General features: G+C 42.5%; 2 protein-coding genes across 2 annotated transcripts in view; one reads left to right on the top strand and one right to left on the bottom strand.

Annotated features, from left to right (window-relative positions):
* Positions 1–37,688: 37,688 nt before the first annotated feature.
* Positions 37,689–102,496, top strand: slc6a15 (solute carrier family 6 member 15; the record flags this gene model as incomplete). Its single annotated transcript, XM_080736063.1, has 12 exons — positions 37,689–37,821; positions 41,913–42,483; positions 60,512–60,669; positions 61,338–61,464; positions 64,573–64,754; positions 78,191–78,301; positions 79,747–79,988; positions 82,660–82,861; positions 88,467–88,659; positions 93,060–93,219; positions 95,521–95,683; positions 102,086–102,496. Exons 2-12 carry the CDS (start codon positions 42,180–42,182, stop codon positions 102,494–102,496), a joined length of 2,253 nt encoding a protein of 750 aa, XP_080592189.1. The 5' UTR covers positions 37,689–37,821; positions 41,913–42,179.
* Positions 102,497–116,513: 14,017 nt separating this feature from the next.
* Positions 116,514–144,179, bottom strand: part of lrrk2 (leucine-rich repeat kinase 2) — a gene marked incomplete at its 5' end in the record, with an annotated part of 113,487 nt that continues 85,821 nt past the window's right edge. The window contains 15 exons of the mRNA XM_080736640.1: positions 116,514–116,861; positions 118,248–118,316; positions 120,755–120,987; positions 121,954–122,106; positions 124,095–124,285; positions 125,538–125,610; positions 127,532–127,725; positions 131,478–131,693; positions 132,335–132,435; positions 133,043–133,213; positions 134,935–135,095; positions 136,143–136,339; positions 140,099–140,211; positions 140,786–140,932; positions 142,348–142,539. Coding sequence (XP_080592766.1) covers positions 116,737–116,861; positions 118,248–118,316; positions 120,755–120,987; positions 121,954–122,106; positions 124,095–124,285; positions 125,538–125,610; positions 127,532–127,725; positions 131,478–131,693; positions 132,335–132,435; positions 133,043–133,213; positions 134,935–135,095; positions 136,143–136,339; positions 140,099–140,211; positions 140,786–140,932; positions 142,348–142,539 — 2,336 coding nt within the window. The 3' untranslated portion in view covers positions 116,514–116,736. The remainder of the gene's footprint in view (positions 116,862–118,247; positions 118,317–120,754; positions 120,988–121,953; positions 122,107–124,094; positions 124,286–125,537; positions 125,611–127,531; positions 127,726–131,477; positions 131,694–132,334; positions 132,436–133,042; positions 133,214–134,934; positions 135,096–136,142; positions 136,340–140,098; positions 140,212–140,785; positions 140,933–142,347; positions 142,540–144,179) is intronic.

Genomic DNA, 144,179 nt, shown 5'->3' on the forward strand with positions numbered 1-144,179 from the left:
TGGCAGGCTCCTGCAGACCGGCTCTGCAGACTACTGTCATGGAGAGTAGTGATTTCATGATTTCCTTGGAGGCATGTGCAGAACAATGTGTCATCTGCCGACAGTTTTGTGCAGAGCTTTTGCATTCAACATTCAACGTCGACCCGACTGCCAATCTGTAGTCTGAAGTAGTCTGTTTGGTGGAGAGCCACCTTTAGATTGAGAAGCACCCAGCTGCGGACTCGCAGTTCGCGTGAGGAGACGTTGATATGTGAGCAGCGTTCATATGTGAGCACTGATGTGTGAACGGGAGCTGTAAATGTTATTAATTTAGTTATCCACGATAATCATGCAAATGGCCATTGATACAATCAGTTTTAACATTAATATTGAGAGAAAACGGATTAATATAGAAGAAAAAAAACTCGCACAGTCCTCGTCCTCACACAGCACCGCTCACATATCAATTCTCACAAGGTCTGCGAGTCGGCAGCTGGGTGCTATTCTTTAGATTAGTAGTAATGGGTGTTATTTGGCTTTTTTTTTGTTTGTTTACCCGAGAGAGTGTCACGCCTGGTCCTCCTATGTAGTAATGTCAATGTTGTCACTGCCTCCTCTTTTTGTTCTTCTTTAATCTGTGGGGGTTGAGGTTCCTTCTGGACCAGACTGGGACTCCTCTCCTCATGTCGTGGAGGTTGTGGTTCCTCTGGGACCAGACTGGGGCTCCAATCTTCATGTTCAACATAAACCTCTTTAACCACAGCAGGAGAAGAGAAGAAGTAGCATCAGCACACAATGCTTTTGTCATTGGGTGATATGCATTCTCCTACTTGTTATTTGTTTTGTCATGATCACAGTGTTGTTTATATTATCTTTATTAATTTGAAATCCTGCAATTTCTATCACACTACACTTAACTAAAGAGTCATGTGTATAAATTAGTGTCATTATTAATTTATTTTTATCAGGGTTAAAGTAGCTAAACTGGTTTTGATGCCAAACACAATGTTGAAAAGTGAATAATGATAGCATGGTGTAGTTGTATTTTCCATCACACTAACTCATTAAAAATCAAAATATGTTTCGATGTGTTGGATGTGTTTGTTCTTAACCCTTAAATTCGGTCCGGATTGACTTCACCTTTGTTCGGTTCGCGGGTCATTTTGACCTGGGGGATGTTTGGTTTGAAAAACAATACTAATGTAAATTTTAACTTAACAAATCATCATCATACATTGACTGTCTCAATTCCAAACAATTCATTGCGACCGTCAGGGAGCAGTTTACTATGAAAACCTCCACCGGCCGTCCGTCGGTCGGTCACACGTCACACGTCACACCTTTGCCCTGCTCATATCTCCGCATCAGTATATAGGGCTTGTTTGTTTATTGTATGACATCACGCCACATCATCAGCTGTGGACTCTGTGATGTCATCGTATCGCATCAGTATATAGGGCTTGTTTGTTTATTGTATGACATCACGCCACATCATCAGCTGTGGACTCTGTGATGTCATCGTATCTCCATACATGGCCATCTCCGTATATGGAGATATAAGTCGTCCATGCCCAAGTATGGGCTGGTGAGGTCAGACTTTGTGTGATGCGTAGGTTATCTCCATATATGGAGATTCAACATTCCAGGCAATGCTGTCTTCCCTGGTGAGAATTGCCCCTTTATATAGGGCTTGTTTGTGTATTGTATGACATCACGCCACATCATCAGCTGTGGACTCTGTGATGTCATCGTATCTCCATATATGGCCATCTCCGTATATGGAGATATAAGTCGTCCATGCCCAAGTATGGGCTGGTGAGGTCAGACTTTGTGTGATGCGTAGGTTATCTCCATATATGGAGATTCAACATTCCAGGTGTAACTATGGCTACCCGTATGACGTGAGAGGTGGAGGTTGTGATAAATGTTTGCACTCATGCTTTGCTATATCACATTAAACACTGAAAGAGCAAGGTGTTTTTATTGATTTAGCTGAAATTCATGTAAAAATAATCCAGTTTATTTAATATTGGGTACTATTGCTAATGCTTTTGCCTGGCTCCAGCCCATAGACCCGCCCACTCTCTGAGCGGACTGGTTCTCTTGGTCTGGTGTTGTCATATGACGCTTAAGTTTCTCTGGTTTAGGCAGAACCAAGCCAATGAGAGTCGGAGCCTCGGAGGAGGGGGTAGGTCTAACTTTTGAAAATCAACAGAAACAGTGAAGGGAGGGCCAAAGCCAAAGCTCTAATTGCTCCCTTTGAACTTCAAAGGGGGTTGTCTTCAAAGGGGGTTGTGCTCACCTCGTTAGCATCAAAGACAACGACCTGTTTGATCCCTGTCATAGAGGGGAGGGGGAGGGGGGAATGTTTTTGTGTACACACAAGTCAAACACAACCCCTCCCACCAGATCTCTTGTGATTGGGAATTTCAGATTTCAAATCCCCTCCCCTTTGAAATCTCTTGTCAATGGGACAATGTCAGACTCAAGCTCAGCGCAGAGTCTGAAATCAGGCTACTCATGCTTATGTTGAAAAAATGAAAATCAGACAATGTTTTTGTGATTTCTGTTTCTGTCCCATATAGCGCCACCATCAGGCCGAATTTTTCAAACACATTTTTAGACTCTGCTCCTACAGATTTTGCCCTAAAATCACGCAAATCGGTACACAGTATGTCTACACTCATCTCATCAACATGGATCTGTCCCATATAGTGCCCCCGTCAGGCGGATTTTTTCAAACACATTTTTGGACACTGCTCCTACACATTTTGGCCTAAAATCACGTTGCGACCTGACGGTCGCTTATCTCCCGATTAGGGAGTCTTACTGGTACTAATTAGAGGTATTTAAAGGCCACCTCTCAAGGTTCAGGTAATCAGAAGAGAAGGACAGAGACACACTGAGGTTGTGTGTTAGAGAGGAGCCCTGTCTATGTGAGAAGGGTCTCTAAAATAAAGATTAAGGCAGAGCCAGTAAGGGTCTCAACAACCTCTGTGAAGTTGGCACCCCCTATGATGAAAACATATATAAAAATGGTGTCATTCTTTAGTGCTGGATTTGTGCTGAATTGTGCCGTAAATGTTATAATGTGTGCTGGTATCATTTTTTAGATATTTTAAGTTATAGTTTTGCTGAGCCTTGCACTCCTTATGTTTTGGCTCCAAATCGGGAAAAGAATTGTCTCATGCTTTAGTGCTGGATGTGCTCTAATTTGTGCCGTTGAAATCAATAATTGTGTTTTATATATATTTATAAATATAAATATTGATATGGTTATGAATGAGCAGATTTAGCAGCAGACAGCAGTACTAATTGCCCTACAGAGGGCGGTGTAGAGCAGCAGAACAGTGGTGCTGTGTAGAATATCTAAAAAATGATACCAGCACAAATTATAAAATGTATGGCACAATTCAGCACAAATCCAGCACTAAAGAATGACACAATTTTTATATATGTTTTCATCATATGGGGTGCCAACTTCACGGAGGTGTCTCAACAAGTTGAAAAATATAAGAAGAAAGTAACTTACAGTAACTCTCCTAAATATATTCAGAGCAGAAGGCCACACGGTATGTCACTTGTATTGTATTGTTCATCTAAGTGCATTGCCTTTTATTGTTGTTGTATGGCTTATTGCAAACCATCTTGATGTTTGTAATTCATCATGGCTAAAAAATGTATTTGTATTTTTCTGCAGTTTTTCAAGTTGTCTATCCTGGGTAAACAATAAAAGCCCTTGAGAAACATCAGATGGAACGCAAGTTTATTCTGCCCAAAAGACTCCCCCCCCCCCCCCCCCCCCCCCCGAACTGTCTGACAAGTCTGTAAGACTAGTTATAGTTTCGGCAGGAGAATCTTAATGTAAGGCTAGTATACTCATACTGTAAACTTCCAAGTATGCATGCTTTAATTCACAACAACCTGCCCTGTAGACCATGTGCTCTCAATAGCATTCAAAAAGAAGAAAAAAGGGAAACTAGAAGCAGTGCTCTTCCGAGCACAGGTCTCCACCAGATGTGGTATGTTGGTTGTGGGTGTGCATTGGGTGGTATTGAATTAGGTGGTTGAATGAGCGGGGTCAAACGCAATCCAAGGTGAGTGGACAAGTTAGCTTCAGAGACAGTGAAGTTATGGCAAACAGTAGTGTTCTGAAATCGGCCTGTTATAGCGCCACCTGGAGTTATAGGTAAAAACACAAATCGGCCTGTTATAGCGCCACCATGAGGCTGATTTCAAAAATTTGAAGTGGCATTTCTTCCTCGGCCTAGTGGAAACGTGTGTGCACGATTTCATTATAATTGTCATTTTGTTAAAAACGGCCCAATACTACAAACTTTGGAAGCCAATCTTAGCCAATGAGGATGGAATATGGAAAATCAGACAGATCTGTGTCGATGACATGACTGTAGAGATACTGTCTACCGATATGCGTGATTTTTGGACAAAATCTGTAGGAGTACTGTCAAAAAATTTGTTTAAAAAACAGCCTCATGGTGGCGCTATAAAAGGCTGATGTGAAAAATGCAGGGAAAGGGTTTTTCCTTGGCCTCTAGGGAGTGCGCTTACAAAGTTTGAAACTGATCGGTGTTAAAACCACAAATCGGCTTGTTATAGCGCCACCATGAGGCTGATTTAAAAAAAATGGCATTTCTTCCTCGACCTAGTGGGAATGTGTGTGTGCGATTTCATGATAATTGCACTTTGCGTTTGTGATTTGAGGCATTTTGTTCAAAACGGCTCAATCCTACAAACTTTGGAAGCCAATCTTAGCCAATCAGGATGTAATATGCAAAATCGGACGGATCCATGTCGATCACATGACTGTCGAGATACTGCCTACCGAATTGTAGGATTTTTGGACAAAATCTGTAAGAGTAGTGTACAGGAATGTGTTTTGCAAACATCTGCCTCATGGTGGTGCTAAAACAGGCCTATTTGAAAAATGTGGGTCAGAGGTTCTGAATTGGCATCCAGGGAGTGTGTGTGCTCATTTTGGCAGCGACCGGGCCAACGGTGACTGAGATTAGGTGGTAACAAACTGCGAGGACGCACGCACGGACGAACGGACGGACACAAGGACGCAAGGACGGACGGAGACGAAAACTTACTCTCCCGGCGGAGACAATAAAAAGTAAAGAAAAGGGAGATATTTACAGTGGAAAAGGGGAATAGGGGATAGTGAAACGGCCGTTGGGAAACATCAGGGTGTGACATCAGTGTAGCAAAAAAAGCATGCAGGACAAACCTGTTCGGGGTCGTTTGTTTTGTGGCTGTAGCAGCATCACGTCCAGCAGTTTGTTCTGTCTAGCCGCCAGCAGAGTTTCTAGTGTCTCCATCTCTCTCTGGAAGAGGTTGCACATGAGCTCTGCGGCCTCACTGAGGCGCTCCAACACAAACACTCTGACAAGCTTCACACTACAAACATCAGCACCATGCTGCCGTTTTTCCAAAACACACAATATCTCCTCTCCCACCGACGTCATGTGTTCATTTATCGACCGCCGCAGGGACTCCATTTCCACGCAGCAGTTTACCTCCTTTGTGCACATAGTTATATATACACGCCTTTGTGAGGCATGTTTTCACCACACTTTGATTCTCACCGCCATGACAAAAAATGCCATAACGCTTGACAGCAGCACGCACGCGACCTTTCTTTTGCCAACGGGTCTGAGCTGCCTGTATCTATTCTGCATCTAGCTTTAGGCAAGACCCAATTTCAGAGTGAACATTTGTTTTTAACTCAAATCTTTTCTTCTGGCTGGGGGTCCCTGGAACAAAATACTTTGAGATGGGGGTCCGTGACACGGTGACACCGTGTCCAAATGAATATCATTTTTGGGGTCCTTGACATTACAACATTTGAGAACCAACCACGATATTGGCCGATTCCACAAATCTGTCTTCTAAATCCAAACAATTGTGTGGGGAAAAAAAAGTTATTTGGCTGCGGACCCCCACCTCAAAACATTTTGTTCCATTGGGACCCCCAGGCCCCAGAAGCAAATATTTGAGTTAAAAAGTTCACTCTAAATTTGGGTCTTGGAACATCTTAATTCTGCTTAAGGCCTCAGACCCGTTGGTAAACGCCAGGTCGTAGCACGCGCTGCACTCCAGCTGCATTCACACTCACGGGTCAAAGTGTTTCACGCATGCGCAGTAAAGGAGCCAGAGCCAGACACAGCTGCTGCTTGCCTGCTCTTTCGCCCCCTGATGGAGAAACTGTGTAACTGTCAGATAGATAGATTCCCCCTGACCCTTCTATTGTAAATCATCTACTGTATATATCTTTTGCACTGTTGTGTTTGTTTTTCTGACAATATCTAGGCCTACTGCATAGTAGGGAAGAGCGGGGTAAACTGAGACACTTTTTACATTTGCTCCCCTCTAGGCGAACTAAAAGATATATCAGTAAAAATTTACACATTTCCCAGTAACACAACAACTACCCAGACTTTTATTTTTTCTTCCTATTGCCAAAATAAAAGTCTGGGTTACCGAGGCTACACAACAACTAACAATGGAGCGATGGTCCCAAAATATGAGTTCTATTCAACCATTTTCTTTTGACCAAATCGACAAATGGGCAGATGACAACATCAACATCCCCAAAAGGATTAAATGGAAGAGTACATCCACAATATTCATGGTAGTTAGGTTACACTGTTACTCTGTACAAAGACTTGCTACAGTATCTGTGCAGACTAGTGCTTGCTCTGCCACCATATAGTTAATTACTGTATCTTGTTTTTTGCATATTAATCAGGAACAATCTAACAGCAAATAGTTATATGATGGTGGAGCAAGCACTGCACAGATAGCAAGTCTTTGTACACTAAGGTTGCAAACTTACCTTGAATATCGTTACCATGGATGTAATCAATCTACTGTAGCCCTTCTATTTAATCGTTTTGGGGATGTTGATGTTGTACATCTGCCCATTTGTCAATTTGGTAATAAGAAATTGGTTGAATAGAACTCATATTTTGGGACCATCGCTCCATTGTTCACAATGGTTTGTAATGCAGGCTGCTATCCCAGGAAGTCATGTGATGCAAGATGGCCGCGGTGTGAATAAGGTCTATATCTGTGTGGCTGGTTCAGATAGGGATCTCCATGTATGGGCATAACATATATTGTATGTATATGGATACATATTATTATTAAAGGATAAAATAAAATAGAAAGTCCATATATGGTCATTCCCAGAAACAAAATCCCTTTTATGCCCATATATGGAGATTTCTGATGTCATCAATCCCAGGCCGAAAATGACAATATTTAGTCCATATATGTATATGGATATATATTAATAAAGGATAAAATAAATAAAATGTCCATATACAGTATGGGCATTCCCAGATGATTCCCTGTTAGGTTACCCCCTTATGCCCATATATATATGGAGATCCCCAGGCATCAAACCCAGGCCCTAACTCGCCAAGGCCCTGCTTGGCTTTACTAATGTGTTTTATGCCCATATATGGAGATTCATATATTATCAACATTATTAAGGATATTATGTTATCAATATTAAGACATATATCTGGGAACGCCCATATTTGGTAATGCCCATATATGGGCATGTTTTGACATAACATTGTTGACTATCATGCAGGGGTCTCCATATAGTGAGTAACTGGTCCCATATATATACATAACTGGCCGGATGGACATGAATTGGCGCGACCTTGCCCTTTAGGGCGAGGTCGCATGTCACCCATTGGGACGGAGTTCAGTGTTGTCTGTAGACTTACAATATTTAGTCACTTTTTCTGTAGTTTGAGTGACGCTGGATTCAATTTGTGAAGAGCTGGGGTTAGTGGTGGTCAGACTGCTATTAGGGTTGGGATTGCTACTGGATCCAGTCGACCGACCTTTATCATCTCTGGCCTTTTCCTTGTTGGCTCTCTCATACTCTGCTCTCCTGACCTTCGTGCTCCTGTGCTTCCTTTTCTCTCCTCCTGGCCTCCTCCTACCGCTCCCTCTCTTCAGCTGCTCCTCAAGCCTCCCCTTCTCCTTCCTTCTGCGCCGGAGTTCAGCTTTTGCCTGCCGTCGGGCCAGTAGGCCTCTAACGGCGGCCTGGAGAGTGATAATAATAATTAACTTTATATATAGCACCTTTCATCAAATGAAATGCAGCTCAAAGCTGCTTTACAGATCAGAAAATGATGCACAAGTGCTTAACAGAAAAGTACACGTGTGTTACATACACACATGTACACATAGAATAAAGCAGAACAAATAAAAATAAAAACATTAAACATTAAAGAACATTTAAAACAAAAGTAAGGCCTCTATCATAAGGTGGCCGCTCTGTGGCGTAACACATGTTGACTCCTCCTCTCCTCCTCCTGAACCTCCTCAAACGCTCTTCTTCTCTCCTCCTCCACCTGTTTTTGTAGGTTGCTAATTGCTAATTAGCGTCTGGTTAATGAATGAATTTACAAACGAAGCAAAAAATAATAATGTTTTAAATACAGACTGATGAGTCATAAGTGAGAACATTTCAGTCAGACAACTCAAATGCATTTCATAAAGGGGTCACAGGCTCTGATTCTCATCACTGAGAGTAAAACAGATGGCCAACAAGAAAGCAGGGAGTGATCAATGACAATGACTATAGCCCCAGGGGAACTACAGTGAAACAGAGCCGACAGGTGGATGCTGGGGTGGGTGTGCATGGGTCTGAAAGCAATCAGCAGCACCGAATGTGTCAGCAGGGAAGCAATAACAGCAGCTAGAGTGAGTGTGTGCTTATAGCATTACATTGCCATGTAACATCTGACACAACTGACAAAATATGATGTGATATTATACATTACTAGAAGCTGGGCCGCCCTTCGGGCGGCCCAGCGTCTAGTCGGCGACCTGGCCAACTCGGGAACGATGTAAATAGGGAATGAATGCCCCGCCCTTTAATGCAAACCCCATTATACCTGTTGTCATAGGACCCGTTTTGACCATCTGTTTGCCTGTGTCCATTTATGCCCATATATGGAGATATCTGTTATCTGTCTGTCTGTCAGCGTCCATTTTATGTCCATATATGGAGATCACTGCAGATATAGTTCTGGGTCCATTGTATGCCCATATATGCCCATATATGGAGATATCTGTCTATTTGCGTCCATTTCATGCCCATATATGGAGATCTTTGTATCTGTCTGTCTGTGTCCCTTTATGCCCGTATATGGAGATCTTTGTGATTCTGCGTAAATTTTATGCCCATATATGCCATTTGCGTCCATTTTATGCCCATATATGGAGATCTCTGTATCCGTCTGTCTGTGTCCCTTTATGCCCTTTTATGCCCATATATGCTATATATGGAGATATTCAGAGATTTTTTGTTGACTCATGTGGCGTACGTGATGTCAGAGCCTTTTATGAGTGATGTCACAATGAGTCAGCGCTTGCGCCGATTTCCTCCGGAACAGCCTGATGTCAACAATCAGCTCCGCATAAGGATATTCCGAACGTTTCGGGCCGGTTTCGGAAAACCGCGCGTCGGGTCGGGTCGAGGCCCGGCACTGCACTCCGCGCCGCGGCGGGGAACGCGCGTGCCGAATCTGAAGCCGGTGGGACGAACGGTTCTCGAGATACGCGGATTACAGACAGACAGACAGACAGACAGACAGACAGACACGCAGAGACTTCTCGCATTTATAGATAGATGATACGATACAACACAGTGTATCTCTGCTGTCGGGCCGAAACCTCCTAACTCCAAAAATGTTCATTTTCGGGAAGATGAGCTCAAGTGGAGTTAGGAGGTTTTGACCGAAGGGCTTTTTACTACTTTTCATTGGTTCAATATTATTTTAACCAACACACAGACGTAAAGGGTGTTCAATAGCACACATTTATGAAAAAAAGAGAGGGCCAATCGGTTGGAGTTAGCTGGTTTGGCAGAAAGTGTGGAGTTATGAGGTTTTGTCCCAAGCACTTTTTACTACTTTCCATTGGTTCAATATTATTTTAACCAACACTCAGATGTAAAGGGTGTTCAATAGCCCTGGTTTATGCCATAAAATCAAAAACCTCAAAAATGGAGTTAAGAGGTTTTGGCCAGACAGTGACGATATGATACATTATGATATATAGCCTAATATCCTATGGGAACTAGGACAATGGTCAAAACTGATCTCTTCCTTTTTTTTTTTTTTTACTCTTCTTGTTTGTGTGCACAAGACATAACAATAAAGGCCACTTTGAACCATGGACTTTGAAACTTGACTGAGGCGAACCGCTGCTTAAGATGTCAAGTCTTTTTTTCCCCCCATTAAGGACAGTGGTCCATTCCTTTTTGTGACACTTCATTATGACAAAATACAGTAGTAGGAAAGATGAGAGGGAGACAGGTATTGAGGTTTGATATCCATTCTCTCCTATGGCATCAGTGACATGTATGGTTCAACAATACACTTGTATGTATTTCCCAGCCAACTGGAGAAGAGGTCAACAGGTCCATGACCTTAGCTGAGGCTCTGGGCCAAAAAAACACAAATGTGAAGGGACATGAAGAATGCACAGCACACCCTCTCCATTACATTTCTGACTACAAAGCCGGGCGGATTCCTCTCTCACGCAATGAAAGCTCTGTCCCTTTGAGGACATTCCAGAGTGAAACCATCTGAAGCCACCTTTGATAACACAGGAAAAGTAACAGAGAACAAATACTGTGTACATTAAACATTATTGTGTTACCCCTCCGTTATGGAAATGGTGACCTCTACTGGAATAGCCTACAGTATGGATGAAAAAAGCAAAAAAGCCTTTGTTATTAAGTATGATTTGAGTGTATAATACAAAAGAAGACAAGACACTTTCCAATACTTGAATTATCTTTACTATTATACTATTATAATGACTTTATTGCTGAGGTACTCAATGTGAGTGAAGAGTGCCTCTGACTCTGTGAGAGCAGGGGGAAGGCTGGGATCAGTGGAAGAGTGGCTTTGATCACCTAATAGCCTGCAACAAACACATTAGTTAAGACTATGGCTATGACTTGTAGGCCATGCTGTTTGTTATGGGTTATGGGGGCGGGTGATATCAGTATTCAGTGAGTTCTATATAGCCAAGACAAAGGAACATCATGCTCTCATTCAACTTGTCCGGGCTGTAATCAAAGTCAGAAGCAAATTCCTCAATACAATGCCGTACAGTGACATCTAAAATCCCAAAGAAGGACAAGGCATCAGACAGGCATTAACAGATATACTGTACTGTAACAGCGAGGCAATTTTTCTAATAGCATGAACCAGTTACAATCTATTTTACAAATCTGATAGAAAATAATGAATGAGAGAATCTGAACACCCGGACAAGTTGCATAATTTATTGCTAGTCAAGAGACATATTACCTTCAAGGTCTTGGAGGATTAGCTTTTCAAAAACGTCAGTTTTGCTTTTTGAGGCTTCAATATAAGGGATCAAAGAAAGACGGGTTTCACATGTAGCTAATGACAGAAAGACCAAATCAGAATCACCATTTGCAACAACAATGGTGCAGCAACAGGTAGGCTACACACAGCAGGACATCAACATATATAGTATATTACATATATATTACAGTACAGTATATTACATTACAAGTAGTTCTAGTATGTTGGCTACCACTGACACAATAGCTGCCAGAACGTGCACGGCAATAGCTACAGTAGATCAGGGTTTTTCAACTGGTAAATGGTCGTAAATGAAGGAATTGCATGTGGTCCCTGATCATGCATTTAGAAACATAGGAAAGACTGAAGACTGTCTTTATTTTCATTAAAGTATGTTGAATGTATTATGTTCCACTATAGTTGAGAAACAGTGTACAAAATCATTGGTTCTCAAGGGGTCCTTGAGGGAGTTCCAGGGGGTCCCCAGCTAAATGATAGTATGGAACCAAAGTGTACAAATGGAACCAAATACGGTCCATTTGGTTCCATTTGTACACTCTCTGAGTTAAATTAACACTAATTTCACAATGTAAATTCGGGTCTCAGAGATAGAAATAACATTAAATGGGGGTCCGTAGCCTAATGCATGTCAAAATGGGGGTTCATGAAATTAAAATGGTTGAGAATCACTGCTAGAGCCGTAAAAAAAGATCTCCTCTTATGGGGGCCAATGGCATATCTTTTGAGTGTCAATTTGGGGGTCCTTGACATGAAAAAGGTTTTAGAAGCACTGCACTATGACCTATGATGAATCGATGATGCATCAATGTTGTAATGTACTTGGAAGTTGGGGGCAGGGGCGAAAATCACGGGGGGGACAGGGGTTACTTGTCAACCTGTGTTCACTCATGGCCAACTCTACACAGCCTTCTCCAGGGGAAAGAGAGCCAGCGCCGTAAAAGTTTTCATTGTGGATAATGACGAGGGCATTACGCATTACTGACAACATTGTTTATAGCGAACTCCTTTAATTAGCCAAAAACAATCATTCAAACAGCCTTTCTTACATTTAAAATCGTACTCTACTAGAGACACTTCGCGGACTATCATTCTATTTTGCCTACCTCAAACACTTTGCATTTGCTACTATCTGGATACATACTGTAATAACCTTCATTCTTCAACAGAGGACAAACAGAACCGAGGGTGCGCTGTGTGTGTGTGTGTGTGTGTGTGTGTGTGTGTGTGTGTGTGTGTGTGTGGGGGGGGGGGGGGGGGGGGGGGGGGGGGGTGTGCGTGTGCACGTGTGCGTGCGTGCGTGCGTGCGTGAGAGAGAGCTGTCAGCTGTGAGAAAATGCGCATGCCAACATGTTTTGATGAATAAAGTGTGCACCAAACAAACTAATGTTGTGTACCAAAACACCATTGGAAATTATTAGATTGATAGCTAGAACAAACATTACACTTTAATAAAAAATTTAAAAAATTAAACAAACAAATTAAATGGATTTTCTTGTGAGCAGGTGGGTGATGAATTGAACAGGCTTACATAGTATCACAATGGAAACAAGTCCCCAGGACTCTTTTGTGTTTTCCTTTTAGCCTATATGTCTGAGTCTGACTGCACCACATGCTGTTTATATTTCTACTAATTGTGACTAGCTACGCCGAACAAAAAGGAGTGCTCCCTAGCTCCAGTTCAGCCAATCAAAAGCTTCCATGGGCGGGGTTTACCCAGAACTCATGTGCGTTTCCAAATAACGCACCTCTGACCAATCAAATGAGGTAGCTAATCACAAATAGTAGCATATAGCTTGCGACTGATTCAAGTGAGGCACTGTTTATTGCAGAGCGTGCAAGTATTGCGTTCGGCTGTGTATGTACCAGGACCAGCATTTCTGGCAATGTCATCATTAACAGCCAATGAGGGACCAGCATTCCTGGTGATTGCCACTGTCAGTGGTGATGCCAGTGGTGAGTGCACCTCATGGCGCACTCTGCTGGCGCACAAGTAAGCCACACATGGCCTACTTGTGCACAAGGCACAATTTGGCACCTCGACATAGTGCAGTTCTAGTTATCTAGTGATTAGATGGTATCACTCTTTTTGAGCGGTGGTCACAACGCTCCTATACGTGGCCGTGTGTGTGGGTATGTCTGTCTGCGTGTCTGTCTGTCTGTCTGTCTGTCTGTCTGTCTGTAGCCTGCAGTAACCTTTTCTGACCACACATGTTAAGGGAGGGGCGCTGTTGTTCAGGCCAGGCCAGACCAGGCACACACACACACACACACGCGCACACACACACACACACACACAGGGGGGAAGGGGGGGGGGGGGGGGGGAAGGGGGGGGGGGGGAACCACCGCTCAGTTCACACGGGTGTGATTTTTTAACCAACAGGACCCAACAGGTCAGAGTGAACCAGACAATATCACAGACCAGAGGAATAAGTACAGGTGTTCCTCAAGGTTGTGTGAGCAGTCCCTATTTATTCACGGCATACACTAATGACTGTATCAGCATTCATCCTAGTGTTTCATATATCGAGAGTACAGTTTACAGTTACAGTTTACAGTTTAGGCATTTAGCAGACGCTTTTAATCCAAAGCGACTTACAATAAGCAGATACAACATCGCAATAATAAACAAGATAATAGGTCAGTACATTAACAGCAATATAACAATGTAAATGGATATCTATCTAGAGAAAAACACAATATAATCAAGTTCTAAAGAAACCTAACAAACAAATGTTAACTAGCTTCATGTATGGTCATTGATTTTACTGTAGTGCTAAGGGTTTAGGTGGAGTCTGAAAAGGTGAGTCTTCTCCGTATTTTCCGTTATACAATTTGTGTGTGGTTTGGTAATTTGACTGTGAGGTCAAAAGCACAGATTAATAGACTAGCTCGGATTGCATTGAAGGTGATGGGTGTGAGGGAGCACCCCACCCTTCAAGCAATATTTGAGGAAAGTGTAGTTAAGAAAGCTAAGAGAATAATTGCTGACCCCTCTCATGTTCTGCATTCAGAATACGAACTGCTCTGGTATAGACATTATAGAGTCCCAGTTAAAAACAAGAAAAGACATTTGAACAGATACAAATACTCATTCATTCCCATATCCGTTAATCTGCTAAACTCAGGCCGTTAGTAGGGGTGACTAGTGTAATGTAATGTAATGTATGCACTTGACCTGTATGTCAGCACTGTGTGTTGTGCACTATTCGTTGTAATCTACTTTCTGTCTGTCTTGTCCTGTTGTATGTTACAGTATGTAGCAGCCTGCATGTCCAAGACAAATTTCCTTCGGGACCAAATAAATTAATCTTGAATCTTGAATGATTATGTTTAGGCTTGGGTCTGGTGTGGTCACTGTGGTGTAATTTGTACATTTATGTTAAAAAGGAATGCTTTTGGTGAATTAGATCTGGGATGGAATTCAAAGTGCCTTCTGTGGTACTGTATACCAAGGGTCTTCAACAGGGGGTCCAGGGTCCCCAGGGTTACTACAGGGGGTCCTCCAAATCTTTGTATGTGATAGAAACTCTTTTCTCCTTTTTTATATTATCCACTTGAACCCTAGCGTCCATATTCGGAGAACTTTAGCCAGAAATAGCCGATCTACAAGTTCGTGTAGATCGGCTATTTTCGGTAAAGAGGTTTGGTGAAGAGGAAAAAATGAGCAGACCAATAAATAGCCGATCTACAAGCTCACAACACCTCGCAGCGAGAGGCGTTGTGAGCTTGTAGATCTGCTACTTTTGGCTAATGTTCTCAGAATATGGACTCTAGGGTTCAAATGGTTAATATAAAAAAGGACACAAAGATTTGGAGGACCCCCTGTCTTAACTCTGAGGACCCCCGAGGGATCCCGGGCCCCCTGTTGAAGACCCTTGTGGTATAGTCAACTGGAGGAGAGGTCTACAGACCCACAACCTTGTAGGCATAAGGTGAGGCACATGAGGAGCAGTGTGGGGGACTCAAACAATACACGCTCTCTCCATGACATTTTCCTTGTTGACATTGTTCATTGTCCATGTCATTGTTCCTCTCTCCCGTGATGAAAGCGCTGCGCTTCAACTCTGTCCCTTTGAGAGGATTCCAGGGTGGCCCACGCGGACCACTATGCACATTCCCAGGGGCTCTCTACAAGGAACCCAGTCTCCTTCCTGAAGGGTTTTCACTGAAGAACAGTGTGTCCCCTCCGTCCCAAAACCGTGCTCTCCGGAGACACACCAACAACATTCTGTTGTTTTGTTTAGCTCTCGCAAAGTCACGGGGATGGAGCACAGGGCTCCATCCCCGTGACTTTGCGAGAGCTAAACAAAACAACAGAATGGCGCCACATCAGACACGATTTCCCTTCAAAGACCAACAGCAAATTCCACAGTGACAATGAATGCACTTATGAACACCTACTACACTTATATGACCTGGAAGGTCAACACTATTTGAATCTCCACAGGTTTTTCGCACAGGCAAGCTTTCATGGGGGGTCATTATGGGTCACGGCATGGCTTCAGTCTCTAGCGGCTGACGGGTACAAAGGGGACGGTTTATTGCAGTCCCTGTTGTTGGAGTCTAACTGCCCGGCAGCCTATGTTTTATTAGGTCCTCTAAGAAGCATTGACCAAGTTCAATTGGTCAAAAAGGCCCCATCAGCAAGCCATGTCCACTCCGATTAGGGCCGGGCCCTTTGTTGGTGGGCAAGGTGTCCATCGCTTTTGTCCGGGGGCACAGAACCCAGACAGGGGCCAGACAGAGGCCAGACAGGCCCAAGCCGCAGATTTACACAGCAGATTACGCTTGTCAATGGCGGCCCCGGTCCAAACGGAGCAGCGGTTTAGATAGCAGCTGTGTGTTTACACTACTAAGGGTTTTCTGTTACTCCACTGTAGCCATTATCTTGGCAGCCGTATGGGTCTACCAGGCCTATCTAGTATCAAGCCAATCTTTTCTACTTTATGTGCCGGCAAATGTGTTGCTGTCGGTGGTGCTGGTGGGGTATAGCCTACTGTAGGTGGGAGATGGATGGTGGTGGTGGTGGTGGTGAGAGGTAGGTTGGTGATGAATTGAATACATAGATACTAGGATTACAATGGAAACAAGTCTCCAGGACCTTTTTGTGTTATAGCCTTAAAATGTCTGAATGCACCACTCGCTGTTTACTTTTCTTATTTTTTTAGAGTAGGCAATTATTTTGTACCCCCTTTTTCATCACAATTTAGTCATTATGCCAATTGATTCTTCCCCACACACATTTCTGTGTTGCTGTTGTATCCCACTGGCTCACCTGCCAGTTATGAGGAGCCCCCACCAGGAGGACGTGGAGCCTTCGTCCCACTCAATGACAATTATCACCCTCCCGGCTTCCGTCCTCCGAGTATGGGACAATTGTTTTTGTGTTGGCGGCCGACAAAGCCGGTTGCCCCACGGTGGATTTAAACTCACAACCTCCGTGGTGGTGGGCAGGGGCTTTACCACTGCACCACCTGAGCACCTTCTGCTTACATTTATTATAAAGTAGTCAGCAGTTGGTGAATATTGCCCTTATTTTATTTGCATATCCCTGCTTTTAGCAAATCATTGACTTAGAAAATCTAATGAAACGGCAACCATAAAGTACAAAAAAGATTACATAAATATATATATATATATATATATATATTCTGTAATGAACTCAAGCTGACACTTGAGAAACCAACAGCACTGAAAGTTGAGGACTCCTTTCATGCCACTGATCCAGATTACAGCCTTCTAAGAATTATGTTCAGTTAGGCCTAATGGTATTTTAAAGATATTTGCACGTGAGGTGAGGGAGTGCATATTTAGCCGTGCTAATCCTCAACAAATGGCACAAGACAGGAAATGGAAACACGTTAACAGGTTGCATTCTTGCAATTATCAGCTGTCAAATCAGGTTCTTTCTGGAACAGGCAACAGTAAATGAACCACAAGCCACAGTGACCTGAGTTAGAGTGTGACTATAGCCTCACGAGCCAGCCTCTGGAGTCGGACTCTTGTCATTTTTTTAATGTCTCTCCTCTCCCGCCCCACTTTTCTGCCTCTCTCTACATTCTATTCTCTGAAATAAATAAATAAAAACTAGGAAAGCACAGGTCTCCGCCAGGTCAGGTAGGCTATTGTGGCCTCCTGGTGGCACTATTATTGGCCAATGTGAAAAGGGTGGTAAGGGTCCTTCCACAGGCCTAGTGGGAATGCGCGTGAAAAATGTCCCACGCTGCATTCATGATTTGGGGCATTTTGTTCCAAACTGCAGAAGAAGAGAGTACATTCTCCGGCACCGGCGTCAGCCGCCGACAACAACCGTGGCAGGCACCGCCACACGGACCGGCAGTGGACCAGCAGCCGCGCACCATCCCTTTTTTGTTGTTCAAAACGAACCAACCATGCAAATTTTGGAAGCCAATCTTGGCCAATCAGGTTGGAATATGACAAATCGGACGGACAACACTGTGAGGTTTGGAATGATGCAAGTTCATTCATTAGTGTCCCCATTGACTTGAATGGGAGAATACAAAAACGGCAAACATACTCGTAATTTCCCAGAATTGCATCTTTCTAGTTACTTGCGCAAGCATAGCGAGCAAGTACTGCAATCGGCTGGGTATGTATGTCGGTGTCCTCCTTTCTTTAAGCCTGTATAGCCCAATCAGGGACCAGCATTTCTGGCAACGTCATCATTAACGGCCAATGAGGGACCAGCTTTCCTGGTGATGCCAGCTGCGGTGACGCCATTGGCATCGGCATCGCCAGTGGTGATGGTGAGTGCACCTCATCATGGCACACTCTGCTGGTGCACAAGTAGGCCATACATGGCCTACGTGTGCACAAGGCGCGAGTTGGGCAAGTTGGCACCTCGACAGAGTGCAGTTATTTTGCTGTTGGTAGTCATCATGGCTGCCAGTTCCCACCTGATGTTATGTTGGAGTTCCCACAGGGGCGTCAATAGGCTCTATGCATATACGCCATTTTGTTCCTCTTTCGACTTCCTTCACAGGTGTTACTGATGATACTAATTAAGGCTCTGTTTGATTTATTGTACAGTGGTTCTTTAATTTCAAGGACCCCCATAACTCTATGGAATCAACAAATGGAAGCAAATGGACCCTTGCGGTTCCATTTGCTTCCATTTGTACACTCTCAGAGTTACACTGTATGGGGACATTTGGAATCCACTCAAGGACACTTTGAGACCCACTGGTGTAGCAGAGTGTTTCCAGTGAGCCAACATGCACAATATCAGCACCCTGACTCTGTTTGACCAGAATGGAACAGACCCTTCATTAGTATCATCGGTAACACCTGTGAAGGAAGTCGAAAGACACCCGGAAGTAGAACAAAATGGCGTATATGCATATACCCTATTGGGTATGGCAGGGGTATGCAGCTGCCATACCCTGGGTCCAGGGGGGGAAATAAAAGTTACTTTTAAATATAAATACATGAATGTCTCTCTGTGCTGGTTATTATGTTGTTAAAATACAGTAAAATAACTACAAATGCAAAATGTGACCAAAATGGTCACTTCAACAAGGTATTATAATTATATTCTCCACATTTTTATTCATCTTGACAAGATGGTATATTCCCAGGTTCCGCAGGTCAGCTGCACAGGTGCAATGCATTATTGTTAATTGTGGCACGTTTACTAACATGCCAAGTTTAGCTGCACTTGAACAACTGTTCCAGGCTGCCATATCCAGCCCAAGAAACCGTAGAAACGGGGGGGGAAAGAAAATGTACTTCTCAAAATAAATGAATCATGCCTGTTGATAAGGTATGGCAACATGACTGGTGTCTCAAGACACCAGTCATGTTGCCATACCTTAGCTTTTTCTGAACTGACGCCGCTGAGTTCCCACTGCTCCAAACTGTACTGAATAGCTTCTAGCTTGCATAGCGCCTTGAGACTATAGGACTTTAGTCTAACATGTAGGCCTACAGGTCTTTAGATTTGCCATATCCTCCAAAGATGATACGATCTCCAACCATGCAACAGCACATACGATACATCGCTGAACACAAACCTTTCCCCTTGGGCACAATATTCTTCAAAAGGTGAATGTCTGTGTATTTCACAGTGGTGATGCCAGTGGTGACTGGTGAGCGCACCTCATCATGGCCTTTTGTACTCAGTTCATAAAAATGTCTATGAAATGACTACGTTTGCTTATATAAAACGTATAATGTTGTTATCGGTAATATGAAAAGTGCCAAACATGCAGAAACCTTTTTCTTATGAGAGTTGACAATGGTTCACGCAAAAGAGGCAAGGAGGGATCACTGATGCTCTGTGCACAACGGTGCTTTTCTCAGGAATTATTACTACTACTATATACAAAGATGAAAGAATTCTGCCGTGCAGTGAAAGGCTTCAGACCAATTTTATTGAAAGAGATGAAAGCCATGAAAATGGTCTTTCTGTGTGTACTGAAGAAATGCACTCACTACAATGACTGTATAGAGAATAATCATTGTATGTTCATCCTTTTATGTACAGATCAGGGTAATGCCATAATGTCTATAATTGTATCATTATACAGTAGTATAACGTCGTTGTCGGGTGAAAACCTTGTATGTCCAAAAACGTTCGTTTTGCATTTCTCATTTTAAAAATGCTTTAAAACTAGTGAATACAGCCGATCTACAAGCACACAACGCCTCGCACCGCGAGGCGTTGTGTGCTTGTAGATCTGCTGTTTTCATTACTTTTGTGCAATGGCCTTGTATGATGAAGCAGGGCTTTACTTCGCGAAAAAATGTGAAACGTGGAGATACAAGGTTTCTGCCCGACAGTGACGATAATGTCCTGCACCTTGCACTGCATGAGGTCCTCTTATCCTTGTACCATGTGAGTGTTATGCCATGTATTGTGCTTCTCTGTCTGCTGTCACTTCAGTGTACAAATGTAACCAAATGGACCCTTAAGGGTCCATATCGTTACTCAGGGTTCAATGAACACCAAGGATTTTACTTGGGTCACATTCTCAGAGCAAGATTTCCCTCCAAGGTTCACAGCGCTAACATTTGGAACCAGGAGACAAAATAAATGTACACTATCTTTTGTTCATTCATGGACTGAATAAACGCACACAGAAAAGGCTGCGATGAACGGAACAGTGTGTGTGTAGAGGCACGCTCCATGTAAAGAGGTTTAGTGTGTTGATACAGAATGACTCCAGTGTTTACAGGCTGTTCAGGCCAGACGGGTTGACTGCAAAATAAGACATACAACACATTAAAAGAAATCTGTTTTTGTAGCTTTGTGGCAGAAATGTATCAACAACATATTTCTCTCACACACACCTGAGTATAATAATACAGGTGATAGTTGAGGTAGGCTATGTGTAACAAACAGTCCATTCCATTTGTTTTAATCTGCTTTGGGTGCCAGGAGAGTGCAGTTTAAAAAGAAAGCTGTCTGAAAAAGCTGACTTATACATCTTGTTCACACATGATACTGTGTACCGATTAAAAAAAGTGTACCAAAGAGTGCCCTGTTATAGCGCCACCATGAGACCAATTGGAAAGATGTACAGCAGAGGTTCTTCCTGGGGCACACACATGGGCGCGCGCGCGCACGCACGCACGCACACGCGCACACACACGCGCGCACACACACACACACACACACACACACACACACACACACACACACACACACACAGTCACACACACACACACACACACACACACACACACACACACACACACACACACACACACACACACACACACACAGTAATGTATACTGTATACAGTATATTGATGCTATTTTCCTCAGTTCTGATCTGAAGTGAGTTCTTGTACCCTCAGGGGTCTCATGACTGGCCAATTCCTGGAGAGGATTTACTGTGCTTAATCCCTTCTTTGAAACAGCATCTCCAACACAGGCCAGAGACAGACAGACAGACAGACAGACAGACAGACAGACAGACAGACAGACAGACAGACAGACAGACAGACAGACGGACGGACGGACGGACGGACGGACCCGGCCGTAAGGTCTTTGCAAATAAAACGTTTGAGAACCACAGCATGTCTATGACTGTGATGCGTTATTTAAATTGACAATATCTATCTCTTTATTTTCTTCAAAGATAGATATACATATAGGCTACTGTGTACTAGCGAATATATCTAGCCTATAACCCCCCAAAAGATAAATGCACCACATTAAAATTGCAGTAAGTAGCCTATAGTAAGTCGTAGTTTCAAAGACAGAAATATAGTGAATAACCCTCCAATGTAAACACAGTAATGTTAATCATAATGATTTCCTTTACAATTGTAAACAACAACAACTTGCATCATGATGGTGTCATCATGTTGTTGAGTTACCATGGTATGTTTTTGTATGGTGACAGACAGGGAAGACGTACAGGGAGGCGGGGGAAGGGGGGAAGCATTCTATACACTATACTATACAGGAAGAAAATAGCCACAAAAAAAAGTCTGCTTTAAGTAGCACGTGAGGGGTCAAACTAGGGGTTTGTCGTGATTCTGAAGCCATTGCGAGCATGTTGGGCTACAAACTCTGGTTTAGTGATGAGTCATCACTTTTCACAGTTTGACCCCTCACATGCTACTTAAAGCTATTTCTTCCTGTATAGTATAGCATATAGAAAGTCAATGGGAGCCCAACTTTCAGCAGCTGTCAAAAATTCTCCTAGGAATTTTGAATGACATGTCAAACTTTGTTAGATATGTTACACCCTTACAAACACATTGGTGCAGAAATGTCTTGGCAAGGAATTTATTAACAAATTTGACATTATTCTCATAATAATATCTGACTACTTGTTCAACAACTAGCATATCATGGCCTACAGTCAGTGCCTACACTTTGGGGAGCTCAGGCATGAACCATCCACTTGCCCCAGTCCCCAGAGCCAAGACATGCTCCAAAACATGGGAAGGACAAAGAATCAAGACCAAAATGATCCAATACCAACATTTCAACAAAGCATACCATGTGGGGGACAAAAACAAGCATGTCCATCACATTGGTTAGCTTTTTAGGTTTTTAAAATCCTGCCCCTTTAACTTGTTTTAAGTTGCTTAGACTATCTCATGCAAATGTTTTATCTTTTGTGGGTTTTTTTTCTGCTCTGTAGCACTTTGAGGTTTGTTTTCAAATGTCAAGTGCAATACAAATAACATGTATTATTATTATTATTATCACATGGCAGCAAACTGGTCAGAGATGAGATGTGATCATGTGCCCCAAATATACACCATAAAGTCATAACATGCCGGGAGCAGATAGCATTTATCACAAGCTAATATTTCATCCAACAACCGGCCTCCAGCCATCAGCGTTCCCAGGCTCCATATATTTTGACTCTCGTCTTCAGCGAGTGTTTTCCTTTTGTTTTATCAAAGTAGGTCTCTGATAGTGAGCTGGTGTTAGTGTTTTAGTGTGTGACTTCCAGGAATTTCCTCCGGGAATGTACAAATAATTATGTTCAGTATTTATGCTGGATCTGGTACAAAAGGTAAAGGATCAGTGATCCTTTACCTTAACGGTCGTTGGTCGCTTATCTCCTGTCACACTGCTGACATCAGTATGACATCACACCGTACACAAATGACCCTTATATAAGACCGGCATTATCTACCGACAGATTAGTAACAAGATGTCAAAATCGTTGAAGGTTGAATCTCCATATATGGAGATAACCGACGAATCTCACTAAGTCTGACCTCACAAGCCCCATATTTGGACACGAACAACATATAACTCCATATATAGAGACATAGCTGCTGACATCAGTATGACATCACACTGCTGACATCAGTATGACATCACACTGTACACAAATGACCCTGACGGCACACACCAAGCAGTGTGATGTCATACTGATGCGGAGATATGAGCAGGGCAAAGGTGTGACGTGTGACGTGTGACGGACGGACGGCCGGTGGAGGTTTTGATTGCGACCGTTAGGTCGCAGTTTAGTATCAAAACCTCCACCGGCCGTCCGTCCGTCCGTCCGTCCGTCCGTCCGTCCGTCGGTCACCCGTCACACCTTTGCCCTGCTCATATCTCCGCATCAGTATGACATCACACTGCTGACATCAGTATGACATCACACCGTACACAAATGACCCTTATATAAGACCGGCAAGAAACAGTGGTCTAAAACAGTGGTTGCTATGGTAACCAGTTGGTTGCTAAGGTAAAAAACATGGTTGCTATGGTAAACAGTTGGTTGCTAGGGTAAACAGTTGGTTGCTACGGTAAGAAAACATGGTTGCTATGGTAAACAATTGGTTGCTAGGGTAAACAGTTGGTTGCTAGGGTAAAAAAAATGGTTGCTGTGGTAAACAGTTGGTTGCTAGGGTAAACAGTTGGTTGCTAAGGTAAAAAACATGGTTGCTATGGTAAACAGTTGGTTAGTAGGGTAAACAGTTGGTTGCTACGGTAAAAAACCATGGTTGCTACGGGTAAACAGTTGGTTGCAAAGGTAAAAAAACATGGTTGCTATGGTAAACAGTTGGTTGCTAGGGTAAACAGTTGGTTGCTAAGGTAAAAAAATGGTTTCTATGGTAAACAGTTGGTTGCTAGGGCTTCCAGAGGATCAACAACAACAAAAAGCAGCAAGAACGCAAAGCCATTGACAAGGCCCTGCAGAAAATGCATGACACGCTGCTGCGCCACACTCAGCACCCCTAAAAACCAGTACTTGGGATTTGTTGATGTAAATGTTCACATAGAGTGTAATAATTGGTAAAACAAACTTTTGGCCTATTTGTGGAGATAAGCGACCAACGGTCGCTTATCTCCCGATTAGGGAGTCTTACTGGTTGCGACCGTCAGGTCGCAGTTTAGTTGCGACCGTAAGGTCGCAGTTTAGTATGAAAACCTCCACCGGCCGTCCGTCGGTCACACGTGCGGTCGACCGCACGTCACACGTGCGGTCGACGTGTGATGAGGTCACGATGAGTCATCTATGCCCAAATATAGATTTCTAGGTCAGATGGCCCATAGAGTTTGTGATGTCAAACCTAGCAACCCAATATAAACAAACCTGATGTCAGACCTGAAGTATCCTTTTATACCCATATATGGAGATACAGAGATCTCCATATATGGGCATATTAGAAAGCCCATATATGGGCATATACGGATGACATCAGGGATATCCATATATGGGCATAAAAGGGACAAGGGCTTACAGTTAAGAGATCTCCATATATGGGCATATCAGAAAGCCCATATATGTTCATATACTGATGACATCAGGAATATCCATATATGGGCATAAAAGGGACAAGGACTTACAGTTAAGAGATCTCCATATATGGGCATAAAGGGACAAGGACTGTTACAGTAGATATAGAGATGTCCATATATGGGCATAAATGAACAAGGACTGACAAACACTGAGATCTCCATATAACCTATGGGAATATAAGGGACGAGGACTGTCAGCTTGTAGACCTATTTTCTAAATATTGTTGTACATTAAAAACTTGAAATGGGTCGTTCTGCATAGTACTTGGGATTTGTTGATGTAAATGTTCACATAGAGTGTAATAATTGGTAAAACAAACTTTTGGCCTATTTGTGGAGATAAGCGACCAACGATTAGGGAGTCTTACTGGTATCAAAACCTCCACCGGCCGTCCGTCCGTCCGTCGGTCACACGTCACACGTCACACCTTTGCCCTGCTCATATCTCCGCATCAGTATGACATCACACTGCTGACATCAGTATGACATCACACCATATATGGAGGGATGTGTTGGTTATCTCCATATCTGGAGATTCAACCTTCAACGATTTTGACATCTTGTTACTAATCTGTCGGTAGATAATGCCGGTCTTATATAAGGGTCATTTGTGTACGGTGTGATGTCATACTGATGTCAGCAGTGTGATGTCATACTGATGTCAGCAGCTATGTCTCTATATATGGAGTTATATGTTGTTCGTGTCCAAATATGGGGCTTGTGAGGTCAGACTTAGTGAGATTCGTCGGTTATCTCCATATATGGAGGGATGTGTTGGTTATCTCCATATCTGGAGATTCAACCTTCAACGATTTTGACATCTTGTTACTAATCTGTCGGTAGATAATGCCGGTCTTATATAAGGGTCATTTGTGTACGGTGTGATGTCATACTGATGTCAGCAGTGTGATGTCATACTGATGTCAGCAGCTATGTCTCTATATATGGAGTTATATGTTGTTCGTGTCCAAATATGGGGCTTGTGAGGTCAGACTTAGTGAGATTCGTCGGTTATCTCCATATATGGAGGGATGTGTTGGTTATCTCCATATCTGGAGATTCAACCTTCAACGATTTTGACATCTTGTTACTAATCTGTCGGTAGATAATGCCGGTCTTATATAAGGGTAATTTGTGTACGGTGTGATGTCATACTGATGTCAGCAGTGTGATGTCATACTGATGCGGAGATATGAGCAGGGCAAAGGTGTGACAAGGCCCTGCAGAAAATGCATGACACGCTGCTGCGCCACACTCAGCACCCCTAAAAAACAGTACTTGGGATTTGTTGATGTAAATGTTCACATAGAGTGTAATAATTGGTAAAACAAACTTTTGGCCTATTTGTGGAGATAAGCGACCAACGGTCACCTTTATGAACACATTTGTGAAGAAAGATATTGATTTTGATTTAGTTCCCAGATTGGTTTAACTTTCGGCTAACTTTACCTAACTATGGTCTGAGCCACTTGTGACGGGCTGTGCCTGAAAGTCTTGAACCCTATCCAAACTCAGTTTTAGTTTTTGAATGGTGGTAGCCACAGGCTCATAAGAGCAACTCTCACTAAAATGCTTTCTGAAGAATTCTCAGGCCTCATACTGTACATGACATTGTGACATGATGTATGTGTGAAAGGCGGTTGCTTTACTTGAGCAGGGTGGTTTTAACACCTCTGTGTACATAGAATAGGCAAGGCGAAGGAACCAAAGGGACTGCATGTACCCTGACATTGTGGTCAGGTTCCCAAAAAGTATCGCTTCACTTAGAAAAGTTGAGAAAAACACACCCACAGTAACCAACCGCTATTTTTTTTCTCCTCCCTTGATGATTAACCAATATATTTGACATCTTAAACCTAAATATATTGTCTAACTCATGACTTTGTATGAACAGCCCTAACAAATCTTGCAGTCTTTCCTTATCAAGTATTAAAGGACAACTCCGCCCTAAATCACTTCTAGGCTCATTTTCCTACTTATATTGATCCAAAAAGACCATGGGTCTATTAGGCACAAATGCTCCAGTGGACCAGTTTCCCCAGCAGAACCCAGCAGCTCTCATAGCATAGAGTGGAGCCTATAAGCCTATCACTTTTACACTATTTGTTGTGTTCAAAAGTGATTTCTTTTTTCATGAATGTGTTACTATTTGTCAATTGATCAAACACATCCATGCCTTGGTTGTCCCACACAAGCCACCACAATCTCATAAATAATGTTTTGGGGTGAGCGTTCGGCACAACTGCCAATCAAAGGGACTGTACTGGCCAATCACAGGGCATCTTTTCCGGGACTTGGTAAAACACATATAAGCATAACATCTATTTAGCAGAGTGTGATGGCTTTTGTGGGACAACGATGGCATGGATTTGTTTGTAATGACAACTAGTAACATTCATGAAAAATAAAAACACTTTTGACCGCAACAAATAGCGTAATAGCGATAGGCTTATAGTCTCCACTCTATGCTATGAGCTGCTGGGTTCTGCTGGGGAAACTGGACAACAGGGGCATTTCTGCCTAATAGACCTCATGGACAGTCATTTTGGATCAATATAAGTAGGAAAATGAGCCTAGAAGTGATTTAGGGTGGAGTTGTCCTTTAAGCATGAATGTAAAATATCAATACCATCATGTAGAAACAGTCCAGTAGTCCAGAATTCAAAATGTACTTGAGTAAAAGTACAAAATATACAGTATCAAAATATACTTAAAGTACAAAACTAAACATACTCATTATGCAGAATGTCCCATTTCAAAAGCATTCAAATGAATAAAATGTATAAAAAACAAACTGTGGGCCGAAAAGTAGTTGAAGGATGAAGTGGCTAATGTATGTTTTGCAATTATAATCAAAATATACCAAAAGGCCTATACCAAACGGTGAAAACCACTTTTGGCCAAGCTCACAACCATTGGCCAAAAAGGGTTACTATAGCACTCAGTTGAAACTCCAAACTTTGAACGGGTATAACTCATGCCCTGTTTGACCTACAACCACAAAAACCTTATAAACATTTTTATCTCCTCATGCCTTTAACACAACATAATTCATTTTGAACTCAGACTTAGATCTCCCACCATTTCGAATTTTACAAAACAGTTAAAATCTATCTCCTCCTGGGATTTTCGTGCAATGTGCACAAAACATTTTACACGTGAACTTTGGACCGCTTGTCTGTATAAATGTAGCTATACGGACCTGGATGGAAAAAGAGAGGGTTATGAAAAAAAGTGAAAAGGATTCTAACAGACTTCTCCTTTCATGTACGTGTTGATGATGATATCAGCTTCCTGTTAGAAAGTCAGTTAGAAATCTGTGAAAGTTCCAGAGAAACCACATCTTGATGAAGAATGAGATAATGATGCCAACGTTTATTGCGACCGTAGGTCGCATTTACTACCAAAACCTCCACCGGCTGTCCGTGGGTGAGTGAGTCAGTCCGTCACACTTTTGCCCTGCTCATATGAAGATAACCAGTCATACTGATGTCAGCAGCTATGTCTCTATATATGGAGTTATATGTTGTTCGTGTCCAAATATGGGGCTTGTGAGGTCAGACTTAGTGAGATTTGTCGGTTATCTCCATATATGGAGGGATGTGTTGGTTATCTCCATATCTGGAGATTCAACCTTCAACGATTTTGACATCTTGTTACTAATCTGTCGGTAGATAATGCCGGTCTTATATAAGGGTCATTTGTGTACGGTGTGATGTCATACTGATGTCAGCAGTGTGATGTCATACTGATGCGGAGATATGAGCAGTCTTACTGGTACTAAACTGCGACCTGACGGTCGCAACCAGTAAGACTCCCTAATCGGGAGATAAGCGACCGTTGGTCGCTTATCTCCTGTCACACTGCTGACATCAGTATGACATCACACCGTACACAAATGACCCTTATATAAGACCGGCATTATCTACCGACAGATTAATAACAAGATGTCAAAATCGTTGAAGGTTGAATCTCCAGATATGGAGATAACCAACACATCCCTCCATATATGGAGATAACCGACGAATCTCACTAAGTCTGACCTCACAAGCCCCATACTTGGACACGAACAACATATAACTCCATATATAGAGACATAGCTGCTGACATCAGTATGACATCACACTGCTGACATCAGTATGACATCACACCGTACACAAATGACCCTTATATAAGACCGGCATTATCTACCGACAGATTAGATGCAAGCAGGATCTCGACTCTGACACAACTCATCGGCTCATAAGCTGGTTCTCCCTCCATATATGGAGATAACCGACGAATCTCACTAAGTCTGACCTCACAAGCCCCATATTTGGACACGAACAACATATAACTCCATATATAGAGACATAGCTGCTGACATCAGTATGACATCACACTGCTGACATCAGTATGACATCACACCGTACACAAATGACCCTGACGGCACACACCAAGCAGTGTGATGTCATACTGATGCGGAGATATGAGCAGGGCAAAGGTGTGACGTGTGACCGACGGACGGACGGCCGGTGGAGGTTTTGATACTAAACTGCGACCTGACGGTCGCAACTAAACTGCGACCTAACGGTCGCAACTAATGCATGTATTTGCATCAGTACCATTGACCTTTCAATAGATAGATAGATACCGATAGATAGATGGATAGATAGATATCTTTATTATCCCACAGGGGATATTCAGTTGCAGAGGCAGCACAGCAGTTAAGGTTACAAGTTACAGAGAAGTAAGAAAAAGAAAAAGAGTACTGTAGTGTACAATCCAAAGAGCAAGCACAAAAAAAGTAAAACATAATAAACATAAATAAAACATAAAGTGTCAAAAGCTATTGCAAAAAAAAGAAGAAGAATATATACATAAAGTGACCACGAAACATTCAACGCTCATAAGTGACACGTCACACACACAAAAAAGCTATACTCAAAGCATAACTTAACAAACAGTGCCAAACAAAAGAGTCACTGCTAGTCAATGCAGTCATGCAACACAAGTATCACACCGCCATATCAACACCGCAATAATACACAGTACAACCAACACAACCCAATAGTGCAGGGCCAGAAAAAAAGTGACCAAAGTCAGTGCAACTAAGGAATAAGGAACATGTTGGAGTTCCCCAAGATATCTTGGGGATATTTACAAACTCACCTCTTTACGGGCGGCCATATGCTTAGTGGATGGAGAGAGACTATAGAGATGACTATAGAGATGACTATAGAGATGATACTGTACATGACTACAGAGATGACTATATAGTACATGACTACATGACTATAGGGATGACTATGGTACTCGCTATGGATTACCTTGGATGACTTTGGATGATTATGGTACTGACTATGAAATGATGGGTGGAGGTTGTGATTTGCCATCCAAGGAGTGTGTGTGCAAAGTTTGGCATTGATAGGGCCAACGGTGGCAGAGATAGGACTAGGGCAAAAGTGTGACGTGACGGACAGACATACTGACAGACTGACAGCCGGTGGAGCTTTTCATAGTAAAAGATTTATTGATAGGACAGTAGACTGACAGAAAATGGGGGAAGAGATGGGGAGTGACACGCAGCAAAGGACTTCCGGGTCGGGAATCGAACCGGCGATGCCGCCAGGCATCCATGCCTATGTGGCAATTCCTAAGTGGTATGCGCCTGGACAAGTAGGCCAGCGGGAACCTCTAGTCAGTTTAGTTTAGTTTAGTTATTTTAGTTTAGTTTTGTTTGATTAATTTGAAGTTGAGGGGTTGGAAGCAGGCGAGTTTGGGTGGTGGGCTCAGGCCTCATATTTTTACATTAAACCCTGACATGGATGAAGGAAAACCAAAAAAAGGAAATTGCTTTAAATTAGAAATCAGTGTGGCTCCCTTGTACCCTCTGGCTCTCAGCAGCATGATTTCCATTGGCCACTGAGGTAATACCAGCATGTGACTGACTTTATGACGCGGTGAAAGTCAATGCCTTAACTTTCCAATGGAGGTTTCGGGGGAGGAGGAACAACCTCGTGAGGGCATCATGTTTCCAATGTCAGGGCGAGGGCCATGAAGTATTCAGCAGGTAGGCATGGGAAGCTGCCATCTGTGCATGACCTGGTTTGTGATCGCCAGCATAAGATCAAACCTGGATGCCAAGCATGGATGTTAAAGGCCTCTGTGCACAGTCCATCCTATCCTGGAATAGCCTATAATTTTGGAAGATTTTCACCTCTGTAACTGTGTTAAAAAACTAAAGTGAAATGAACCTCCAACATAAATGAATGATGATATCTGCCAGCAATGGTACAACATTGAGGGATGAAATTGTAATTCAATTCTTAAATACAGCGTTTACATGTAGGAGAGATGAAAATGCTTTAGAAATGAGTCAGAGAAGTGAGTCATGCTCGTATAAACCCAAAAGAAAAAGATCCTTGAGGAAATGAGCATATCAAATAAAAGAGTAGCTCAAACATTGTCACATAATCTCCCGGAGATGGAGAGATGGCCTTGAACACTTTCCTATTCAGAACCTAATAGACCTATTCAGCAGGAGAAATTCACTTGTCTGTGTGGACCGTCGAAAGTAACATTTTGAGCAGCTGTTCAAAGATCTGTGAACTACTCCTTTAACTTGGAAGGCTGATGACATCACACAATGCGTGAGTGTCTCACGAGTGGAGTCACCAGATGAATCAAGGATGAAAAGGGCTTTCTTCTCATTACATCACAGACTTCCTGGAGGCTGCACGTTACCTACAGTACACATACGCACGATCAGGAGCATTTATACAAGTACAAGCATGCACAAGGCAACAAACCGTACTCTCTTTAGCAGGGACATGCTGGGCCCCTGATTCAGCCCGGGAAAAAGAGTTGTAGAGGCCCTCATTGCGTGCTATAGAGAGAGATCTCTCTCTATAGCGCTGCTGCTGCTGCTACTCAAAGATTTGCCATTTCAGATCATGACAAGTGACAAGCCAGTGGGCCAATTACTGTACATGAGTTATATTTCGTCGTTGTCGGGTGGAAACCTTGTATGTCCAAAACCGGTTGTTTTGTATTTATCATTTTAAAAATGATTTAAACTAGTGAAAACAGCCGATCTACAAGCACACAACGCCTCGCACCGCGAGGCGTTGTGTGCTTGTAGATCTGCTGTTTTCACTACTTTTGTGCAACAGCCTTATATGATGAAGCAGGGCTTTGCTTTGCGAAAAAATGTATACATTTGAAACCGACGCACACGCGCACACACACACACGATCACACATACACACTCTCTCTCTCTCACACACAACACCACAGGCACTCCACTAATCATCATCAACGTAGATTTAACACCAAACAAGGTTCTAACGCGTTCTCCTGCTATACCATCAACATGTGGAACGCCCTTCCACAAGCCTTAAAGGAGAGCAAATCCCTAGCCTCCTTCAAAATTGGTATGAAAAGTCACCTTCAGGTGGCTGCTACCCGTGACTTGTAAATAGACTAAGCCCCCATGCTCCCCCCATGCACCCCTTTTTTTCTGCCTTTGTATTTGATGTTATGCTTTTTCTGCTTTTGAAATTGATATTATCCTAGATAAAGTACTATGTTCTATCCGTCTGTCTTTCAATGCTATATGAGATACTTAAAGTGTGGTTCCTGTGGCTTTCTAGGATCTCCTTTTAGTTGAATGAAACTGTCATGAAACTGTACTTGTTTCTATTGCAAACTAATAAATTCTTCAATCAATCTTCAATCCCACACACACGCGCACGCGCACACACACACACACACACACACACACACACACACACACACACACACACACACACACACGCACACACACACACACACGCACACACACACACACACACACACGCACACATGCACACATGCACGCACACACGCACGCATGCACGGATGGACGGACGCACGCACGGACGCACGCACAAACACACACACACACACACACACACACACACACACACACACACACACACACACACACACACACAAATTCACAGGAGGGACTCTGGCTCATTGCTTTAGCCTTGGCTAGTAGCTGAGCTCCTTCTTTCTATATGGCTTACAGGTGTAAAATATCGGGTGGAATTAATTTAGTACTACAATCAATTGAAGTTTTCAGGAAAGGGAAGAGCTATAGATCCAAAGAAAGAACAAGCAAGCACATCAGGACATGATATTACAATATTCCTGGTATTACAGTTGTAGTATAGTAAGATTGTGTATGTTGCACACAAACCGTTGGTGCATGGTTCAAAGAAATAGCAACAACAGCATACATGATAATCTGCGTGACTGTAAGTTTCTGGCCATCAAACACATACATCATTAAGAAAGGCAGCTTAGGTGTGAATTGTACAGTGCTGTCCTTGATGCAACTAACAGGCCATAGAATAGAACAGGCAGGTGCCAGGGTAACTCAGGACAAGGAGGTTTGTGGATGACATTGGTTTCTCCTTCCCACTAGGCTTACTGTCTATATACAGACTAAAGTCAATGCCACGACAGACACTAAACTGGATTCTGTGTACATTGTCACCTGCTGTTTTATGATTATTCTGTGATTTGAATTTCTAAATGTTTCCTCTTTTACACACTCATAGCTATACAGCATATTAATATGTTGAGCTTTTATTGAATATTGCATTGGGTAATGGGTAAAGACATCATTCACATCCATCATCAACACAAGCGTAATTTGTATAGGGTTGATGGGTTTAATAAACCCAAGGGCCCCCCTACTGGTGACAGTATTATAAATTCATAGGCTATTATATCGCCATTGTCGGGTGAAAACCTTGTATGTCCAAAACTGTTCATTTAGCATTTTTCATTTTAAAAATGATTTAAACTAGTGAAAACAGCCGATCTACAAGCACACAACGCCTCGCACCACGAGGCGTTGTGTGCTTGTAGATCTGCTGTTTTCACTACTTTTGTGCGACAGCCTTGTCTGATGAAGAAGGGCTTTGCTTTGCGAAAGAACATACAAATTTGAAACTTGGAGATACAAGGTTTACACCCGACAACGACGACATGTAGTTTGTCATTTCCAATATATTAGGGATCTCTAATCTCCTAATCTATGGGCCCCCCTCACAGCAGTACAGGGCCCTTTTGATCTGAAAACCCATGCAGAATAATATCTAATTTCGCCCCTGATCATCAACCATCAACCAAAGGCACAGATTATTATGTGATGGATTTAAGTGGGTTACTTATAGGACAGTTGAACCCCTCAGGTGAAGGTTGTGTAACAGGGTTTAATCCTAGGGGAAGCAGGAAGCCCAGGAATGCCCATCCAACCAGGGACGTGCTGGCCATTGGGAAAAGCGGGACAACACCCGAACGGCCGGTTCATTCCTGGCCATTAGGAAATATAAATAAATAAAATGTCGGCCTTAATTCCATTTTGGGGGCTGGGCGGCCAACAAAGTAAATCGTCACTGTCGGGCAGAAACCTTGTATCTCCAAGTTTCAAATTTGTAAATGTTTTCGCAAAGCAAAGCCCTGCTTCATCATACAAGGCCGTCGCACCAAAGTAGTGAAAACAGCCGATCTACAAGCACACAACGCCTCGCGGTGCGAGGCGCTGTGTGCTTGTAGATCGGCTGTTTTCACTAGTTAAAATCATTTTTAAAATGATTTTGGACATGCAAGGTTTCCACCCGACAACGACGAAATATAACTCATGTAACTGGCCCACTGGCTTGTCACTTGTCATGATCTGAAATTGGAAATCTTTGAGTAGCAGCAGCGCTATAGAGAGAGATCTCTCTCTATAGTGTGTAATGAGGGCCTCTACAACTCTTTTTCCCGGGCTGAATCAGGGGCCCAGCACGTCCCTGCATCCAACCCATTTCATATGCTCTGAATATAATTCCAGCACACTGGACAATGAAAGACAAAAGTCTGCAGAGACAGAACCGTCCATCCATTTACACGTCTCCCTATTTTAAATGCTACACATGTTCAAAGATGTGATGAGCCAAAGAGAAACTGTCTGTCGCCTAAAGGTACGGTATAATCTAAAACAGTCCCTGGGGGGGTCCTGTCACAAAATGAGGAACTGTTTAACCATGGTAATATTTCACAAATAGGGAAATTGGCCAATCTACAAGCTCACAACTCATCGCATTGTGAGCTTCTAAGTTGCCATTGCTATTTTTGAGCGGTGGTAAACCGCTCCTAAGAGTGGCTGTGCGTGTGTCTGTAGCCTTTTTCCTCAGTGATTTGCCATAGTAAAATGTGTGTACGTAGCATCATGTTTGTCTAGTGATGTGATATGTCGTATGTCTGTAGCCTTTTTCCTCAGTGTTTTGCCATAGCAAAACGTGTGTGTGTAGCATACCATGTACATCCTAGACTCAAATCCTAGTCTGAAGACATTATGCAAGCACGACCACCGCTCAGTTCACATTGGGTGTGATTTTTTTTATATATATAAAAATAGGGGACTATTCTCTATAGTTTCACCAGCTAGAAGGACTTTTTCTAATCTAGGGTCCACCGTGCTTATACATTTTAATTGATTAAAACAACCTTTACGAGATCTAATTTTATAGCCTCATCATCATCCTTCGACTGTCGCCGAGATTCTAGATGCCACATCTTTCAAAGGGATCCTGTCGGCCATTGCTGCTCCCAGTTCTTGGAATGCAAAGTCCTGTGTCTCTGGGGATTGTGTCAGGATATGAGGTCTGGATCCTCTGTCTGGACGATTAGGGGAGTCGCCATAGCAGGATAATGTTACTTGATCCTTGGAGCGGTAGCAGTGACTAGCAAAGATTTAGTTAATATACAAAAGGAGAAAAAGGTTTGAGACCCCCTGTAGTAACTCTGAGAATCCCCTATAGGGCAGTTCTTCGCATGGATGAGTTTTCCAGGAGATGTTTGTTGACACACATGAGGAGTCTTGTGCCATCAAGTCGGTCTTGTAATTCCTTCTTCATAGTCCATGTCTCAGCAGCACATAACAGGATGCTTTCAACACAAGCCCTGAAGAAAGAGACCTTGGTGGAGGTTGAAATGCTGGTCTGCCAGACTGCCAGGAGCTTGTGGCAGGCGTTCCAGGCCGGTCACTTTCTGACAAGAAAGTCCTGTCTGCTGTCAGCCGCATATCTATGAACCAATATATTTAAAGTCCTCGACTTCCTTAATGTGTCGAGGACTTGTGGTCTATGCATTTGTAGCCCCCACAGTTAGTACCAGCCATGAACCAGCGACAAAAGCCCTGCTAATCGGGCTCAGCCCTATTGGCACGACTGGTTGTGCGTTGGACTGGCGAGTGAGAGTCCCGGGTTCAATCCCCACTTCCACGTCTCACTACAATCTGGAGTTGTCGGCAGGATGAGGAGCGTGATATCCTCGCGTGAGGGACAGGTCCACGTTGTGTGCGGCAGTCCGCGGCGTGAAGTGTGAAGCGCGAGGGCGCGCTCCAAAGATCGGGGGGGGGTGATTGTAGCCCCCACAGTTACCAGCCATGAACCAGCGACAACAGCCCTGCTAATCGGGCTCAGCCCTATTGGCACGACTGGTTGTGCGTTGGACTGGCGAGTGGGAGTCCCGGGTTCAATCCCCACTTCCGCGTCCCACTACACATTGATGTAACACTTGGGTGGGTAGAGTCCTCATTCATAAACATGCATTTGAAGCTTCAGTGTTAGTTTATGCAGGACACGGGAGTCTTGCCCCGCCCAGCTGTAGTCAGCTGTCAGTCAGCTCTTTTCCCATTCCTCATTCACACATCAGCTGGTCATTACGTCACACGGTCATACTCCAATCAAAGCTCTCATTCACAGTATAGGGAAGGCTCCTTTAAATACAACTTGCTTTCTCTACCTATGCTTGGTTATCCGAAGCCTCGGATACTCGCTGCTAGCTGCCTCCTCCACCCCAGCCTCCACCTTTGATCAGTTGGGCTCAAATACTTGTGATTATGATTAAGTTATGTGTCATGTATTGCTATTGTTCTGCTATTGTATCCCTAGGGTCTTGCTTAGCGTTCCCAGATTTTTCTTAGGGTGCTCAAAAAGCATGCACAAAATTCAGGGAACACCTCCAAACGGACCCGAATGCATTTGGGTCCCCATCCGGAATCAATGGGGGTAAAGTTACTATGAACAATTTTTTTGTCGAATGCAACAAATACAAAAAGATATTATTGAACTCAAGTCTCCATGGCGTGAGTAATCAATAGGAGAAAAAAGAATGTCATTTTGGGGGTGAACTACTCCTTTAAGCACCGCACCAATTAATGCAACTATAGTCGCAACTCCTTGCAACAAAACCGTTTTAAGTCCATGTCACACCAATACACACCAGCTGCCATTGGGGATAATGGTTGCTAGTTGTTGCAAGTACTGTAGTTGCATGTTGCAAGGAGTTGCATTGGTGTGGGGGCCTGGGGGGATTTGGTGAAATTCTTGTGTCGGGGCCCGGCGGGGGGTTGTTACACCACTGTTGGGATTGGTGGTGCAACATATAGGTGTGAGGGCTGGCTACATAATGGCCCAAAGCTCTAGTAGCCTACAGCGGTGGAAAAAGTACTAGGCCTACATTTTTTTCTACTTGAGTAAAACAGCAATACAGAAATACTCTGTTACAAGTAAATGTCAGGAGTAAAAGTATGAAAGTGTTGGCATCAAAATCAAAAGTGCCAAAAGTAAAAGTACAAAATGTTTGAAAATATTTTCAAATAGCCTAGGCATAAATGTATAGTATATTATGTATATTGTTGTTGTTCTTGTTTATTTTCATTTTATTTATTGTATTTATTTATTTATTTATTTATGTAATTGGGGGGGGGGGGGGTGTACATCAAATTGCTACATCACATAATTTCCATTTACTGTCCTGCCCAGCCGATGGTACACGGTCGATCGATCAACCTTTTTTGCGAGTTGCCCTGACAACCGACAAGGCAACAGCCAATCACGTCACGGCCGGGGCCGACCGACCGACCGTCCCTCCAGGTGATGGGATCCAGGCAGCCTGCTATAGACAAGGCAAGGCGCTTGTGTCAGACAGTCGCTCCCATTGATTGAGCTATATAAGAGCGCAGCGTCCACGCACAGACCTTACCGGCTACACTGGACCAAAACCAAGCGAGTGATAATGTCTGCCCCGTGTATGTGCTCTCACAATTTCATTCCTTGAGACAGCATCACTTCAAGACAAGGATTCTGCTGTTATAAGGTAAGCGATCCGTTATGTTTGTGTCTATTTTATTTATCTTAGAATTTGAAGGAATGTGTGTGGATGTTATAGGCTATACCCAGCAGTGCGCAGGATGTGGAGAATGATGAAATACCCCACATGGATGGCACGGACGGGATGGGCGGGCGGGAGAAATTAATTTATGTGCATCCTAGGAACACATTGTCCCCCTGAATACACAATACAGCGCACGCCACGTGCGTCGCTATAGCATTTATTGATATTATTCATGTTTAGATCATTGACTAGCCTATTTACTGAGTCATGCAATGTAGAGCCAAACTGAATATTTTACGTATTTAGTCAAATCAAATACCCTATTTTCTCCGAGTGTTAAATCAAATTAATAGCCACCCTCCCGTTGTAATATATCCATATGTAGGCCTAATATTATTTTTTCATTTTCACACAACTTGGGGGTGCTGGACGACAATTTTGTGCTTAATAGATTATGAACTGGCAGCCTTTGTTTTAAAGCAGGCTAGTAGACCAGGCTTATCTATAGAAGTGCCAATAAGGAAATGAATGCATTAATCACTTAATCCTCTGGTTGGTGTAAGGCGATATAGGCTGCTTTAACATGGCAGCATTACATTTTTTAGAGGGTGATTTAATGGTTAAATGCTCTGTTGTATAAATAGAGCTGCTATACCTTTAAACGCATTTTAAATCTTTTTTTTTTTTTTTGTATAGTCTACTATTTAAATCGTATTGAGACAAAATAAATTCAGCTATTTGTTCCAAAAGCTTTATACCCTGTAGCCAATATAGCCTTTATAACGACACAATTTGCATAGCTCTGTTTACACAATGATGTAGCCAGCTACCCCCTCCAACCGTGTTCCCCATTTTCAACAGTTTTTATTAGTCTACATTTTGACACTTGCTTTGGCAACGTAAACGTAGGCTATGTTTTCTCATGCATAGGCCTATAAAGCTCATTTGAATTGAATTGACATAAGTAGGTCTATATTAATTAGGCTCCAGCCTATATTGTTCGTTTATGACGTATTGCTCTATTTCATAGGCTATGTGCGCTTCCTTCTCCCCACTCAAGTGCGCCGGGGAAATTGCGTGTTTGGGTTCGTATGCAAATTGCCTCGTGTTCTACGTCGGCCATTAAATTATTCAGACGCGTTGAAACTGATATCTCAGACACATAGTCCATAACACTGAGCCGAGTCAGCCGACCTGTCATCGCACAGTTCCCTTCCAAAGCATCTCCACGGGCTTTTCCAAACTATTAAATATAAATGATGGCCATAGATTTAGGTGCCACACACACATGTGATTATTCACCTTGTGAAAAAAATAGCTTATTGTCTCCGCCAGGCCGAAAGGCATGGCCGAGACTATGTTTTTTCGCCCCTGTCCGTCCATCCGTCTGTCTGTCCGCGTGTCTGTCTGTGTCCTTCCTGTCCTTCTCTGTGGACTCTCCGCCGGCGTTGGCACGATGGCAGCCAAACTGTGCACGCAGCCACGCACACTCCCTGGGTGCCAGAGCAGAACCTCTGCCCCCATTTTTTTTTTTTTTTGCATGGGCCTGTTATAGCGCTACTTCAAAATGTTCAAATCAGCCTCATCATGGTGGCGCTATAACAGGCCGATTTGGGTTTTTACGAATAACTCCACCGATCAGTGTAACTTTGTATGGGCACTCCCTGGAGGCCAAGAAAAAACCTTTGCCCTGCATTTTTCACATCTGCTTTTTATAGCGCCACCAGGAGGCCGACTTATGTAAAACACATTTTTTTGATATTACTCCTTCAGATTTGTTCCCAAAATCACGCAAATCAGTACACAGTTTGTCTATAGTATAGTCATGTCATGTGATCAAGACTGATCTGATATTTCATATTCCATCCTAATTGTCTTACATTGGCTTCGAAAATGTGCTGGATTGGTCCGTTTTGAACAAAATGCCTCAAATCATAAACGCAGATTGCGATTTCCGTGCAATTTTGCATGCACATCCCCAATAGGTCAAGGAACAAATGCTACCCTTTTCACATTGGCCTGTTATAGCGCCACCAGCAGCTCAATTTGAGCAAAACATGCACATTTTTTGAACAAAATGCCTCAGATCATGACATGCCGCAGATGACATGGTACCCTTTTCACATTTGCCTATTATAGCGCCACCAGGAGGCCACAATAACATACCTGACCTGGCGAAGACCTGTGCTCGGAAGAGCACTGCTTTAAGTTCTTTCTATGCATTGTGTTTGACAGACTGAAACAATGCTTCGCCTTAGACTGAAATATTCTTAGAAAGTAGGCTACTGGCCTATACTTGTAAAGGCTATTCTTGAGTAGTTCTGAGTAATTAGCCTAATCTCAGATAACATTAGAAAGGCCTACTATTAGACAGCTATTTGGGCAGTTTTTATAGGCTAGTTTACAGAATAAAGGAATGTCTAGCTGTGGGCTAACTTTTGCATTAAAATGAATGCCCAGACATTTCAATAACATTGCAATGCTACATAGAGAGAGAGATAAATCAGTGCATGCTAAAGTGCCACCCTGCGCTCACCATTGTGTGGAAGAGAACTCACTCAGCAGCATGTCAAGTATGGCCCATATGATTGCGTTGATTGCATTGATCAAAACTATATGTTTTTTTTATTGTACCGGTAACTAAATATGGCTATTCTGCATAACACACACACACACACACGCACGCACGCACGCACGCACGCACGCACGCACGCACGCACGCACGCACGCACGCACGCACGCACGCACGCACGCACGCACACACACACACACACACACACACACACACACACACACACACACACACACATTATAAGAAATCCTATAGACAAGGTCACAAACATTGTAGATACAAAAATACAAACGTGGGCAGCCATAGCCAGAGAGGCAGTCTGGTAATCAGAAGGTCACCGGCTGGCCTCCTGGCCGTGCTCCTGAGCAGACCACTTAACCTATCTACCCCGTCTAACTCATCATAACCATCCGAGCAGCCGTCATAGTCAAGGACCCACAAGCCCAAAAGCTCAAGGAATAGGGGTGATACCTGTGATGTCTTGCCGTACTTTTTATTTCTGTTTTATCTATTAGTTTAGTCATTAAGGTCCACATAATGACAGGCCTGCTCTGCCGGAAACATCGCGAAAAAAAGTTATGGCCATTTGTATATTCACTGTCCCATTGACTCCACTATACAGGAAAAGAAAAATATTTTAAAAAGAAAATAAATGTGTTTTAAGTAGCATGTGTGGGGTCAAACGAGGGGTTCTTCATGATTCTGAATCCATTGCAAGCATTCGTTTTGCATGAAAAACTATCGGCTAAAAAATATCGGCACCCCAAAACTGTGAAAAGTGAAGATTTTTTGATGACTCGTCACTTTTTAAATTTTTGGGGTGCCAAAATTTAGCCCAAGGAATGTTTTTCATGCAAAACAAATGCTTGCAATGGATTCAGAATCATGAAGAATCCCTAGTTTGACCCCTTACATGCTACTTAAAGCACATTTATTTTTTGTATTATTTTCCTGTATAGTGAAGTCGATGGGACAGTGAATACAAATGGCCATAACTTTTTTTCGCGATGTTTCTGGCAGAGCAGGCCTCTCATTCTGTGGACCTTAATGACCAAACTAATAGATAAAACAGAGATAAAAAGTACGGCAGAACATCACAGGTCCTCTCCCATTATCAGGGACTGGGTCCCTGACTATCACTTTTAGATTGGCAAAGTTCACTTCATTGAAACAAGTTAGGGACAGACGGGAAAGAAACAAGAGAGATGCTCTTAAATGTGTCATTAGTAAGAGTTAATGTCCAAGAGTCCTTCAGCAAGACTCTGAACCCCTAGTTGCTCCCGGTGAGCAGGTTGGTGCCTTGCATGGTTTCCTCCACCATCGGTGTATGAATGTGTGTGTGAATGGGTGAATGTAATGCACAATCTTTGTAAAGCGCCTTGGATAAAGGCGCTATATAAATACACTATTTTTTTTTCTATTTTTTTTTTACGAATGATATTATTGACAAACTGTCTGAGCTAACATACATGTTTCACTTTTGTGTCCTCTACCCCTCCAGACATTTGGTGATAATGAAGAAATAAAAACGTCCTCATCGCACATTCTCTACAAACTGTTTTCCCACCCCACGTCCCTGTCAAAAAAAAAGAAAAAAACATAAATACCTCAAAACTCGCTGCTCACACTGGGTCAGAACCTATAGCACAAGAAGTGACTTTTCCCTGAGGGACCCCTCTTCTCCTGCCCTTGCAGAAGTAACAGCCACTCCGAAACAACATTAAAAAAAAAAAGACATTCCGACCCCCGCCCTGGTTTGCTTTATCAAATGCCCAAAAACAGCAAGGCCGTCAAGAGAGAGCTTGACGACGATGTCACGGAATCAGCCAAGGACCTGCTTTCCAACGAGGACGCCTGCGACGATTCCTTCAAGAAGAGCTCTCTGATTGTCAACGGCCATGACGGCGGGGAGGGGAAAGAGGACTGCGACGTGGAGGAGGGGGGCTCGGACGCAGAGGACGTCAGGCCTGCCTGGAACAGCAAGCTCCAGTACATCCTGGCCCAGGTGGGCTTCTCTGTAGGCCTGGGCAACGTCTGGAGGTTCCCCTATCTCTGCCAGAAGAATGGAGGGGGTGAGTTTGATATTTAGATTCAACGTTTTCAGGCCAAGGACCCCTTAGGTGAGAGAGAGATGAATCAGGGACCCCACAACCTTTTCATAGATTCCATATTGTTTCATTGTTTGACAGCACCCTAACGTTTTAGTCTAGTTTTTATTTTGTTGACGAAATTGTCAATATATTTAGTCTTAGTTTTTGTCATCACAGCTTAGTTTTTATTTTGTTTTATTTAGTTTTCGTCAGTGAAAAAAACGCAGTCGACATACATTTTTTGTCATAGTTTTAGTCGACGAAATCAACACAGTGACCTATAAGGCTTCCCACAGACAGTCAGGCACTAAGTTGAGTGAGAGTTGTGTGGGGGAGGCGGGGGGCAGAGACAGCACAATGCATTGCGGATGGAAGCATAGAGACAGAGTCACACAGTCCATAGCTAGGCCTTGGTGTCAAACAGTCCATATTAACATGGCAATATATTTATCGATAAAAACGATATTGATATTAACTACAAACAAATCAAAAATATCCCATCAGTTATCATTAGTTTAAGTCTGAAAGTGCATGGGCCCGGTGGGAGGTGACAGGTTTGATTGCCTTAATAGTCAATATATAACAATAGCAGTTGGTTTCAAGAGCAAGGCACTGAATCGCTTACCCATTAAAATACAGGGCGGGCCGGCACTGCAAGAGTTACTGGCTCTACAATGAAAACAACAAAGGGAAGCGTGAACTATCAGCAACAGCATTACTTTAAAACCCATTTAGAACGGGTACATTATGGTGTATCATTATTTTATGCTTTAACTATTGAAAAATAGCAGATATACAAGCTCACAGCGCGGCACCGAGTGCCACGCTGCGAGCTTGTAGATCTGCTATTTTTGAAAAATCATGAAAATTAGAATTTTGACCCGATTCTATAAGTGTCTTTTGAATCCTTCTAAGATTTTTTGAAAAACCTATGTTTCTATGTCAGCAATCTGGCCAGCCATCGTCAAAGAAAAGGTCCTTTTCACTTAACTGGAGCTCAGTTAGTCTGTTCTTGAGAGACTACTATGTCAGTGGTTCTCAAATGTGAAGGACCCCCAAACTGATATTTATTTGGCCACGGACCCCCATCTCAAAATATTTAGTTCCAGGGACCACCCAGAAGCAAAATTTGAGTTACAAACGTTCGCTTTGAAAATACATATATTCAAAGATTTGCACACATTTTCACGACTTTTTCAAAAATAGCAGATCTACAAGCTCGCAGCGCGGCACTCGGTGCCACGCTGTGAGCTTGTATATCTGCTATTTTTCACTGGTTAAAGCATTCAATAATTCTAGGCCTAAATGGGTTAAAGGTCTGTCTGTCTGTCCTTAGGTATCTCTCAAGAACCATTCAACCAACTTTACACTTTATACAGATCACACACGCTTTATCCTGGCCCCCAAACTGTAGAATAAACTCCCTGTCGCACATAGAACAACAGACTCACTCCCTAGCTTCCGCCGTGGCCTGAAGACTCACCTATTCAGACTTCACCTATAGGCCCATGGCACTTAACATAGCACTCGCCTACCCCCAATGACCATACATGATAGCTTTTTATTTTTAGGTTTTTATACAAGCTTTTATTGATTAGGTGCTCAGTCTACCTACTGTACGTTATTATTTTCTAGATTGATATTTCTATGTAATTGATGTATTGATGCTTATTGTATTGATCGCGACCGTCAGGTCGCAGTTACTATGAAAAGCTCATACTTATATTTGCCGTCATTTGTCATATCTCCGCCACTTTGCACACACACTCCTTGGATGGCAAATCACAACCTCCACCCCTCATATCTCACATGGCCCTCTTCTAGCGCCACCATCAGGCCAATGTTGGAAAAACACATTTTTGGACACTGCTCCTACAGATTTTTGCCTAAAATCACGCAAAGCGGTACACAGTATCTCTAAAGTCATGTCATCAACATGGATCTGTCCAATTCCCATATTCCCTCCTGATTGATAAAGTTTGTGTAAGTTTGAGAGTCGCTTATCTCCCGATTAGGTAGTCTTACTGGTGTATTACGTTACTTATTGTAAATCGCTCTGGATTAAGAGCGTCTGCTAAATGCCTAAATTGTAAATTTATACAGCCACAGCCCGACCGGCTGCACCAGTGGAATCTTAATGTTGGTTGGCATGAAAACTTGTATGCTTTCCTATTAGTTTAGTGGGATCATGACAGTTTTTTTTAGAAGGTCACAAGTTTGAGTCACTTCGCATCTGTGCTCTCTCATCTCTAATGGCTGAGTGGGCATATGGCGGAGACCTTTTCAAGCCCCAAGTGACAAGACCTAATAACCACAGCAGATATGTAGTTATGCCCTACTGAAATGGCCTTGAGCAAGACCCTTACAATCATGTTCACTTGTTGTGAGGTGCTCTGTATAAGAGCACCAGCTCATGGTTGTCTGCTGGTGTGGTTGACCCTTATTACCTTGACCTTCGTTTAAAGTGGCCAGTTAGTTCAGACGGTAGAGCACTCATCTTTGGTCCACAAAGTTCTGGGTTCGATCCCAAGTACCTGCCAATTCAGCTTATGAGTGGCATGGCTTGGGTAACTAAGTTGTGCTGGGGCTAGATGCCCTTGCTCTTGCCAATACCAACAATAAACCACTCCGACCTACTTACTTACTTACTTACGTACATTTAAAGATCCTGTTTAAAGACCCAGACCTTCAACAACATGCCCCATTGATAAATCCTTAACTTGAGTTATGAACTAAGCCCATAGCAAATGCCTGTAGTTGAGGGCCTTACAGTATGGGCCTTACAGTGTGGGTGAATTCGTATTTTTGTGTCTCAAAATGATTTCTCCTGTGTGTGTGTGTGTGTGTGTGTGTGTGTGTGTGTGTGTGTGTGCGTGCGTGCGTGCGTGCGTGCGTCACGCGTGTGTGTGTGTGTGTGTGTGTGTGTGTGTGTGTGTGCGTGCGTGCGTGCGTGCGTGCGTGCGTGCGTGCGTGCGTGCGTGTGTCTGTGCGTGTGCGTGTGTTTGTGCATGATTGTATGTACTGTATGTGCGTGTGTGCATGCGTGTGTGTGTGTGTGTGTGTGTGTGTGTGTGTAGTGTGTAGTGTGCTAGTGTAAGAGAAGAAGAGACACAGCGAGATATTCTCCTGTCTTCTGTCAAAACCAGACTTGGCTCAATGACCTTCGCAGTGATTGAAGGCATTTCAGTTTGACAGAAAAGCGATGTTCACCCCACATGCCAGTCACCAAACCAGAGCAATGGCATAAATAAATACCTAATAAGATCCCGGTGGTTCTCAAAGCGGGGTCCGCAGGTACCCTGACTCACAGGTCTGAGTTTCTCAGAGTGTACCAATGGAATGTGGGTTTCATTTGTACACTCTCTCTGAGTTACATGGGTTTCATTTGTACCCTCTCTCTGAGTTACATGGGTTTCATTTGTACCCTCTCTCTGAGTTACATGGGTTTCATTTGTACCCTCTCTCTGAGTTACATGGGTTTCATTTGTACCCTCTCTCTGAGTTACATGGGTTTCATTTGTACCCTCTCTCTGAGTTACATGGGTTTCATTTGTACCCTCTCTCTGAGTTACATGGGTTTCATTTGTACCCTCTCTCTGAGTTACATGGGTTTCATTTGTACCCTCTCTCTGAGTTACATGGGTTTCATTTGTACCCTCTCTCTGAGTTACATGGGTTTCATTTGTACCCTCTCTCTGAGTTACATGGGTTTCATTTGTACACTCTCTCTCTGAGTTACATGGGTTCCATTTGTACCCTCTCTCTGAGTTACATGGGGCTCCTTGAGATTAAAAAGGTTTGAGATAAGAACCACTGGTCTGCACAACACAACTACTTTGCCATTTAGACCTGAATGCAAATCTGTGTCACTTTAGATTTGAACCAGTTTAACCATTATTTTATGCTTTAACTATTAAAAAAACTATTAAAAAATCACACCCGTGTGAACTGAGCGGTGGTTTACCCACCTCATAGATCATGTGTACCGATTTTTGTGACATTTGAAGAAAATATGTAGGAAAAGGAGCAAAAAGTGTGTTTTGGAGAAAATTCAAGATGGCGGAAAATCTATCCTGGCGCAAATGGGGAGATGCGTCTTGACCCAAGGAATCCAGGGAAAAAATAATTTTAATTTTCCGATCTACGGTTCAAGAGTTACGGGGCAAAACGTAAAGTGGGCCGTTATAGCGCCACCATGAGGCCGAGTGATGTAATTATTTTTCGATTCATTCTTAAAATCATTATGAATCTCCTCTCCGAGGTTTGAAACTGTAGCTCCTATGGTTTACGAGAGAAAAATACTTGAAAGTGATTTCTTGCATTGTCCCATTATAAGTCAATGGGGACAATTAAGCGTTGTTTTTTGCCGATTACGTCGGCATGGTAAGGCGGATCGGAACGAAAGGTAATAGAACACCATTCCCGGCCGAGCCGCACATTTTGATGTATATATTGCGTGAGTGGCGTAAATGGTGCGGCACTAGTTACGCGCCGAAGTTTAGGCTACATACAGACAGACAGACACGGACGGAGACCCACACACGGCCACGTATAGGAGCGTTGTGACCACCGCTCAAAAATAGCAGATATACAAGCTCACAGCGCGTCACCGAGTGCCGCGCTGCGAGCTTGTAGATCTGCTATTTTTTTAATTTGTGCAAGTCTTTGAATATTTTTGACCCGATTCTATAAATGTCTTCTAAATCCTTCTTCCAAATCAGTGGTTCTCAAACTTCTTCATGTCAAGGACCCCCAACATTACATGTGTTTGGGCCACGGACCCCCATCTCAAAATGTGTTGTTCCAGGGACCCCCCCGGAGTTCGCTTTTATAAAGATATATTCAAAATCACGATTAAAAAAAAGAAAAATAGCAGATCTACAAGCGCCGAGTGCCGCGCTGTGAGCTTGTAGATCTGCTATTTTTCAATAGTTAAGCATGAAATAATTCTAGGCCTAAAGGGGGTTAATGGTGGTTCAGTCACCAGGATGACACTCGCAAAGAGATGAATCAATATAAACATCAATACCACATTACCCATAATTCTGCTGAATGATAATATGGCCCACTTATTCTATCCTCTCTAGGGTGCAGTTCATCTCTATTACAGTACAAATAGATCATAACACGTAGGCCTGAAGAGGACCAAACAAATATTTGATTGTGTTGTGTGTCAGGGGAGGGAGATTACATGTCACATCTTCTATGTGTGTGTGTGTGTGTGTGTGTGTGTGTGTGTGTGTGTGTGTGTGTGTGTGTGTGTGTGTGTGTGTGTGTGTGTGTGTGTGTGTGTGTGCGTGCGTGCGTGCGTGCGTGCGTGCGTGCGTGCTCGCGTGTGCGTGTGACTGTGGAGGCAACAGTCTCAATGATATCGCATCCACGGTGCATGTCATGTTTCCAGGTCTGTTTTAAAAGGCTTTGGTGGCACTGCTGCGTTCAGCTGTAATTAGATTAAAATGGTAGGTCTGAGGTTCTGCTACTCTGTCAATATCCTGGCTGGCTAGACAACTGTGTGTGTGTCTGTGTGTGTGTGTGTGTGTGTGTGTGTGTGTGTGTGTGTGTGTGTGTGTGTGTGTGTGTGTGTGTGTGTGTGTGTGTGTGTGTGTGTGTGTGTGTGTGTGTGCATGTTCGTGTGTGTGTGTGTGTGGGGGGGGGGGGGGGGTGCTGTAGTGTGTGCATGTGTTAAAAACAAACTTTCAAAACTGTAAATACATACACACACTCTCACACACACTACAGTATCTTTCATTGATGTCTGTCTCATGTGTTCCTGTATTTGTGTTTGCAGTTTTAAAGGGAGTTTCTTCTTGTCTTCCATGATATATCATTGTATCTCCCCTTTTGATTCAGTGGCTCAGTTGTTTATTGCGACCGAAGGTCGCAACAGCACATGATGTCTCTGTCTGGACGTGTACACTTTTTTACAGTATACGGGTTTTCCGCTCTGACATCACGCTCTGACATCACTGTGATGTCAGGGGAACCACTCTAACAGAATGGGCTGCCACTCTGACATCACACTCTGACATCACTGTGATGTCAGGGGAACCACACTAGCAGAATCCCTTTTATGCCCATATGGAGATCCCTGTATCTACTGTAACAGGAATTCACATGGGAATGCCCATATATGGAGGCCACATCGGCCACATACCACACTAACAGAATCCATATATGGCCAAGACAGCCCATATCTGTGTGGCTGGTTCTACAGACAGGGATCTCCATGTGTGGGCATAAAAGGGATTCTATGTATGAATATGATGTCAGATATCATAGACGTCATAGGACTTTCACATAACGAATAACTGAGTAAGTATGTTTGGGCTCAAACAGCATATTCATATACATGGATCTTCATATATGTGTATATATGGACATGGATAAACTTTGCACACACCCTCCTTGGCTGCCAAACCACAACACCCACCCCTCATTTCTCACATGGCCCTCTTCTAGCGCTACCATGAGGCCGACTCTTGCAAAACACATTCATGGACACTGCTCAAAGCGGCACACAGTACCTATAGAGTCATGTCATCAACATGGATCTGTCCCCTTTAGCGCCACCATCAGCCCGATTTTTTCAAACACATTTTTGAACACTGCTCCTACAGATTGTGGCCAAAAATCACGCAAATTGGATGGCAAATCACAACCTCCACCCCTGATTTCTCACAGTATCTCTAAAGTCATGTCATCAACATGGATCTGTCCCATTTCCCATATTCCCTCCTGATTGGCTACCATTGCCTTCTAAAGTTTGTGTATGCGACCTGACGGTCGCTTATCTCCCGATTAGTCTTACTTACGTCTTTGTTATTGTCTGCCACGTGGCACAGCTTGCGGAAACAAAATCCACAACCATACAGTACATCCTGTCTTTGTTTGTCATTTACTCTGACTGTAGGTCTAGGTCTAGCAGGTCTAGCTTGTGGTTTTAGTTGCAACACTGATATTTGTATTATGGCATCCTCTCTGGTGTTCCCCCAACTGAATGAATCATTCAAGTCATTAACCGAGAAACGAGGCTGTGACGCTGGTGACAGGAATCAAACCTGCCGTCTCTCAAACCCCTGCTGCGTCCAGCTGTCCCTGTTTGCTGTTCTAGAGTTACATAAAAGTGTTCAAGGGAGACAGTCTAAGGTTTGGGAGAAAAACAATGGAGGCTGGGTGTGTTTTGATGTTATTTGATGTCAACATCTATTCCCGCAAATGTTTTGTGAGCACACAATGAGCTAGAATTAGATATCTTTATATCTCCCTCAGCACACTGTACACACACACACACACACACACACACACACACACACACACACACACACACACACACACACACACACACACACACACACACACACACACACACACACACACACACACGCACGCACTCATGCACCCTTGACTCCTTGATTCATCCAACCCGCAACATGGGAAAGAGCGCACACACACACACAAGTTAAGCCCTTGAACTGATTTTACCGCTGATGAATGATGTTTAGCAGTAATTATGTTCGGGTGGCTCTTAACTCACTGAACGCCATAAACGTCTTATACGTCTTTGGACCTCGGTGCCATAAACGTCTTTTACGTCTTTTTAATTAATCAAAAGTTTTATCATTTTTTCATAATTGTAATTTCAAAAAAATCGCTCTAGAAGTTGGCCATATGCCTCCATGACCTGAGCGATACGGCCGATTTGACTGTAGCACCAGTGTAACACAGTCCGGCGGAAAATCGGTATAGCCGAAGATTGGTTCCGGCCGTTTAAATGTTATCTAAAACGTTCGTTTATACACTTTCCCGTGCATCCCTGACGAACTATAAGTACTCAAAAAACGCAGAAAATTCTCAGGATTCCAGCGGTGCCATCCATTCTTCTCTACCTATCCTTGATCGCGATCGCCAGGGTTCCGAAGTTGTGTAGCATGCTAGCTAAAAGGCCTGGCCAAAATGTAAACAACAGGCCCAAACCAAAAAAAAGATGGACGTCTTCTTCCTTCTTCTGTTAGTTGATCAGATAGTAGGAGACCACCCTCTGGTGGTTTTCAAATGGTATTGCACTCCAGATTGCACACAGGGCCCATCACAGCACACACATATGATGATGATCAAGACATCTTACACATGTTCTATTGAAGCCCAAATCTAATGATAGGATATATATATATAAATATACATGTTTTCCTTTGTAAGAGGGGTAGTGTGGCTTTCGATAGAAGCATAGATTTATATATGTAATTTAAGTACAAAATATGATTTTGGCCCCCATAAAAAGGCAAAATTAAGCAAAATGGCTGGCACCAGTTTTGTAGATTTTGAATAAAGGGTGGCATTCACTGAGTTAAAAGAGCAGTTTTGAGTGTTTTTGCTACTCCAAGTGCATGGGTAAAATGAACCAAATGGATTTGTAGGGGTCCATTTGTACCCTCTCAGAGTTAAATTAACACCGGTAAATTGGCACTGGAGGGTTCCTGTGTACATTTTATCTGGGGAGCGAGTCGATATTTCGACATAACATTTGTTCTACGTCACAGTATTTCGACGTGGGTGAATGTTAACCTGATGAAATGCTAACCTGCCGACGCTGGTGAATGTTAACCATTATGCCTAAACCTAACCCAACCCCAAACCCTAACCTCAGTAACCCTGATGCTGTTGAGTAGCTAACCTGCCGAACATAGTCGAAATAATGGGACGTAGAAATAGCGAGATTTCCCCTTTATCTGTTGTATGTGCAAGCAAAGAAAATAAGCCAATGAGCATTTTAGTCAACAAACTGTGTTTAATTTACGGATAATTTACCATCGACATGACATAGCAGTCTGAGTGTGGGACTCGGGAGGTGCTCGCGCAGACAACTCTGTAGCCTACAGCTGCCAAGCCGGGTTGGAGAAAAAATCCATGATGGGCAAACCTGTCTGGCCTCAGAAATACATTTGAGAGTTGCATTAAGAAACTCGGGTGATTAATTAATACTTCTGTTGCTTTGCCGCAAGTTTAGTTTGTGAACGGTCACAGCTTGTCCGTATGTACCGGTATGTACTGTATCTCTGTCACGCCTGACACTGTGGTTCTATGAGTTTGTCGCTGTGACATCATGCTCTGACGTCACTGTGATGTCAGGGGAACCACTCTTAACAGAATGGGTTTGCCGCTCTGACATCACGCTCTGGCTTCACTGTGATGTCACACTAACAGAATCCCTTTCATGCCCATATATAGAGTTCCCTGATGTCATCAATATTAAGCCCATATCTAACAGGACTTCATATGGGAATGCCCATATACAGTATGGAGGCCACATCGGCCATATACCACACTAACGGCTGGTTCTACAGACAGGGATCTCCATGTATAGGCATAAAAGGGTATGATGTCAGATGTCATAGACGTCATAGGACTTTCACATAACGAATAACTGAGTAAGCATGTTTGGGCTATTACAGCATATCTCCATATACAGTACATGGATCTCCATATATGGGTACCAGGGGTCTCCATATATGGGAAACTGGTCCGATATACATCACTGGACAGATGGCCAAGAAGTAAGATGCCTCAGGGCGACATGCGACCGAGGCGTCTTACTAGTATTGATATATATTGGGGGGAGGGGACTTGCCGTTGCAGACTCCCCTGCATGCCTTATATACCGTATACATTGACCACTCCCATCTAGCCAAATCAAACAGGTCATTTCACCCGTCATGTCCCATCCACTGGGATACCAAATAACGCACCTGACAGAACTCAGGATATGAATGAACACCGTGCTAAATGCAAACAATGAATGGCTTGGGAACAGTGATGAAACCAATGAACGTCTGGTGTTGGTGTTTCCAGATGTTGTCCCCAGGGGCGTCACAAGGGGGGGAAAAGTGGGACTGAGTTACTAGGGCCCAAGGTGGTGGAGGGGCCTTAATTATTTTATACTTTAGCCATTGAAACATAGCAGATATACAAGCTCAAAGCGCTGCACCGAGTGCCGTGCAGCGAGCTTGTAGATCTGCTATTTTTGAAAAGTCGTGAAAATGTAAATGCAAATATTTGAATATATGTATTTTTTAAGCAAACATTTGTAACTCAAATTTTGCTTCTGGGGTTGTCCCTGGAACTAAATATTTTGAAATGGAGGTCCGTGGCCAAATACATATCATTTTGGGCACCACTGACATAGAAACATATAGGTTTTTCAAAAAACCTTAGAAGGATTTGAAATATTCAAAGACTTGCAGCGCTATGAGCTTGTATATCTGCTATTTTGCAATAGTTAATAAAGCACAAAATAATGCGTTCCCAATCTAAATGGGTAAAAAAAAAAAACTCCCCCTATGAAGAACATTCATGAGGGGCCCGCAGTGAATCCTTGTACAGGGCCCAGAATTTGGTGTGACACCCCTGGGAATGCCTCAACTGCGTTGTACGAGTTTGTCTTATTCTTTGTGTCCATCATATCAGTGACAGTGAATAATATAAAAGGTATATTTAGGATTAACATTTTGAAGGCTTCCTGTTTTGTTTGTTTTATTGAAAACGGCATGTTAATGAGGATATGGCTAGACATTGACACATGGATACTGTATGTGTGTGTCCTTTTAGAATAGCTTTTTAACTTCACTGCTGTACTGTCTTTCAATCAATCAATGTGGAAAAATCCTCACGGTTTTGGATTTACAGTAATAAAGGAACCAGTGAATCGGAAAACATTAGCTCAGTTGCTCTCTAGGCTTTTAGTGTTGCGTAGGCTAAATGGAAATGCCAAGAAGTTCTGACTTGGAACTTCCAAAATTCTCACCTCAGGGCCTTGAACCTTGAAATATAAAATGACTATACACTCGCAGCATTATAAAATGGATAAATTAACATTGCAGATTTGACTGTGTACCTGCATCGCTTTATTTTTGTTTGTATGTACTGCAGCACCCCTTCAGCAGTCTTATTAATGTGTATCATTATTTTATGCTTTAACCAGTGAAAAATAGCAGATATACAAGGTCACAGCGCGGCACCAAGTGCCGCGCTGCGAGCTTGTAGATCTGCTATTTTTGAAAAATTTGTGAAAATTAGAATTTTGTCCCGATTCTTTAAGCGTTTTTTTTTTTAAACCTATGTTTCTCTGTCAGCAATCTGGCCAGCCATCGTCAAAGAAAAGGTCCTTTTCACTTAACTGGAGCTCAGTTAGTCTGTTCTTGAGAGACTACTATGTCAGTGGTTCTGAAACCTTTTCATGTGAAGGACCACCAAAATGATATGTATTTGGCCACGGACCCCCATCTCAAAATATTTAGTTCCAGGGACCACCCAGAAGCAGCGAGCTTGTATATCTGCTATTTTTCAACAGTTAAAGCATTCAATAATCCTAGGCCTAAATGGGTTAAGTCATTCTGCATGTGTGAAGTGTCAGCACCTCTTCAATACTCATGCAATAATAATGTTACCAATACCTATGATAATGAAACAGGAAATAAGAAAAGCCACATCCGCTGAGCAAAGGCTTCCCTTTTCCTCTCACACTAACATCATGTGTCTGCTCTGCTGGCAGCCATTTGGCTCATGTGCACTCTGTACCCTCGGATGCAGGCAGTGGTGAAAGTGGTTTGAAATTCTTGCCGGAACTGTCGCGCGGCCGGAAAAAAATTGGGAGGCTCTAACCCCCCAAAACCCCTGAAATGCATAGAAAACTTCATTTTGGCACAGTTAGACACACAATAAAAACACTACAGGTCCTACACCTGAATTAGGCAACGGCATTACACTTACTGTAACATGAAATATGATTGAAATCCTAAAGGAAATATCTATAATAAGCCTCTTCATATTGTTCATTGTTCCATACGGAAGGGTAAGCAGTAGGGCTAGCAGAATCACCTAAGATAAGATAAGATGTACAACAACATTTTGTTTAGTATATCCACATAAACACATACAGTAGCAGCATCAACAAAGAAAGAAATGCTGATAGAGCAACATTATTCTATCCTAGTCAAGTCACCATATCCTGCTCTCTTATTTGTTGTCTCCCCAGGCCCCCACACACATGTAAAGCATGTTTGAAAGCTCTATATGAATTCCAGATAATATAATATATTATTATTAATATTATTATAACCGGTTATCTAAAGTAACTAAGTACATTTACTAAAGTACTGTATTTAAGTACAGGTTTTAAGTGTAGCCTAGCCCAGAGCCCTAGAATGGAGAGTTGCGTCACTCCCGTTCACTTCATGGGGCCAGGTCTTCTACGCACACATCTATTGGCGTATAGTGACAAACGGCCAACCGGAAGTTTACAAAATGCATTGAAGTCTATGAGGTGTAAAGTGACAATGAACCATGTGACCAGCGCTGTTTCTGACCCCGCGGTGACACCACTCTCTGATTATACTGCTCTGGCCTAGCCTACTTTACTGGAGTATTTCCAATACTTAAGCTAGATGCAGAATAGAATCATTTTGGTCTATTCTGCATCACCATGGCAGGCACAGTGCCACAGACACGACGAGTCTCTCCTAGAGATGGGATTTATGGCTCTTTGAAGTGAGCCGGATCTCTGGGATCCGTTCCTTTCAAAGAGCCGTTCAAAAGACTAGCTCATTCGAAGGAACGGCTCCCTACTGTGAACCGAATCATATCGTTCATTTCAAAGAGCCGTTCAAACGACTCGATTCGTTCACGAACGTCCCACATCTCCCCGCTCCGTGTCAAACACTGAAACAAACAGAAGCGATTACACTGACCTACACAAACCCACGGAAATAATTTAGAAGCACTTTATCAGAAAATATAGTCTAACTAGTAACACTTGTGTAGCCTACTGTATGTTAATCTGACTTTAGTATAGGCTATTGTTTTCTTCCTGGACGTGTGTTTGTGGCAGGTTATATAACATGGGATTTTGACAGCTGGCTTCTCCTTTTCTTAACGGAACGCCGTTCCGGCCCCAAATGTTTTAACGGAACGGGGGTTCCGGCCGTTCCGGTTCACTTTCACCACTGGATGCAGGGGTGTCACACCAAATTCTGGGACCGTACAGAGGATCCACTGCGGGTTATTCATAGGGGGACCCATTTAGATTTTGTCATTTAACTATTGAAATATAGCAGATATACAAGCTCACAGTGCTGCACTGAGTGCCGCACTGCGAGCTTGTAGATCTTCATTTTTTTTTTCTTTTTTTTATCCCACAATTTTTTAACCCATTTTCACCCAGTGCCAATTGCCTATGTAATCCTGGGCTCTGCTCTCCCTCTGCCGTGCCTGGGGAGACAACGGACTGACCTCATGCTTCCTTCTATGCATGAGGAGTCCAAGTTGCTTCTTTTCACCTGACAGTGGGGATTTCCCTGGTTTGAACGTAGCACGTGGAAGGAACAGGTTATTCCAACCAGTTCCTTTTCCATTATAGAAACCAGGATTACTGCATGTTTTTTGTGAGGGTATCAACCCTAGGAGACACAGGGAGAACATGCAAACTCCACACAGAAAGGCCCTTTCGCCAACCCCACCTGTGGTGTGGGCGCTGATGACGCGGAGGGAGGAACACGCCCCCAATGCAATTTTTGAAAAATCGTGAAAATGTGAATGCAAGAATATTTCAAATCCCTCTAAGGTTTTTTGAAAAACCTATGTTTCTATGTCAGTGGTGCTCAAACCTTTTCATGTGAAGGACCCCCAAAATGATATTTAGTTCCAGGGACACCCCAGAAGTAAAAAATGTTTGCTTAAAAAAATACATAGGTATATTCAAAGATTTGCCCACATTTCACGACTTTAAAAAAATAGCAGATCTACAAGCTCGCGGCGTGGCACAGCTAATATAAAATAATTAAGGCCCCTCTACTTTGGGCCCTAGTAGTAACTCAGTCCCACTTCCCCCTCCCTTGTGACGCCCGTGCTCAGATGCCACCAGACTATCAGAAGCACCCATGCCCACTCTGTCTTCTAATATGCCACGCTGTAATGGTTTAACGTCTTTCGTCTCTTACTCATTCACCCCCCAAGCTGTAATTGCACAGAGGAATGGCTCTGCTGCGGTCCACTGTAATTTGGTTAATTTTAGACTGCAGTGTCTTTCCTGGTTTCCAGAATTGTTTGATTGCACCACACACCATGAGAGGCGTAGTGGATAGAGAGCATATGCAATTAAACAGACTGTGTGTGTGAGAGAAAGAGAGACAGATAGTCCATGGGCCATACGAGATGTCGGTATCCGAAAGGTGGCAAAGGTTACAGTGCATTTTTGAAAAGCTCTATATCTGTAGATTATATTTTGGTATGATAACCCTTTCTGAGACACAGCTAAAATGGTGTTATCAGCTGCTAGAGTTGGTGTCCCATTAACTTTACTATACAGGGGGGAAAAAAGCAAAAAATGAATCTGCTTTAAGTAGCATATGAGGGGTCAAACTAGGGGTTTTTCATGATTCTGAATCCATTGCAAGCATCTGTTTTGCACGAAAAACATTCCTTGGGCTAAACATGGCCCCACAAGACTATGATTTAGTGATGAAAAGTGATGAGTCATCACTTTTCACACTTTTGTGGGGGCCGTTTTAGCCTAAGGAATGTTTTTCGTGCAAAACAGATGCTTGCAATGGATTCAGAATCATGACAAACCCATAGTTTGACCCCTCATATGCTACTTAAAGCAGATTCATTTTTTGCTTTTTTCCCCCCTGTAGCCTATAGCAAAGTTAATGGGACACCAACTCTGGCTGATAACACACATTTAGCTATGTCTCAGAAAGGGTTATCATACCAAAATATAATATACAGATATAGAGCTTTTCAAAAATGCATGGTAACCTTTTCCACCTTTCGGATACCGAGAGAGAGAGAGAGAGAGAGAGAGAGAGAGAGAGAGAGAGAGAGAGAGAGAGAAAGTGGATGTTCTGTGATTGTTTCCAGGAAGCCGCATTGATCACAATCTGATGTTGAGCTTTGCGTACCTTGTCTTGCTTTGAACAAGTTGCAGTAATGTACTGTTTAGCATGATTTTATGACATGAATATAATATAGAATAGTTGAATCATATTTATATTTCTGAGAATTACTGGAAGATTGGCCTAGGTGGAAGCGAATGTGTCCATGTGTTAAAAGGGGGTCATTTAATAGCATTTATTTTATTGAGACAGATAGTATGAATGTCAACAAGGAGGTGTGTATAAATCCTCAGTGTTAATGATCATGAATTGCTTAAAATGTGTTTTTCATATTTTGATTTTGCACTGTTGTTTGTCCAGTTGTCTGAGTGTTGAACGATTATGGACCACAAGATGCGTCTGCGGTCGTGGACACTCCTGGGGCCTCGCCCTTGCTGCAAGCCTTTGGCTTTTTTGTGTCTTGAGATACATATATGTCACGGTTAGATAGAGAAACAGTCAGATCGAGAAACGGAGCACTCGTCGTGCGGCGCGGGGCGGAACAAGCGGTCGCTTTGAGCCACAACAACGTAGCATCGGCAGGAATGATAGCGCCTCACCCCACGGAGGTTAGGGTTAGGGTTAGGGTTAGGCATAGTTTTACTGAGGTTAAGGTTAGGGTTAGGGTTAGAGTAAGGCATAGTAAGCTAATGGCTAAACACTGCCGAGCTAGGCTAGTAAATAAAGAAAGAGTCGCAAACGAGTGACGTCAGCGCCTACACTAGTGAATGGCTGTTGTCGCCATCTGGTGGTGATTGGTGTGTGGTGAACGACAAAACAAGCGCTCTTACCACGATCTGACTGAGTTACCCAAACTGACTGTAACATATACATACCAAGGGTCTTCAACAGGGCGTCCGGCACTGCTTCTTTTTATATTAAAGGGGAAGACCACCCATTTTCAATATTGAACTATGTCATTAATATACCTTAGAGGAGTTAAAAGTTCCTCCTCTTCTGTGTTGCCTAGAACTGGAGGATTGATTTGGGGGTTTGTATTGTAAATCACAACTTGATGACATCACACATTGTACTTTACAAATACAAACCCCAAAATCAATCCTCCAGTTCTAGGCAACACAGAAGAGGGGGAACTTTTTTTCTTTATTTCCACACAACTCCTCTAAGGTATATTAATGACATAGTTCAATATTGAAAATGGGTGGTCTTCCCCTTTAACCACTTGAACCCTAGTGTCCATATTCTGTGAACTTTAGCAAAACATAGCAGATCTACAAGCTCACAACGCCTCGCAACACGAGGCGTTGTGAGCTTGTAGATCGGGGACTTCTGGCAAAGAGCTTTGGTGTACGAAGTACAGAGTGAAAGGTCAACTTTATAGTGTATTGGCGGTTCAAATGGTTAAATATCCGAAAACAAATTGACATGAATCCAAAATACGCTGATGAGTGTGCTGTCAAACAATGAAACTGAAAAGGTTGTGGGGGTCCCTGCTTCATCTCTCTATCATCAACTAAGGGGTCCTTAGCCTGAAAACGTTGAAGACCCCTGCTCTATACTTATACGACACATGTAGAGTACACACTAGCATGATTAGATCATAACCCAGCCAGGCTGCATGTGGGCCTTAGCATTGGGTCAATGTGCCAGATTCTTGGATCCATACTGTATGTGCCCTGGTTTCCCACCACCGAAGTATGATGTTGTAAGAGTTGAGGCATTACCTCGCAACGTGAGGCGTTGTGACCATGTAGATCTGCTATTTTCATAATTTCTGCCTCTAATATTTGACAATTTGGCCAATGTTTAATTTGTCATTTTAGAGGTACAGTATTAGAGGTAAGTCCTTAAACTGTCACTTTAGAAATGTGCAGATAGCCTCTATACACTTACGTTTTATGCTGGTTACTGTTGAGTGAGAAAACAATGTTGTACATTAAGTTAAACATCTGGGGACCCCGCTGGGGTCCCAACCCACAGGTTGAGAACCACTGCTTTACAATGTGCATTACATTCACCCATACACACACATTCCCCCTCTGATGGCAGACGAGACCAACAAAACGATTATTTTAGTAAATAATCAAATATGCTGCAATAGCAAATTCAACTTTCAAATTCCCCATGTTTCTCATTATAAAATAGTAAGATTCCAAATTTTTGCTGTGGTCATCATTACCACTGTGATCAATGCAGTGGTGAGGGAAATGTGTTGTCGACATTTTTACATTCATTGCAGTGGTTAGCGCTTCGCCTCACAGCTAGAAGGTCCTGGGTTCGTTTCCCGCCGGGGGACGCTGTGGGTGCTGGGGGCGTGTTTCTCCCTCCGCGTCATCAGCACCCACACCCTAGGTGGGGTCGGCGATAGGGCCTTTCTGTGTGGAGTTTGCATGTTCTCCCCGTGTCTCATAGGGTTGATACCCTCACAAAAACATGCAGTAATCCTGGTCTCAATAATGCCTCCCCCTGGCCAGCCGGGGCGCTTGATAGAGGGGAAAGGAACTGGTTGGAATAACGTGTTCCTTCCACGTGCTACGTCCATCCCGGGGAAATCCCCCCTGTCAGGTGAAAAGAAACAACTTGGACTACTCTCATGCATTGAAGGAAGCATGAGGTCAGTCCGTTGTCTCCCCAGGCGCGGCAGAGGGAGAGCAGAGCCCAGGATTACATAGGCAATTGGCACTGGGTGAAAAAGGGTTGCAAAATCGTGGGATAAAAATTATAAAAAAAAAAAAAAAAAGAATAAACTAGTGAAAACAGCAGATCTACAAGCACACAACACCTCGCATCGCGAGGCGTTGTGTGCTTGTAGATCGGCTGTTTTCACTAGTTTTGTGCGACAGAGGTCTCTGCCTGACAGTGACGATATTTGAATGATTATGTTGTGAGGAAAACGTTGAGATAATAGCCATTTTGGTTAGAACTGACTGAAAATAACTTTGTACTTTTTAAAAGGATACTAAATATTTTTTCAAGTGTCCAAATAAATTCCAAATATTATCAACTTATCTCGCGGCACCCCTGGACTGCCATCATGGCACCCCAGGGTGCCCCGTCACCCACTTTGAAAACCCCTGCTGTACATATGTACTGTAACTCATTGAGTGTACCGTGTCACTGGACAGGAGCGTACCTGGTGCCCTATCTGATCCTGCTGATCCTGATCGGTATCCCCCTGTTCTTCCTGGAGCTGGCTGTGGGCCAGAGGATCCGCAGAGGCAGTATTGGCGTCTGGAACTTCATCAGCCCTCGTCTGGGGGGCATTGGCTTCGCCAGCTGTGTGGTGAGTACAACACGACATGGTTACAAGGACCCCCGTTTGATATGATTTCATCTCTGGGACCCTAGCCTCGGGATCCAGACTTTTCAAGAAAGAAAAGCAGGGACGTGCTGGCCATTGGGGAAAGCGGGCCAACTCCCGAACGGCCGGTTCATTCCCGGCCGGTCCAGCCCGGCCATTAGGAAGAAAAAATAAATGTCGGCCTTCGTTCCATTTTGGGGGCTTACAAAGTAAATCGTCACTGTCGGGCAGAAACCTTGTATCTCCAAGTTTCGAATTTGTAAATTTTTTCGCAAAGCAAAGCCCGGCTTCATCATACAAGGCCGTCGCACAAAAGTAGTGAAAACAGCAGATCTACAAGCACCGGTCTGGGCCAAGATGCCAGGGACGAATTTATGCCCCCTGGGCTTATTGCTTTCATTTATACCGGACGGATATGGAGTATGAACCAGTAGGCTCATTTTCAGCCATGGGGTGGTGTTTCTGACTGTAGGTATACACTTTGACTGAATGCTCTGAAGCGTTCCAAGAAACCACAACCACAACAACAACAACAACAACAACAACACAAACACAGTGCCAGTATCTTGATATAAAGTTTAGGTTTCCTCTCATCCTTTTGATCCAAATCCTGTTCTCATGTGGCTGACGTTGTGCTGTCCTTCCTGCAGGTGTGTTTCTTTGTGGCGCTCTACTACAATGTGATCATTAGCTGGAGTTTCTTCTACTTCTCCCAGTCGTTCCAGCAACCTCTGCCATGGCATGAATGTCCACTCATAAAGAACAAGACCAGTACATGTAAGACGCACCAGAAGAGAATGAGGAGTGTGTGTGCAGGGGCGTCACAAGGGGTAGGAAAGTGGGACTGAGTTACTGGGGCCCAAGGTGGAGGGGCCCTAGTAACTTTATCTATTGAAAAATAGCAGATATACAAGCTCGCAGCGCGGCACCGAGTGCCGCGCTGCGAGCTTGTAGATCTGCTATTTTTGAAAAGTTGTGAAAATGTGTGAAAATCTTTGAATATATGTATTTTTTAAGCGAACATTTCTAACTCAAATTTTGCTTCTGGGGGTCCCTGGAACTAAATATTTTGAGATCAGGATCCATGGCCAAATACATATCATCTTGGGGGTCCTTGACATAGGTTTCTTGCACACATTTTCACGATTTTTCAAAAATAGCAGATATACAAGCTCGCAGCGCGGTGAGCTTGTATATCTGCTATTGTGTGTGTGTGTGTGTGTGTGCGTGCGTGTGCGTGTGTGAGTGCCTGTGCCTGCGTGCGTGCGCAGATGTACTTTTCTGTGTGAGTTAGGGGGGTACTCTGTACTTTGCAAATGTTTTTGTCCTTCAGTGTGAAGCACTTTGAGTTTACTTTCGAATTAAACATGAAATGAACACAAATATTATAGCCACATTATGCAAATTTACCACATGAACCCTGGTGTCCCTATTCTGGGTATTCCATAATAGGCAGATCTACAAGCTCACAAGTTGTGAGCTTTAGGAAAACAAGGATGGGCCAAGTCAGTCCGTATAAGTGATTTAAAGTGGTTAATATTACGCACGTTTTCAAAATGCATATTAACCAGTCTCAGAGAACACTTATTCTGTATAGCCTATAATCATCCTTAATTCCTACCTTAGCTCGTAATTGTGATTCATTGTCTCCACCAGCCGAAGGCATGGGGGAGAGTATGTTTTCCCCTTCGTCCGTCCGTGCGTCCGTCCGTGCGTCCGTGCGTCCGTGCGTCCTCGCAGTTTGTGTGCACCTAATCTCAGTCGACGTTGGCCCGGTCGCTGCCAAAGTGAGCACACACATTCCCTGGATGCCAATCTAGAACCTCTGCCCTAAATTTTTCAAATGGGCCTTTTCTAGCGCCACCTAGTGGCCGATGTTCGCAAAACACATTTCTGTGCACTACTCCTACAGATTTTGTCCAAAAATCCTACAAATCGATAGGCAGTATCTCGACAGTCATGTGATCGATCTGTCCAATTTTGCATATTCCATCCTGATTGGCTAAGATTGGCTTCCAAAGTTTGTAGGATTGAGCCGTTTAGAACAAAATGCCTCAAATCCCAAACGCAAAGTGCAATTATCATGAAATCGCACACACACGTTCCCACTAGGCCGAGGAATAAATGCCACTTAATTATTTTTGAATCAGCCTCATGGTGGCGCTATAACAGGCCGATTTGTGGTTTTACCTATAACTCCACCGATCAGTTTCAAACTTTGTAAGCGCACTCCCTAGAGGCTAAGGATAAACCTTTGCCCTGCATTTTTCACATTAGCCTTTTATAGCGCCACCTTTGGGCCGACTTATGTAAAACACATTTTTGGATATTACTCCTTCAGATTTTCTCCAAAAATCACGCAAATCGGTACACAGTATCTCTATAGTCATGTGATCAAGTCCGATCGGTCTGATATTTCATATTCCATCCTGATTGGCTAATATTGGCTTCCAAAGTTTGCAGGATTGCTCCGTTTTTGAACAAAATGCCTCAAATCATCAACGCAGCTTGCGATTACTGTGAAATTTGCCACACATATTCCCACTAGGTCAAGGAACAAATGCTACCTTTTTCACATTGGCCTGTTATAGCGCCACCAGCAGGTAGACTTTAGCAAAACACATTTTTGGAACACAATGCTTCAAATCATGCATGCAGCGTCCGATTGCCATGAAAGCTCTAAGGTGAAGAACATATGCCACCCTTTTTACATTGGCCTATTATACAGTAGTACACCAGGACGCCTTGCCTGGTGGAGACCTGTGCTCGGAAGAGCACTGCTTCTAGTTATTTATGGATTTCCCAGTTTGTAATTTCAACTGTCCTTCTGTTTTAACCATGAAGCACTTTGGGAACCATTTGTATGCTTGCTACAGTAAAATTAGTATGAAAAAAGGTGATCCACTGACTCCTAGGGCTGTCACAATTATTACATAATCGTCTAATCGCAATTATTTGAAGTAATCACGATTATTTTGCATAATCGTCATAATCGTTTCCATGTTGAGAAAATGTTAATATAGTTTCAAACACTTTTAAAAAGAAAATACAGAAATAACAGATCTACAAGCTCAGAAATAACAGATCTACAAGCTCACAACGTGTCGCATCGCGACGCGTTGTGAGCTTGTAGATCGGCTATTTCCACTATCAATGTTATTTTTTAAGTATAAAGTTGTAAAATATGCCTGTCATTTCTTTGTATATATTTAGGTTATGTGTCATATCTACCATGTGCAACTTCAAAGCCTACAAGCCAAACAAAAATGTAATAAAAAAAAAAAACACAATTAAATCGTTGATCGCAATTATTTGAGCGACAATTAATCGTCATGTAAAATGTCTAGTGGTGTCCAACGATTAAATACTTTAACTGCGATTAATCGCATGATTTATGTAGTTAGTCGCGCGATTAATCGCAAATAAGTCATCAGCTTTTATCAGGTCACAATGTAACTTAGAGGGATACCTTTCAAGTCTTTTGTGGCCCTATTAACTTGGGAGTGTAAATATTTGCTGGATTTATGCAAAAGTATGTTAATCTTTTATTCTAAATCAATTAAAAACCTGAATAAATCATAATGGTATTGCATTAAACAGACTTCAGCTGATGGGTATAAGGATCTGCTAAATGATTACTGTTGTGTCCACATTTATGCTTTAATTATACTTTGTATTTTTTGTTACATCAACAGGGATGGACCTTGTAGCCAATATAGCCGATATTGTAGTAATGTTTGTAAATATGCGATTAATTGCGATTAAAATAATTAATCGCGATTAACATAACGGTGAGTTAATTGCGATTAATTTAGTTAACTCGGACAGCACTAAAAATGTCACATTGTGACAGCCCTACTGACTCCTGCCATGTTGTACCTTTAGATGTGGTTCCAGAGTGTGAGAAGAGCTCGGCCACCACGTATTACTGGTACCGCGAGGCCTTGGACATCTCCAACAGCATCTCTGAGGGTGGCGGTCTCAACTGGAAGATGACACTCTGCCTGCTGGCTGCCTGGTCCATGGTCTGCCTCGCCATGATCAAGGGAATCCAGTCCTCGGGGAAGGTGAGTAACATGAGACTCGTAAGACTTTTCAACCTTTAACCCATTTAGAACGGGTACACATTTTGTGTATCATTATTTTATGCTTTAACTATTGAAAAAACAGCAGATATACAAGCTCACAGCGCGGCACCGAGTGCCGCGCTGCGAGCTTGTAGATCTGCTATTTTTGAAAAATCGTTGAAATTTGAATTTTGACCCGCTTCTATATGTGTCTTTTGAATCCTTCTAAGATTTTTCTATGTCAGCAATCTGGCCAGCCATCGTCAAAGAAAAGGTCCTTTTCACTTAACCGGAGCTCAGTTAGTCTGTTCTTGAGAGACTACTATGTCAGTGTTTCTCAAACCTTTTCATGTGAAGGACCCCCAAAATGATATTTATTTGGCCACGGACCCCCATCTCGAAATATTTAGTTCCAGGGACCACCCAGAAGCAAAATTTGAGTTACAAACGTTCGCTTTAAAAAGATTTGCACACATTTTCACGACTTTTTCAAAAATAGCAGATCTACAAGCTCGCAGCGCGGCACTCGGTGCCGCGCTGTGAGCTTGTATATCTGCTATTTTTCACTGGTTAAAGCATTCAATAATTCTAGGCCTAAAAAAGTTGGGATTTGCTCTTAGTTGAGTGGTAGATGTTTTGTTTCCCACGGGAGACCTGAGTGCCGGGTGTCCAATCTCAATTATTACAATTTACAATTTAGGGCAAGGGTCTTCAACAGGGGGTCCGGGATCCCTAAGGGGTCCTCAGAGTTACTACAGGGGTTCCTCCAAATCTTTATGGGCTTCATAGAAAGTGTTTTACCGAAACCTTTTTATTCTCCTTTTTTATATTAACCACCCGAACTCTAGTGTCCATATCTGAGAACTTTAGCCAAAAATAGCAGATTCTACAAGCTCACAACGCCTTGTGATGCGAGGCGTTGTGAGCTTGTAGATCGGCTGTTTTCGGCAAAGAGCTTTGGTGTAGAGGAGAAAAAGAGCAGACTAAGTACAGAGTGAAAAGTCAAGTTTATTAAGTATTGACGGTTCAAGTGGTTAATATCTGAAAACACAAATTGACACAAATCCAAAATACACTGATGATTGTGCTGTCAATGGAATCTATGAACAGGTTGTGGGGGGTCACCACCCCCTGCTTCATCTCTCTCTCAAATAAGGGGTCCTTGGTCTGAAAACGTTGAAGACCCTTGATTTAGGGGTTTACACACATTGTTTATGTTGAACAGCAGCAATCATATCACATATCTACTACCGTGCAATGGCAAGACAATGGTACCCATGCTTGTTCCTCTGGATGTACCCTCTATCTTCTACACCCATCTAATAGATGACCCTCTGAATGAGTTCATGGTGTGTCGATACTACGCTGTGTGACTACTGTAATGTTAGCTGATTCATTTCTCTAATGATATGATGCCTGGAAGCTCATGTGATCGCTCAGATTTCTATCTGAGCTTACTTTTGACCAAGATTAGTGGAGCAGAGTTGACAGTAGCGTGACTAGCATCCGGATGGATTAACCCGCAGGCTAAAGGCTTGCATTTGCTTGCAAACTCACCCTACTTCCCTTTTTTTTTCCCTGGTCATCTTTATCCTTCCACGTTTTCTTATTTCACATGACAAGCATTAGTTGGTGCACTTCCAAAGCCCAGAGTCAAGGTTGTGTTAATTGGTGAACTGCCGGCAGTTATAATCTTTACAAAGCTCGCTGTGACAGTGAAATTACAGTAGATCTTTGGTGTTAACCCATGCTCTGAAGCATGAATTGGGTAAAAAAAAAAAAGTATTTAACCACCTTTCACAGTATTATTACTGCTGCTATCCCAGTGTCCTCACTGTTTAAAAGATGTGTTACCACATCTACAAGTGTAATCACACCAGAGAACTGGGATACGTATACTGTACTGTGCATCACATTATGAATCTGATCTCAGTTACAACTTCCTTCCTGAAATTGTACGCCCCTCTTGTGTTACATATTACAGTATGGTCTGATTGCCATGATTAAAATGCATTAATAACATTTGCACATCATGTTCCTGCCAAACTATATATATTCATCTAATTTAACCACAAACTCAGAATGTGCATGAGTTCTCTCATATGAGGTTGGTTAGTTTACTAATGGGAAAAAGTAATGCCAAATTCCACTTGTAACCACAAGTCAAGTTCGTCAACCCATTGAAAGTAATAGTGAAAACCTCCCAAGATGGCACCACCAGTCCATTGAACTCCATTGAACGGTTCCTCAAGCTATATAGCCCAGTCGGTAGAGCAGGCCAGGGGTGGGCAATTATTTTTTCCATGGGTTCACATGAACAACAGAAAATATTGTGGAGAACCAGGCCAAAAGGCAGTGCTCCCCACAAGATGTGTTCCCCGCAAACTATAAACACACGGCTTTACCTCCGACTTCAGTAAATAAATACAGTATTTTCTGGACTATAAGGCGCACCTGACTATAAGGCGCACTGTCAATGAATGGTCTATTTTCAAACTGTTTTCATATATAAGGCGCACCTGACTATAAGGCGCACATAATAGACGCTACCGTTGCGTTATGCATCAAACAGATGGAGCTGTGCTAAAGGGAATGTCAATGTCAATGAATGATCCATATATAAGGCGCACTGGACTATAAGGCGCACTGTAGTTTTTTGAGAAAATTAAAGGCTTTTAAGTGCGCCTTATAGTCCGGAAAATACGGTACTTACAGTCCAATTTTTGTTGAATACCCGGCACTCGGCATCGACTTTTCTTTTTTTAGCCACTTTAGCCATTTTTGGGTTAGGTAAGGCAGGTCGTCTTGACTTGTGACCAGTCTGACCACCTGCTTGTTATTGAGACAACCATTCAATGATCACACACACGTGCTGATGTACGCATTGCGTCCATATGTACGTGAATACAAAACTTCAAAATAAGAGAAATGCAGCTTTAGTCCATGTATGAGGTAAAATTAGAAAATGTGTTTATTTTGTAATTTGCCATTAACCCTACAAGGGCCGGTCAGAATGAACCAAATAAGGGCTGCATACGGCCCCCGGGGCGCACAATGCCCAGGTCTTGCGGTAGAGGCTTTCCTACAGGACATGTCTGCTGTCTGCTAGCCGGCCCCCTCTAAATGAGCGTTTCTCATTTGATCCAGGCATTGTCACTTTGTTCAGTTCTTATCCCAACAGCTGTCTGGCGCTGGCTTGGCTCCATTGAACCCTTGTCTTCTGCTGTGCTCATGCTTTCACCACAGTGGACACAGACAAAACAAGATGGATGCCTGCGTCTCCAGCAGTTGTGCTTTAATCTTGGTCCAGTGCCACGGTGATGTGCAGACACACAGTCTCCCGCCACACACGAACCTCCTGCCATGCCCTAGCTGCCGCCTAGTGTGAAATCTCACTGATAGGCACCACAGTCATCATCATTATCATTATCTCCATAACTGCCATGCTGTCAAGGTTCATTGTGCCGAGGGAAGGAAAATACATATAAATTATATTCAGCTGTCTGAATGTCCTTCCCTTTATTGGGATTATGGGATTATGTGTCTTCTTTATTATACAAAGTAAAATCCCCAGTCTTGACAACCATTTGGGATTTCTACTTTTTCTTTTTACAATTCGAACTAACATTGAGTATTTTACTGTGTATTATGACATAATGAAATAATGTACAAGTGTGCAGCCTACTCCTGTAATAAAATGAACAGATTAGCAGTGGTGTAAAAGTAATTTACATTTACTCAAGTACATTACTTACATTTTTACTTTACATGGAGTATTTAGAATTTCCAATACTTTTACTTCTACTCCACTACATCTCAGATCCAAATATTGTACTTCACTACATTTATTTGAGAACTTTAGTTACTAGTTACTTTGAAGATGTACATTATAATATAACCACTTTAGCTCTATTTTTCACATTTTGATGCCGACACTTTCATACTTTTACTCAAGTACATTTTAAATTCCGGACTTAAAGCCATACTGTGTAAGTTGCCCAACTAGTGGTCATTAGCCCTATAGCAAACCGCGGTCGCGTCCGCGTCTTTCGTCCGTTTTTCGTACCTTCAGACCCCCGCGTCTGCCTCCACCTCGCTGAGATCTATCTTTTAAGGGGTCCCTTGTTCCTGTGCGTTCAGTAATTCCAGAGATACGGACTCCTTCACCCTGCCTGGTAGGCGAAATTACCTAGAGAAGGGATGGTACAAACGGGCGACAACAAATATGGCTGCCATAGCGACCCCACTTCAAGATGCGCTGTGATTGGCCGGCAGTTGTATAACCCTCGCTGTGATTGGCCGGTAGTGTGATGACGCAATTTTGGCGCGAGATCCGGTCCACGGCAAGGATCTCAGTTTACATATAGAGAAGGCTTTACAGGCTGAAATTCACGGCGCGGATCTTCTAAAACTTTTGTGATTTAATAGTTAGGAGAATTTTAAGATTTGTTTTATAAAAAAAGTTACATAGTACAACTTTAAATTCCGGAATCCCCAGTGTTAACATCCATTTGGGATTTCTTCTTTCTTTTCTGTTCCAACTCAAACTAACTAAACTAACTTTGAGTATTTTACTGTGTGTATTATGAATTCATGAAATAATTTACAAATGTGTCTGACAAACCCTATAGTAGCTACTCCTGCAGTAAAGTGAACCGATTAGCCCATCACTCGTGCAGAAAGACAAAAGCCACCCAGGCTGGTGGTTAGTTGTACTGTAAAGGCCAGATGGACCTCTACCAGCCAGCCTTTCTGTCTACATGGCCTTTTCAGTTGGCAGAGTGGAAGCAGAAGTGAACTTTTTTTTCTCTCACTTCACCGAAGGGGCCAGTGGTGTCTAATGCCTTTGAAGCTTAATCAGAGCTGTGCCATTCAAAAGAATATTAATGGCCTATCCACCCATGCTCACAAAAGCCTCTTCCATGGAATATCCCTACTGTGATCTGCATTCTCTTCTCTCCCAATGCTCTGTATGGGTGGCTGTGAAACCAACCGTTTTTTTCTTTTTTTTTTTCTTTTTGGTTGCCATGGTTCCGCGCACTCTTTTTCTTGGCTTGATTTGTCAAGAATGTGGTGAAAAGAAGACATTTTTGGTTTATGGCCGTGAGAGAGAAAAACCAATCACGCTGGCACATGGTTGAAACAACCTGTTATGCTTAAATGAAAGACCATCACAAATTCCTCAGTAGGTTAAGTTATATTGCACAGACATATCAATAGTTATGTAAGATGAGTACAGTGGCACATGATTAAATCAGTAAGATTTTCATTGTGAGTTATTGTCTATATTCTATAATCTCTGCAAAAGCCATCTTGAAAATGTTGTATCATTTGTTACAGAGATAACAGTGTAATTCTCAGTACATGACCTTAGCAAAGATAACATGCTATCTAATGCCAAAAATAAAAATAGCTTTTATAGCTTGTTGGAGAGAAGCTGCAGAGGAACAGATAACTACTTATCAGTCTTCTTAGCCTTGTTTTGACCAAGGTTGTGTTGTTCTTAATTATGTTATGAGGTTTTTCAGACATGGAATACACATGTTCAGTCCCAGGATAGAGAAAGAAATCACACCTAGTGTGAAGTGAGTGGTGCTATTTATGAGTTTTAAGCGTTTTAATACCAAGGCTTTTGGTATTACTGAAAAGGTTACAGGAAAAAAGTTGATTGAACTTAATGGAATTTTGGGTTTACAGGAAAAAGTCCACTGAATTAACTGCTCAAATCTGCTGCAAAAATCTGATATGATGATTTGATATGGGGCATGTTAAACATTGTGTAAGTCCTTTCAAGGTGGGGAAGGAAGCCTATGCTATGGCCAGACCACTGAGCGAAAAACCCAGTTGAATTTGAGTGATCCTGCGCTGGCCATCCCCGGAACAATAAAGGCTCGGCCGCCTCTCCAATTATAGTAGTAAGATTAGACGATGCTTGAGACTGATTGATTGATCATGAGATTTAATTTTCATTTCAGGTTGAGCATCAATCCCTGAATAAACAACATTCACTGGAGCAATGGCAATTAATCATGGAATTTTAAACTGAAAAATCCAACCCGGCACAGAATTTTCATGTCACGTTGCTCCCACATTCTTAACTGTTCTGCTGCCCTTGACGACGCTCACCGTCAGTGAAAGGGTTAATACCATGGCGCCGTTGACGGCGAGGACTGTCAAGCTTACTGTATATACAGTAAAGATATTATTACTTACTGTACGTCGCTCCGGTCCCGCCCGCATCGGTAATGTCCGCGATTTGTTTACAACGCACGTCGGGCGTGCACACGAAGTTAACGTCCTCCATAGTAAATCCATTGAGAGGCCCATAAAGAGCCTTCATTTTCTCCAAAAGGGACATTCTTATACAAAGGATGGTCTCCACTCTCCATACTGTTACACAAAAGCTGGGCGCAGCCATGTTCTCTTCTGGGCTCACACTGTCATGTGACTAGATGACGTAATCGTTGCCGTCAAGTGATAATCCAAAAAAACAAAAACAACCCCCTTCCGGCCCTTCAAAATAATAGCGGCAGCCTATGGAGGAAACGGCGTGGCACCGAGGCACCAAGCAAACCTTCAGATTAAGAGGCAGTAGTTGTGTTAACCAGGTTCATCTGGATTTGTGAATATGAACAAGGCTCTATATACCTATCTAGGGTCTGGGACAGCTGATCCCTGCTCTCTGCCATGACGCACCCAGGGGCGTCACAAGGGGGGGGGGGGGGGGGGGGGGGGAGTGGGACTGAGTTACTAGGGCCCAAGGTGGAGGGGCCCTAGTAACTTTAGCTATTGAAAAATAGCAGATATACAAGCTCACAGCGCGGCACCGAGTGCCGCGCTGCGAGCTTGTAGATCTGCTATTTTTGAAAAGTCGTGGAAATGTGTCCCTGGAACTGAATATTTTGAGATGGGGGTCCGTGACCAAATACATATCATCTTGGGGGTCCTTGACATGAAAAGGTTTGAGCACCGCTGACATGGAAACATAGGTTTCTTGCACACGTTTTCACATTTTTTCAAAAATAGCAGATCTACAAGCTCACAGCGCGGCACCGCTTGTATATCTGCTATTTTTCAATAGTTAACATTCATGGGGGGCCCGGAGTTAATCCTTGTACCCAGGGCCCAGAATTTGGTGTGACGCCCCCCTGGACGCACCCATCCTTACCCGCCCCGCTGGCATGATCCATCATCCAAAACCAGGTTGCTGCGTTGCCACGAGCTCGTCCAGAATAGCACAGAGATTGCGTCAGATTGCAGAACAGTTACAGCAGACCGACATGACAATACTAGTCTGTGATATCACTGAGATTGAGCAAAACATTGTTTAGGTTGTTCAATGGCTCGGACACCTTTTCTGCTTTTAGAAGTTTAGCAGTACATGCATGATTGCGACCGAAGGTCGCAGTTTAGTATGTGAAACAGCACATGCTGACTCTGTCTGTCTGTCTGTCTGTCTGTCTGTCTGTCTGTCTGTACGTGTACACTTTTTTACGGTCTATGGGTTTGGTTTACGGTCACACTTTGACATCACTGTGATGTCATGGGAACCACTCTTACAGAATCCCTTTTATGCTCATATATGGGGATCCCTGATGTCATCAATATTAAGCCCACATCTAACAGGACTTCATATGGGATGCCCATATATGGAGGAAGACAGTCCATATCTGTGTGGCTGGTTCAGAACTTCAGACAGGGATCTCCATGTATGGGCATAAAAGACACAATGTTAAGCTTTTCAAAGACCACATCAGGAACACCACATCTGAATCATCAGCTCTGCTCATGATGACTCAACCCCTAAACATCCCCCATCGTCTGAATCCACACCCCGTTACCAAAGCCCATAAACCCTCTTGTCAGAGAGTGTCAGTGTGTGTGAGTGGGGGTGGGTTGACTCACCCCCCCCCCCCCCCCCCCCCCCCCCGCCCCCGCTCCTCCTATGTCTTACAATGCCACCTCACCAACCCAGGAGAGATCCTGAGATAATACTCCATAGCAGTGTGCATAAAGAAATGAGGCCCACTGTCAAGCTGTAGCACAGTAATGGGACAAAAGTAAGTGCTTGTGTGGGCTCTGCTAGTGATGTGAGCATCACAAAGGGGGTGGGGAGTTACTAGGGCCCAAGGTGGAGGGGCCCTAGTAACTTTAGCTATTGAAAAATAGCAGATATACAAGCTCACAGTGCGGCACCGAGTGCCGCGCTGCGAGCTTGTAGATCTGCTATTTCTTTAAAGTCGTGAAAATGTGTGCAAATCTTTGTAACTCAAATTTTGCTTCTGGGGGGGTCCCTGGAACTAGATATTTTGAGATGGGGTCCGTGGCCAAATACATATCATCTTGGGGGTCACTGACATGGAAACATAGGTTTATTATATTGCACACATTTTCACAATTTTTCAAAAATAGCAGATCTACAAGCTCACCGCGCGGCGAGCTTGTAGATCTGCTATTTCTTTAAAGTCGTGAAAATGTGTGCAAATCTTTGTAACTCAAATTTTGCTTCTGGGGGGTCCCTGGAACTAGATATTTTGAGATGGGGGTCCGTGGCCAAATACATATCATCTTGGGGGTCACTGACATGGAAACATAGGTTTATTATATTGCACACATTTTCACAATTTTTCAAAAATAGCAGATCTACAAGCTCACCGCGCGGCACTCGGTGCCGCGCTGTGAGCTTGTATATCTGCTATTTTTCAATAGTTAACAATCATGGGGGGCCCGCAGTGAATCCTTGTACCCAGGGCCCAGAATTTGGTGTGACGCCCCTGGATGTGAGTGACACCGTTTTCATGGTCGAAAAAGGGCCCTCCACTCCAATCACTACTATAACGAACAAGAACTACTGAACTATAATAACTGCTATAACTATTAAACATAACTTTCTGTATAATATAACTGTATCGTTCAATTTGCAACTTAGGCATTTAGCAGATGCTCTCAATCCAGAGTTTACAGTAAGCAGGTAAATACGAGGTAATGCGTCAAATGCATAGAAATGGTAATCTGGGATCATAGGTAAACCAAGAACCCATCATCAGTCTAAACAGTATCATATATATTAAAGTACATTGATTTGAAACTATACACACTAAAGGATGTCAGGTCTAAACAGGGACGTGCTGGCCATTGGGAAAAGCGGGACAACTCCCGGACGGCCGGTTCATTCCTGGCCGGTCCAGGCCGGCCCATTCCTGGCCGGTCCAGGCCGGCCATTAGGAAAAAATTAAAAATTAAATGTCGGCCTTCGTTCCATTTTGGTTATTTTATTATTTCGCAAAGCCCTGCTTCATCATACAAGGCCGTCGCACAAAAGTAGTGAAAACAGCAGATCTACAAGCACACCGCGAGGCGTTGTGTGCTTCTAGATCGGCTGTTTTCACTAGTTTAAATCATTTTTAAAATGATAAATACAAAACAAACGGTTTTGGACATACAAGGTTTCCACCCGACAACGACGAAATATAACTCACGTAATTGGCCCACTGGCTTGTCACATGAGGGCCTCTCCAACTCTTTTTCCCGGGCTGAATCAGGGGCCCAGCATTTCCCTGGGTCTAAATGACCCTGGCCAGTCCACATAACACGCTGGCTAAATTTCAGCCTGTACATAAGCCTGCAAGGTCGTCAAGGTTAGGGCAAGTGCTACGGGCTAAGGTAGCGTCTGAAGAGGTGCGTCTTCAGATTACGTCGGAAGATTGGGAGTGAGTCTGCAGTTCTAACTGCAATGAATGGGGAATTCGTTCCACAGTTTGGGAAGAACCAGAGTCAAAAGTTTATTCAACAGCAATTAAAACCACAAAGGCAGGCAGTATAACATTTATGTACTAATAAGTCTGATTAAAATAAAAACGGGAAAGGTGGTGTTATTACCATGACTAAAAACTGAGCAACTATGTGATAAGAGGGACAAAGGCTTCAGGGCATAACATAACAAAAACCTACACGGCAAACAAAAAAGGGAAAATAATACCAATACACAAAAAATGAAGTAAATAAGTAAACACAGCAAACAGCAAAGTGAAATTAATTCATGATGACCTATTATAATACACCCTTTACCCTACCATTTCACATGACTCGACATAGAATCATTGATACAACCCATTCTCAAAAATAAAATATGCCATGGGTGGGGGAAAAAATATGAAAGGATTGTCCTCCTTCCGACAATTAGCCTCACATAAATAAAACTCGAAACATCTGGTTACCTCTCAACACATTCCAGATATTACAAAATGTTACAAAAATGACAGCAAATACAATAGCAAAATAACTCCAGTAAGACTCCCTAATCGGGAGATAAGTGACCGTCAGGTTGTCTGCAAAAAGCAACCGCTATGGGGCATGTGAGAAATCAGGGGCGGTGGTTGTGGTTTGCCAGCCAAGGAGTGTGTGTGCAAAGTTTGGCATGGATAGGGGCAACGGTGCCGTAGATAAGAGTCAGCAAAAAGCAACCTCATGGTGGCGCTATAAGAGGGGCATGTGAGAAATCAGGGGCGGGGGTTGTGGTTTGTCATCCAAGGAGTGTGTGTGCAAAGTTTGGCATGGATAGGGGCAACGGTGGCGAAGATATTAGTAGGGGCAAAAGTGTGACGTGACGTGACAGACAGACTGACAGACAGCCGGTGGAGGTTTTGATAGTAACTGCGACCTCACAGTCGCAACAACTTACCCAGTCAAAATATAGACCTTATTCTATTGGGGTTTATTGTCGGTTGTGCATTACCGCCACCTACAGTATAAAGTACTTTCTACCACATTATTAGTGTCTGTGCAAACTACTGTGTTTACAGTGTCCCACCCAAAATATCCCTTTGGCCACAATGTACGTTCTATGGCTCAAGACACTTATTGTCTGAGTTGGGGCAAAACCCTCTCCCAGAATGTCATTCAGAATGTCATACAGGTCTCCACTAATATCCACGACATCCAGGAACCTTGTGGCTGCATCCAGTTTCATATTTATCCTTTCTGACATACTCTGAGTTTCTACTGCACAGTTTATAACCATAGCTATGAAAAACAGGGATCACTTCTTGTCCACGGCCGATATTTGGGACAGCAGGGTTCCCTTTTTCCTCTGGTTTATTTTGCACTGCCACTTGGGTTTCATTCAATGTTGTTTTTGACAGCAAATTTTGATTTAGTTTTAGTCAGTCTTTTGAATAAAATATAATTTTGTTTTAGTCATAATTTAGTCACCTGAAAAGGTTTGGTTTTAGTCTAATTTTAGTAGACTAAATATCATAAGATTTCATAAGACTAAATATACAGTTGATTTAGTCAACTGAAATGTATTTTGACAGGCCTTGATGGCATTGTAATGACTGATTTTACACTTGGTTGCGTGCTGCGACGCGTTGTGAGCTTGTAGATCGGCTATTTTCAGCACGCAACACCAGAGAGCAACCAAACATAAAATGACTCTCTTCTCCTCTAATGTTTTAGTCTAGTTTTTATTTTGTTGACGAAATTGTCAATATATTTAGTCTTAGTTTTAGTCATCACAGCTTAGTTTTTATTTAGTTTTCGTCAGTGAAAAAAACGCAGTCGACAAACATTTTTCGTCATAGTTTTAGTCGACAAAATCAACACTGGTTTCATGCCCCTCTGGTCTCTTCACTGCTTCCACCATACCACATTCTCTTTTCTTTCCTGATCCCTTTCACGTTGTCTTCCATGATTCTCTCAGGACATTGCGCTCCTGCATGATGTGTTTCCTTGACAGTTAGTGGATTTGGCAGGTTCTCGCTGTTCTTTCACGCTGCCTTCTCTTTCTTCCCACATGTGCGGTCTCCTCTCTGCACACTGCAGCCACATGCACCTCCTGGCAGCAGAAGCACCTGAGTGGTGCCTCCTCATAAGCCCTGACTCTGTAGCACACATAGCTGTACTAGGCACTAGGCGGGCATTCACCAACTATTCCAATATTCGAATATCAAAGTCACTATTCGACGTTGTTCACCGAAGTCGAATATTCGCTTATTATTTTATTTTTTTATTCTCTTTAAAAAAAAAATATATATATATATATATATATAGTTTATAAAGCTTGGCTAGAAAGGAATTCATAAGAATGAGTTGTCAATGGCCCTGGTAGATTAATTTGTTAATGCTCTATACCAGGGGTTCTCAAATCTTTTTAGGCTGTGACCCCCAAAATAAACATATTTGAACTGGGGACCCCCACCCTGACAAGCACTTGGAATTGTAGGTATTACATTTAATGTGCCTCGGTTCCGCAGATAACTATTGTGAAAATAGCAGATCTACATGCTCACAACGCCTCGCAACGCGAGGCGTTGTGAGCATGTAGATCTGCTATTTTCGCAAGGTTCGCCTCTAATTACTTAATATTTGACAATTTGGCCAGTCCTGTCGAATATTCGACTATTCGAATACTTTGAAGTCGAATAATTCGAATACTAAAAATCACTATTCGTGAATGCCCTACTAGGCACGTGTACACATAGACATGAAAGGGGGCTTCTTGAGCCCCTGCCCTTTTACTCGTCTGTAAAAAGTGCCCTCTGCAGACCATGAATGCAGTTTTTACTATGGTGAAAGAAATGCAAATGCCCTTCCATGCCATACCTGAAGGCAGCATTCACGAGAATTGCCTTGCCCAAAGTAAACTCTCCTGATCTTGAATGCAGCATCTTGAAGTTGAAAGAATTGACCTCTCTGTGTAGAAATACATGGCGTACACCTCATCTACAGTATTCACTTGATTATGCTTAGTTTAGTGTCGTATCAAGTACCGCTTGGAGGTCGGCTATAGTTTCACCAAAAGGCCCTTTTAGAAATTTCAGCCCCAGCCTCTCTAACATTCTCTGCACGTCCCTGCCTGACTCTGTAGTACACATTCAGTAGCCAATGTACAATCTTTCTGGCTGATCCTCTTCAAATGTTATACATACATACCGATTTGCTAAGTTCCTTCTTCATACAGGACTCTGGAATGGAGATAACCATTCGAAGGACCTTGAGGCTCTAGAATAATAGGATTAGAAAGCATAGAGGTCCGCACACAGCTCAATGCTCCACAGTGTGTTTATTTAAAGCATAAAGTTAGGCGACGCTTCGGCCATCAGCTGGCCTTCACCACCTGATGAAGGCCAGCTGATGGCCGAAACGTCGTCTAACTTCATGTTTTAAATAAACACACTGTGGAGCATTGAGCTGTGTGCGGACCTCTATTCTTTTTAATCTCATGTCGACCTGAGCCCAGCACCAGCACTTGGAAAGGACATGCGCATCATCTTGTTCTTTTATCTAGAATAATAGGAACCATAGCCCTAACAAAGATATTATATTAAAAAAGTGCTGTAAACTTAAACATGACTGTGTAGTGAGCCATGCTGTTCTCATCGACTGCAGGCCATGTGATAGTATAGTGTGTAATGAGCTGTTCTCATTGGCTGCAGGTGATGTACTTCAGTTCCCTGTTCCCGTACGTCGTACTGATCTGCTTCCTGGTGCGGGCTCTTCTCCTCAAGGGGTCCATAGATGGCATCCGGCACATGTTCACTCCAAAGGTACGGTCTCTGCTTTCACATACTGTAAACCAGGGTTCCCCCGATTAGTTTTCCCCAAGGGCCGAATTATGTCTAGGGTACCAAGCCGAGGGCCACAACATTGCAGGGGGCGACGGTGGCGTTCCCGCTACTCCAGTGACAGTTCAGATATTGTCGTTGTCGGGTGAAAATCTTGTTTGTCCAAAACCGTTCGTTTTGCATTTATCATTTTAAAAATGATTTAAACTAGTGAAAACAGCCGATCTACAAGCACACAACGCCTCGCGGTGCGAGGCGTTGTGTGCTTGTAGATCTGCTGTTTTCACTACTTTTGTGCGACGGCCTTGTATGATTTTCGAAAGAACGTACCAATTTGGAGATACGAGATTTCCACCCGACAACGACGATATACTTGTGTTGTTGCTGCTCTTATACCACCATTACTACTGTGGTCGGTGGGGGCCAGACAGTAGCCACCCGCGGGCCGCAAATGGCCCGCGGGCCGCCTATTGGGGAACCCTGCTGTAAACCATTCTGTCATTATGTGTTCATTTAACTCTGAGAGTGGAAAAACGTCTACACACATTGATAAACAGAGGACATTTACTATGTTACACATTAAAGACCCAGTGAAATGAAAAATACGGTTTTCACACTTTTAGAGCTTATCCGTGGTAATCATATGGGCATTCCTAACACTAGATGCCAAAAAAATAGAAAAGAAACACTTTTTGTGTATTTTTATATCAAAGGTCCCTAAATAGGCCATTCTTAATTATTTCCTGTGAACAGAAATGTGCTGTGTGATGACATAGATAGACTTTTTGAATATCAATGAACCTTTGATTACATTCACCTGTTTCCCATTGCTGGCTCCCATTACTCCCATTACTCAGATTTTAAATCCCATCGCCTGAAGGGCTGGTCCCCTCGGATTGGTTCAGAAACACACAGGCTTCAAAATAAAATACCCAAAATAGTCATTTCATTTCAATTAAATGACTATTTTGGGTATTTTATTTTGAAGTTTCAGTTTGAAAAGGAAGCCTGTGTGTTTCTGAACCAATCCGAGGGGACCAGCCCTTCAGGCGATGGGATTTAAAATCTGAGTAATGGGAGTAATGGGAGCCAGCAATGGGAAACAAACAGGTGAATGTAATCAAAGGTTCATTTATATGCAAGCGGACCTGTCTATGTCATCACTTTTTGAATTTCTGTTCACAGGAAGTAATTAAGAATAGCCTATTTAGGGACCTTTGATATAACTATACACAATTTTATTTTCATTTTTTTTGGCATCTAGTGTTAGGAATGCCCATATGATTACCACGGATAAGCTCTAAAAGTGTGAAAAACGTATTTTTCATTTCACTGGGTCTTTAAAATAAAGGATTCAAAATGGAAAGACAAGGGAAAGGGGTTACTCAGAGACTGAATGTCCTGTCCTGCTCTTCTCTCCGCTCTAGCTGGATGTCATGTTGGAGCCCAAGGTGTGGCGCGAGGCGGCCACGCAGGTCTTCTTTGCACTGGGCCTGGGCTTCGGCGGCGTCATTGCCTTCTCCAGCTACAACAAGCGGGACAACAACTGTCACTTTGACGCCGTGCTGGTGTCCCTGATCAACTTCTTCACCTCCGTGCTCGCCACGCTGGTGGTCTTCGCCGTGCTCGGCTTCAAAGCCAACATCATGAACATGAAGTGTGTCACTCTGTGAGTATATACTCTTTCCTGCTCTCGAGTCTGTAGTGCAGTCAGTTAGGGCTGTCACGATTAGGACATTTTACATTTTATTTGTCACTCAAACAATTGCGATTAACGATTTGATTGTGTTTTTGTCGTTGACAATTACATTTCTGCTTTTAAGTTGCACATGGTAGATATGACACATAATTACTGACATATTTGACAACTTTATACTTAAAAAAGAACATTGATAGTGGAAATAGCCGATCTACAAGCTCACAACGCGCCGCGATGCGACGCGTTGTGAGCTTGTAGATCGGCTATTTCCACTATTTTTGACCTTTTATTTAAATATATGAAAATTTTTCAACATGGAAACGATTATGACGATCATGAAAAATAATCACGATTATGTCCAAAAATCACGATTAGACGATTATGTAGTAATTGTGACAGCCCTACCAGTCAGTGCGAATGTGTTCAGCTACGTAGATTTACGGAACGTGAGCGTAAAGGACCAGTGGTGTAATTTACACAAGTACAGTCATGGCACAAATACATTTACACATTTACACTACTATATTTCACATTCAAAAAAACTTTTGGTCATTGGTCATTTTATCAATCTAATTTATGAACACCCTGAACAGTTTTTAATTTGCTTGATTCAATATTTAGATATTTGATGTAAATGTCATCAGTCCTCCTCCTCCAGGGCCCCTCCCCATACACACCCATTGTAGAGGGTTAGGACTGTTCAGGGTGTTCATAAAAGCCCGATTAGACAATAAAAGTTTTTTCTTTTATTTATTTTTTTTAAATTTTGAGGTATGTGGGGTACTTAGAATTTTTACTTATCGTCGTTGTCGGGTGAAAACCTTGTATGTCCAAAACCGTTCATTTTGCGTTTATCATTTAAAAAATGATTTAAACTAGTGAAAACAGCCGATCTACAAGCACACAACGCCTCGCACCGCTTGTAGATCTGCTGTTTTCACTACCTTTGTGCGACGGCCTTGTATGATGAAGCAGGGCTTTACTTTGCGAAAAAACATACACGTTTGAAACTTGGAGATACGATGTTTCTGCCCGACAGTGACGATATACTCCACTACATATCAGAGGCAGATATTATACTTTTATTAAACGTTAGTTATACTACTTTGTAGATTTGGATTATTATTACAAAAATATACATTAACCACTTCAGCCCTTTAGACATTTGAAAATAGCCGATCGACAAGCTGAGCTTGTAGATCTGCTATTTTCAAAAGACGTTTTTACAATTGAAACGGGACATTCTGTAAAATGAGTACTTGTTACTTTTGGTGCTTAAATACATTTGATACCAATACTTTTGTACTTTTACTCAAGAGCGTAAAACGTTTGAGTACTTTTCCCACCACTGTAAAGGACTCAAAATGTCTGCGAAAAAGCACTTGACACTCATGTACTTAGAGCGTGAAACGCGCTATTCCTACTCATTTAAGTTCAAGTTATTTTTTATTGCCACACATATGGTATTTTCAGTACAGAAATCTCTTCAGCTCTGACAAAAACAAGGAACAAGACATAAATACATGAAGATATATCGTCACTGTCGGGCAGAAACCTCGTATCTCCAAGTTTAAAATGTGTACGTTATTTCCCAAAGTACAGCCCTGCGTCATCATACAAGGCCGTCGCACAAAAGTAGTGAAAACAGCCGATCTACAAGCACGCAACGCCTCGCGGTGCGAGGCGTTGTGTGCTTGTAGATCTGCTGTTTTCACCTAGTCTAAATCATTTTCAAAATGGTAAATACAAAACGAACGGTATTTGGACATACAAGGTTTTCACCCGACAACGACAATATACAACATTACCACATCCAACAATAAAACATAGAATCAAGAAAAACAAGACAGACAGACATTTGGTTACGGTGAGGCGGGGGAGAGGGAGTGGGGTACTGAGGGAGTTCAGAGTTCGTATGGCTGTGGGGAAAAAACTGTCTTTGACAACAAACAAGTCTTGTATCAGTGTTGTTTTTGACAGCGAATTTTGATTTAGTTTTAGTCATATAGTCTTTTGACTAAAATGTCTTTTAGTTTTAGTCATAATTTAGTCACCTGAAAAGCATTAGTTTTAGTCTAATTTTAGTCGACTAAATATCATACGATTTTAGTTGACTAAATCTACAGTTGATTTAGTCAACTGAAATACATTTTGACAGGCCTTGTTGGCATCGTAATGACTGATTTTACACTTGGTTGCGTGCTGAAAATAGCCGATCTACAAGCTTACAAGTGAACAAGTATCGGTTCACGTAAAAACAAACGATACCTTGTTTCGATACTTCTGAATAATAATAATACAACTTAACCATAGCCTAGCTGTAAAATATATTCTATTGCAGACAAACACTCGCTTATTTATATACAAAAGCAGCCATAGCAACAGTAATAGTAGTCACATCAACAAGACTAAAGTAAGCCATGACGGCGTTTATAACCTATTGTGGTGTGTAAAATATCCTATAGAAAAGGGTAAATAATAATAATAATAATGATTACAAATAAAAAGTATCAAAAATGTTATCGAAAAAAAAAGGTATCGTATCGATTCCCAGGTATCGAAAAAGGTATCGAACGAAGGTGAACGATACCCATCCCTAATTAGCATGAACCTTGAGGATCTTCTTCTGACCATTTTCCAGGAACACTAAGAGGATTGAGGCCTTACTAGGAACGGGACTTTATCAAATCAACCCCAGCTTGATCCCCCAACACATCAATCTATCGAGTCACGTCAGCGCAGAGGACTACCGGCAGATGACGGACGTTATCAAAGGAGTGAAGGAGGGCTATTACCCAAAACTAGGACTGGACTCTTGCACCATCGAAGATGAACTCAACAAGGTAAGAGTACGTTGTGATATTGACAGCAGGGGTTGACACTAAGGCAGGGTTCCCCAATTAGTTTTCCCCAAGGGCCGAATTATGTCTAGGGTACCAAGTAGAGGGCCACAACATTGAATTATGTCTAGGGTACCAAGCCGAGGGCCACAACATTGCAGGGGGCGACGGTGGCGTTCCCACTACTCCTGCGACAGTTCAGATATCGTTGTTGTCGTTCGTTTTGCATTTATCATTTATTAAATTATTTAAACTAGTGAAAACAGCCGATCTCTGTGTGACGGCCTTGTATGATTTGTGAAAGAATGTACACATTTTGAGATACGGGTTTTCCACCCGACAACGACGATATACTAGTGTTGTTGCTGCTCTTATACCACCATTATTACTGGGGTTGGTGGGGGCCAGACAGTAGCCCCCCGCGGGCCACAAATGGCCCGCGGGCCACCTATTGGGGAACCCTGCACTAAGGTCTCAGAGGCACTTGCCTGTCGGGCAAGTACAGGTCATTTTCTACTTGCCCCAAAGGTCATGCCTACTTGCCCGAAAAGTAAATCATCTGTTATAAAATTATATGTAATATTTTATTTACTGCTCAATTTAACACAAATTTCTTTACTTTCTGGGGTTGTGCGATTAAAAAAAATCATACCTCGAATACCTCCAAATCCAATTACCTACATAGCCATGATTGAATATGTCTATGGTTTCACACTTGTTCTTTTATATTTTTAAATGTAGCAACAGTAAAAACAGCACATTATAGCTAAACCGTGCTCTTATTTTACATTGCACAGACCAGAAGACAGAGCACGCTGGCCACGTTCAGGTGTTTACTTTAGACATATCTCGTGTTGTGTTTATAGACGGTTGCGTCCCCTCGAAAATGAGCACTTGCCCGGTCGGGCAACCTGAAAGCAAACTTCACCTGCCCGAAAGTTTTATTTACCTGCCGGGGGCAGGTGGGCAAGCCACACATCTATATATACATTTACAAAACCTGTGTGTGTGTGTGTCTATTTGACTGTCCCAGGTATAACTCGGACACTTGATTGACTTCAAAATTGCCGTGTTTGTCCACGCATTGTCCAGGCATTCCAAACTTGCATCGGTCACGACAGGGACGTGCTGGGCCCCTGATTCAGCCCGGGAAAAAGAGTTGGATAGGCCCTCATTGCGCACTATAGAGAGAGATCTCTCTCTATAGCGCTGCAGCTACTCAAAGATTTGCCATTTCAGATCATGATAAGTGACAAGCCAGTGGGCCAATTACATGAGTTAAATTTTGTCGTTGTTGGGTGGAAATCTTGTATGTCCAAAACCGTTTGTTTTGTATTTATCATTTTAAAAATTATTTAAACTAGTGAAAACAGCCGATCTACAAGCACACAACGCCTCGCAGAGCGAGGCGTTGTGTGCTTGTAGATCTGCTGTTCTCACTACTTTTGTGCGACGGCCTTGTATGGTGAAGCAGGGCTTTGCTTAGCGAAAAAATGTACACATTTGAAACTTGGAGATACAAGGTTTCTGCCCGACAGTGACGATTTACTTTGTTGGCCACCCAGCCCCCAAAATGGAACGAAGGCCGACATTTTATTTTTAATTTTTTCCTAATGGCCGGCCTGGACCGGCCGGGAATGAACCGGACGTTTGGGAGTTGTCCCGCTTTTCTCAATGGCCAGCACGTCCCTGGGTCACGACTTACATCGTTCCTGACTTGCGTTGTCCCCAAGTGTTCTAGTATACAGTAGTCAATACAGTATATAGTCACCCTTATGGCCAATGGATATTTGTATTGTATGCTATACTAAAGGGTCATAACGTTTCAAACCTCAAAGCAAGGAAAAATAGAACAGCTGCAGACATTCAGATAAAGGTTTTAAGCAACATGTAAATGCATAACTAATATATAATAAGACCATATGAAAGAAGCAAAAAAAAAACACTTTAGTCACGAAGATGTTTTCAAGGAAGTCCAGCATTGTCTCCCATCTGTTTTTAGAGGGCTATTTTTGTGCATTTCTATTCCTGTAATGTTACATTGAATGTAGTCCAAAGTGGTTTGAATAATAGATGAGGTATTGGCAGGGGCGTCACAAGGGGTAGGAAGGTGGGACTGAGTTACTAGGGCCCAGGGTTTTGGAGGGGCCTCAATTATTTTATACTTTAGCTATTGAAAAATAGCAGATATACAAGCTCACAGCGCGGCACCGAGTGCCGCGCTGCGAGCTTGTAGATCTGCTATTTTTGAAAAGTCGTGAAAATGTGTGCAAATCTTTGAATATATGTATTTTTTTAAGCAAACATTTGTAACTCAACTTTTGCTTCTGGGGGGTCCCTGGAACTCAATATTTTGAGATGGGGGTCCGTGGCCAAATACATACCATTTTGGGGGTCCTGCACAGCATGAAAAGGTTTGAGCTCCACTGACATCGAAACATAGGTTTTTTTTTTAAAAATAAACCTTAGAAGGATTTGAAATAATTCAAAGATTGTCATGATTTTTCAAAAATAGCAGATCTACAAGCTCGCAGCGCGGCACTCGGTGCCGCGCTGTGAGCTTGTAGATCTGCTATTTTTCAATAGTTAAAGCACAGGGGCCCCGCAGCGAATCCTTGTACCCAGGGCCCAGAATTATAGGTGCGACAGCCCTGGGTATTGGCCCTCGGGGGATTTAGTAATACGACAGACAAAGAGCAGCAACAGCTGATATAGTCAGTGTAAACAGAAACACCACACACTGCAGGTTGATGCAGTGGCGTCAGTTCAGAAAAAGCTAAGGTATGGCAACAGGCGCGATACATTTATTTTAAGAATTACATTTATTTATTTTTCACCCCGTTTCTACGGTTTCTTGGGCTGGATATGGCAGCCTGGAACGGTTGTGCAGCTAAACTTGGCATGTTAGTAAATGTGCCACAATTAACAGTAATGCATTGCTCCTGTGCAGCTGACCTGCGGAACCTGGGTATTTTGTCAAGATGGGGAGAATATACCATGTTAAAGTGACCATTTTGTTAAATTTTGCATTTGCAGTTATTTTACTGTACATACCAACATAATAACCAGCGCAGATAGACAAAGAGACATTCGTGGATTTATATTTAAAAGTTACTTGTATTTTCCCCCCCTGGACCCAGGGTATGGCAGCTGCATACCCCTGCCATACCCAATTGACGCCCCTGGGTTGATGGACACCTGAAGACTTGTGGTTAAAACACCTTTCTCTCTAAACACTTTTCCCTCACTCAGGGGCGTCAATTGGGTATGGCAGGGGTATGCAGCTGCCATACCCTGGGTCCAGGGGGGAAAATAAATGTTACTTTTAAATATAAATACATGAATATCTCTTTGTCTATCTGTGCTGTTGTTAAATTACAGTAAAATAACTACAAATGCAAAATTTAACAAAATGGTCACTTTAACAAGGCATTATAATTATATTCTCCACACTTTCATAGTTGCACAGGTGCAATTCATGTGGCACGTTTACTAACATGCCAAGTTTAGCTGCACTTGAAAAACCGTTCCAGGCTGCCATATCCAGCCCAATAAACCGTATTTTTTCAGATATTGTGAAAATAGCCGATCTACATGCTCACAACGCCTCGCAGCGCGAGGCGTTGTGAACATGTAGATCTGCTATTTTCACAATAGAACCGTGTTATACAAAATGTAATGCCTCTTTTCCATGAGGACTCCCATCTTTGCCATACCCTAGCTTTTGCTGAACTGACGCCACTGCCCTCACCGCTGTATTGATCACAGTGGTAATGATGACCACAGCAAAATATGCAATCTTACTATTTTATAATGAGAAACATAGGGCATTTGATAGTGGAATTTGCTATTGCAGCATATTTAGTTATTTACTAAAATAATAGTTTTGTTGGTCTCGTCTGCCATCAGAGGGGGAATGTTTGTGTATGGGTGAAAGTAATGCACATTGTAAAGCAGTGGTTCTCAACCTGTGGATTGGGACCCCCCGGATGATTAACTTAATGTGCAACATTGTTTTCTCTCTCAACAGTAAACAAACCAACATAAAGTTTACGTGTATAGAGGGTATCTGCACATTTCTACAGTGACACTTTAAGGACTTTTTTAATACCTCTAAAATGACAAATTAAACATTGGCCAAATTGTCAAATATTAGAGGCAGAAAATGTGAAATTAGACGATCTACAGTACATGCTAACAAGTGAGCATGTAGATCAGCTATTTGTAGATCGGCTATTACAATAGAACCGTGTTGTACAAAATGTAATGCCTCAACTCTTAGTGCTCGTCAGGGTGGGGGGGGGTCCCCAGTTAAAATATTATTATTTTGGGGGTCGCGGCCTGAAAAGGTTGAGAACCACTATTTTAATAGCCTCGCGTAGCCAGGCTTAAGCCCTTTGCACACAGGCGCGTTTAACCGCACGGATAAAACGGACAATATCATTTTTTGAAAAGAAAACAATGATTCTCTATGACCTCATGCACACCGGCTCCGAATTAGCCGTGCGACGAATGGCTGCCGCCGTGCGTTTTTTTCTCGATCGAACCCAGTTCGATTCGTGCGTCTTGTCGCATGCGGTAAAAAACTCATCACTCCTTTTATGACTCCTTTTTGGATCCGCAGTGCCGATTCCGCACAGCCTTGCACACCAAATCCAATGTGTTTTATTCATGCCACAAACGAAAAAAACGCAACTGTCCTGTGTGCAAAGGGCTTAACTCATCTGCGAAGAGAAAAGCCTGGTCAAGATATGAGGCAGAGACCGTTCTAGGAGGTGGGGCTGAATATTCGCGGAAGTTGTCTTCTTTTCACAGTGCGGTGTCCCTGCAAACGTATTCCCCGCTGAAAAAAAATCGTGTCTACGTCTCCTGCTCCGTCGGTTGCGCTCACAATAAACAATATATAAACTAAAACATTGATTCAGGCAATATTACACCTATTAAGAGCGAGTTAAGCTACAATCTGTTTTTGTTTTTTCGCTAGGGAATGTAAACAGACCCGCACTGCAGGACGTAACTTCCGTTAAACGCACACTTCCGCTAGAAATCTTGGAACCTAGCGGAAGTCATATCTTGGCCAGGGTGCTATTTTAACAGTGATGGGCAGTAGCTAGCTACAAGTAGCTCAGCTACATAGCTTAACTACATTTCTAAGTAGCGTAACGGAAACTAGCTACATTTATCTGGGGATAGCTTGTAGTGTAGTTGAGCTATATTTAATCAAGAGTAGTAATGTAGCTTACATTTTCCAAGGTTTCCAGTTTCAGTCTGTTTTATAATAAGCATTTTTTTTTTGCCAGCATTTTTTGCCTGCATGCCCATTTGTTTTGTGGAAAAAAAGAAAAAGTAGTGTTGATGTAGCTAGCTATTTTTGTCCTGTAGCTTGTAGTGTAACTTGCTACATTTCTCTGGCGATAGCTTGTAGTGTAGTTGAGCTATATTTAATCAAGAGTAACTAGTAGTGTAACTCACTATATTTTCCAAGTAGCTTGCCCATCACTGTATTTTAAAGGGCTTTGGATGACAGGCGCAGTATACATTATTTACCATTCTGTATCAACCCGTATCCCTTCCTTCCTTTAATCCTCCTTGCTGTTCCTCTCTGCAGGCGGTCCAAGGAACGGGCCTGGCGTTCATAGCGTTCACAGAGGCCATGACACATTTCCCGGCCTCTCCGTTCTGGTCCGTGATGTTCTTCCTCATGCTGATCAACCTGGGCCTGGGCAGCATGTTCGGCACCATCGAGGGCATCCTCACCCCCCTGGTCGACACCTTCAAGGTCCGCAAGGAGTTCTTAACAGGTTTGTTTGAACGGCGTTTTCTCAACCTTTTTCAGGCCGCGACCCTTCAAAATAATCCTATTTTAGACTGGGGACCGAGCACTAAGAGTTGAGGCATTACATTTTGTATAACACGGATCTATTGTGAAAATAGCAGATCTACATGCTCTCAACGCCTCGCGTTGCGAGGCGTTGTGAGCATGTAGATCGGCTAATTTCACAATTTCTGCCTCTAATATTTGACAATTTGACCAATGTCTAATTTGTCATTTTAGAGGTGTTAAAACATCCTTAAATTGTCACTTTAGAAATGTGCATTTACCCTCTATACACTTAAACTTTATGTTGGTCTGTCTACTGTTGAGTGAGAAAACAATGTTGCACATTAAGTTAATCATCTGGGGACCCCCCCCAAAATAATTTGGCGACCACCCTGGGGGTCCCGACCCACAGGTTGAGAACCACTGTGTTAGAACGCCCGAGTGGCCCGGAGGAACTGGGTTTAATCTCTCTGCAGCAGATGTGGAGAGTGGAGCCATATTGAGCTGCTTTTTGAGCGGTGGTAAACCGCTCCATAGAGTGGCTGTGCGTGTGTCTGTAGCCTCTTTCCACAGCGTTTTGCCATAGCAAAACGTGTGTGTGTAGCATAGCCTGTACATCCTAGACTTAAATCCTAGTCTGAAGACGTTATGCAAGCACGACCACCGCTCACTTCACATTGGGTGTGATTTTTTTTTACAAACACATTTATTGTGGGCTCGCTGAAGACCAGTATGTTCTCCCAAATCTTTATATAGTAAGGTTATTCTCCTCAAAACTGTCCGACAGTACAAAGGCAGGGCCTTTATAGCCTGATTTCAGACTCAGCTCACGCTTTAGTCTGAAGCTGTGCCCTATTCTAAATGATTTACGGGGGAGGGACTTTGCGAGCGTGCGCGTGCGTGACCGCGCGCGAGTGATCGCGACGCATCGTGCTCGCGACACACGGTGATCGCGACGCACGGCCGCGGTGTATGTGTTTGTGTGTGTGTCTCTCTCTGTGCCAGTGACTGCTTCCACACAGAACTGCGACCAGAAACATGTAATCAACATTAAAAGCTTGTGAACTCAGCGCGTGCGTGTGTGTGTGTGTGTGCGTGTACCTGTCGTGTGTGAACTTCGTTTGAAATCGTTTCAACTGCTGCGCTGATTGGATATTCGTTAGACCCACCCCCCACCCCCCGCGCTCATTGGAGCAGCCGAATTTTTGGGTTGCTAAAGCCGATTCCTGTACTCAGCTCCAGACCAGAGAAAGAGTCCACTCTGAGAGTGGGCGGGGTCTATGGTCTGGAACCAGGCAAGGGCCTTTAGCCAATGAGAGAGCAGCGTTCTTGGTGACATCACCACCAACAAGTGCGACCTGATATAAATAACAACACCACCCACATGAAATCTTTGTGGTTTTTGAAATATTTAACTTTAAGCACCCGATGCATTTCCCATGGGAAATGAGTATGGAGAGAGAGGAAGAGAGACCCATTCAATCCCTCAGTATCTGAGGGATTGAATGTAGGAGTCTCAGAAGTAATGGTGGAGTGCCCGTTGGGTAGATCTTTATGCCCATATATGGTGTTCCATGTTGGAGTGCCCGTTGGGTATATCTTTATGCCCACACTGTTACGTAGGAACAGTATTGCTAGTTTTAGATCAAGTTAATGTTGGTGCTGGCATCATTACTGGTATATATATATCGACACTGTAAATCTAAGAACATTTGGTTTCATACAATATTTACACTTAAATTTACAGTTAAAGGTGACAATATCTAGTTTATTTTACAAACTATCACTTTTTACAGAGTAACTGATACTTAGTAAGCATTTCAGACTCCCCTCGGGTCCCCTGTGATTTCAATCAGCAGGACATGGTTCATTCTGTTTAGTTGCTTATCCCAAGTATCAGGTTCTCCAATTAACCTCAGCTCAACTGTGCTCATTCAGGATGTGTTACCATATAGCCTGCCAAATATGTGTTACCTAGCCTGCATGTAGTTAGGGAAAGTTAGCAGAATATGGGAATAAATTCCTTACCAAACAATTTCTTCACCAATGTGTTCGTAAAGGTGTCTAGTAACATATCTAACAAAGATTGAAATTCAACATCCCTAGCAAAATGTTTGACAGCTAGGGTAATTCTGGGTCTCATTCACTTACTATACACTATACTGTAAGGGAAAATATCACTCCCAAAAATATGCTTTAAGTGGGATGTGAGGGGTCTAACTAGGTGTTTTTAATTATTCTGAATCCATTGCAAGCATTTGTTTTGCACGAAAAACATCCCTTGGGCCAAAAATGGACCCCATACACCTTGTGAAAAGTGATGACTCATCACTAAACCATAGTTTTTTTGCATCTGTTTTTGGCCCAATGAATGTTTTTCGTGCAAAACAAATGCTTGCAATGGATTCAGAATAATTAAAAACACCCAGTTAGACCCCTAACATGCTACTTAAAGCATATTTTTGGGAGTGATTTTTTTCCTTTATAGTACAGTGTATAGTAAGTGAATGAGACCCAGAATTACCCTAACTGTCAAACATTTTGCTAGGGATGTTGAATTTCAATCTTTGTTAGATATGTTACTAGACACCTTTACGAACACATTGGTGAAGAAATTGTTTGGTAAGGAATTTATTCCCAGGGTTTTATTAAAATTCCCTGACTAATGCTGCTGTTAGTGGCTCAAATGTAACTAGCTGAGTAATGGACAGTGTTTATGCTCTATATTAACATTATAGGCTTATAGGTTTTCACATCAAGGTCAATGAATTATTCCGGATTTGCGCCACGGACCATCAAGAGTTGGTATTTGGTTAACAACTTCATAATTTAGCTGGGGACCACCTGGAACCCCCTCAAGGACCACTGGTAGTCCCCCAGACCACTGGTTGAAAACCACTGCTCTAGATCAGTGGTTCTCAACCTGTCCCAAATTATTCTGGGGGGTCCCCAGATGATTGGCTTAATGTGTAACATTGTTTTCTCACTCAACAGTAAACAAACAAACATAAAGTTTAAGTGTATAGAGGCAGAGGGTATCTGCTCATTTCTATAGTGACAATTTAAGTTCTATGTAATACCTCTAAAATGACAAATTAAACATTGACCAAATTGTCAAATATTTAGAGGCAGAAATTGTGAAAATAGCCGATCTACTATTGTAGTAGATCTGCTATTTTCACAATAGAACCGTGTTATACAAAATGTAATGCCTCAACTCTTAATGCTCGTCAGGGGGGGGGGGGGGGGGGGTCCCAGTTTAAAAGGTTGAGGCCTGAAAAGGTTGAGGACCACTGCTCTAGATCACAACAGTGATCATTTCATGGTGCTACAGTACATGTCATCAGTATGTTTGTATGTGTACACAGTAAAACCCTAGTGCAGGGTTCCCCAATAGGCGGCCCGCGGGCCATTTGCGGCCCGTGGCGGGCTACTGTCTGGCCCCCACCCAACCCCAGTAATCATAGTGGTATAAGAGCAGCAACAATACTAGTATATCGTCATTATCGGGTGGAAACCTTGTATGTCCAAAACCTTTCGTTTTGTATTTTATCATCTAAAAAATTTACTAAACTAGTGAAAACAGCCGATCTACAAGCACACAACGCCTCGCATCGCGAGGCGTTGTGTGCTTGTAGATCTGCTGTTTTCACTAGTTTTGGGCGACGATCTGGTATGATGAAGCAGGGCTTTGCTTTACCAAAAAATGTACACATTTGAAACTTGGAGATACAAGGTTTCTGCCCGAGAGTGACAATATCTTAACTGTCGCTGGAGTAGTGGAAACGCCCCCTGCAATGTCGTGGCCCTCGGCTTGGTACCCTAGACATAATTCGGCCCTTGGGGAAAACTAATTGGGGAACCCTGCCCTAGTGTTAAAGGTGATACACCATGAAATTTCACTTTTCCTATTTTAAAACCTTTTTTTGGGGTCCTACTAGCACCTTCTATCCTCACAAAGTCCCATTTCTGACCGTCGTGTCTTTCTCTGGTTTTTTGAAGGCGAAGGTTAAAAGTATCCCACGGGTTCTCAAAACAGGCTGTCCAGATTTGCTGCCGATTGTGACGTCATCTGCCGATTGTGACGTCATCATAAAAAAAACGTTTTTCAAAAAAGATTTTTTTTTCAAAAAAAAATTTTTTTCAAAAAAACTTTTTTTTTCAAAAGGATTTTGGGGGGGTGGCGCAGTTCAGGCCAAAGGTGGTACTGCAGCTGAAATGCTCTGAGAGCCATTCAAAAATGAGAGAGGCTCTCTATTCAGGAGTGGTAATTTAGCCTCAAACCTTTTGAAAAACGTTTTTGGGACATAAACAATATGACATAAATACTTTTTAAATGCATGGTGTATCACCTTTAACACAGCCTGTCTCTTCCTGCAGTGGGATGCTGCCTGTTGGCGTTCTTCATTGGGCTGCTGTTTGTCCAGCGCTCAGGGAACTACTTTGTGGCCATGTTTGATGACTACTCTGCCACCCTGCCCCTGCTCATAGTGGTCCTCCTGGAGAACGTGGCTATCGCCTGGGTCTATGGGACTGATAAGTATGTACACTCTTTCTCATAATAACCCACTGCCGTGCCTGTGTATCATATATGGGAAGATATACAAATCTGTTTTTGTTTTTAACTCTATGTGGATGTCCTTGAATTGTAAGGACAAACAAAACTTTGGAGTATATCGTCGTTGTCGGGTGGAAACCTTGTATGTCCAAGACGTTAGTTTTGTATTCATCATTTTAAAAATGAAATAAACTAGTGAAAACAGCAGATCTACAAGCACACAACGCCTCGCGGTGCGAGGCGTTGTAGATCGGCTGTTTTCACTACTTTCGTGCGACAGCCTTGTATGATGAAGCAGGGCTTTACTTGGTGAAAAAACGTACACATTTGAAACTTGGAGATATGAGGTTTCTGCCCGACAGTGACGATATGCAAAGGGTTTATGAATCATCAAAGCATCGTGAATCTTTCTTTACCTCCATTAGTTAAACCAACCTCCTGTAGGGTTCCAATGGTTTTATATTGCTTCCACTCGGGACATTGTGGATTTTATTTTCTTAAATCCATATGTACAAGCTTATTGTAAACATACAAGTTAACACGTACGTTTCCCATAAATGTTCTCAAACCACAAGAACAAGCGACAACATGGCAGCATCATGTCCAGGGGGTGTACTTGTACTCAAGCTGCCTCACGCTAAACAAACAAGAGATATACTCCTGTCCTGAGCCATGAGACACATGGCTCTGGGCCCCTTGGTTCCCAAAGCTACTTACTTATCGTTACATAGGGTAGAAACCTTCTATGTCCAAAACCGTTAGTTTTGTAAAAAAGAAATGTTTTAAAATCGTGAAAATAGCCGATCTACAAGCACACAATGCCTCGCACTGCGAGGCGTTGTGTGCTTGTAGATCTTCTATTTTCACTAGTTTTGTGTGACAGTTTTGTATGATGAAGCAGGGCTTTACTTTACGAAGAAACATACACATTTGAAGCTTGGAGATACAAGGTTTCTGCCAGCCACATTGACGTTATGTAACTTTATGAGAACAGGCCTTGATTCATGAAACATCAATCCACTGCGAATGTAATATTTCCTTACCTGTATTTGATCTTACACAGCATCTCTATGTTACGACTCCCCTCCCATTCTTCTCTCTCACATTCTTTGAAAACCTACAATGGGAAATAGTTGGGATCCATGTTCTTCTCAATGGCCTATAGTAAAAAATCACACCGGCATGAAGTGAGCGGTGCTGATGATGATGATGATATACCCACATGACATTCACATGTGGGGGGTCAAATATCAGTATTTGGTACAATGGAAAAACACTTGGAAAAACACACGGTCATACACCCAAAGCCAAGTAATGATTTGAAAGATTGTAGATATATTGAACAAATGTATGAGTGCAACTGAAAAATAAAAACGGCTTTGTCTTTGAAAAAGTCAAGTCCAATGCTTTGTTGCCTCCCAGTGTTGGGTGTAACGGGCCCGGCGCTCTAACTAACGACGTTACGTAGCGCCGTTAGGTTTGGTGTTAGCGGAGTAACTTAACGAGTTACTTCTGCAATTTAGTAGGATCGTTACCAGTTACATTTCCCAAAAAATAGCGGCGTTAATTAGGTATTTAAGACCTATAATTCCCTGTTCTTTCTGTTGCCACAAAGGAAAAATAAATCCATCTGACACATTTGCGCTGTTTCCTGAATGAGCTCTTCTCTCTCTGTCAGAGGAGGAGCCTGAAGAGGCATGCATGCACGCATCATGGCCCGTATTTTTACACGGACAAATGTGACCGACCAGAAATGTGTTGCCACTTGCCAGCCTGCGGTGGTTGCGTGGTCATTCTACAGTTTACGACAGGTTACGAAATTTGGTGTAACTTGGGGTTACTTGCGGTTATCTGACTATTAGCAAGTCAAGGAGAACTTTGTGCGCATCTTGTTTACTTTAATTGGCAGTGCTTGAGTATAGGCTGTGCTTATGTCATTGGGTAGCGGAGTAACGTGACGGATTCGTTTTTCAAGTCAGTAACTAAAGTAACCTAACGAGTTACTTAAAAATGTAACGATACCCAACACTGTTGCCTCCATAAAAACAGAACGTGGGTACTAGTAGCAGGGTCACACGACAAACATGTAATCATTCTTTGCACGTACCCTTAAACTTCAACCACATGCAGGGCAAAGATCGCCATGATTAAGAAATGGGAAATGTCTATCAAACCATTGTGACTTCCTTACCTCTGATTGCACCACCCACCTGCTGGGGCATTGTTCTGTTCTCCCCCACCATCTCATCTCCTGTCTCCCCATCCTCTCCCGTCTCTCTTTAGATTCTTTGAAGACTTGAAGGACATGCTGGGCTTCAGGCCGAACCGTTTCTACTACTACATGTGGAAGTACATCACGCCAGTGCTGCTCCTAGTGCTGCTGGGATCCAGCTTAATCCAGCTGGCCATGACCCCGCCCACCTACACTGCCTGGATACAGGAACTGGTGAGTCGCTGTTTCTTTACGACAAGTGGTTCTCAACCTTTTCAGGCCGTGACCCCCCAAATAATAAAGCAATAAGCCACAAGAGGCGAGTGGTTACCGGGGTAGTATACACCGGCTGAGAGGCGTTGGGAAACACAGGCCAGGATTACCACCTCTGAGGGCCCCTGGGCACTGAAGCTCCAAGGGCCCCCCCTCTGCGTACGCGCTACAGGGCACCAGACTAACCGCTTTCAATATTTTAAAAAGTAACTTAACGATATCAGCAGCCAGTGAACACACTTAAGACAATAACAGTCTGAGGTAAGAAACAGTGTCAGTGTGGCCACTGACAATCAAAATAAATAACAATGTACTATTATAGTACTACTACTATATGGTCAAAACAAGACATATCCTTCCCCCAAAAAATGACAAAATACCATTTGTGACCACCAAATTGGGGGTCTTGAGGGCATAATTTAATTCATTTCATTTGGATTAGATAACAACTAAATGGCTGGGGGTTTTCTTTCTTTCTTTCTTTTTACATTGGGTCGACATTTTTTCGTTTTTTTTAGGGCCCCCTGGTGCCAAGGGCCCCTGGGCACGTGCCCAAAGTGCCCATATTGTAGATCCGGCCCTGGGGAAACACGAGGCGCCAGCCGAGTGTTTTCTGACCCTCTCAGCCGGTGTATACTACCCCGGTAACCACAAGCCTCGCGTGGCTTATTGCTTTTCTAAAACGGTCACAATGTTGCAACATGAAAATCATAGAATTCCATTATTTAAAGAAAAAGTACACTTCTCCGCCACCAGGAAGAGACATTTCCTTCAGTTTACCAGCCACATCCCAGGAACGTACGGAAGCCAGTGTGTGTTTATAAAGTCACGTCATTATTTTTGCCAAAACATAGGGAAACAATACTTATGTGTTAGATCAGTCTCATGTTAAGAACCATATTCGATCCATACACATGTTTATTTTCATCCAGATTTAGCTGCTTTGTGGGTGAACATCACATCAATAACGCTAGCATAGCAACCGGCTAAACTAACAGCCGAGTATGTGCCTGGAGAATAGAGGCGCTTGTCGCCTTTACAAGCCCCGCCCGGAGACATTCAGTCACTGTCCTATGCATGCGGGCGGTGCTTAGAAACACCCGCACGGCAGGCTTTGAGAGAAAATCAAATTAACGCTCGCTTCTCAAGTTCAGCCTCACGGCACAGTGGAAAGAAAAAACGCACCTGGCTTTGATATAAACTGATTCAAGGTGTGTGGGTTATATTCTCATATACCACGGCAACCAGCCAATCAGAATCAAGGAATTGAACTAGCCGTTTTAGAATCATATTTTAACTGGGGACCCCCCCCCCACCCACCCACCCTGACGAGCACTAAGAGTTGAGGAATTACATTTTGTATAACACGGTTCTTGTGAAAATAGCAGATCTACAAGCTCACAACGACTCACTTTGTGAGCATGTAGATCTGCTATTTGTGTAGATCTGCCATTTTAGAGGTATTTAAAAAGTCCTTAAATTGTCACTTTAGAAATGTGCATGTACCCTTTATAGACTCAAACTTTATGTTGGTTTGTTTACTGTTGATTGAGAAAACAATGTTAATGCACATTAAATTAATCATCTGGGGACCCCCCAAAATAATTTGGGGATCCCCCTGGGGGTCCCGACCCACAGGTTGAGAATCACAGAATGACCAGCACTCACGGACCAGTCCTTTTAAGGCACTTTTGATTTCAAGTCGAAGTGGTCATGGTAAGCTGCAGAGCTGCAGCAGCAAACAAACGGACGCGTTTCGGTGTTAAGCCTTCTTCAGCGTTGTATGTTGTGGGCAAAGACAGTGTCACATTTTATAATAATAATAATAATAATAATCTTTATTGTCCCCAAAGGGAAATTTGTCTTCACAGTCTGTTCAAACAAGAAACAACACATAGCCAAAAAGACAACACAACATATTACATAGACAAGTCATCAGTACCCCACTGTACACAGAAAAGACCCTCTTAGCGACTGGGGCGATTGTTTAGCAGATTGTTAAGTGCAGCAATGGCTGAGGGGACAAAACTCCTTTTAAACCGAACTTTGTGCCACGCCAAGGTTCTGTATCTTCGCCCAGATGGCATTAGGTCAAAGTGGCGATGCAGAGGATGGTCAGTGTCACTTGTTATTGAGAGTGCTAAGCGTGTAATGGCCATATCGTTCATATCAGACAGTGTGGGTATGGGAAGTCCAATGATCTTGGAAGCAATACGGGTAATACTGTAAAGTTTGTTTCTGTTAGGCATGGTATGGACAGTATGGTGAAGAAACATGCACAGCAGTACAAAAGAACAGGTTGTATAATGCTTTTGTACAGCAATAACGGAAGATGGGAAGAAATGTCCGTAAGAGCGACACCTTCCTCTGTTCGTGTAGTCAAGTGCAAAATACAATAGATATTATTCATAACTAAATACATCAAAATCCATTATACATTATGTCAAAAATACATTGGGGCCTTTACACAAGTCAAAAATACATAGAATCTGAGTCAGTTCCAATAAAGGGTTATAGATTGACAAGCTTAAATATTTTAATTTGCCATTAATAAAAATCAGGTGGGGACCACTTAAACTTAAAATAAAAAGTGCCTTAAAAGGACTGGTCCGTGAGTGCTGGTATTCTCTTTGAGATTGTTCTCAAAGAGAATACGTTTCCCGACCGTGCACCCGGTAGGAAGTCAAGTAATGTTGAAACAATTTGGAGTCGTGCTCGCACCCAGGGCCGCCGATAGGGGGGGGTACTGTTGTCCCTGTTACATTAAGCCTAATCTGTACAACGGGCCTGCTCGCACCCCTGCTGTAACCGAGTCTTCTGCCTCTGTCTACCTGCTACGGCAGGGTTCCCCAATTAGTTTTCCCCAAGGGCCGAATTATGTCTAGGGTACCAAGCCGAGGGCCACAGCATTGCAGGGGGCGACGGTGGCGTTCCCACTACTCCAGCGACAGTTTTCGTCGCTGTCGGGTGAAAATCTTTGTGAAAAGTATGTCCAAAACCGTTCGTTTTCAATTTATCATTTTAAAAATGATTTAAACTAGTGAAAACAGCCGATCTACAAGCACACAACGCCTCGCGGTGCGAGGCGTTGTGTGCTTGTAGATCGGCTGTTTTTACTACTTTTGTGCGACGGCCTTGTATGATTTGCGAAAGAACGTACACATTTGGAGATACGAGATTTCCACCCGACAACGACGATATACTAGTGTTGTTGCTGCTCTTATACCACCATTATTTCTGTGGTTGGTGTGGGCCAGACAGTAGCCCCCCACGGGCCGCAAATGGCCCGTGGGCCGCCTATTGGGGAACCCTGTGCTACGCCATGGGGGGGGCTCGCTACTATATGCTCTGTAGTTCCCTGAAATAGCTCTAAAGAAAAGGAAAGGCTTGAAAGGAAGCGAGGCGCTGGCTAAAGATTAGTGATTATTAGTGTGCTAAATGTGTGCAATGTTTTCTTTTAACCCCGGAAGAACAAGAGGATGTTTAGTCTGCCGAACCGACGTTCAAAGGCCATCGACCTGTTTTATCACTTCAAGAGAATGAGGAGGGGCACGGTGTATTGAAGTCATCAGATTGGTGTTAGACAACATAATATGTAATGGGGTCTTGCGGTCTGGACACCAGTGGCGTCAGTTCAGAAAAAGGTAAGGTATGGCAACATGACTGGTGTCTTAAAGACACCAGTCATGTTGCCATACCTTAGCAACAGGCATGATACATTTATTTTAAGAAGTACATTCTATTTTTTCCCCAAAAAAATTCAATGGTTTCTTGGGCTGGATATGGCAGTCTGGAACGTTGTTCAAGTGCGGCTAAACTTGGCATAATATAGTAAACGTGCCACAATTAACAATAATGAATTGCACCTGTGCAGCTGACCTGCGGAACCTGGGAATGTACTATTCTGTCAAGATGGGGAGAATAAAAGTGTGGAGAATATCATTATAATACCTTGTTAAATTGTGCATTTGTAGTTATTTTAATGTAATTTAACAACATAACCAGCACAGATAGACAAAGAGCCATTCGTGGATTTATATTTTAAAGTAACTTGTATTTTCCCCCCTGGACCCAGGGTATGGCAGCTGCATACCCCTGCCATACCTAATTGACGCCCCTGCCGGACACCTGGGCTGCAATAGACCTTATTCACACCGCGGCCATCTTGTATCACATGACTTCCTGGGATAGCAGCCTGCATTACAAACCATTGTGAACAATGGAGCGGTGGTCCCAAAATATGAGTTCTATTCAACCATTTTCTTTTGACCAAATCGATAAATGGGCAGATGACAACATCGACATCCCCAAAAGGATTAAATAGAAGGGTACATCCACAATATTCATGGTAGTTAGGTTACACTGTTACTCTTTACAAAGACTTGCTACAGTATCTGTGCAGACTAGTGCTTGCTCTGCCATCATATAGTTAATATTACTGTATCGTGATTTTTGCATATTAATCAGGAACAATCTAACAAATAGTTATGATGGTGGAGCGAGCACTGCACAGATAGCAAGTCTTTGTACACAGTAAGGTTGCAACTTAACTTACCTTGAATATCGTTACCATGGATGTAATCAATCTACTGTAGCCCTTAATCATTTTGGGGATGTTGATGTTGTCATCTGCCCATTTGTCAATTTGGTAAAAAGAAATTGGTTGAATAGAACTCATATTTTGGGACCATCGCTCCATTGTTCACAATGGTTTGTAATGCAGGCTGCTATCCCAGAAAGTCATGTGATCCAAGATGGCCGCAGTGTGAATAAGGTCTATGCCGACGACCTTTGCGTGTCACTCCCCATCTCTCTCTCCCATTTCCGGTCAATCTACTATTATACTATACTATAATCTTACTAATTCAAAATAAATAATAACATTTAATAATTAGATTTTCTTTGACAAATGTAATCCCATAAATTAAAAAGTAATCGACTCAGCCCCCTCTCGTAGCCTATTAGAAGGCCAATATCAGTCAGCAGAAAGAAGGACAGGTGTTTTCAATTAATATATCATGGTTAAAATGGAGTTAGAAGTTAAAATGGGTTTGCATATAGGAGTGTGTCTGATACAAGTGTCTGATACAATTAATATTTAATATCTAAATACTGAATCAAGCTAAAAAAAAAAAAAAAAAAATCTTTAAACACTGTCTGGAGTGCTCACAAAAGCCTGGGTAGACTTTAAAATGAGCCCAAACATGTTTGAAAGTGAAACATCTCTTTAATTCACCCAGTGAGGCTAAATAACACATGGTCAGTGTTCCAGGTCATTTGGTTCTCAAATGAGGTCAAGTAGATGCTGCAAATGCAAAGGGAACTTGGTAGTGTAGTTGGTTATATCCTCGTTTCAAATGTGTTGAACAATATAATGCTTTGTGTTCAAAAAGGGGCAACCTTCCAGAATTAAAGAACACAATACCATACATTGATAATTAGTACCTTTAAAGATAATGAAACGTCTTGCTGCCTTCATGACAGAAAGAAGCTGGGAAAAAAACTCATTTGGGAGGCAAAGTGCCTCAGTGATTAACACACAGCAAGAAGCCTGCTTGCTTTCCTTGCATCACATTCTTACTAGGGGTGTAACGATACGATACATGGACGATATTGGTTCATTAATGGCGATACAATTCGATTCAATGATTTAAAGTCATTATAGCAGGGGCGCCTGCTGGCCTACTGGTCCAGGCGCATACCACTTAGCCATTGCCACATAGGCATGGATGCCTGGCGGTGTCGCCGGTTCGATTCCCGATCCGGACGACCTTTGCCGCGTGTCACTAACCATCTCTCCAGTCTCCCCCCATTTCCTGTCAGTCTACTGTCCTATCAATAAAGGCATAAAAGCCCCAAAACAAATCTATAAAAAATAAATCAGTATAGTAACTATTTTGCAAAGAAATTAAATCTGTGTGAAACGTGTGGATATTGCAGTTTTTTTACGTGAAAACATATTATTATGGATATAAATAACGAATCACTGTGATTCTCTTGCAAATACATGGACATTATATTTAATCACATTATGGAAAAACCCACACCTTTACATGAACACAGAGATTAGATTACACACATTTATCGATAGACCAAAAATAGCTATATGGAATAGAAAGTATAATATTAGACCCCTCTTTTTCATTTTTCTTCGAAAGGTACTTAGTATCCATACAATGAGTATTGGCATTGCAAAACTATTCAATACTGATTATTTGCATTATAAAACGATACAATACGATACAAAGCCAATTTTGCTGTTTGCTTATCGATACAGTAGATCATTGCAAATTAAAATCTATTTTTCGATTCAGTTACTAAATCGTTACACCCCTAACTCTTACCCATCGTCTGTCTCCACAGGCCGAGGAGAAGAAGCAGAGCTACCCTCTGTGGGGCATCATCGTGTGCGTCAGCCTGGTGGTGACGGCCATCCTGCCCGTGCCCGTGGTGTTCTGCCTGCGCTACTTCAACATCCTCGACGACAAGGCCGGCGTGCTGTCCTCCGTCGCCTACAAGAAGGCGCGCATCATCAAGGACAGCAACCTGCCCGGGGACGACGACGGCGACGACGCCAGCCTCATCCACGGCAAGTCGCCCAGCGCCATGCCCTCGCCCATGCCCGGCCACAGCATCTACCGCAAGCAGAGTGGCGGGCAGAGTGGCGGGCAGGGTGGCGGTGGCGGCAGCGACGCGGACACGGCGCCCAACGGCCGCTACGGTATTGGCTATCTGATGGCCGACATGCCGGACATGCCCGAGTCAGACTTGTAAAGGATGACCGTCTGGAAGCCCTCCTCCTCCTCTGCCTGCCCCGACCTGCCGTATACCTGACTGGACAACCCCTCCTCTCCCTCCCCCCATGTGCGTTTAGTCGTTGGAAGTCATGCGTATTATTATTATTATTTGACCATTGTACTGTATATTCTTTGTAGATATCTTAGCTGCTCTTCATTTACGCCATCTCTGAACCACATGTCCACCACCACACTGTCCCCCCCCCCCCCCCTCTCTCCATCGCTTTAGCTGAGTCCCAAACTGATCTCTTGCACCCTGGCCTCAAGGGGGTAAAGCCCCTGATACATGTAGCAATCAATATCAACCAGAAACGACCAGAGGCGTCAATTGGGCTATATGGCTAGTTATGGCAGTTGCCATACCTTGGCTAAAGGGGGAAAAATAAAATGTACTTCCTAAAATAAATTCATGCCTGTTGATAAGGTATGGCAACATGACTGGTGTCTTGCAAGCGTGAAGGCACAAAAAAAAGATCTGCTCGTGAAGGCATTAAAAGATCTGGTCGTTGCTGGTTGATATTGATGAAAACATTGCTACGTGGGGCTACAGACAGTAGGCTGTTGCCGCGGGGGCTCCCACTATAGGATCAGCGGGGGGGGGGGGGGGGGGGGGGGGGGGGGGGGGGGGGGGGGCGCGCCGCGGTGAGATACAAACACACTCGCTCAGCGAGTAAACGCCGCGCGGTATTTCAACAAAGATGACCGCTATTCTAGCTTGCGCCGCCCGCGTGCTCATGCACGGACGAGCACGCTCGTGGGCATTTCACGGGGGACCGCGTCCGCTCGCCTCGCCGCCTCCAAACTTCTCCGCGCGGCCCAAAATAAGCGCCCGCCTCCCATTGAAAAGGAATTACTAGGACGCGGCGACCGCGTCACCGCCTGAAACCCCCTTTATTCCCCTTACAACCCTTACTCACTCCACCTCGGAAGCGTCACAGGACAGAATAGTTGTGTAAGCAATAAGGTGGACCCTCCACTAAGCCTACTTGAAGACTCCCTGAAGTGGAATTCATAAAGTAGCGGGTTAAAGGAGTATGTAGCAACTCATAATGTAATAACTGCTCATAATGTAATAAGGGCTCATAATGTAATAAGAAAAATGTAATAAAAACTCATAATGTAATAATCAGCTCATAATGTAATAAAAAAACGAGCGCATAACGTAATAATGGATTTTTCAATAATGTAATAATGTGTTACATTAAGAACCTCCACATAGGAGGCTCATAATGTAATAAAACTTCATAATGTAATAATGTATTTTTTATTACATTATGAGCTGATTATTACATTATGAGCTTTTATTACATTTTAATTATTACATTATGCACTTGTTTTTTATTACATTATGAGCTGATTATTACATTGAGTTTTTATTACATGTTTTTATTACATTATGAGCCCTTATTACATTATGAGTTGCTACACACCCTGCCAACTTTGTTGATGAAGAATGGAGCAACTATCTGCTAAACATGCAGCAAATTAATACATATGGGGATCATTTAGCTGTACAAAGAGCATCCACAATGTTGTTAACATACAGTTTGTGATTGTATCGACACTGGGTGTTGATGCAACATCGATAATATCCCCATGTGGTCAGTATGACGACAGTCTGCCATTGCTAGTTCTGGGCCACTTTGCCGAAGGTCATGGGGACCATTATGTAAGCCTTGATGGACCAGTCACACACTTGATTCAAAGAGCGCACCTCTTCGATCTGTCCAGACTCAGGGCCAGAGTGAGGTGCCGGGTCAGGGCCAGAGTGAGGGCAGAGCAGGGCAGGAGATAGGAACGGATAATGTCATTATGAGACACACGCACCACCTCTCACTTCAAACTTGGTTTGATTTTTTTCCCCTTTTCCACCAGCATACAGTATCAGGTAGCTACAATTTTGACAGTCCAGTAACTACAAGCCCTGGCTTCTCTATCCCACAAAAACATCAATCAAACAGGTAGCCACATGTATCACAGTCAAGCTCAAATTATAAATAACAATAGTGTAGAATATGCCCAAAGATGGTGTATGAAACAACAGAGACGTCCATACATTAGCATAATGACTTAATAGTAGGGTGACCATATTTTCAGCCGCTCAAACCGGGACGTGCGTGCCCATTCTCTAACATTCGTGCAAGCGCACATACACCGCAGGGTTGCAAACAGGTAGTGAGTGATTGACAAACAGCCTCAGCGTTGAATTCAGACACGCAATGAATTTGTACATGTTTTCTGATTGGTTAGTTGAGCATATTTTCGTGAAAAGAACATGATAAATGTCTATGCAACCACTAAAAACAGATATTATTGGCACAATTTTGTAGTGAATGTTGAAAAGCGGGACATATTAGTGATATTTATTTGAGATATTTGTCCGGACACCGGGACACGCAGCTTGAAAACGAACAGTCCCGGCCAAACCGGGACTTCTGGTCACCCTACTTAATAGTGTGGTCTCAGTAGTTACTGTATATGAGATACATGAAGGTTTCCTGTGCAAATAAGCTGAAAAGCTTACTAGGATCTCCCTTTAGTTGACCTTGTACCAGTGAACTGCACTGTCATGAACCTTTTCCTATGCAAACTTCTAATAAAGTCTTCAATCAATCAATCAATCAATCAATCAATCAGGGATAGATAGCACCTTAACTCTGCAGCCGCACTGAGGCACTCCAACACAATAGTGCACCAGTTCTTTTAGAGTTGTGCATACTAGTATCCACCTAACGTTTCTTCAACAGACAGCGACCTTAGCTTAGCTTAGCTTAGCTTCAGCACGTCAAGCCCTATTATAAATCCGGCCCTGGGCCAGAGTGAGGGACAGAGTCAGGGCCAGAATGAGGTACTGTGTCAGGGCCAGAGTGAGGGCTAGACTTAGGGCCAGAGTGAGGGACAGATTGAAGTGGTGCGCTCTCCTCTGCTTCCTGGACTCTTTGAATCAAGTGTGTGACTGGTCCATCAAGGCTGACATAATGGTCCCCATGACCTTCGGCAAAGTGGCCCAGAACTAGCAATGGCAGACTGTCGTCATACTGACCACATGGGGATATTATCGATGTTGCATCAACACCCAGTGTCGATACAATCACGAACTGTATGTTGAACATTGTGGTGCATTTGCTGCATGTTTAGCAGATAGTTGCTCCATTCTCCATCAACACAGTTGGCAGGGTGTGTAGCAACTCATAATGTAATAAGGGCTCATAATGTAATAAAAACATGTAATAAAAACACATAATGTAATAATCAGCTCATAATGTAATAAAAAACAAGCACATAATGTAATAATTAAAATGTAATAAAAGCTCATAATGTAATAATCAGCTCATAATGTAATAAAAATACATTATTACATTATGAAGTTTTATTACATTATGAGCCTCCTATGTGGAGGTTCTTAATGTAACACGTTATTACATTATTACATTATTGAAAAATCCATTATTACGTTATGCACTCGTTTTTTTATTACATTATGAGCTGATTATTACATTATGAGTTTTTATTACATTTTTCTTATTACATTATGAGCCCTTATTACATTATGAGCCGTTATTACATTATGAGTTGCTACAGAGTAGTTCACCCCCAAAATGACTTTTTTTTCCATTGATTAGTCACGCCATGGAGACTAGAGTTCAATAATAATTTTAGTTTTTTGTCGCATTCTTAAGACAAAAATGTGATAACAATAAATGTACCCCCTTTCGTTCCGTATGGCGACCTGTTTCGAAACGGGTCCCCATCCAGAATCAATGGGGGTAAATTTACTCAAATCAAATTTTTGTCTTAGGAATGTGACAAAAACCCAAAAATATTATTGAACTCTACTCTCCATGGCATGAGTAATCAATAGGAAAAAAAAGTCGTTTTGGGGGTGAAAACTACTCCTTTAATGGACTGAGAGATCAGTTTGGAATTGGGTCTTTTCGTGCATCTGCTGAGGGTAAAAGCTGGGTGAACTGTAAAAATGGCTGTGTATTTCATGATCCTCCCCCCCCCCCCCCGCCCCCCCGCCCCCCCCCCCCGCTGCCTTGCTGGTCTAAAAAGTAAAAGAGATTACTAGCACTGTAGCCGCTTTTGGATGGCCGTTTTGACTTAGTTTGAAACCGCGAAAGGATGACCATTGAAAACCACTCCCATGATTGTTCTCAAGAAAGTGTGCCTAAAATCATTTATATTTGTTTATAGAATACATGGTGGACGTTGTATATTTACGGTATTCTGTAAATATAATATATAAATATTATAAATATATTTATCTGAATAGTTTGGATATCAAGAACAGTGTTTATAATGGTTGAAGTGCTCCAGAATCCTTAGCGCTGGTCTCTCTTTCTTCATTTTCTTTTTTTGTTTTGTTTTGTTTACTAATGTGCTGTCAATGTACTAGAGGGAGTCCTTGTAAATATTTTTTTTTTTCATGAAAGTGCTTCAAATGCTGTCTTTTTTTTCTCGTCGGGATTAAAGAACAAACATGTTCCAGACTGGGCAGACTGTCATTTGTGTTTCTGGTTTTCTGGTTTTCTGACATGCAGTATATATACAGTAGATACTAGGGGTGTAACGATACATTTTAACTCTATCAACGCTTTGAACGTTCACGTTCGCCCCATTTTTTACGGCGGCGGAACGCCAATTGTACGTTCTTTGGCTCGTTCTTTTGTACCTTGGTTTGATGTCTGTAACCTGATGAGGCGTCGCGCGGGTGTGTACCGTTGAAACAGCTCCCATAAAAGTACTAAATCCAACTGGACGTTAGCATCAATGGAGTCACAACACTCTTCCATGTGTTTTTCTCTGGATCTATTGCTCTGTAGCGACTCATCAGCCTTGAACAGCCTTGACGAGCAAGAGTGATCTGAGACCATTTTCACATTAATTCTTGCATGAGGCTGCCCCCTACTGCTGGTAGAGCCACGGCACACCTCTTTAAGAGAAAATTTCCAAAAAAAAAAGAATACATCTTTGTCTATATCATCGCAAAGGTAAGGTGCTTTTGCTGGCACAAAACCCAATAATAAATAACAACATCTGGCAGGGAAAAAGTTAATAGCGATTTGATACATATCACACAATACATGGTTGACGATACGATACATGGACGATATTGGTTCATTCATGGCGATACGATACGATTCGATTCAATGATTTAAAATCTATATAGTATCTATTTAGCAAAGAAATTAAATCTGTGTGAAAGTGTGGATAGTTAAGGGAAACATGTATTATTATGGATATAAATAAGTAAACACTGTGATTATCTGCCAATTACATGGACATTGTATATCGACAAACCTGCACCTTGACATGAACCCAGAGATTACACACATTTATCGATAGACCAGTGTAGCTATATGGAAAGGAAAAGTAATTAAACCCCCCTTTAAATTTTTTTCTTCTTAAAAATGCTAAATACAATGCACAAGTAGGAAGTATCGATACAATCGATTCTTTGCACTGCCGATTCGATACGATACAAAATAAAACGATACGATTCGCTTTTAGCTGTTTTCAATTCGATATACTTCGATTTTTTTTAAGTTAAAAACGATATTTGGATACAGTTACTATATCGTTACACCCCTAGTAGATAGACTACATTTATTCACAAGAACTTACATCATCCATGTAACCCGTATCGCTGAGGAACAGAGGGAGTGATGTGCAGAGTGGCAAGTCAAGTCTGATTAGCGGTTGTCCGAAAATATCGATAAATCCACAAATCTCTGCATTTAATAGTCTGTCTGTGTCCTACCCATCTAGGCCTGAACGCTAATCTGTGTCACTTTAGATTTGAACCACTTTAAACATTATTTTATGTTTTAAATTCAGAACGGGTACACATTATTGTGTATTATTATTGTATGCTTTAACTACTGAAAAACAGCAGATATACAAGCTCACAGCGCGGCACCGAGTGCCGCGCTGCGAGCTTGTAGATCTGCTATTTTTGAAAAATTGTGAACATTAGAATTTTGAGTGTCTTTTGAATTTTTTGAAAAACCTATGTTTCTATGTCAGCAATCTGGCTAGCCATCGTCAAAGAAAAGGTCCTTTTCGCTTAAATGGAGCTCAGTTAGTCTGTTCTTGAGAGACTACTATGTCAGTGGTTCTCAAGCCTTTTCATGTCAAGGACCCCCAAAAGGATATAAATTTGGCCACGGACCCCCATCTCAAAATATCTAGTTCCAGGGACCCCCCCAGAAGCAAAATTGGAGTTACAAACATCCGCTTTAAAAATACATATATTCTGGGGCGTCCAGTGGCCTACTGGTCAAGGCGCATACCACATAGGCACCGCCACATAGGCATGGTTGCCGCGGTGTCGCCGGTTCGATTCCCGATCCGGACGACGTTTAAGATTTGCACACATTTTTACGACTTTTTCAAAAATAGCCGTGCTGTGAGCTTGTATATCTGCTATTTTTCAATAGTTAAAGCATTAAGTAATTCTAGGCCTAAATGGCTTAAGCCCATATGCTGCACTAGAGGTACCGCCCTCACGTCTAGAGTTTGGGCTGCGATGCGGCCCTCACGTCTATGTCACACCGCCCTCACGTCTATGTCACACCGCCCTCACGTCTATGTCACACCGCCCTCACGTCTATGTCACACCGCCCTCACGTCTATGTCACACCGCCCTCACGTCTATGTCACACCGCCAATATGTCCGAGTCAGTGTCGGGGGCTTTGTCAGAGTGGCAGTTGTCCCCCGTCTGTGACCCTCATGTCCATACATAGAGTAGAGATCTCTGTATGTCCCTCTCTGTATGACCCTCATGTCCATACATAGAGTAGAGATCTCTGTATGTCCCTCTCTGTATGACCCTCATGTCCATACATAGAGTAGAGATCTCTGTATGTCCCTCTCTGTATGACCCTCATGTCCATACATAGAGTAGAGATCTCTGTATGTCCCTCTCTGTATGACCCTCATGTCCATACATAGAGTAGAGATCTCTGTATGTCCCTCTCTGTATGACCCTCATGTCCATACATAGAGTAGAGATCTCTGTATGTCCCTCTCTGTATGACCCTCATGTCCATACATAGAGTAGAGATCTCTGTATGTCCCTCTCTGTATGACCCTCATGTCCATACATAGAGTAGAGATCTCTGTATGTCCCTCTCTGTATGACCCTCATGTCCATACATAGAGTAGAGATCTCTGTATGTCCCTCTCTGTATGACCCTCATGTCCATACATAGAGTAGAGATCTCTGTATGTCCCTCTCTGTATGACCCTCATGTCCATACATAGAGTAGAGATCTCTGTATGTCCCTCTCTGTATGACCCTCATGTCCATACATAGAGTAGAGATCTCTGTATGTCCCTCTCTGTATGACCCTCATGTCCATACATAGAGTAGAGATCTCTGTATGTCTGTGACCCTCATGTCCATACATAGAGTAGAGATCTCTGTATGTCCCTCTCTGTATGACCCTCATGTCCATACATAGAGTAGAGATCTCTGTATGTCCCTCTCTGTATGACCCTCATGTCCATACATAGAGTAGAGATCTCTGTATGTCTGTGACCCTCATGTCCATACATAGAGTAGAGATCTCTGTATGTCCCTCTCTGTATGACCCTCATGTCCATACATAGAGTAGAGATCTCTGTATGTCCCTCTCTGTATGACCCTCATGTCCATACATAGAGTAGAGATCTCTGTATGTCTGTGACCCTCATGTCCATACATAGAGTAGAGATCTCTGTACGTCTGTGACCCTCATGTCCATACATAGAGTAGAGATCTCTGTATGTCCGTTCTTGTCCCTTTTATTCTCACATATGAAGATCCCTGATGTTCTGGACAAACGTATATATCTGAACTACTCAATGCCATGGCACCCTTACTGCACGCCCTTACTGATGAGTGCTCCCAGTTTGAAGTCAGTTGGTCCAATATATGCACATGATCACATTATGTTAGCTAATATAGCACACTTTCCTTCAGAAACACAGTGTTTGGTTCATAGTTTTAAAAGATTCACTTTTCATTTCAGTGCAAAAACACAGCCATAAACTACAAAGTCACAGATTATTTTATTGACTTGGTTTGGAAGCATTTCATCTGACAACTTGCACATACAGTAGAACCGCTGAGATATTGTACATATAATTTAACGATCTGGTGATGAAATTCACCGCATGACACTGACATCCTGTTGAATGAAAAAAAAACAAAAAAAAAAACATGCCCAACGTAGACGGCCAAAACCTAAAACAAAAGGTCTGTCTGCTCTGCCTACAAAAGCAAACACATTTGGCTCCCCAAATGAGTCTTCGTCTCATCCGATGAGACACTTCATTTCACCTGACAGTGAGGAGTGACCAGAAGGGCGCAAGACAGTCCCTCCAACTTCCACTCCCTGCTGAAGGGCAACCCCGGAGTCGCTAGTGCAGTAGACTTGGAGGATTTGCCTCGACACGTGGGCTTTCTGAGACATAGGTAAGCTCCTCTATCTTTGTCTCTGGTTACCCATACTTGTGCCACTTCCTGCAAATCAGACTCAGAGCTGGGCTGACTTCCGGCCCAGAGATATAGTCCGAGCGTTTCAGGCAAGAATCGTGCACTTTATGAAAGAAGCATGAAATTTGGCACACAGTTAGAACATGCCATATGGAACATTTTTGGCTATAGGGGCATCGCAGATTTGTCTTGGGAAACTTGTGGGAGCCAATTAAAGTTGGGCTCTCATAGACTTTACTATATAGTAAAATAATACAAAAAATAAATATGCTTTAAGTAGCATGTGAGGGGTCAAACTAGGTGTTGTTCGGGATTCTGAATCCAATGCAGGCATTTGTTTTGCACAAAAAATATTCCTTTCCGAGAAACGGACGCCAAAAAACTGTGAAAAGTGATGACTCATCAATAAACCATAGTTTTATCACTTATATGGTGTCCGTTTTTAGCCCAAGGAATGTTTTTCCTGCAAAACAAATGTTTGCATTGGATTCAGAATCCCGGAAAACACATAGTTTGACCCCTCACATGCTACTTAAAGCATATTTATTTTTTGTATTATTTTACTCTATAGTAAAGTCTATGAGAGCAACTTTGATTGGCTCCCACAAGTTTCCCAAGACAAATCTGCGATGCCCCTATAGCCAAAAATGTTCCATATGGCATGTTCTAACTGTGTGCCAAATTTCATGCTTCTTTCATTAAGTGCACGATTACATCAAAATACTGCCCGAAACGCCTGCACTAATATAAGGGTTTCTGCCCAGAAGTTCTTCTCGCCCCCCTAGTGGCGAAAAAAAGAACTTCTGGGAACTCAGATTACTAGTGCAGAGACAGAAGTCCCCCCCCTCCCTACTGGCTTCCCACCTGCGGCGCAGACACGGCCAACTGTATTCAGTGAATACCCGCGGCTCTTTAGCGCCACCCTAGTGGCTCCCTGGAGCTTTTTAAAAAAAAATTGAAAAAGAAAAAAAAAATATGTTTTTTGTTTTAACTATTTTTTTATCGTCACTGTCGGGCAGAAACCTTTTATCTCCAAGATTCAAATTTGTATGTTTTTTTCCCGCAAAGTAAAGCCCTGCTTCATCATACAAGACTGACGCGCAAAAGTTGTGAAAACAGCATATCTAGATCGGCTGTTTTCACTAGTTTAGTTCATTTTTTAAATGATAAATACACAACGAAGTTTTGGACATACAAGGTTTCCACCCGACAACAACGATTTATAAGGCTTTTATAATTTTTTGCGTCTCCAGACAGATTTGTTTTGGGTTTTTTTGGTCCAATATGGCTCTTTCAACATTTTGGGTTGCCGACCCCTGCCGTGGAGGAATAGAACCCAAAGTCTCCACAGGGATGGTCTTTGGTAGCCTCGCGTTGCCAGACACTCATCCCCCCCCCCCCCCCCCCCCACGCGAGGCTAGATCTTTAGTGCCACCCGGACTACTTGTTTAGTCCCAGGTTAATACAACCTGGGATGAGACTAGTGCATTCACCAAGTATTCGAATATCAAAGTCACTATTCAACGTTGTTCACCGAAGTCGAATATTAGCTTATTTTTATTTTCTCTTTAGAAAATATATAGTTTATAAAACTTGGCTACTAGATAGGAAGTCACAAGAATGAGTTGTCAATGCCCCTGGTGAATGAATGTGTTAATGCTCTATACCAGGGGTTCTCAAACCTTTTAGGCCGTGACCCCCAAAATAAACATATTTGAACTGGGGACCCCCACCCTGACAAGCACTTGGAATTGTAGGTATTACATTTAATGTGACTCGGTTCCGCAGATAAATATTGTGAAAATAGCAGATCTACATGCTCACATGAGCATGTAGATCTGCTATTTTCACAATGTTCGCCTCTTGCTTACTTAATATTTGACAGTTTGGCCAGTCCTGTCGAATATTCGACTATTCGAATACTTTGAGATCGAATAATTTGAATACTAAAAATCACTATTCGTGAATGCCCAAGATGAGACTAGAGAAATTATAAACACAGCTAAACAAGAAATCTTTTTCTTTTATCACCTTTGTAACAACAGTATTTTAATCGATTTATTTTGGAGAAACTTGAATATAATTCTATTTCTATTCTCCGTGTAAGTGCTGATGTCAGTTTTGCCTGTTTGGCTTTCATAGCAACAAATGTGCTGGAGTGAATGTCCCCTGGTAAACAAAAAAAAAACGGACATGAGAATAAATAATACAATATGGCCTTTAAGAGGCCTCTTCCTTTGGTTTAGTAGTTGTTCAAGTCCCTGGTCTGCCAGCAAATCAAATAGGATATGCCTTAGTTTGTAGGAGTTCCATAGATAGAAAAACTTGAGATAAGCTTATGTAATGGCAAACCCTAGGCCAGGGTTCCCCAATAGGCGGCCCGCGGGCCATTTCCGGCCCGCGGGGGGCTACTGTCTGGCCCACACCAACCCCAGTAATAATGGTGGTATAAGAGCAGCAACAACACTAGTATGTCGTCGTTGTCGGGTGGAAATCTCGTATCTCCAAATTTGTACGTTCTTTCGCAAATCATACAAGGCCGTCGCACAAAAGTAGTGAAAACAGCAGATCTACAAGCACACAACGCCTCGCACCGCGAGCCGTTGTGTGCTTGTAGATCGGCTGTTTTCACTAGTTTAAATCATTTTTAAAATGATAAATGCAAAACGAATGGTTTTGGACATACCACAAGATTTTCACCCGACAACGACGATATCTGAACTGTCGCTGGAGTAGCGGAAACGCCACCGTCGCCCCCTGCAATGTTGTGGCCCTCGGCTTGGTACCCTAGACATAATTCGGCCCTTGGGGAAAACTAATCGGGGAACCCTGGGATATGCCTTATTTTGTAGGAGTTCCATAGATAGGAAAACTTGAGATAAGCTTATGTAATGGCAAACCCTAGGCAAAGATACAACACCACAAATCAAGCCATATGTGTCCCTTTTAAAAAAAATATTGTTTTGTAAATATACTTTATATATAAAAAAAAACACATTGTGATTAAGAGAATGCCACAGTATAGTAAAATGTGGCAACTTATTTTATAAGAGCTCATTGTAAAAAAACTTTTGTCAGTTCTTGGTCTATAGGGGCCATACGGTGCGCTGGAAAATATGGCTGATAAATCAACAAGGTATGCCTTCCCCTTTAAGGTAATGAATACTGCCGACCCGTCAGTCCACAGGAACTTTGTTCCCTTTTTGACATAGTTTGTCTGAGAAAAATGAAGAACAATCTCGGTCCATGTCACTGGGAGTCATGGTTTTACACATGGTCCATGTCACTGGGAGTCATGGTTTTACACATGGTCCATGTCACTGGGAGTCATGGTTTTACACATGGTCCATGTCACTGGGAGTCATGGTTTTACATCTCGGTCCATGTCACTGGGAGTCATGGTTTTACACATGCAAGTAATCACCACAATATTGTGATAATATTTCGAGACATAGATGAGTGGTGAATTTTGTCATTTTAGGGGCAAGGACACTTGGCCTTTGGTGTCATTTTTTTGTAGGGCACAAAAGCCAAATGCCAGGGAAGGAAGGCCATCAAATAAAACAAGATTTTAGTCCATTGAAAAGAATTTGTTGAATTTAAGGGTTAGGGATGATAACCTGATCTGCAGTGAAATAGATAAATGATATTTACAATCTGATCCATGCTCAGCCTTGCACCAATCACTGGGTTGGTTTAAAGATGGGGAACAGGGGCAGTTAAGTTTTCAGAATCTCAACAAAAGACACCGGTGTCTACTGTCTACATATTGACAAGAAAGAGACACCGGTGTCTACTGTCTACATATTGACAAGAAAGAGACAGAGGAGAAAGTGGTACAGTCAGCTGGGGCATTAACCCATTTAGGCCTGAACACATTATGACGCAATATTTTAAGCTTTAAATATAAAAAAACAGCAGATATACAAGCTCACAGCGCGGCACCGAGTGCCGCGCTGCGAGCTTGTAGATCTGCTATTTTTGAAAAATCGTGAAAATTAGAATTTTTACCCGATTCTATAAGTGTCTTTTGAATCCTTCTAAGATTTTTGGAAAAAACCCATGTTTCTATGTCAGCAATCTGGCCAGCCATCGTCAAAGAAAAGGTCCTTTTCACTTAACTGGAGCTCAGCTAGTCTGTTCTTGAGAGACTACTATGTCAGTGGTTCTCAAACCTTTTCATGTGAAGGACCCCCAAAATGATATGTATTTGGCCACGGACCCCCATCTCAAAATATTTAGTTCCAGGGACCACCCAGAAGCAAAATTTGAACGTTCGCTTTGAAAATACATATATTCAAAGATTTGCACCCATTTTCACGACTTTTTCAAAAATAGCAGATCTACAAGCTCGCAGCGCGGCACTCGGTGCCGCGCTGTGAGCTTGTATATCTGCTATTTTTTTTATATTTAAAGCATAAAATATTGCGTCATATTGTGTTCAGGACTAAATGGGTTAAGGCCACTAAGGCCTCCGGTCATGCCATTGGTTTGAGGGGCACACCAACATAAGGAGAGCGGGGGCCTCGGTTTAGAGAACACCAGTGAGTGCTGCCAATGAGGGGTCAGAAGAATGAACTGGTCACGTGACCCATGTTTCAGCTCGAGAGTGACAAGCGGGCGATTTAAATAACATTGGTTTCAATAGCAGCGTCGCGAATATCTGCATTGTTAGGTAAACATACAACATGACAACTGTTTTAAAGTATTGTACAGCGACAACTAAAGTCTCTGTAATATTGAATTTATACTATTGCCAAAAAACGATGTAAAATAACATGGTTTAAGATCATTAAAGTCTGGCTGTTGCCTTACACTGGCTATTCACTGTCTTGTCATAACGTTGATAACATGCACAATAGCACCACCTTGTGGCAGGTGAAAGTAAGGCAGTGAAAGGCATGTACTCTGTTATCATGAGACTGTCGGTTATTAACAGCTTGCTAATCAATTCTCGCGACACTGCCGGCTCAAACACTATTATTTTGCTCTTTTTCGAGACGTCAATATAATTATATCGTTTTCAAATCAGAAAACAAGATATCCGGAAATAACCTGTGATAAGTTTTCTTTCATTTGTCTGAATCAATTATTTTTTATAAAGGTCACAATCGTTAGAAAATGATGTTTGTTCATCATAACCTGAGCAGCTGCTCTCATTACTGTTGTAAACTTCGGAGTCAGAGATTTGTCACTTTAGAACAGTGTTTCTCAATCTTTTTTCTGCATGGGCACACTTTTCGTGTCCCAAGAATCCATGGGCACACCAACATAATACGGGGGCGTAAATATCGTCACTGTCGGGAAGAAACCTTGTGTCTCCAAGTTTCAAATTTGTAAGTTTCTTCGCAAAGTAAAGCCCTGCTTCATCATACAAGGATGTCGCACAAAAGTAGTGAATACAGCAGATCTACAAGCACACAACGCCTCGCACCGCGAGGCGTTGTGTGCTTGTAGATCGGCTGTTTTCACTACTGTTGTAAGTTTACATAAGTTTGAATCATTTTTAAAATGATAAATACAATACTGGCTTTCAAGCAGTTTCAAGAGGCACACTTGACCCTTCTCAGGGGCACACCAAAGGTCCCCAGGCACAGTGGTTGAGAAACACTGCTTTAGAAGCTGCTCCCGAGCCGCCATTGGACTCGGCCCATGAAGTGAACGTAGGTGGTAGAACTCTCTCCGTACATGGCTCTGGCTGGGGCCAATAATATGGCACGAAGCCGTGGGTTCAGTCAGGGTGGAGCTGCTCTCTCAGCTTGGTGGTAATCTCCTCCCTCAACTCACAGTGTTTGTTCAAGTCCTTCACCTCCGACGGCAAGTCACCGTTCCACACCATCAATACCGACTCCTCATCTGAGAATGAGACACACACACATTTAGTCCAGTAAAAATAAGGCTGAGGTTGGACAAAATTGTATTATTTAGTTTTTCCAACTGATTCTGACAGGAAATTAGGTCTACTAGCCAGGATCAAAAAATCTACCATGATCTGCTCACTGCAAATACCCACAGTGGCCAAATCTAGTTGGGCTCCCATCGACTTTCTATACAGGAGGAAAATACCCAGGAAAAAAAATCTGCTTTAAGTAGGATGTGAGGGGTCTAACTAGGGGTTTATCATGATGCTGAATCCATTGCAAGCATTTGTTTTGCACAAAAACATTCATTGGCCCCATAAAACACCCACAAAACTGTGGAAAAGTGATGACTCATCACTTTTCATCACTAAACCATCATTTTCTGGGGCCACTGTTGGCCCAAGGAATGTTTTTTGTGCAAAACAAATGCTTGCAATGGATTCAGCATCATGTCAAACCCCTAGTTAGACCCCTCACATCCTACATAAAGCAGATATTTTTTTCTGGGTATTTTCCTCCTGTATAGAAAGTCGATGGGAGCCCAACTTGATTTGGCCACTGTGGGTATTTGCAGTGAGCAGATTATGGTAGATTTTTTTATCCTGGCTAGTAGACCTAATTTCCTGTCAGAATCAGTTGAAAAACTAAATAATACAATTTTGTCCAACCTGAGTGCATTTTTTCCCTAGATTTACTAGACTAATTAACTTATTTACCCACCAATGAGAAAACTTTGCACAGTGGGGCATTAGCGACTTGTGATTTTTGCAAGTCGACTCGACTCAGTAAAAAGTTGAGTTGAAGTCGACTTTGACGACGTCATCACATCACACACGACCCCCAAATTATTTGGGGGGGGGGGGGGGGGGGGGTCCCCAGATGAATAACTTAATGTGAAACATTGTTTTCTCACTCAACAGTAAACGAACCAAAGTGTATAGAGGTATCTTCAACATCTCTAAAGTGACAATTTTTAACTTTTTAATACCTCTGAAATGACAAATTAAACATTGTCCAAATTGTCAAATATATAGAGGCAGAAATTGTGAAAATAGCCGATCTACATGCTCACAACAACGCCTCGTGAGCATGTGGATCTGCTATTTTCAAAAATAGATTTCACAATAGATTTCTTCTTTTTTTTCAACTTCGAATTTCGACTTTCTCTGGTGGGAGTCGACTTGTGTAATGAAGTCGACTGAGTCGACTTGTCGACTTTTTCGTTAATGCCCTATTGCACAGTACAAAAAATGAAAATGAAAATACTTGACCCTCACAAATTGAGACATACAAATATATACAGTACCAAATATAAAGAAAAACCTATGAAATGGCAATAGAACTATTTCAATTTCTGTTAGGAAATTAACGAGACTCTCACCAAAATGTGTCTTGTCCTGGTGAAACCTTCTTCCCAGCACCAACACCACATTCTTCCTGTTCGGTGTTTCTGTTGTGGAAATAAACCTTTTTAACCCATTATGACGCAATATTTTATGCTTTAAATATAAGCAGCAGATATACTAGCAGATATACAAGCTCACAGCGCGGCACCGAGTGCCGCACTGCGAGCTTGTAGATCTGCTATTTTTGAAAAATCGTGAAAATTCGAATTTTGACCCGATTCTATAAGTGTCTTTTGAATCCTAAGATTTTTGGAAAAACCTGTGTTTCTATGTCAGCAATCTGGCCAGCCATCGTCAAAGAAAAGGTCCTTTTCACTTAACTGGAGCTCAGTTAGTCTGTTCTTGAGAGACTACTATGTCAGTGGTTCTCAAACCTTTTCATGTGAAGGACCCCCAAAATGATATTTATTTGGCCACGGACCCCCATTTCAAAATATCTAGTTCCAGGGACCACCCAGAAGCAAAATTTGAGTTACAAACGTTCGCTTTGAAAATACACATATTCAAAGATTTGCACACATTTTCACGACTTTTTCGAAAATAGCAGATCTACAAGCTCGCAGCGCGGCACTCGGTGCCGTGCTGTGAGCTTGTATATCTGCTATTTTTCACTGGTTAAAGCATTCAATAATTCTAGGTCTAAATGGGTTAAAAACAACCTCACATGAAACATGAAATAACCCAGTCAGTCTACTACAACAGCCGAGTACAGAGGAAGTCACAGCAGACAGGAAATCAGCATGATATGGAAAGACAATGTTGTGAGGTTATTTTTAGGCCTTCCTGCTGCAGTCGGGTCATCAGGTCCCACATCAGAACTCAAATTCACGGCCACGCTTCATTACCATTCATCACAATTAACTCTCAGTCTCCCAGTGATTCAGGGCTAAAATGTAACCCATTAACGGAGTAGTTCACCCCCCAAATGACTTTTTTTCTATTGATTACTCATGCCATGGAGAGTAGAGTTCAATAATATCTTTCGTTTTTTGTCGCATTCCTAAGACAAAAATGTGCTAACAATAAATTTACCCCCATTCGTTCCGGATGGGGGACCCGTTTCGAAACGGGTCACCATCCGGAACGAATGGGGGCATATTTTACTCGAATAACATTTTTGTCTAAGGAATTTGCCAAAAACGTAAAAATATTATTGAACTCTACTCTCCATGGCGTGACTAATCAATATAAAAAAAGTCATGTTGGGGGTGAACTACTCCTTTAAGACTGGGAAAGCATTATTACATTAACCATTATTTTATGCTTTAACTCAGGGGTTTTCAAACCTTTTTGGCTCAGGGCACCCCTGTAAATAACGTTTTCATCCATGGCACCCCTGAGTTACACTGTTAACTTTTAGAATCTTACATCATATAGGAGAAATATCTGTTTCCATCAGAACTGACTGAAAATAACGTTATACTTGACGCTTAACCACTTGAACCCCAGCATGCCTATTCTGGGGGGGAAGGTTCACGTTGTGACGCGTTGTGAGCTTGTAGATCTGCTATTTTTGGTGAAGAGTGTTGTCGTAGATAGAAAAATAACTCATCAAGTACAGTGCAAATCAGGTTTGTTTTACTAAGCATAGTGAAGTGATATTGATGTAGTGATATTGATGTAGTGATATTGATGTAGTGATATTGACGAATTCCAAATATTATCAAATTATCTCGCGGCACCCCTGGACTGGCATCACGGCACCCCAGGGTGCCCCGTCACCCACTTTGAAAACACCCGCTTTAACTATTTAAAGATAGCAGATATACAAGAGCTTGTAGATCTGCTATTTGTGGAAAAATCGTGAAGTGTTTGAATATTTTTGACCCGATTCCATAAATGTCTTCTAAATCCTTCTAAGGTTTTGAAAAAGGCACGTTTCTACGTCAGTGGTTCTCAAACCTTTTCATGTCAAGGACCCCTAGAATTATAGTGTATTTGGCCTCTGACCCCCATCTCAAAATATAATGTATATCTACAAGCTCGCAGCGCGGCACTCGGTGCCGCGCTGTGAGCTTGTACATCTGCTATTTTTCAATAGCTAAAGCACAAAACAATTCCAGGTCTAAAAAGGAATTAAAAGCAACGGTAGAGTGTTTTCTGCAGGTGATTCAGTCCGAGTGTATCAAAGGGTGCGTTCGGAAATGTGCACCGGGTGTGGTTAGGGTTAGGGGTTAGGGTTAGGTTTAGGCATAGTTTTACTGAGGTTAAGGTTAAGGTTAGGGTTAGGGTTAGGTTTAGGCATAGTTTTACTGAGGTTAGGGTTAGGATTAGGGTCAGGTTTAGGCACTCACTAACTACACTGAGCACACACCCAGTGTGAATTTCCAAACGCACCCTTTGATACACTCGGACTGAACGACCTGCAGAAAAAAGTCTCCCTAAAAGCAACGTTACCCGACCTATAAGTGTTATACCCGACCTATAAGTGTTATACCCGACCTATAAGTGTTATACCCGACCTATAAGTGTTATACCCGACCTATAAGTGCGGCGCCGATGGAGCGGATGGACTGGCAGTGGGGGCCGACGACCTGCAGCGGCTGGTGTTTGGAGAGCTCCAGCAGGACCAGGAAGCCCCCCCTGGTGCCGATCCAGAGCGTAGCGCCGCCGTGGACCAGCAGAGCCTTGACGGTGGCCCACACCGAGGCCTCCGTCTCTGCAGGGGCCTCGCTCGCCGTCTGGCCCCTCCTGGACCTCCAGCCTGAGTCTTGTCTGAAGGGAAGAGAGGGAAATTGGGGAGACGTTTAGGCCTGTCATAGTCTCGCGTAGCCAGACAACTATTCCACAATCTCCGAATGCTATATAGAGTCTGGAACGGCAGCTCCCGAACGGCGAGTATCGGAAGTAGCCACTGCTGCACTGAACTGTAGTCCCACTGGAAACATAACAGAAACACAATAGCTCAGACAAAGTCATTCGAGCGGCCTATTCTTGTTATGGGTGTATAGTTTAAGAAAACGTTTCAAAACATCATGGAGGTAACACAAACAACACCAGAGAAAGATGAAATAACGCCCCCAGAAATATTGAAAGGAGACATAACGCTTCCAGTAGGACATGTTATTGCTACTGCACCAAGGGAGCGGTTGCGTCACATCCGCTTTATCTCGCACTCATCGTTTCTATTTCCGTTTGCCAGACTGTATGCCGGGAGCATTTCCCAAATCGTGGAGGCAACAGTCTGGCCTCGCGAGACTAGGCCTGTCATAATTATCGCAATTATTTGACATAATCGCAATCATTTTGACATAATCGCAATTATTTTGACATAATCACAATTATTTTGACATACCCGTCATAATCGTTTTCACGTTGAAAAATGTTCATATATTTTCAAACATTTCAAAAATAGTGGAAATGGCAGATCTACAAGCTCACAACGCGTCGCATGTGAGCTTGTAGATCGGGTGCGTTGTGAGCTTGTAGATCGGCTATTTCCACTATCAATGTTCTTTTCAAGTATAAAGTTGTCAAATATGTCAGTCACTTCTTTGCATATTTAGGTGTCATATCTGCCATGTGCAACTTCAAAGTCTAGGCACACCAAGTGCCTACTTTTGAAAAGCAAAACTGAGATCTCCGTCTATGGCATGAAATAGCTGATTAAATTATCTGTGTGTGTGTGTGTGTGCGTGCGTGTGTGTGTGTGCGTGTGTGTGTGTGTGTGCGTGTGTGTACCTGATTATCTGAGCACAGTCGATACAGTCCACCATCTTCTCACTCCTCTTGTCCCAGACCTCTACAGTCTGCCCCCCAGCTTTACTCAGGTACACCAGTTTGTCCACGACCATCCGCGAAACACACGCCTCACTGCTCACCGCCCGCTGCTGCCTAAAGAGTGGGTTCACGCGCGCACACATACGAGCGCACGGGCACGGGCACACACACACACACACACACACACACACACACACACACACACACACACACAGACACAGACACATGCATGCATGCAGAGATGGGCGAAAATACATTGAAAAGTATTTTGATACAAAATACAAATATTGGGTCAAAAGATGTATCAAAATACAAAATATAAATACAGACCTGAGAATGTATTTTGTATTTTCAAAATACATGAAATACATTTTATAAACATTGATGCAATGATTAGTAATTTTATAGATTGATTGCCAAGTAATACATTAATTGCCTCTCAGAATTTCTAAGAATAAATTGACCATAATATGTCTTTGGAGCAGGCGGCCTAAATGTACAGTTTAAACCTTTGTGAATGTTTAAAATATGTCCATTTGAGAATAAAATGATATTGAAAAGGTATTTTGTATTTATACTAGACCTGGAAGTATTTTTGATACAAATTACATCAAATTTTTTCCATCCCAGCCAAATACAAATTACAAAAGTATTTCAAATACGTATTTCAAATACATGTATTTCAAATACTGCCCATCTCTGCACGCACACGCACGCACGCACGCGTCGCACAAACACACAGTTAACAGATGTGTTACGATATGTCATCATATTGACACTTGAATAATTAAACAGTAATACTGTAAATGGAAAAATGAGAGAGGTACTTTGAAATAGCACAAGCTCACAACGCGTTGCATTGTGAGCTTATAGGTCGGAAATGTTTTGGCAAAGACATTTGATAGAGAGTGAAAAAAGACTGTATCAAGTAGATATATTATAAGTACCTTTTGCCAATTATAGAGGATTTACTGTAAGTGGTACTTAGTGGTATGCAGCTCGGTAAATAAAATGAATTGATCCCAGTGCATGAAGGAGGACGATATCACGATAAAATAAATCTCCACAATACGATTATCGTGAGTGTTTTTTATCACGATAAACGATAATATCGCTTATCGTCCCACCCCTAGTCAAGACTTAGTCATGAACTCACTAGGGCATTCACCAACTATTCGAATATTCGAATATCAAAGTCACTATTCGATGTTGTTCACCAAAGTTGATTATTCGCATATTTTTTTTTTTTATTGTTTTCTCTTTAATAAAAAATATAGTTTATAAAGCTTGGCTAGATAGGAAGTCATAAGAATGAGTTGTCAATGCCCCTGGTGGATGAAATTGTTAATGCTCTATACCAGGTGTTCTCAAACCTTTTTAGGCCGTGACCCCCAAAATAAACATATGTGACAGAACACAGCTGAGTGCTAGTCATTGAATTTTTTTTCATTTTAATTTTTTCATTTCATTTGAACCATAGCTACAAAATGATATATTGGTTGTGAAGATTGACCCAACAGTTTTGTAGATATAGCTTATAGAGTTATGCCATGCAGAAATACTAGATCTGAGAAATTCAGCCTTTTAGATAAAATGTAAACTGCAAAATGTGAGGTTTCTCTTCACATTAATTAAAAAAAGTCTTATTTACATGCAGAGTTAAGCTCTGGCATTCAAGTGAAATGTAGCCTGATATTTATGAAATGCTTTTGTGGCTTTATCACATTTTAGGAAAAAAAAAAGAAAAGAAAAAAAAGTAATTTCAGGGCTGGTCTAAAGCTGTGCTTTCCGAAATGACTGCCCCTCTGCTATGCTGGGACACATATTTGAACTGGAGACCTCCACCCTGACAAGCACTTGGAATTGTAGGTATTACATTTAATGTGACTCGGTTCCGCAGATAAACATTGTGAAAATAGAAGATCTACGTTGCGAGGCGTTGTGAGCATGTAGATCGGCTATTTTCACAATGTTCGCCTCTTGCTTACTTAATATTTGACAGTTTGGCCAGTCCTGTCGAATATTAGACTATTAGAATACTTTGAGGTTGAATAATTCGAATGCTAAAAATCACTATTCGTCGTGAATGCCCTAGAACTCACTGGAAGATGTGGTTGGGTCTGGTGTCGATGGCTTTCCACACATCGTAGTCGGCTGAGAAGGAGAGGATCCTGGGGCCGCAGCCCGCCCACACCGTGCTCCTGTCCAGGGAGTGTCCAGACTGACCCAGACACATCACAGGCGTGTTGGCGCTCCCAACGGTGAGCGTTTTCACTGGCTGGCCGTTCTCCTCCTGCAAGACAGTGTTGTTTTTGACAGCAAATTTTGATGTAGTTTTAGTCATAGTCTTTTGAATAAAATGTCATTTAGTTTTAGTCACAATTTTACTCACCTGAAAAGTTTTAGTTTTAGTCTAATTTTTGTCAACTAAATATCATAAGGTTTTAGTCGACTAAATCTTCAGTTGATTTAGTCAACTCAAGTATTTTGGCGGGCCTTGATGGCATCGTAATGACTGATTTTACACTTGCTGCGTGCTGAAAATAGCCGATCTACAAGCTCACACGCGTTGTGAGCTTGTAGATCTGCTATTTTCAGCACGCAAAACCTGAGAGCAACCAAACATAAAATGACTCTCTTCTCCACTAGTCCCTCCCTAACGTTTTAGTCTAGTTTTTATTTTGTTGACGAAATTGTCAATATATATTTAGTCTTAGTTTTAGTCATCACAGCTTAGTTTTTATATAGTTTTAGTCAGTGAAAAAAACAGTCGACAAACATTTTTAGTCATAGTTTTAGTCGACGAAATCAACACTGCTGCAAGAGAAGGAAAAAAAGAATGAATGATCTTTGGATGCGTCTGAATTCAAGTTACTATGGTTGAGTTCGAACAGTCTAATACAGGGGTCTTCAATCAACAGGGGGTCTGGGACCCCGAGGGGGTCCTCAGAGTTACTACAGGGGGTCCTCCAAATCTTTGTGTGATAGAAACCTTTTTCTCCTTTTTTATATTAACCACTTGAATCCTAGCGTCCATATTCTGAGAACCTTAGCCAAAAATAGCAGATCTACAAGCTCACAACTGCGAGGCGTTGTGAGCTTGTAGATCTGCTATTTTCGGCAAAGACGTTTGGTGTAGAGGGTAAAAAGAGCAGACTAAGTACAAAGTGAAATGTCAAGTTATGTATTGACGGTTCAAGTGGTTGAATACGTATCTGAAAACACAAATTGACATGAATCCAAAATACACTGACGATTGTGCTGTCAAACAATTAAACTACTGTATATGGAATCTATGAAAAGGTTGTGGGGGTCCCTGCTTCATCTCTCTCTCAACTAAGGGGTCCTTGGCCTGAAAACATTGAAGACCCCAGGAAAGAATAGCTGTTAACTATGTTTTAACAGCTGTTATATTTTGGATATCTGGATACACAACAAATAACATGCCAAGCCACCATAGGGCTGATACCAAAGGTTTTAGATGTTACATTTACAGTAACAATCAAAGTTACAGTAACAGAAGATGATATTTTAAACTAAAGTACCTTTAGAACCATGTCCTCGTAAACGGTAAGAACTCCATCTGCACTCCCAACTAGGAGGTAGCTTCTTCTTTGGCTGAAATTAAATAAAAAACAATAACCAGGTGAAATATTTTAACACATTGTCAAATTGTCAAAGCATTATAATAATGTATCAGCAGCCTTAAATACAGTACTACTGATACAGCATACTGTCGTTGTATACTTTTGTGCATATTAAACAACCCATTTAGAACGAGTACACATTATTGTGTATCATTATTTTATGCTTTAACTATTGATAACAAGGGTTCATATTTTAGATTGTAATTAAAGAATATAAACAATGAGTGTTAAAATTATTTATTTTACTTCTTTCTATTGTTTTAGAGATTCTTATTTCAGTGGTTGGGGGCATGCGTACAAGTGGCTAAATATGTCATTTTACACAGAATAAGCCCATTCCCAAGATGTAACGCAACCTTTTATGGTTGGATGTGACTTATGGGGGCTAGAAGTGTTACTGTAAATAGCAATAAAGAAACTGCTGGCTTATTGTGTCTAAAAAGACATATTTAGCCACTTGTACGCATGCCCCCATGCGTAGCATGCCCCACATTTTAGCACGGTAAACGCGATAAAACAATAGAAGGAAGCAAATGAAAACATTTTAACACTCACTTTTTCTTTTCTCTAATTACAGTCTAAAATATGAACCCTTGTTGTAAAAAACTAAAGTTGTCCTTTAAGGTAAGAAAAGCAAATGTAAAAGTTCGGGGGAAATGAATGGAATCCTATGGAGAACATGTTGCTTCTGGTACCAGTACAGCGCAACTAGCGGCCAATCATAGGAACTTTTAGTTCTGTGTTTGCTTAAATTTAAAGTTATACTGTGTAAGTTGCTCAACTAGTGGTCAGTAGCGTTATAGCAAACCGCGGTCGCGTCTGCTTTTTTCGGCCGTTTTTCGCCGCGGACCGGGCCTTCAGACCACCGCGTCCGCCTCGCCGGCTCGCCCGCCTCGCCACGCATCCGTGGAGGTGTCTCGTGTCCCTCTGCGGACCGGCGTTGGGGAGTTACAGGCTAGACTTCTAGACCAGCGTAAACAAAGCTGTTGAAGCAAGCTATTTCCTGAAGAGACGTGATTGGCCGGTAGTGTATCATGTGTGTATGATCTGCAATGTGATTGGCCAACGTATACACAACGTATACGGATGATGCAGATGACGTCATTTTGCCGCGAAATCCCGCCCCTGTCACGGCTAAGTAGAAAACATATAAAGAAAAGGCTTTTGGGGCTGAAATTAACGGAGTGGGGGTTCTAAAACTTTAGCGATTTAATAGTTAGGACAATTTTAAGATATGTTTTATAAAAAAAGTTTAAAATCCGGACAACTGGCCCCCTGGTCCCGTACAGCAGCAATCTTCGGTTAGTACCTTGTGGGATTTAGTGCCTTGCTGAAAGGCATGATTTAGACGTGGCTGTTGAAGGAGAGTACTATTCATGTCAGTGTTGTTTTTGACAGCAAATTTTGATTTAGTTTTAGTCATAGTCTTTTGAATAAAATGTCTTTTAGTTTTAGTCATAATTTAGTCACCTGAAAAGTATTCGTTTTAGTCTAATATTAGTCGACTAAATATCATAAGATTTTAACTGAAATGTATTTTGGCAGGCCTTGATGGCATCATAATGACTGATTTTACACTTGACGCGCTGTGAGCTTGTAGATCTGCTATTTTCAGCACGCAAAACCTGAGAGCAACCAAACATAAAATGACTCTCTTCTCCACTAGTCCCTCCCTAACGTTTTAGTCTAGTTTTTATTTTGTTGACGAAATTGTCAATATATTTAGTCTTAGTTTTAGTCACCACAGATTACTTTTTATTTTGTTTTTATTTAGTTTTCGTCAGTGAAAAAAACGCAGTCGACAAACATTTTTCGTCATAGTTTTAGTCGACGAAATCAACACTGATTCATGTTCAGTTGGGATTAACCTCCTTCCCCAACGGCGCCTTTACCTGCGACGAGGGTACGTGTGAAAGAACAGGGAGGTGACAGCATCGGACACACTCTGCAGCTGGTGCCATGACGACAGGTCCTCACTGTTGATGACCACTAAGGAGCCAGACTGAGTGCCTGCCACCAGCCAATCACAGGCCTGGTCTGGGACATGGGCGGTCACCAGGCACAGGACAGGACTGGTGTCAATCTCCTGTCGGTGGGAGGGAACAGACAGTTCTTTTAGAACGGGTACACGTTATTGTGCATCATTATTTTATGCTTTAACTGTTGAAAAAATAGCAGATATACAAGCTCACAGCGCGGCACCGAGTGCCGCGCTGCGAGCTTGTAGATGTGAAGATTGTAATCGTGAAGATTAGAATTTTGACCCGATTCTATAAGTGTCTTTTGAATGCTTCTAAGGCTTTTTGAAAAACATATGTTTCTATGTCAGCAATCTGGCCAGCCATCGTCAAAGAAAAGGTCCTATTCAGTTAACTGGAGCTCAGTTAGTCTGTTCTTGAGAGACTACTATGTCAGTGGTTTTCATGTGAAAGACCCCCCAAAATGATATAAATTTGTCCACGGGCCCCCATCTCAAAATATTTAGTTCCAGGGACCCCCCAGAAGCAAAATTTCAGTTACAAACGTTCGCTTTGAAAATACATATAATCAAAGATTTGCACACATTTTCACGTCGTTTTCAAAAATAGCAGATCTACAAGCTCGCAGCGCGGCACTCGGTGCCGCGCTGTGAGCTTGTATATCTGCTATTTTTCGCTGGTTAAAGCATTCAATAATTCTAGGCCTAAATGGGTTAATAACTACAGGGTAGGGATGGGACAATATGAGAATTTCATATCACAATTATCGTGACAAAATAAATCGCGATTTACGATATTATCGCGATAATCAAAATCCGTTATCCTGGAGCGGAACATTTGCCACAAAGTAGCAGATCTATAGGCTTGTAGATCGGCTATTTGTTGGCAAAGACATTTGATAAAGAGTGAAAAAAAGCCTGATTCGTTTCAAGTACGTTTATTATAAGTACCTTTTACCAGGGTTTAAGTGGTACCGGATATGCAGCTTGGCAAATAAAAGGTGAATTTATCCAAGTGCATGACGGAATTAATTAAATCTCCGCATACGATTATCGTGAGTGTTTTTTATCACGATAAACGATAATATTGCTTATCGTCCCATCCCTACTACAGGGTAGATTCATTCTGGATTTGATGTCACTGGTTGTATATGAGCATCGCAGTTGAAGCCCCACCCCGTCCTCACTCTGGTGTCGGAAGCGTTTTCCGCATTCATTTCTTCCATAGACATTTCATAAAGTATTTATTTAAACGTTTTTAAGCCTTGGACAAAGCCACCTCGGCTGGAGAGGAATCATGACAATATCCACATTTTTTTGAATGCAAAGATTAATTAGAAAGCTGAAAAAAGGGCAGGGTACAAGCCTGTGTACATCATTATTTTTAAAATTGCGGAAACTACACTCCCAGAATGCATTGCGAATGACACTTGTTTCGCCCTTAAATCACGCTCAGTTTAGTTATCCAGGCCAGCATATGGCCTGAAATGTTGTGTTTGTCATCTCTGTGGACGCTCTTATCATCATCTTTAACATAGTGCATCATATTTGTAAAAGATAGACGATCGCTCACGGAGTTCTGCTGAAGTGCAATAATCCGCTGGGAAGACAGGGGGCAGTAGCTACTTCCGCGGTAACCGCAAGATGTGAAAGAAGAAGAAGCTAGACAAGACCAATCACAGACTTCGAATTCACGGGATGTACATGTTTAGCAGTATGGGTAATGCAGTTCTTCTCCGTGCGATCTTGATTAAAACGTGTTTTTACTAAAACTAGAGTGATTGCATACATACTCGGGGGTTCTACAGGAGCATATAGAACCATTTTACAACCACCAGCCTAGTGGTAAGTGTACATTGAATTGCTACGACTTTGTGGCTGATAATGAAAAACCCTATGGTAAGAATTAGGGATGTCCCGATACCACTTTTTTGCTGACCGAGTACGAGTACAAGTACTTCATGTTGAGTACTCGCCGATACCGAGTACCGATACGAGTACAATTAATAATACAAAATGTATTTAAATTACGCTTTTTTTTTTTCCTCTAAAAAAATATATTATCCAATTTATATATCCGCATCCATCCTCATCCGCAACTATAACATAATGTCAAATTATTATTTTTTTCTGGTATTCTCAGAAATGCATTCATTGCCCACAGCAATCTGAGTTCCCAGAGGTAATTTCTTCCGCCACCTAGTGGCGAAGCCCACAGAATCTCTATTCTCTTCAATCAATCGTCTTTTTTCAGCTGTGCTACACTGGCAGGCAGGCATGTACACACATTGACAATTTGACATCAAAGGGGGCTTGAGCCCCTGCCAGATCAGTCTGTAAAAAGTGTCCATGAATGCATTTTTTTACTATGGTAAAAAATGCAAATGTCCCCGGGCCCTTTCCATACCATAACTGAAGGCTGCATTCAAGAGAATTGTCCACCAAAAGGTCTTCTAGAAATATCAGCCCCTGCCTCTCTAAAATTTCTCTGCACGTCCCTGCAGACAGACACACACTTCACCGAGAGAGCGAGCTTGCAAGACAAGAGCGACAGAGACAAACAAACAAACACACACACAGCTTTCTAGTGGGAAGTTTAACTTACCTACAGTAGCCTATACTTTGCAATTTGCGTGAGGTGGTGAAGGATATATGAAAGAGATTCAACTTTAGAGGTACGTTTAGCGCAACAAGGCATGCCGTGATGCTGATTCCTTTAAGTGGTCGCAGCTGTATCGTTGGAGCACTGGTGCCTCGTTCGCAGTGCGGCACTGTGAGCTTGCATATCTGCTATTTTTCAATAGCAAAAGTATAAAATAATTAAGGCCCTGGCTTTCACCTTGAGCCCTAGTAACTCAGTCCCACTTTTCTCCCCCTTGTGACTGACGCCCCAGCAGAGTATCGGGCGCTGCCGTGAGAAGTATCTGGCGAGTACGAGTACAGCAAAATAGGGTTGTATCGGGTCGAGTACCGATACCACGAGTACCGATACCGCATCCCTAGTAAGAATGAATGGTGAGTTTGCTTTCCGACACCTCACTGCGATGCTCTATTCCACAAAGGGGTGTTTCATGAAAAGTAATTCTGAGTTACACCCAATACTATAATGTTCTATGTTCCTATCCCAGCCCAACATTATGGGCTCCCAAAAACATGTCATTAAACAGAAAATTGCAGGTCTCCTACAACTAAATCAATTAAATCACAGGTAAAAACATTTGGTTACCGCTGCCTTTTAATGAGATTTCTTTCCTTATTCTTCTGCTCTGTAATTTTAAGATTTTTTTATCCCACGATTTTGCAATCCATTTTTCACCCAGCGCCAGTTATCTAATGTAATCCTGGGCGCTACACTCCCTCTGCCAACCTGGGGAGAGCAACGGACTGACCTCATGCTTCCTTCTATGCATGAGGAGTCCACGCCGCTTCTTTTCACCTGACAGGGGAGAGATTCCCCGGTTGGACGTAGCGCGTGGAAGGAACACGTTATTCCAACCAGTTCCTTTCCCCTCCATTAGGGCTGTCACGATAATGACATTCTACATGACGATTAATCGTCACTCAAATAACTGCGATTAACGATTTAATTGTGTTTTTGTCGTTGACAATTACATTTCTGTTTGGGTTTTAGGCTTTGAAGTTGCACATGGTAGATATGACATATAACCTAAATATACAAAGAAATTACTAACATATTTGACAACTTTATACTTAAAAAAAGAATATTGATAGTGGAAATAGCCGATCTACAAGCTCATCGCGACGCGTTGTGAGCTTGTAGATCTGCTATTTCCACTATCAATATTATTATTTCATGTAATAATTGAGACAGCCCTACCCTCCATCACTGTGCACTGTACCTGTGTGGTGACAGCCTCAGTATCCAGGTCCACGGCAGTGACAGAGCCCACTTTCTGAGTGGTGCTGCCTCCTCCCATCCACACCCTGGGACAGGGACCGGGGCCGTCACTGCTGCTGCTGCTGCCCAGAGTGAAACACTCTGCATTGGGAGCCCTGGGAAACACCAGCTCCCGCATGAGACACAGCATCGCCCCGGAGTTCAGCCTGTCAAACACCTAGACGTATGAAAGAGCATCACATGACCTCAGGGGCGTCAATTGGGTATGGCAGGGGTATGCAGCTGCCATACCCTGGGTCCAGGGGGGGGAATAAAAGATCCATGAATGTCTCTTTGTTTATCTGTGCTGGTTATTATGTTGTTAAATTACAGTAAATAACTACAAATGCAAAATGTAACAAAACGGTCACCGCGGGACCCACCGCGACCGATACGAATCCGTAGAGGGGTAGAACGTAATTTTCTGACCAGGATTTGGGGAGTAAGAGGCAAGAATCCTTCACCATCGTAAACACTGTTGCTGAGGGAGGCTACTTCCTGAAGAGACGGCAAGACGCGCTGTGATTGGCCGGTAGTGTATCATGTGTGTATGATCTGCGATGTGATTGGCCAACGTATACACAACGTATACAGATGATGCAGATGACGTAATTTTGCCGCGAAATCCGGACCCCGGCCAGGATCATAGAAAACATATTTACAGAAGGCTTTGGGGCTGAAATTAACGGAGTGGGTGTTCTAAAACGTTTGCGATTTAATAGTTAGGACAACTTTAAGATTTGTTTTATAAAAAAAGTTACATAGTATAACTTTAAAGAAAAGGATCTCAATGTAAATAAACCTTGGCTTATATCAAACCTGAGCAGAAGTTGGCCGATCCTGAGGGCTCTGCCTCATGCAGTCCTTCATCAAAGCTTGGAAGCCAGGCCACGGAGAACAACCATAATGCTTGACTGGGTCTATGGGTGAAACACAGCTTAGAAATGGATGACATTTTATTCTGTTGAAACACCAGGAGACCAGGTTTGTCTAGGGTGTGTGGTAAGTTATAGATATGTGTGGTGCTTTTATGTGAAGAGGAGCTTAAAGTGGGTGAATATTCAACACGCCAAATGTAGCGACAGTGGCAGGTGGGCAAGCCTTAGTGTCAATGCCTGTGTCATTGACAGTAAGGCTTGCCCACCTAAATAAAACTTTGGGGCAGGTGAAGTTTTCTTTCAGGTTGCCCGACCGGGCAAGTTCTCATTTGAGAGTGGACGCAACCGTTTATAAACAACATAAGATATCTGTCTAAACACCTGAACGTGGCCAGAGTGCTCTGTCTTCTGGTCTGTGGAATAGAGCACTGTTTACCTATAATGTGCTGTTTTTACTGTTGCTATACTTAAAAACCTTTTTGGCAAGGTAGAACATGACCTGTACTTGCCTGACGGGCAAGTGCCTCTGAGACCTTAGTGTCGACCCCTGCATACATACTGTATAATAAGTATATAGTACCCAAAGTATAAACACGTTTCCCACAAAACCGATCTTAACAGGACAGGAGGAAAGGGGAACAGACATTACCTGGCAGTTTCCCACGGACAGCGATCTCGTCAAACTCGCTAGGGAACTTCATACCATCTGAGATGCGCTCTCCACAGGTCAGAAGGTCGTACAGCAGCAGGCCGAAGGAGAACACATCGGCCTGCTGGTTGTAGATCACATTACCACGGGCGACCTCTGGTGCACGAAAACCTGACCAATACACAGATGACAGGCATACACAATGAAATAAATATGTCATAGCTTAAGTGATAGTGATACAGTACAGGGGTTCCCAAGCTTTTTTGTCTCAGGGCACCCCATAAATATTTTTTTAATCCGAGGCACCCCTTCATTATAATTTTCACTCCCCAGCACCTTATATTTATAGCATATCGTCGTTGTCAGGTGGATGTATGTCCAAAACGATTTCTAATTATCATCTAAAAAATTTACTAAACTAGTGAAAACAGCAGATCTACAAGCACACAACGCCTCACGATGCGAGGCGTTGTGTGCTTGTAGATCGGCTGTTTTCACTAGTTTGTGCGACAGTCTTGTATGATGAAGCAGGGCTTTGCTTTACCAAAAGACGTACACATTTGAAACTTGGAGATACGAGGTTTCTGCCTGACAGTGACGATATTTTAGTGATTATGTTGTGAGGAAAACGTTGAGATAATATCCATTTTGGTTAGAACTGAAAATTACTTCAAGTTTAAAATAATACAAAATATATTTTCAAGTATCCAAATAAATTCCAAATATTATCAAATTATCTCACGGCACCCCTGGACTGCCGTCGCGGCACCCCAGGGTGCCCCGTCACCCACTTTGAAAATCACTGATATAGTAAGCCGTATTTGTGAAGATCAGATGGGAATTATAAGCCTGTCCAATATACAAACATACTGCACTAGCTAACATCTTACTAATCAGATTTGGGATTATGAACAGACCAAAATGGATTACCCCTCTGTGACGTACAAGGGTTGTATGCTACGGGATATGAATGCCTTAGAGCAGTGGTCTTCAACAGGGGGTCCGGGACCCATAGGGGGTCCTCAGAGTTACTACAGGGGGTCCTCCAAATCTTTGTGTGATAGAAAGTTTTTTTCTCCTTTTTTTATATTAACCACTTCAACCCTAGTGTCCATATTCTGAGTACTTTAGCCAAAAATAGCAGATCTACAAGCTCACAACGCCTTGCACTGCGAGGCGTTGTGAGCATGTAGATCGGCTATTTTCAGCAAAGAGCTTTGGTGTAGTGGAAAATGTATACTCACTTGCACGGCGGTGGTGGTACAACCGTGCACAACTACAGTAAGTACTGTATAACCAGGGACGTGCTGGCCATTGGGAAAAGCAGGACAACTCCCGAACGGCCGGTTCATTCCAGGCCGGCCATTAGGAAAAAATAAAAAATAAAATGTCGGCCTTCGTTCCATTTTGGGGGCTGGGCGGCCAACAAAGTAAATCGTCACTGTCGGGCAGAAACCTTGTATCTCCAAGTTTCAAATGTATACATTTTTTCGCAAAGCCAAGCCCTGCTTCATCATATAAGGCCGTTGCACAAAAGTAGTGAAAACAGCAGATCTACAAGCACACAATGCCTCGCGGTGCGAGGCGTTGTGTGCTTGTAGATCGGCTGTTTTCACTAGTTTAAATCATTTTTAAAATGATAAATAAAAAACAAATGGTTTTGGACATACAAGGTTTCCACCCGACAACAACGAAATATAACTCATATACAGTAATTGGCCCACTGGCTTGTCACTTGTCATGATCTGAAATGACAAATCTTTGAGTAGCAGCAGCGCTATAGAGAGATCTCTCTCTATAGCGCGCAATGAGGGCCTCTCCAACTCTTTTTCCCGAGCTGAATCAGGGGCCCAGCACGTCCCTGTGTATAACTCAGGTGTTAGGCTTCTTACCAGGTGTGCCTTCAGAGCTCCTGACTCCCATGCTACAGCAGTACTGAGCTATCCCATAGTCAGAGATCTTGGCAATGATCTCAGAGTTGGTTTTCAGGTTGAACAGCAGTATGTTGTGGGGCTTCAGGTCCCGGTAGATGATCATGGACGAGTGTAAGTACCTGTTTGTGTAAATGGAACACAATTACTGACTGGGCCAAGAGGCTGAAGAGTAATACTCAACCCATTTAGGCCTAAATTTATTGAATGCTTTAACCAGTGAAAAATAGCAGATATACAAGCTCACAGCGCGGCACCGAGTGCCGCGCTGTGAGCTTGTAGATCTGCTATTTTTGAAAAAGTCGTAAAAATGTGGGCAAATCTTTGAATATTTGTATTTTTAAAGCAAACTCAAATTTTGCTTCTGGGGGGTCCCTGGAAATAAATATTTTGAGATGGGGGTCCGTGGCCAAATAAATATCAGTTAGTGGGGGTCCTTCACATGAAAAGGTTTGAGAACCACTGACATAGTAGTCTCTCAAGAACAGACTAACTGAGCTCCATTTAAGTGAAAAGGACCTTTTCTTTGACGATGGCTGGCCACATTGCTGACATAGAAACATAGGTTTAAAAAAAAAAAAAACCCTATTCACGATTTTTCAAAAATAGCAGATCTACAAGCTCGCAGCGCGGCACTCGGTGCCGCGCTGTGAGCTTGTATATCTGCTATTTTTCACTGGTTAAAGCATTCAATAATTCTATGCCTAAATGAGCAAGAGTTACACTAGGAAGACACAGTTTGGCAATTTATCCCATACCAGCTAAAGGCTGAGGCTTCCGAGGTGGAGGTCTTAATCACTTGAACAGAAACATTCTAACAGTTTTAAACATAAATACACATGAGGCATAAACAAATGTCCCTGTTTATTCACAAATGCAGCCTTATATCACAGCCCATTTTCCTGTTGATTACTTTATTTTCAGAGTTCACATTGGATTACATTTTCTCAGTTATTAAAACATTACAGAAGTCCTAATTAGGAATAAGAACAATTGAGCCTGCCAGAGAGGAGCCCTCACCGGGAGGATGTAACGCCTCTGTCATACTCACCTTGTTCAACATTCCCCGCTGACAGGTGTTGAGTGACAAAAATCACCCACCCGGCTTCCCTCCCCTTAATACGCTGGACCCGAGCGCCCCACTGAGAGATTGTCGAAAGTGATTTTACCTGAGTCCGTCAGCTACTTGCAGGGCTATCCTGTGCTGGAGCTTGGGGTTGAGGCTGCCATTCTCATGCTCAAACAGAGAGTCCAGTGACCCCCGAGGAGCCAGCTCCATTACCAGGACCTGGTAATCAGAGCCTGAGCCTGCTGCCAATAGGCCCACCAGACTAGGGTGGTGGAGGCGACCCAGCACTGCCAACTCCTGGAGACAAAAGCCAGAGGAGAGGAGAGACCACTAAATGAGCTTAGGTGCCCTTGAGCATGACAATACATCCTTATGAGCTCAAGTGGAACTTTCTTCATCTGAGACCAGGGGCATAGTTCCGGCGATTTAAAACAAATCCAATACGGAACTAAAACTTCCTATGTTTGGCCGCTAGTTGCGCTGTTTTCCCCCCCGCGAGGTACCAAAAATAATTTGTCTACATTGGATCCCATTCGTTTTCCACTTTGATTTTCTAACCTTAACTCTTTCAATGCCAACCTTTTCACCACTAGAGGGCGCCCAATGGCCATAGAATCCTACATAGACAAGCGCTGGTATATGCACAAGCCGTGCGCAGCCATGACTCGCCTGAACACTTTCCTTTGTGCATGTACAGGAACAGGATGAAGTTAGCTTGAAGTTAGCTATTGGCTACCAATCATTTTAGAAGCCCTATTTTCGACGATTTACATGATTAAACCTTGCACACCTCATGGATATGCATGGAACAGAGAAAATGAGCTCTAAAGATCCTGGATTGCATTGGAGTGGATGGTAAATATCGGCGGCGCGATGCTCTCGCGGGCCGTGTAAACAGATGACGGCCGGCGGCCCGGCTCAAAAAAAAAAAACGGCAGGGATCGGCACCCTGATAAGGACAAATAAAGCCGAACTAGTTCGGGATTGGCACAGTAAGAGTTAATAAACATCGTCATAAATACTTTATGGTTCCTGTCGCTAGTGAAAAACTCCCTTTCAATCACCATGATATGCGTTTTGAGCAAATATGGTCCCATGTATGTTAAAATTTATGATAAAGTTGCGGGGGGCGTGGCCAACTAAACTAATACTAGCCTGCTGTGTTCTTCTTTGTGTGCTTTATTTCGGGAGGCTCCGACTAGAGCCCTGCAACGGGAGCACACTCCCACGGGACCTGCAGGACCCGTCGCCATGTATTGCGGCGCGGGCGATATTTTAATCACCGCGGGCGGGGACATGCGGTCAAAACAACATCGGCGGGCGGCGCAAAATCCCGCACTCTCCCGCAATAAGCTTATATCTATACTTTAGCAAGAGGTGAATATGTAGAGAAAGTAATTTCCCCTGCTGAGCCTGAGGACAACACGCAGCACGCACCATACAGCACGTGGACTTTCCCTCCCTCTCTCGCTCTAACTCCCCCTCCCTCCCCTCTCTCGCCTGTTAACCGGTGGGCAGATATTTGCGGCGGCATTGTCACTCACTATTTAGCCTAAATAACAACTATTTATTATAATATAGTCCCATCGCCTATGTCCCATCGCAATATAAACACGCCCTCATTTATCAACGTGGTGCAGATCAAAATTTGGGTGTACACCGAAATTTAGGGAAGTCTCGACATTTATCATTTCAACTTGACTTTGACTTTGGTCTAGGGTAGGATCAAATCTCACGTCAAGTCCTGAGGTGGTGTAGGAATCATCCTACACCACTTTGTTCCATTGTAGACGTGCGGAGCAGCATTGTCTAACTATCTGACAGGCAATGGACACATATATCCACTCGAAAATGTATCCAACACAATAATAAATAATCCTGTGAAAATATTACATTTTATAAAAGCATAGCCTATTATAGCCAGCTACATCATGGACATGCACGCCGATTTTATTTCCAAGTTACAATGACAAGCAATTAAAATCTAGCAATATAGAAGCAATCTACTGTTAAGTGCTTTAACAGTCTAAATCTTAAGATTGCAGACCTGGCTCAGAACAAGCACAGATATAGCCTACGAACGCATGCGAGAGCATTTTCGGGACCAGCGCGGAGCGCTGTGATTTTACATTACCGTGAGGCGTGAGCCTCCAATACAGTGACGCGAGTCCTTTTAAATATGGATAAAACCCGAAGGTCCAAACCTGGCTGTGCCCAGCCCAACACACGCACGCTGCGGGGAGAAGACCAGCCCGTGCGGGAACGGTGCATGATTGCAAGTTCAAGTACTCAAACGCGCATTGTGCTCGTCGCCGAAATTGGGTTAAATTTATATCCAAAACGTAACTGTGGGGTCTCTCAATGTACAGTCGCTACAGTACTGTAGTAGGCTTACACTATGCTGGAGTTAATGATGAAACCCGACGTGGTGAGAGTGAGACCGTGACATTCTTTTCGTGGACCGTGAGGTATTATACAAGTGTGTCCTCTTATGGAGTTATGTATTAAGGATAAAACCCACCCGACGCTTCAAACCTTCAGATTATAACTGCCTCCTTGTCAGTATCTCTCAGTAACATCGCATGCACGGCATCCCGTGGTTTCGGGAATACATGATTTAGCGTTCTTTTTTTTTCTTCTTTTTTTGTAACCACTCAAACGCGCACTGCAGCGTCGCCGATATTGGGTTAAATTAATATATTCCATTTGTGACAATGACTGGTGTGGTGTCACTCATGTAGCCTGCACGCTTAGGCTACTATACAAAATAAATGGTAATAATGGTTCCACAGTGAATCTAAATGCTGCTGGGCTTGGTGGTGTGTGCGTGCGTGCGTGCATCCGTGCATGTGTGCGTGGTCTGTGTGGGACGCGGACACTCTTCTATTGGCTTTCCTTTCGTTGTTAGGTCGTATTCAGGTCGTTCTAGTCGTAAAATCGGGGCGTTTCGAGAATAATTAAGGGCGTGTTATTTAAATTTCAGCCTGCGCATTTATCAACGCTGGGATCAAATGTACGCCAGGTGTGTCTGTTTAGGAAGCATTGATAAATGCCGTGCACACGTTGCCCTACGCAAAATTTGGTGAAAAAAATAGACCATTTTTTACACTCCATTGATAAATGAGGGCCTTTACCTCTGTTAACAACCTCACAAATGCTCCCCTCTCTCTCGCGCACACTAGTCCTGTTGGTTTTGGATCTCAATGGATAAGATACAAACTTCAACGTGCCTTCTTTAGCAAGTCAAGATGTGAATAGAGAACCCCTGAGGACAACGCACCCACATTGATACAGTACGTGGACTGGAGTCTCTCTTTCTCTCCGCCAAGTTCTCTCTCTCTCTCGCCTCTCTCTCTCTCGCCTCTCGCTCTCTCCCTCCGTGCCTTGACTCCGTCGCTCGCCCTCTCCTTCTCTCTTTCTCTCATTTGTTCTCACGCCACCGTCAGTCCGTCACAAATATGCTCCTCGCATCAGGCGCACTTTTTTGTTTGGTAATGGTTTTGGATCTCATTTCAATGTGCCTTCTTGGGAGGGAGGCTGTTGGACGTGCTGCGGTACTGTGCGCCGCGGGAGTCCGCGGGACTAAATTCACATCATTTGTTTGTCACGGGTGGGAGCGGCGGAGAGGAATTGTCTGCGGGCGGTCAAAAATGAAATCATCGCGGGGGCGGGCGGGAGTGGTCAGAAATGATGCGGGAGCGGGCGGGAGCGGGATTAAAAAATCAGTCCCGCGCAGACCTCTAGCTCCGACCACATTCTCCCATGCATCCCTGCGGTTCCACGTGACCGTTGGCAGCCAATAGCATTCCTAATGATTCCTGGGATACCATTCAAACAATGATGGCGACACCCATACAAGGGACAAAAAAAAACGTCATCTTCGCCGCATAGAAACCAATGGCTTCGCTTCGTCCATATTTTTTTTACAGTCTATGTCTGAGACCTATAGTTTCAGTTCGGAAATTTCCCCATATCAAAATGTTCATGATCCAAGGTTCTCTGCACTTAGTGACACATACTATTATATACAAATAGAACGGCAAGAAGTACAATCACCTGTCGAAGGAGCCTGTGGATGTAAAGCTCAGATGCGTGCTTGTTGAATATCTTCACAGCAACCTCTTCGTCTTTGTACACTCCTCGATAGACAGTCCCAAAACCGCCATCCCCTGTGAAACACAACATACACCGTATTACTTCACACCTTGAAATCAGGGCAGGGAAAATGGAATGTACTTGTTAGGTGTCTCTTGCAGTGTTACGAAAACTAAATAAAAACTAAACAAAAACTAAGCTGTGGTAACTAAAACTAAGACTAAATATATTGACAATTTCGTCAACAAAATAAAAACTAGACTAAAACGTTAGGGAGGGACTAGTGGAGAAGAGAGTAATTTTGTTTGGTTGCTCTCAGGTGAAAATAGCAGATCTACACGCTCACAACGCGTCGCAGTGTGAGCTTGTAGATCTGCTATTTTCAGCACACAACCACGTGTAAAATCAGTCATTACGATGCCATCAAGACCTGCCAAAATACATTTTAGTCGACTAAATCAACTGTAGATTCAGTCGGCTAAAATTAGACTAAAACTAATACTTTTCAGGTGACTAAAATTATGACTAAAACTAAATTACATTTTATTCAAAAGACTATGACTAAAACAAAATCAAAGTTTTCTGTCAAAAACAACACTGGTCTCTTGAATAATAAATAATAATAATAATTCACAAAACCTTCCATACCCAACAGGTTCTCCTTGGAGAGGTCCATGTGCAGCTCCTGACTGTCCAGGATGATCTCAGCAGGTTGGTCACTCAGGATCAGGTCAGGAGCCATCTGAGAGATGGGCAGTGTACAGCGGGCATCTTCTGGGTTCACCAGCAGGCAATCTGAAGTAGAAAACGTACATTCAGGTAGGGGTGGGCGATATGGTGATAAATATCGTTGAGACGATACAATGTCTCCACGATATGCCTTTTCAGAGATATCGTATATATCGTGATACACTGAGGGAGCCTTGTAAAAAATCCTGTTGAATTGTTAATACAGAGATTCATTGCAGAATTCATTTAAACCTGCATTTTGGTCTAAACCAGTAGTTCTCAAACTTTACAATGTCAAGGTCTCCACTTAACTCTGACAGTATACAAATGAAACCAAATGGACCCGTAAGGGTCCATTTGGTTTCATTTGTATACTGTCAGAGTTACATACTTGTAAGGGTCAATTTAGACCTCCCAAAAGGATATTTTTTTGTACTGTTAAGTAACTTGAAAAATAACCATAAAAACCAACATGAAAAAGAATCGGGATAAGATCGTGTATCGTGATACAGCTTGGAAAAATATCGTGATATTGTATTTTTCCATATCGCCCACCCCTACATTCAGGGTTGTTTTCTTAACTACATGTCCAAATTACGATCCTTAATCCTGACAGTGTTCGTGTCATTACCATGAAGGTCACCAGTGTAGAAGAGCGGGCTCGTCCGTTTATTCAAGTAGCGCACGGCCATGAACGAGCGGCCGTTCGTTCGTTCTTTACCCAGTCTGAGCACTGAGCAGATGAGAGGTGGCGCGGGTGTCTACAGTAGAAACAGCTCCTGTAACGATGGTCTCAAATCGGAATAACTTTTCTGGTCGTTTTCTATGCCTGGATCTAGTTTCTCTGTCGCGAGCGAGGGACATTTGCGAGCCTCGTTCATTGCAAATGACTACTCCCAGCAGTCAGTTTGGCTCGATGACAGATATGCCTGTATTTTACTAAAGATTGCATTTGGAAATAATGGATGGATAATGTTCTATAAAATCGCAAAGGTAAGCTACTTTTAAGCTACTTTGATGGCAGTTTAAGACATCCAACGTGGCAGTAAGAGAGTTAAAGGCATTTTGACAGTACTACAGATAGGGCAGTCACGATATGACATTTTACATGATGATTAATTGTCACTCAAATAATTGCGATTAACGATTTAATTGTGTTTTTGTTCTTGATAATTACATTTCTGTTTGGCTTGTAGGCTTTGAAGTTGCAAATGGTAGATATGACACATAACCTAAATACACAAAGAAATTACTGACATATTTGACAACTTACTACTTAAAAAATTACATTGATAGTGGAAATAGCCGATCTACAAGCTCACAACGCGTCGCATCAGATCTGCTATTTCCACTATTTCTGAAAATGTATGAACATTTTTCAACATTCACGATACTGATGATTATGACAAAATAATTGCGATTATGTCAAATAATTGCGATTAGACGATTATGTAATAATTGTGACAGCCCTAACTACAGACCTCGATCGATATGTTTAAAGAGGTCCTCCAGCAGAATCTTGCTCCACTCCTGGCCGTCCTGGAAGCTGTAGAGAGCCCACTTCTTGAGCAGCGCCTCCCCGCTGCCGTGCATGTCAGTGTTGAGGAGGCCTGGGAACCACTCCTCCAGCAGGGAGTCTATGTGGTCCACCACTTGACCCAGCAACATCCGGCCTGCCATGGGAGGGAGAGCATTTAATAAGGCCTAGAATTATTGAATGCTTTAACCAGTGAAAAATAGCAGATATAGCCGGGAATCCAGTCCCTCAAAATGGGAGAGGACCTGTGATGTTCTGCCGCACTTTTTATTTCTGTTTTATCTATTAGTTTGGTCATTAAGGTCCACAGAATGAGAGGCCTGCTCTGCCAGAAACATCGCGAAAAAAGGTTATGGCCATTTGTATATTCACTGTCCCATTGACTCCACTATACAGGAAAGGAAATATATTATAAAAAAGAAAAATTCTGCTTTAAACTGGAGGGTTTTCATGATTCTGAATCCATTGCAAGCATTTGTTTTGCACAAAAAACATTCCTTGGTCTAAGAGACCAACAAAAGGGTGAAAAGTGATGAGTCATCACTTTTCACAGTCATCACAGTGATGAGTCATCACTTTTCACACTTTTGTTGGTTCGTTTTCTAGCCCAAGGAATGTTTTTTGTGCAAAACAAATGCTTGCAATGAATTCAGAATCATGAAACCCCCCCCAGTTTGACCCCTCACATGCTACTTAAAGCAGAATATTTCTTATTTTTAATATATTTCTTTCCTGTGTAGTGGAGTCAATGGGACAGTGTATATGCAAATGGCCATAACTTTTTTTCGCGATGTTTCCAGCAGAGCAGGCCTCTCATTCTGTGAACCTTAATGACCAAACTAATAGATAAAACTGAAATAAAAAGTGCGGCAGAACATCACAGGTTCAACCCTATTCCTTGAGCTTTTGGGCATGTGGAGCCCCGACTAATATACAAGCTCACAGCGCGGCACCGAGTGCCGCGCTGCGAGCTTGTAGATCTGCTATTTTTGAAAAAAAGTCTTGAAAATGTGTGCAAATCTTTGAATGTATGTATTTTCAAAGCGAATGTTTGTAACTCAAATTTTGCTTCTGGGTGGTCCCTGGAACTAAATATTTTGAGATAATGATAAAATAAATATCCTTTTGGGGGTCCTTCACATGAAAAGGTTTGAGAACCACTGACATAGTAGTCTCTCAAGAACAGACTAACTGAGCTCCAGTTGAAGTGAAAAGGACCTTTTCTTTGACGATGGCTGGCCAGATTGCTGACATAGAAACAGGTTTTTTTTTTTAAACTTAAAAGGATTCAAAAGACACTTATAGAATCGGGTCAAAATTCAAATTTTCACGATTTTTTAAAAATAGCAGATCAACAAGCTCGCAGCATGTGCTAGGCTTGTCACGATACTGGATTTCTAACTTCAATACGATATTTTGAAAAATCTCGATACTCAATACCATTTTCGATACCACGCAACCACAGCGATTTTAGTGCAGAGATGTTTATTTTTATTTAAAGAAAAATACAGAACTTCTTGAGGTAAATGGTAGTGCTCTTTTTAAAGGCCTGCCTTTGATGTTTTCACAAGTACAAATAGGCCTTTGAAATAACTAGGCCTTTGAAATAACTAGGAATAAGCCAAAGTAGGAAGGATACACATAAAATTAACTTTGGTGTAAACCAACGAGAGAGGTAAAAACTGAGTATCGATATTATCGATACTATGGAAAAGTCATATTGAAAATCGATACTATATTCAAAATCGATACTTTTCGATAAATATTTTTGACAAC

This window comes from Nannobrachium achirus (genome assembly GCF_963921795.1).
Source record: "Nannobrachium achirus genome assembly, chromosome: 11".
Taxonomy (NCBI): domain Eukaryota; kingdom Metazoa; phylum Chordata; class Actinopteri; order Myctophiformes; family Myctophidae; genus Nannobrachium; species Nannobrachium achirus.